At 44.4% G+C, this 124,921-nt stretch overlaps 1 protein-coding gene across 1 annotated transcript; it reads left to right on the top strand.

Annotated features, from left to right (window-relative positions):
• The first annotated feature begins 4,603 nt into the window (after positions 1–4,603).
• LOC136587709 (thyrotropin-releasing hormone receptor-like) lies at positions 4,604–68,651 on the top strand. The gene is made up of 2 exons (XM_066586439.1): positions 4,604–5,446; positions 68,076–68,651. Exons 1-2 carry the CDS (start codon positions 4,649–4,651, stop codon positions 68,484–68,486), a joined length of 1,209 nt encoding a protein of 402 aa, XP_066442536.1. The 5' UTR covers positions 4,604–4,648; the 3' UTR covers positions 68,487–68,651.
• Positions 68,652–124,921: the final 56,270 nt, after the last annotated feature.

Genomic DNA, 124,921 nt, shown 5'->3' with positions numbered 1-124,921 from the left:
GGTCCTTCAGGGCTTTAGGCGCTCTTTATAACCACTCTCCACCCTGTATAACAGCTGACTATCTTGGAGAACTTCAATCTGGGAACTAGGATGGACATTTATAAAACGCTGTACGCCAGAATCCTAGCGTACAAAAGTCACAAACTTTTCTTACTTCTTCGCCAGCCCAGCCACTTTCCCGAAAAGGAGGGAGGGGGTGTGGTCGGCTTGGATCAACAGACTTATGTATAATTTGCGCCATAAAGTATGCCAGAAATGTACACCTAGCCGGGACCAGGCTGTTTTTTGCACATCCACTTGTGTATTGTGTACACATTTGCGCAGCTCTGACTAAAGTATGACTATGACAAAAGTAATACATGGAATGAAGGGACTGGAATACCCAGAGAGGCATCAAAATTGGGGTTATTTACTCTAGAAAAAAGACGGCTAAGGGGCGACCAAATAACCATGTATAAGTACATGAGGGAACAATACAAGGATCTCTCCCAGGATCTGTTTACACCCAGGACCACGACGGTAACAAGAGGGCATCCGCTACGATTAGAGGAAAGCAGGTTTCATCACCAACATAGAAAGGGGTTCTTTACTGTAAGAGCAGTTAGACTGTGGAACTCTCTGCCTGAGGAAGTGGTGATGGCAAAATCAATAGAGGAGTTTAAAAGGGGACTTGATGTCTTTCTGGAGAGGAAGGATATTATAGCTTATAAATCTTATGCTTGTTAATTGTTAATCCGGTTTACAGGCAGGTAGGAACTGTTAGGGGTTGATCCAGGGAACAGTCTGATTGCCATTAGGGAGTCGGGAAGGAATTTTTCCCCAAAAGGGCTAATTGGCTTCTGCTCTTGGGGTTTTTTGCCTTCCTCTGGATCAACACAGGAGGATAGACAGGCTGGACTAGATGGACATTGTCTTCATTCGGCCTAACGAACTATGTTACTATGTTAGAAATCTATGAGGCCCCTTGGTGCACAATTACACACACAGTTTTTGCATGTGCATAAATGCTCACAAGTAGCTTATGTGAAGCCACCCTCAGCAAGTTATCTTGGGGGCTGTTTCAGACGGCCGTATGTGCAACTGCGCTCACCGCTCCGGAGCATAGCTGTGTAAGAACGGGTTTTTTCCCCCTTTCTTGTACTTTTTAAACTCCGCGCTATAGCTCAGGAGTTTGAAAAAAAAAACCATTGAGAAGAAAGGTCCTGCCCTGTCCTTCCCAGACGCAGTATTAATTCCGTACATTAAAGGTAAGGCAAGTTCTATCTTTTCTCGCCCGTTAATTCTGCAGGCAAGAATCCCAATAGTGAAAATGAAACTGTTGAAATCAATGGTTTCGTTTTTCCCCATTATGCAGCCCTGATTCTAATAGGATTAAACACGTTCATCTGTTTAAACCCTAAGGGCGGCTTCAGACAAGTGTTTGTGCAACTAGGCTCGCTGCTGCAGATCGTATGTGTGCATAAACTAGGTTAGGAGATGGCAAGAAATAGGCTGATACACACGTGCCAGTAAACAGTACTGCAATTGTTGCGATCGCATGCTGCACCCTTCCCGTGGCAATTAAACGCCAAATTAGGGCAAGCTGTCTTTTTTTCCCTCTGTTGTACTCAGGGTAACTGCTTCCCCCTCTTTTTTTTAAGCTGCCATAGACTTCTATGGCAGCTTTCTGTGTAAAATGGCCAAAGATAGGGAAGGTCCTATCTCTTCTTGTGCGCAAATTCTGCGTGCCAGAGCCTCAGTTATGTGAGTGTATCCATTGGAATCAATGCCTTCGCTTTGTTGTGTTACATGGACAAGATTTTTAAGTATGGAAATGCCTCCGCAAATACGTTCATCTGTTTAAGCCCTAACTCAGAGGAGGGAGATACGCTGGTGCATAATCGATATCTCAATTACATTGATGTCTGAAAGCAAGAATGAAAAGCTAATTTACAATGCAGAGCTGAGTTTGTGGTGAGACTAATAGGTTATCTCCGCTTTAACACATGGTACTGCACACTACATGACACAAACCTCATTTCACATATTCAGCTCTGCTACATCTGGTGGGGGTAGGGTGCATTCCTTTCTTCAATATTGGTTTTCTGATTGCAAAACTTTAAAGACCTTCGAGTACATAGAGATATAGCGGAGCTGACTTTGCCCTTTATTAGTTTTCTGCAGTCCATTGGGATAATGCCAGAGGTCTACAGTTGCAAGAAAAAATAAGTGAACCCTTTGAAAGCACCTGTATATTTGCATTGGTTGATGTGCTCCATAAAAGACATGGACATTACAACAGTCTGTTTGTTATTAGTTACATTGTTTGTTTATAGTTGTGACTTAGATACAATCAGACTTCATTTATTAGTAAACAATGCAGAAATCCTGGGAATTCCAAAGGGTTCACTTACTTTTTCTTGCAACTGTACGTGCCGTTTTGCATAAAAAAAACGGAAACATTTGTACCAAAAGACAAACTTCCCTCTTCTGCATCTCCTATATTCAACACATGTAATCATGAATGCAGTCATTAGTTGGTGCAGGTAGGATATTTAGGGCTTGCACATTGCTGAGCTCTGAGACGGGCTGGCAGGCGACGCAGCTACTTGGTGGATGGATGAGAGGCGGATGAGTGTGTGCATGGTGGAGTGGCTGCTGTGTATGTTGTGTGCAGCACTTTGCATGTCATTTGTCCCTCCATTCAGAGGAAGGGCTGGAGGACAGAGGAGGCTGAGGCTTTGGTCGCTGTCTGTGGTGCTGAAACTGCTCTCAGCCACTATAGACCAGGAGCATCTAGAGGCAACACATAAACTAAGCATCACTTCCAGCAGCGTTTCCAGCACACCGCTCTCTCCAAGCGAACGGGACGGAATTCCGGTGGAGATGGTAAAGACATATTATTTCCATTACTAAGAAACACTCTATGGATATAGCAGAGTTGAATTTGTCACCTAACTGTTCCTATTTGTGGCAACTCTCTAGTTAAGATAATGTGGCAGACCTATGTAAAGCCCAGAAATGGGATATCACCATAGGTTGTGCCAGATGACAAACTTAGCTCTACTATATCTTCAGATTTTTATGACTTTAGTACTGTTTGCTACTGTAATTACCTTCTACATATATTGTAATGACTTTATTAGGATGACTGCTCAGATAGATAGATAGATAGATAGATAGATAGATAGATAGATAGATAGATAGATAGATAGATAGATAGATAGATAGAAGAGATATTAGATAGATATGAGATAGATAGATAGATGGATGGATAGATAGATAGATAGATATGAGATAGATAGATATGAGATAGATAGATAGATAGATAGATAGATAGATAGATAGATAGATAGATAGATAGATAGATAGATATGAGATAGATAGATATGAGATAGATAGAAGAGATATTAAATAGATAGATAGATAGATGGATAGAAGAGATATTAAATAGATAGATAGGTAGATAGATAGACAGATAGATAGGAGATAGATAGATAGATAGATAGATAGATAGAAGAGATATTAAATAGATAGATAGGTAGATAGAAAGATAGACAGATACATAGATAGAAGAGATATTAGATAGATAGATAGACAGATATGAGATAGATAGGTGATAGATAGATAGATAGATAGATAAAAGTAAATCAAAGTTCCACCGATCTTTGCAACAAATCTACATCATGTATATTAAATCTTACAAATCAGTTAGATCCATCTACATTTGAGATCCATACAGTAAGTCTTAAAGGAATGCTCTGATTCGGACAATATGAGAAGTTGATCACTTGGGGGGTCTTACTACTGGCACCCTCACAATCTGCCCTTGTTACCCAGAGAAATTAATGATAGAACGTCTATAGAAATGACTAGGTGCTTATTGTTTGCAAGGAATGCCTCAATCAAGTTTTAGCAACTGAAATGGACCCTCTTTGAAATGGAACAAAGCATAAATCCGTGCAACACTCATACTAGGCTCAGGTTGCTTAAGGAAGACAAACCCTTTCAGACTCTATAGACAAAGGTGTAATGAAAGGGTTTGTACAAAACTTGGACTTTTATCACTTAGAAAAGTCTGAGCAATCTAGAGAACATGGGTTCCATGACCCCATATCCTCCTCACTGTGGGCTCACTGCACCTTCCACAGTAACAAGGAGATTGAATGGAGCCGTGCACAGTGCTGCTCCATTGATCTTCAATGGTACTACCAGAGATAGCCCAGTGCTTGGATTTGGCTATTTCCATCAGCTCCACTGAAATGAATGGAGCTATACTGCACATGTGCTATTGCCGCTCCATTCAGTCTCCACGTCACTGTGGGTGGGTGCAGCAGTGATTAGAAGAGGAGGAGTCGCTCCATTTTGGTACAACCCCTTTAAGATAAATTTCTGATAAGATCTACATTTTTTCAGTGGTTCTAAGCGATAAAGAAGTGATCATTGGGGTAGAACTTCTCACAGAAGAAGATGAGATTCTAATGGCAGGGAACAATATACTGCAGCTCTAGTAGCATATGAATGGGACAGTTTGCACTCTACCATGTGTGTAATACACTGATTATGTCTTTAAACAGGGTACTTGGATCTGATTGAAGTTTCCTGCTCTTATCTTACCTATTTCTTAAACTCAACCTAATCTCCAGGAAGGACCTTGTCAGGTAGGACCATGGATAATTACACACTATCCCTAGACGGGATGAATGACACTGGGATTAATCAGACTCTGAACAATATGCCCCAAAACGCCCTAGAAGTCCAAGTGGTCACTATCTTTCTTGTTCTCCTGATCTGTGGAGTTGGCATAGCTGGAAATATCATGGTAGTGTTGGTGGTCCTAAGAACCAAACATATGATGACCCCAACAAACTGTTACCTGGTCAGTTTGGCCATTGCTGACTTAATAGTCCTACTTGCTGCAGGACTGCCCAATATTTCAGACGTGGTTGCCTCTTGGGTTTACGGCTACATTGGCTGTCTTGTGATTACCTACCTACAGTATCTTGGCATCAACATCTCGGCTTGTTCCATCACTGCCTTTACCGTGGAAAGGTACATTGCTATCTGCCACTCCATAAAAGCTCAGTTTATCTGCACCGTATCCAGAGCCAAGAAGATCATCGGCTTTGTGTGGCTCTTTACCTCCATGTACTGCGTCATGTGGTTCTTTCTAGTGGACATCACGGAGGTCAAGTTCGCAGATGGAGTTCAAGTCAACTGTGGCTACAGGGTGTCCAGAAACTTGTACACTCCCATTTACTTTTTGGACTTCACTATTTTCTATGTGATACCATTGGTCCTAGCTACGGTTCTTTATGGCTTGATAGCACGGATCTTATTTATGAATCCATTACCTTCTAACCCCCAGGATCTGAGCAGAATGAGCTCCAAACACTACGGGAAGCCCTATAATTCCATTAAGGTCTCAAGCAAAGGCAACAAAAATACAGTGAGTTCCAGAAAGCAAGTGAGTACAATTTATTTCTTATGTGGATATTACCGTAAGACATTTCCAAGTCCATTCATGATTTACAGCATTCTACCTCAAAATGATACCTGTGACCATACTAGGGCTTAAATGGATTGTCTGATATATAAAGCTCATTTCCAAATACACTATGAGGGCATTGTGTGTCAATAGATGGAAACCATCATCTAGTTGGAGCAAAGAGTGTAGACCATCTCTCACTCTGGTAGACCCTACAAATTGATGTATTATATTGACAGCACATTGATTTAAATGGGAGCTGTGCAGTACTTATTTTCGCCTGCGGGGGCATTGCACGAAAATTGAACACTTGCTGTTGAGATTACATCTGATCACTGGAGATCTAAGCTTATTTGTAGAGGACCCTTTTACTAAAAAGGAACTGTCCGTAGTAGGAGTTAAATGGGTTGTCTGATATATAAAACCCATTGCCATATTCACTATAAAGGATGTTCTGTGTCAACAGATGGAAACTGTCACGTAGCTGGAACAAAGAGTGGCTACAAAAAGCATCCCTCACTCTGGAGGACCGAACATATTTAAAATTGGACAGCCCATTGATTTAAATGGGAGCTTACAATACCTCTTTTTACTTGCAGGGGCACTGTAGGAAAATTGAACACTTGCTTTTGAGATTAAACCTGATCACTGCAGATCTAAGCTTATGTGTAGAGGTCCCTTTTAGTAAAAAAAAAAAGGGACTGTCCAAAGGGGATAACCCTGTTAACTATTTAGTGGAAGAGGTGGTCTCAAGTTCTGAAATGTGGGAAGAGGTTTGAGAGGATCAACAAGGTGAGGCTTGGTTCTACTGTATCAACCAATGGGCATTGGGAAGAATGGATAAAAAAACATCTGGGTTGCAAAAGGTGCAGACCGGGGAGTAGGGCCTGCCACCCTTCATACTACGAGAACTTTTGAAGTGCCTCCGCTTACGAGCTTGCATTATAGTATTTTTACATGTCTGTTCTCAATTTATCCCAATATTTATAATACCGTACATAAATTATAATATAAGGGCAGACTAGATGGACCATTTGGTCTTATTCTGCCATCAGTCTTCTATGTTTTTATGTCCCCATCCAATCACATCTTACCGCAGGGAATCATGACCTCATGCATGCCTCACATGACAGCATCCATAATGTAGAATAAACATGTCCTCTACCACAACAATAATAAAAAAAAACATACAAGGAACCAAACAAATGTAACCAAATCCAAGTCAGGAGGCCTGATTACATATTAGTGTACAGTCACAACTATCTATATTCAACAGAAGGCAACATCTGCTAGAGGAGGTCCTGCACCAGAAACAGCTCCATATGATAATAGGAAAAAGGAAATTGTTTTTGCTTTTTAAACTCATGTACATAAGTATTCATAAAGGTGTGGAAATATCATGAAAAAGGATGAAAGGTGGGGGCTGATTGGTTGGTTGTGCATTTGGTTGACAGCTATGTTCCCCCACTTCTACTCATTCAGACAACAGCTATCTCCCATGACCTCCACTCATTGGGCTGAGAGTTTAAAGCCCCATGACCTCCCCAATTATGGCCAACAGCTATCTCCATCTACTGCTACTTCTTTAGTTGTCAGCTATCTCCCCTATCCTCCACTCATTTTGCCAACAGCTATTTTGCCTGACCTCTAACTGGCTAATAGCTATCTCCCTAAACTGCCACTTCTTTAGTCAACAACTATCTGCCCCAATGTTCACTCCTTTGATTGATAGCTATCTCCAAAAATCTCCACTAATTTGGCCAACAGCGATCTTCCTTGGCCTCCAGTGCTTTAGCCAATAGCTATCTCTCCTAAAGTCCATCTTTTTCGCCAACAACTATCTTCCTTGATCTCTACTTCTTCACCTGAGAACTATAGCTGTCTATTTCCACTTATTAAGGATTTTTTATGACATTAAAGATCATAATCTTTGTTAGCACTTCGGGTTTCTTTCCTGCAAAAAGCACCAAGCCCCTTTTTTTCTATTGCTTTAACTATTTCCACTTATTGGCTGACAACTTAACTCATTCAATTGCAATCTCCCTTCCAATGATTCAGTTGACAGCTTTCTCCCCCAATGTCCATTCATTCAGTCAGCAGCTATCTCCTCAACCTCCACTTGTTTGGTCAACAACTATGTTCTACGACCTGTACTTTTTCAGTCAACAGTTATTCCCCCTGATCTGCATTCATTTGGTCAATGGCTATCTCTTCCAACATCCACTTCTTCCACCAACAACTATCTCCCCCAACATCCACTTCTTCAGCCAACAGCTATCTCCCCCTCTCGGACATTCAACTGATTGGAGAACAACTATTTTCCCCAACCTCTATTTCTTCAGTCAACAGCTATCTCCCCCTACCTTCAACTGTTTGGCCAATAGCTATTTACCCCAACCTTCATTTCTTCAGTCAACAGCTATCGCTTTTGACTTAATTTCCTTGGTCAACAGCTATGTCTTCCAACCCCCACTTGTTTGATCGACAACCATCTCCAACAACCTCCCCTTCCTTGGCTGATAGCTATTTCCTACAATCTCCACTTCTTTCACTGATAACTATCTTCCCTAATCTTCATTCAGTCAATCAATCCCCTATAACTTCCACTTCTTCAGTGGACTGCTATCTCACTGACTTACCTATTAACATGCAAAATGCTAGTTTCCCTGATGTCTGCTCTCAATGGACAGTTGAAAGACCCAACATACTAGACTATCAGCACTACTTGATAATTTTGGTGGGATCCACCAACATTAACCTCATATGTTTGGTCCTATGGTCTTCTTGATACAAATGTAAGAAATCTGGTGCTTGGAAGAGAGATCAACTACCTTCACCTGTTCACAGTACATAGAAGTACTAAGCATGCAACTAATGACAACTCAATAGCTCCTCAGTATTGTTGAGCGAACTTTTGAAAAGTTCGTTTTGGCCAGTTCGTCAAACTTCGGCAAAAAGTTCAGTTCAGTCCTAATGAGTTTAAACCGAACCGGACCTCACCCCTAGAAACAATATAATGTATAGCACTGTCCAAGAGCCATAAAAGCAGTTCTACTTCTGGTACTCTTTAATTAATGTAAGCGCTATATAAACAAAGATGATTATTATGAAGAATTCCACACAAACATGGGGAAAACATACAGATGTTATCCTTGGTCAGAATTGAACCTAAGACTCCAGCGCTGCAAGGCAACAGTACTAACCAGTGTGTCACTATACTTTTCCTTCCTTTCTTCTCCTGGTGGCTCAGCATTTAGTACTATTGCCTGGCAGTTCTGGGGTCCTAGGTTCAAATCTGACCAAGGACAATATCTGTATGGCGTTTGTTTGGGTTTCTTCTTCATAATAATAATGACCTTTATTTGTATGATGCATATATTTATGCAGAAGAAGAAGATAAAGAAGAACATTTTTGTGGCTTCGGCTGAGACAAACTCCCCGAGCTTTGGATTTACACCAAACTGAACTTTTAGCAAAATTTGACCTGAAACAGTGTTTGAATGTTTTGATTCACTCAGTCAACACTACTCCTATGAACATTGAGCTTTCCCTCTGCCTTTGTTCATATGGTGGGACCTGCATTATTGGACTACTCACAAAAGAGCAGTAATGGCTGTCTATGGTTGTTGCCACCTGTTCCTCTCATCATTGATGGAGGTGCCAATTAAATTGTAATTTCTTGACTTTTCACCGAGGTCATATGTTTGGCTGCCACTACCCACACATACGAGGCAGGTGCGTTGTCATGATGGAAGAACTAGTCACCTGTTTGCCCACACAGCGATGAGTGTTAAACAATTTTTGACGAAAAGCGGCATGACACCCTTGCCTCACCCGATCTCGCTATGTGCGACTTTTTTTTATTTACGAGTGCTTTGAGCAATGGAAAAGGAAACAAATTTTCACAACTGCAGATGGTTCATATGAATCGGATGTCACAAAATAGGAGAAAAACTGGGCAACTTGTGCAGAAACTATCCCTGGAACTGAATGCAACCTTCCCCAACAACATTGGATACTGCCTCAGAAGGGTTCCACGGACATTTAACCCTTTACAATCCAATTTTGGATTCAGGGTTTCCTAGGGGGCTTTCTCTTTCTGCCATTATATAATAGCATCATCTGCTGGCTAGAGCCAGTACTGCGGTATGGAACATGCTGGAGAGGCCCCCGACAACAGAGCGACCAGTAATATACAGTAAGAATACCCCGCCGGACGTCTTCCGACATTGAAGCTGTACAACCTTCAGTCAGAATGTCCTCAGACGTCAGACAGTGGATTGGAAAGGGTTAACTTGCAACAGAAGCCGTCACTAGTAACACCGCCCACCATTTCTTTTAGGGAACCCCCTGGTATACACATTACCCATGGATGTAGATGTAAATGGGGATCTGGATCCAGAAGATCTTCTCATTTACTGTAGACGGCGCGGCCTGATGAACATTTTAGGGGTTGACAGCACAATCTCACTGGCAGAGATGATTATTATACGGGACTAATCTGAAGTTCTAATTTGTTTGGTAAATTATAATCATTATAAGATTGGTATAAATTAATCAGCAGCAAAGACCTAATTCCAGTCATTATAAACTATGCACTAATTAGGTGTCAAAGCAGAAGTCATATCTTATCCTAGAAGCTGTCTTCAAGATAAAGGACCATTGTTGTGTCTGGCAGCCAATCACAGTGCAGTGAGTTTTTTTTTAATAAACTACAAAGTTCTGATTGGTCGAGAGCCTGTATATTATAGGGAATATCTTTCAATGCACCACACAATCCCATTCCTCCAAATATACCAGTGGATGATCTTAGCGCCTACTAGTGGATGTCCAAGTTCGCCTCCTATTTGGGGAGTTGTATGGAGTAGTGGCTGTACATACACATACATGACTCACTCTGTACAGGTCTATAGCAGATATAGGGAGCTTTTACAGGGGACAGAATACTCTGCAGCAGCTTTGTGGAATATGCCATCCTGGAATTCTGCACCAAAATCGGCACGTTCGCAGTGTAGATTTTGGGACTGGATATTCCTTCCTGCATGTTAGGTGCCAGAAGTAGAGGAGGGGTTATTCCTCCATACAACTTTCCACTGGTCTATAGGAGTGTGGCAGTCTATATGAAAGTATTATGTCCGGCTGTGCTATGGAGGTACTGTGGCTAGTATTTTTATGGTGGTCCACCTCTTATAAGACATTGTGGCTATGCCCCTCTTATAGGGCATCATTGTCTCTTATAGAGGTGATGTAGAAGTAATTTGGCTCTCTCTAATGGAGGTACTGTGGCAAGCACCATTATATACATTACTGTGGGTGGTACCATTATGGAGGTGTTATGACTGTCTTGTATAGAGATACTGTGGGTGGCACCATTATGGAAGTACTGTGGGTAGCATCATTAAAGAGGAACTGTGAGTGGCTCTATTATGAAGATGCTGTGGGTGGTTCCATTAACGAGGTACTGTGCGTAGCACTATTATAGAGGTACTATGGGTGTCACCATTATGAAGGTATTGTGGGTGTGTCAATTATAAAGACATTGCGGAAAGCATGATTAAGGATGTAGTGTAGGTGTCACCTTTATGAAGGTACTCTAGGTGGAAACATTTTGGAGATGCTATGACTGTTGGATAGATGGCTACTGTGGTGGCATAATTATAGTAGTGCTGAGCGTGGCTCCAGCATGTTACCATTATTTTAGAAGTACTGTGGAAGGAATCACTAATGTAGTATGTTGGTGGCACCATTCTGCTGCCATTATGGAGGTACTTTGGGTAACACCATTATGGAGGTACAGTGGTTGGAGCCATTATGGAGATAATGATGCCACAATTATAAAGGTAATGTGAATTGCATCACTATAGAAGTATTGTGGTTACCACAATTATGGAGGTACCGTGGATGACACCACTATGAATATATAATGGTTTGCACCATTAAGGAGGTCCTGTGGGTACCATTATTATGAAGGTACTGTGGGTGGCACCACTAGGAATATACTGTGGCTTGTACCATTATGGAGGTACTGTGGGTGGGACCACAATAGATATACTATGGTTTGTACCATTGGGGAGGTACTGTGGGTGGCACCACTATGGATATACTACGGTTTGTACCATTAGGGAGGTACTGTGGGTGGGACCACAATAGATATACTATGGTTTGTACCATTAGGGAGGTTCTGTGGGTGGCACCACTATGGATATACTACGGTTTGTACCATTAGGGAGGTTCTGTGGGTGGCATCACTATGGATATACTACGGTTTGTACCATTAGGGAGGTACTGTGGGTGGCACCACTATGGATATACTACGGTTTGTACCATTAGGGAGGTACTGTGGGTGGCACCACTATGGATATACTACGGTTTGTACCATTAGGGAGGTTCTGTGGGTGGTACCACTATGGATATACTACGGTTTGTACCACTAGGGAGGTACTGTGGGTGGCACCACTATGGATATACTATGGTTTGTACCATTAGGGAGGTACTGTGGGTGGCACCACAATAGATATACTATGGTTTGTACCATTAGGGAGGTACTGTGGGTGGCACCACAATAGAAATACTACGGTTTGTACCATTAGGGAGGTACTGTGGGTGGCACCACTATGGATATACTATGGTTTGTACCATTAGGGAGGTACTGTGGGTGGCACCACTATGGATATACTACGGTTTGTACCATTAGGGAGGTTCTGTGGGTGGCACCACTATGGATATACTACGGTTTGTACCATTAGGGAGGTACTGTGGGTGGCACCACTATGGATATACTACGGTTTGTACCATTAGGGAGGTACTGTGGGTGGCACCACTATGGATATACTACGGTTTGTACCATTAGGGAGGTACTGTGGGTGGCACCATTATTGAGGTACATGTGGTTTTGGTATAGAATCTATATCGCATCTTGAAAAATGAACATAATTTCTACCAGCACTTCTTTCTTAACACCAAAGGTTGCTTATTGAGGAACACTGTATACACCCTCCTCAGAACCAATCATGGCTGACAACAGAGAAAAATATAACGCATTAAACTGCACTGCAAATTATTTTATGTTTAGACTTCAATACTATCACTCTCTGTTATCAGCCAGAACTCTCTGTACTTTACATTGGGAGCCTCCTATTATCTCCTCCGCATCTTCTTACGTGTGTGAATACTTTTAGGTTCTTACATATAAGCAGCTGAGGTTTTAGGTTCTGCTGGTATTTAAATGGCTGACGCCAGAGAACAGACGAGTGCTTACTGGGGATAAACTGAGAACATTACTACTATCGGAGTGGCGGCTGAATTAAGTAGAGGGTTTTATTCCGGGCAGGCTGCCAGATGTACGACTTATTGGATGCGGTGAAGAAGGAGTCACATTAGCCGCTCATTCCTGGATCTCTTTGTGCTGCCGGAGAATACGAGGAGAGATAAGACGGTCCTCATCCAGGACTGCGCAGAGCAGGAGGACCTTCTAAAGCTTACCGAAAACAATGGCCGCCGTGTGTGCAAATAATAAGACAAGAACAGGAAATTAAAAATGGCTGAAACATATGTATAAAACATCAGCTGCCATCATTTATGTGGATTCCCTTACGACAACCAAACTTTCTACTGCATCACTGCTTGAGTCCCCAGAGATCAGGGGTACAGACCTAAAGACATGTTCTACCTACCCTCTGCTTAAATACAGTACCTCTACCAAATGCTAGTTAGATAGCAGCTCTATATAATGATAGTGTTTACAGTGCAGTTACCTCCAGTGATGGCATTTTCTCTTGGAGTTGTCTGCTTTTGTTTTCTTCTCCATCTGGGTCCATACTGTCATGAAGACTTGTTCCAGCCATGACTTATCTCTTCATAAGTATTGATGGCATATCCTTCGGAATAAGATATCAGTAGTAGATTGCCTGAGACCCCTTCAATGAGAACTTAGCCTGCAATACCAAGTCTGGCCACTACACTAAGAACGGTGCTGTCTACTTCCTTATCTCTGCACACAAACTCCCCATCCTTCTGCTACCCCCGCTCCTCTTAGTGCCATTTACATAGTAATAGTTCCCCCATACTGCCCATTACAAAAAATAATGCCCCCTTTATGCCTTCCAAAATAATAGTTCCAAAGTTACTGTGTCCCAAATAGTGTCCCCAAAATTAATGTGTCACTAAAGTTAGGAACCCTAAAGTTAGTATGCCCCTAAATAGTGCCTCCAAAGTTACTTTGCTTCCTTTGTGCCAGGCAGCCAGCCCAGGTACCCCGCTACCATTGCTCTGCGGTGGCTAGTGGTGGCTGCAGGTCAGACTTTATCATTCACAAAGGCGCTGCTGTCTGGCACTGCGTGATCCGTGCATAGGCTATAGGAGTCCGGCTATGCCCTGAGCGCACAATGTCATACAGCAGAGGTTCTGTGAGTGATAAAGTTTGGCCTGCATCCACCACTGGCTGGCAGAATGCCACTGAGAACTAGGGGGACACTTCCGGGAGAGGGGAGTATTGCCCCCATCATAAGGTGTAGGATTAGCAATATGCTGATTTTTGTACATTAGGCACGTCCTTTAAATGTGATGCCATCTTTACAGCACAAAGGAAAGTGATGAAGCCTTTTTTTCTTTAGAGGACCAAATAGTGTAATGCTTTACTTCACCTGCGGAGGCACTACAGGGAAATGAGGACACATAGTAGAGAAGATCTAGGACTTTTAGGCTTCTTCCTGCTTAACCTTTTGCCACCTGACCTGTAAGAAGCCTGATGAGATGATTATTATGTGCAAGCTATCTGTTATAATATGACATCCTCCACTTTCCCACCCAAAATTAAGAAAAAGAGATTTTAAATAGAGTGAGTATTGCCTTTTGCGAGTACCTGCCCGCTCGTCTCAAAAGATTCGGGTGTTGGCGGGGGGCGGGGAGCGACGGGGGAGAGCGGGGAGGAACGGGGGGGGGATCTCTCTCTCCCCCCTACTCACTCCCACAACTCACCGCTCTCCCCCGCCAGCACCCGAATCTTTTCTTCCGAGCGGGGAGGTACTCGCTAAAGGCAATACTCGCTCGAGTATTTGCCCTTAGCGAGTATGCTCGCTCATCTCTAATTTTAAACATAAAACAGTGCATAGTATTGCTCTATGTTTAAATCCGACTATAGGTCCTTGTTATACTCACCGGACCGTCCTCTCCGTGCTGCCCGACAGGTCTCTGTAGCTCTTCACAGCACCCCGCTGTCTCGCGAGAGGTTGCTGTTTTCAGGTTGCTGAGACAGCACTCAGAGGAGAAGGCTGGTGAGTAAACTGTGTTGTATGTATGTATGCACTGTATATGTGCTGTGTGTGTAATGTATACCCTGTTTCCCTGAAAATAAGACATAGCATGATTTTCCAGAATTTTTGAGGATGCAAAATGATTTTTCAGGCTTTTTGAGGATGCTTGAAATAAAAGCCCTACTCCAAAATTAAGCCCTGCTAACAGTTAATTTAAAAAGTCAATTTAAATAGTGTCCAGGCAGCTATACATGTAAAAAAGTTAAACCTTTTTGAACAAATTATTTTCGGAGAAACACGGTATGTGTGTAGTGTGTATGTGTGAGGGTGCAGGCATATTCACCTAGCCGCACCGCTGCCCTGCTTCTCTGCGTCGCTGCCCTGCTTCTCCGCACTGCTGCTCTGAGCGCTGCTGAGCAGTATCCTGCGGCCAACATTCATGTAGGTTTTTCGTTGGATCGTTTCTAATGAAAACTTACATCCCGTGTATAAGATGCGGTGCGATTCTTGAGCAAAATATTTGTAAAAAAAGCGCATCTTATACACGGAAAAATACTGTAATCCAAGAAATGTGCATCATATCGCTGTACTTACGTTTTTCACGCGCGTGTATAGTTAAAAATAGTAAATTGCACGGCACTCACATGAAAATCGCATTTACATGCCAGTGCAATTTAATTTTGTCTGCCTTAGGAAATGATGGGTGATTCTCTTCTAGAATCGCCCATGAATAGATCGATCTCGCACTATTGGTAGGAGTGTAAAATCGCTCATTTAAATGAACTCATTGAAATCAATGGCTTATTTTTCCATGCAAGTTTCTTTCATATAACAATCGGGAAAATCGTTTGTGAAAGGGAGTATCACGTGAGGTAATTATCCCCCTCTACTCTTTCTTAGTCAGACCTCATCTGGAATACTGTGTCCACTTCTGGGCTTGTGAAATGGCATTGCGAGCGCAAAAATTGCATTACTATGCGCTTATACACAAGTATCAGCCTGATTATTGCCATCTTTAAACCTTGTTCATGTGCAAATACGCTCCGTTGTATTTGCGCATAGGTGCGTCTGTCGAAGCCCATAACATTGAGGGTATATGCAAAAATATAAATGAGCCCTTTGGGGCCTTTTGCACGGGGTGGAATTACGCCGCAGGGCGCAGCCAAATCCACAGCTGTGGAATTCCACTCCAAAATCTGACTGCACATTTTGATCATAGAATCCTAGAATGGTAGAGTTGGAAGGGACCTCCAGGGTCATCGGGTCCAACCCCCTGCTCAGTGCAGGATTTACCAAATCATCCCGGACAGATGTCTGTCCAGCCTTTGTTGGAACACTTCCATTGAAGGAGAACTCACCACCTCCAGTGGCAACCTGTTCCACTAATTGATCACCCTCACTGTCAGAAACTTTTTTCTAATATCTAATCTGTGTCTCCCCCCTTTCAGTTTCATCCCATTGCTTCTAGTCTTTCCTTGTACAGATGAGAATAGGGCTGATCCCTCTGCACTGTGATAGCCCTTCAGATATTTGTAGACGGCTATTAAGTCTCCTCTCAGACTTCTTTTTTGCAAGCTGAACATTCCCAGATCCTTTAACCGTTTCTCATAGGACATGATTTGCAGGCCGCTCACCATCTTGGTAACTCTTCTCTGAACTTGCTCCAGTTTGTCTATGTCTTTTTAAAGTGGGGTGCCCAGAAGTGGACACAGTATTCCAGATGAGGTCTGACTAAGGAAGAGTAGAGGGGGATAATGACCTCACGTGATCTAGACTCTATGCTTCTCTTAATACATCACAGAATTGTGTTTGCCTTTTTGGCTGCTGCATCACACTGTTGACTCATGTTCAGTCTATGATCTATTAGTATACCCAAGTCTTTTTCACATGTGCTGCTGCTTAGCCCAATTCCTCCCGTTCTGTATGTGCCTTTTTCATTTTTCTTGCCCAGATGTAGGACTTTGCATTTCTCCTTGTTAAGTACCATTCTGTTAGTCGCTGCCCACTGTTCAAGCTTTTCTAGATTCTTTTGAATACTCTCTCTTCCCTAGTGTTAGCTATCCCTCCTAGCTTTGTGTCATCCCCAAATTTGTTCAGTTTCTCATCAATTCCCTCCTCCAGATCATTTATAAAAACATTGACCAGCACTGGGTCCAGGACAGAGCCTTGTAGTACCCCACTTGATACATTCTTCCACTTGGATGTGCAGCCATTTATGACCACTCTTTGAGTACGATCACTCAGCCAGTTGTGAATCCACCTAATAGTTTATAATAAGTATAGTATAAGATGCTTTGTTAAATGCTTTACTAAAGTCAAGATATACTATATCCAGCACATTTTCCTGATCAACCTAGCTGGTGATTCTATCGAAGAAGGAAATTAGATTAGTCTGGCATGACTTCTTTGTTACAAACCCATGCTGGGTCTGGTTAATCACTCCATTTTTATCCAAGTACTTGCATACAGGCTGTTTAATAATTTGTTCAAACATCTTTCCTGGTATAGAAGTCAGGCTCACAGGCCTGTAGTTTCCTGGATCCACCTTCTTCCCTTTTTTTGAAGATAGGGACAACATTTGCCCTTTTCCAATCTTCTGGGACTTCTCCTGTTCTCCATGAATTTTCAAAGATTATGGCGAGTGGTTCAACAATTACCTCTGCTGCTTCCTTTACTATCCTAGGATGTAATTGATGCAGAATTGCAGGCAGGTTTAGAAGCATTTTTGAATTTACAGTGGCTTGCAGGACGTTGTGCTACTTTTTCTGTCCCATGTGAAAGGTCCCTTAGGCTGGCTGCACACGGGCGTATGTTTGCTGTGTATTGTATAGGTGTACTGCGCATGACAACATGCGTACATGGTACAATTTTGCCGCTATAGGGTCACGGTTGGCTCCACATCTGTAAAAACGCTACAGGACCCAAACAGCGTTTTATGCTTACCACTGTATAGCACGGCCTTACACTGTGGGGTTTTCAGTAAAGATACACTTCTATAAATAGTCAGAAATATTTCCAAGGTTTGTTGGACTCTAGACGGCTTCTTTCTGCTTGGAAATACTTAGAAATGTCAGCTCTGCGGGGAGAATAGAGAGATCGCTCGGCAATTTTCCATGAAAAAAAAATTGATCTGCTGACATTTCCAAAGTAACTGGAAAGTGCGTCCGTCACCACGAAGTAACATTCATGTCCTCCGATAGAATACATAAAACACACGTGTCGTGACCAACTCTTACCATACCATGCTGGGCTCTAACAAAGCCCCTTAATGTCAGTAGGGCTGAAATGAATGTGCTATGTATAGATGAGGGTCTCCTATACTGGCCACAGACATTAGATTTTATGGCATATGGAAGGGGGCTGCCTGAAGTATACAACCCTGTTAAAGTCTGCTAACATTAGCTTTGGAGATTTCATTCGGGACCTCCATTGCTGAATTCCAAGAAAATACACAATGAAATAGCATTTCATGCACTGCTATTTCATCCTGTACAAAGCCTGACAGATCCCATTATAGTCAGACCTGCTCTCCATATTCTGCTGGTGGAGTAACTGTGTGCACACATTACTCATCCTGTACTGATCCTGAGTTATATCCAGTATTATACTCCAGAGCTGCACTCACTATTCTGCTGGTGGAGTCACTGTGTATATACATTACTTATCCTGTACTGATCCTGAGTTACATCCTGCATTATACTTCAGAGCTGCACTCACTATTCTGCTGGTGGAGTCGCTGTGTACATATATTACTTATCCTGTACTGCTCCTGAGTTATATCCTGTATTATACTCCAGAGCTGCACTCACTATTCTTCTAGTGGAGTCATTGTATACATACATTGCTTATCCTGTACTGAGCCCGAGTTACATCCTGTATTATACCCCAGAGCTGCACTCACTATTCTGCTGGTGGAGTCACTGTGTACATACATTACTTATCCTGTACTGATCCTGAGTTACATCCTGTATTATACTCCAGAGCTGCACTCACTATTCTGCTGCTGGAGTCACTGTGTACATACATTACTTATCCTGTACTGATCCTGAGTTACATCTTGTATTATATTCCAGAGCTGCACTCACTATTCTGCTGGTGGAGTCACTGTGTACATACATTACTTATCCTGTACTGATCCTGAGTTACATCTTGTATTATCCTCCAGAGCTGCACTCACTATTCTGCTGGTGGAGTCACTGTGTGCATACATTACTTATCCTGTACTGATCCTGAGTTACATCTTGTATTATACTCCAGAGCTGCACTCACTATTCTGCTGGTTGGTATTGCAAATAGTTTGTAAGTTTGATTCCAACTGATTGGCAGTTAGTTTTCCCACTTCACATTACTCTTCAGTCTCGGGTCTACAAACATTTCCCAGAATGTAAATCACCGCAGTAAACTGCAATAAGAAATTTCAACTGCAAAATTGTGGCGCTTAAAGGGGTTGTCCCGCGGCAGCAAGTGGGTCTATACACTTCTGTATGGCCATAATAATGCACTTTGTAATATACATTGTGCATTAATTATGAGCCATACAGAAGTTATAAGAAGTTTTTCACTTACCTGCTCCGTTGCTGGCGTCCTCGTTCCCATGGAGGCGACTAATTTTCGCCGTCTAATGGCCAAATTAGCCGCGCTTGCGCAGTCCGGGTCTTCTTCTGTTCTCAATGGGGCTCCGTGTAGCTCCGTGTAGCTCCGCCCCGTCACGTGCCGATTCCAGCCAATCAGGAGGCTGGAATTGGCAATGGACCGCACAGAAGCCCTGCGGTCCACAGAGGGAGAAGATGCCGGCGGCCATCTTCAGCCGGTAAGTAAGAAGTCACCGGAGCGCGGGGATTCAGGTAAGCGCTGTGCGGATTTTTCTTTAGGTCCCTGCATCGGGGTTGTCTCGCGCCGAACGGGGGGGGGGGGGGGGGGTTGGAAAAAAAAAAAACGTTTCGGCGCGGGACAACCCCTTTAAGTGTATAGTCATTGCTCACTCTTCCATTAGTTTAGGGGAACTGCAGTGGGGTCTGTATTTATTTTGGGGTGTGATGAAGAGGATAGTGTTGGGTAACCTAGGCAGTTGAGATCTATTTTGAGTCGAACTTTGCTAAAAGTTTGGTTCAGTGTGATCCCGAACTGATGGTTTGTCTGAACTCACTAAAAGGTCTTCTTCTTCCTGTTCCTTTTCCTGATCATCTTATTCTTCATCTTCCTTTTCCCCTTCTTTGTCTTCCTCCTTTTCCCCTTCATCTTCCTGTTCATCTAATCTTTATCTCTCTCTCCCTTCTTCCTCCTCCTCTTCTTCTACTTCTCTTAGTGTTATACACCAGTATTAAGAGCATTGATGAAGATCTGAATCGATTCGAACCCAAAATTCTGCCAACATTTGTCAAACTGGCTGAACTGAACTTTTGAAAAGTTTGCTCATCAATAAAAGGGTCTTGTGCGCTACTAGTGATTCAAATAGCTCGAGTTGAAGTCATACTCTATATAAATAAATGGCCCATATGTTAAAAAAAACTTTCGCGCTGCGCACTTCATGCGATGCTTCTCGGGATCTCCTTGAGGCGACCTATCAAAAATGTCAACCATGTTCTTAAAATGTCCTACAATTGGGGTTTAACCATTGTGAGCTACAAGAGCGGCCATATTGTCACCCACTTTGTCCTATGACCGTCACGGTCGCTGTGTGTCATCACATTTGCAGGTAACAGATGGCAGATTCCTCCTCCTCTCCCCACATCAGGTCTTTGTTTGTATTCCATAAGGGGGGGCATCAGGCAAGACAGCATGGAGATGAATGTCCTGCCGTATGATGTATCCTCCGTGTTTACCCTCCTATAGATGTGCATATAGCTGATTGTACCGTCAGCAGGTTTCAATGTACACACACCAACGAGAGAACATACTGTGCCTTCTAATTGGTCACATGATCTCCTAAGTGCTACATAGAGTATTCAGTCTTCAGTTATTGAATAATGACTATGTGTCTTCCTGAAAGATACTGAAGATGACATCTGTTCTATGACCTATAGGTGTATTGTTGCATTAAACAGGCTATCCAGGGTTAGAAAAATATGGCTGCTTCCTTCCAAACACAGCGCCACCCTTGGCAATGGGTTGTGTCTGGTATTGCAGCTCAGCTCCAATTTACTTCATTGGAGCTGAACTGCAATTCAACATACAACCCTATTGTCAAGGGTGGCGCTGTGTTTGGAAGAAAGCGGCCATGTCTTTCTAACACTGGTCAACCCCTTTAAAGAATAGAGTTACCATTCAGGACTCTCGGAAAGCTGGTTAGCACCCACTGTAGGCACTCTTAGGGCTGTTAAGTTTTCTACATACTGATTGGAAGATCTTTGGGGGAAGTCTTTGATATGATTGATTGGTTACTCATTACTGGCTCCTCTGAGCAAATGAGAGCTCTTCAATTGGCACTATTAGTGTGGGCATTCTGCACAGTATTAATGGGCACTCTTTGGGCAAATCTATTAATAGGACACCTTAGTTGGCACTGGTATGGGAAGGGCTGTGGCTGTCAATTTTAGCCCCTTCACACCCCAGGGTGTACATTTACATCCTGGGCATGCAGGGTTTGTATGAAGCTGATCCCTCTCCATACAGGGCGGGTGCTAGCTGTCTTTGACAGCTGAAACCTGCCTGCAATAGCCATGATCAGTGTAAATGCTGATCGCAGCTGTTAACGCTTTAAATGCCACTGTCACTGTCAATCGGTATTCGGGGGTCCCCCATGAGATCACAAAATGCCATTCTATTACAATGGCAACCTGGAGCCTTCTTAAGGCCCCCAGGGCTACCATGGCTGATTGCCTATTAAGCCATGCCAAAATTGCACTTATTTTTAGTCACCTCATCGCCAAGAAGATTTTTAAAACTAAAGTGATCAAAAAGTCGTATGTACTCCCAAATGTTACCAATGGAAACGTCCCTCAAAGTGGACCCAGTATTCCAGATGAGGTTTGATTAAGGAAGAGTAGAGGGGGATAATGACTTCACGTGATCTAGACTCTATGCTTCTCTTAAAGGGGTTGTTCCGAGAAAGCAAGTGGGGGTAAGCACTTCTGTATGGCCATATTAATGCACTTTGTAATATACATCGTGCATTAAATATGAGCCATACAGAAGTTATTCACTTACCTGCTCCATTGCTGGCGTCCCCGTCTCCATGGTGCCGTCTAATTTCAGCGTCTAATCTCCCGATTAGACGCGCTTGCGCAGAAGGGTCTTCTCCCTTCTTTTGGGTCTCGGCATGAGCGGTGTTCTGGCTCCGCCCCCTTCTACGTGTCATCGCGTAGCTCCGCCCCGTCACGTGTGCCGATTCCAGCCAATCAGGAGACCGCACAGAGCCCACGGTGCACCATGGGAGAAGACCCGCGGTGCATCGTGGGTGAAGATCCCGGCGGCCATCTTAGTAAGGTAAGGAAGAAGTCGCCGCAGCGCGGGGATTCGGGTAAGTACTAAACTTTTTTTTTTTTTAACACATGCATTGGGTTTGTCTCGCGCCGACTGGGGGGCCTATTGAATTAAAAAAAAACCCGTTTCGGCGCGGGACAACCCCTTTAATGCATCACAGAATTGTGTTTGCCTTTTTGGCTGCTGCATCACATTGCTGACTCATGTTCAGTCTATAATCTATTAGTATACCCAAGTCTTTTTCCCATGTGCTGCTGCTTAGCCTAATTCCTCCCATTCTGTATGCGCTTCTTTCATTTTTCTTGCCCAGATGTAGGACTTTTAATTTCTCCTTGTTAAATACCATTCTATTGGTCGCAGCCCACTGTTCAAGTTTGTCTAGATCTTTTTGAATCCTCTCTCTCTCTTCCCTAGTGTTAGCCATCCCTCCTAGCTTAGTGTCATGCACAAATTTGTTCTGTTTCTCATCGGTTCAGTTTCCCTCAAAAAATGAGCCCTCCCAAAACAAGGTTGATGGAAAACTAAAAAACTAATGACAGTCAGAAGATGGTGGTAGAAAATAATTTGCTTTTTTCAAAAATATTATATTTTTTTAAAGAAGTAAAGCAAAAAAACTAGATGAATCTGGTATCGTCATAATCGTATTGACCCATAGAATACAGTTATCATGTCATTTTTGCCGCAGTGTGTATGCTCTAAAACAAGACGCACCCAAAGACGAAGAATTTGCAGTTTCTTTTCCATTTCACTCCATTTAAAAATTTTGGAAAGTTTTTCAGTACATTATATGCTACATTAAATAGGACCATTGAAAAGTACAACTCGTTCTGCAAAGAACAAGTCCTCATGCAGCTACTTGGATGGAAAAATAAAAGAGTTCTGATTTTTTTTGACATGGGGAGGTAAAATTAAACATGAAAAAAGGGCTTCATCATTAAGGAGTTAATGAAGGTGTTCTGGCTACAATTGTTAATAGATGAATTCCAGCTGGCACTGTGTATGTGGGCATGGCACTGTTGATGAAGGAGAGCCAACTGGCAACGTTAATGGACACACACTCGGCAGAAATATTCAACTGGCACCATTATTATGAATGGTCTAACTGGCACCATTATGGTAATTTGAATCTACTGGGCACCAAAGCATAATCAAAGACAGTTTCTCCACGCACCATGTGGCATGAGTGATACTGGTGTCTTCTGATATGGTCGAGGGCCTGTAGGCTTCCTTGAGTACCAGGGTTAAGGTGCAACTCGAACCTCTGTACCCCTTACAGCTTCACCCCTGACTGGCACTGGTATTGGGACGTTCTAGCAGGCGCTACGCCCCTGGCTGGCACAGTTAGCAGGGAAGCTCCGACTGACAACAGGCTGTAACGGCTACAATTAGAGACTACTCCAATTGCAGCTATTAACCCTTTACATTACACTGCCGCCAATTTCCTGATGGCGGGCAAGGAGCTTCCTCTGTCTTCTGAACACTCCACCCCAATGAGATGGTAGGGTGCTGTTTGGGTGTGACTGCAGCCTTGTGAAGGCCCCCAGGGCTGTTGTGTGTTTTGTTTATTAAGCCCAACTTTTGGTATGGCTTAAAGGCGTTTCCAGTGGTCAAGTATTGATGGCATATCCTTCGGAATAAGATATCAGTAGTAGATTGCCTGGGACCCCTTCAATGGGAACTTAGCCTGCAATGCCAAGTCTGGCCACTACACTAAGAACGGACCTTTAGAAAAATGTCAACCTGCATAGCCCTATAGGCTATAATATGGGCTGCTTGTGAACTAGCAGAGACAGCACATGGCCCCAAACACACTAGTATGAAGCGAGCCTTCTCACTAATACAAGGACATAACTTCCCCAAATAGAGATGAGCGAGCCTACTCGGCCACGCCCCTTTTTCACCCGAGTACCGCGATTTTCGAGTACTTCCGTACTCGGGCGAAAAAGATTCGGGGGGCGCCGTGTGTGAGTGGCGGGGCTGCAGTGGGGAGTGGGGGGAGAGGGGGAGAGAGAGGGCTCCCCCCTGTTCCCCGCTGCTACCCACCGCGCCGCCACGCCTCCCCCCGCCCCCCGTCGCCCCCCGAATCTTTTCACCCGAGTACTGAAGTACTCGAAAACCGCGGTACTCGGGTGAAAAAGGGGCGTGGCCGAGTAGGCTCGCTCATCTCTATCCCCAAATCATTGGTTAGAGGAAGCTGAAAACCCGAATAGCGGAACATCTAGGGTGTATAAAGAAGGGCATGGTTAATAGCTCAGGAGCAGCAAAACATTTTCTGGAGAAGCATGCAAGTAGTTTGGAAACTTTTTCTTTTTTTGGCATTGAAAGGGTCCTCAGTAAGAAGAAAGGCATAGGCAGTCAAGAACGAATCTTCAAAAGAGAGGCATATTGGATACTAACATTACATACAAGGTATCCTAAAGGTAGGAATTTTAAAACAGATCTTTTGTACATTTATTAATTGTGAATACATCTGTTTTATATATTTATTTATTATATGATATATAATACCTTGTATGGATAAAATTGCCAACCGACCTCTTTAACTATGGAATTATACATATTATTAGGCTGGATTCAGTCGACCGTATATCGGCTGGGTTTTCACGCCGAGCCGATATATGGCGTCTCTCTCTGCAGGGGGGAGGAGGCTGGAAGAGCCAGGAGCAGAAACTGAGCTCCCGCCTCCTCTCTGCAACCTCTCGGTCCCTCTGCACTATTTGAAATTGGGAGAGGCGGGATGGGGCTAATTATCGAAACTTAGCCCCGCCCCGTCCTGCCTCCTTTCATTGCAAATAGTGCAGAGGGGCGTAAAGGGGGTAGAGAGGAGGCAGAGAGGGGGCAGGAGCTCAGTTCCTGCTCCTGGCTCTTCCATCCTCCCCCCCCCTCCAGATGAGGACGACGTATATCGGCTCGGCGTGAAAACCGAGCCGATATACAGTCGTCTGAATCCAGCCTAATAATTAATCTATTTTTTGTTCATATGATATTTTATGCATTTAACGACAGTATATTAATTTGATCAAATATTTATTTTGATTGCTATGAATATGATTAATTTGTCTTGAATAGCTAATAAGGTTTGTTCTAGCATGTCAGCTATTGCAGGAGGATACTGAGCAGGACCGCCCAGCACTAGTAATTAACCAGGGGTTAAATCACAGTTGTTTTTAATTAAATTAAGTTTGTTTAATTAAGGATAAGGTTTTTAAGGACTTTGAAATATTTGTAAGTTAGAGGTGAGCGTGGTTCTAATAGAACCGAAAGGCGTACTCCATTATCTGTGAATTGCACATGTTTAAATAAGTAAAGCAGGAAGAATTCTCCCATAAGCCGCACTCCCGTCCGTGAAAATCATTAGTTAGAGGGGCTTTCTGGAGAAAGCAGACACACATGGGAATCCTCACCTCTCTCCCTCTGCCTCCTTCACCTCGTCTTCCAAGATTGCACAGCTGTTGATGAATTTTCTTCCTATTTGCACAATATTATGTAACTACAATTAAGAAGCTCCCGTCGCGAACGGCATCACATGACCCAATACTTGGACTGAATCTCATGAATAAATCGCGTTGTTTGGAGACAGCTGTGTGTTGACTGTTCTCACACTCTTATCAATGCTGAGCTGCAAAACAACAAGCATATTATATAACCTGAGCCGCGCTCACTTCTGTGCCTCAATTTAGTGGATGACGTAACGAGGCTCCATTCAATGGACTTTACATATGTCATGTAACATAAGGGACAGGTCAGCCTGAAGGACTGCTTCCTATATACAAAAACAAAACTACTATAATACTGCCTCCTGTGTGAAAGAATATAACTACTATAATACTGCTCCTATGTACAAGAATATAACTACTATAATACTGCCCCCTATGTACAAGAATATAACTACTATAATACTGCTCCTATGTACAAGAATATAACTACTATAATACTGCCCCCTATGTACAAGACTATAACTACTATAATACTGCCCCTATGTACAAGAATATAACTACTATAATACCGCCCCCTATGTACAAGACTATAACTACTATAATACTGCCTCCTATGTACAAGAATATAACTACTATAATACTGCTCCTATGTACAAGAATATAACTACTATAATACTGCTCCTATGTACAAGAATATAACTACTATAATACTGCCCCCTATGTACAAGAATATAACTACTATAATACTGCCTCCTATGTACAAGAATATAACTACTATAATACTGCTCCTATGTACAAGAATATAACTACTATAATACTGCCCCCTATGTACAAGAATATAACTACTATAATACTGCTCCCTATGTACAAGGATATAACTACTATAATACTGCTCCTATGTACAAGAATATAACTACTATAATACTGCTCCTATGTACAAGAATATAACTACTATAATACTGCTCCTATGTACAAGAATATAACTACTATAATACTGCTCCTATGTACAAGAATATAACTACTATAATACTGTTTCCTATGTACAAGAATATAACTACTATAATACAGCTCCTATGTACAAGAATATAACTACTATAATACTGCTCCCTATGTACAAGGATATAACTACTATAATACTGCTCCTATGTACAAGAATATAACTACTATAATACTGCTCCTATGTACAAGAATATAACTACTATAATACTGCTCCTATGTACAAGAATATAACTACTATAATACAGCTCCTATGTACAAGAATATAACTACTATAATACTGCTCCCTATGTACAAGGATATAACTACTATAATACTGCTCCTATGTACAAGAATATAACTACTGTAATACTGCTCCTATGTACAAGAATATAACTACTATAATACTGTTTCCTATGTACAAGAATATAACTACTATAATACAGCTCCTATGTACAAGGATATAACTACTATAATACTGCTCCTATGTACAAGAATATAACTACTATAATACTGCCCCCTATGTACAAGAATATAACTACTATAATACTGCTCCTATGTACAAGAATATAACTACTATAATACTGCCCCCTATGTACAAGACTATAACTACTATAATACTGCCCCTATGTACAAGAATATAACTACTATAATACCGCCCCCTATGTACAAGACTATAACTACTATAATACTGCCTCCTATGTACAAGAATATAACTACTATAATACTGCTCCTATGTACAAGAATATAACTACTATAATACTGCTCCTATGTACAAGAATATAACTACTATAATACTGCTCCTATGTACAAGAATATAACTACTATAATACTGCCTCCTATGTACAAGAACATAACTACTATAATACTGCCCCCTATCTACAAGAATATAACTACTATAATACTGCCCTCTATGTGCAAGAATATAACTACTATAATACTGCCCCCTATGTACAAGAATATAACTACTATAATACTGCCCCCTATGTACAAGAATATAACTACTATAATACTGCCCCCTATGTACAAGAATATAACTACTATAATACAGCTCCTATGTACAAGAATATAACTACTATAATACTGCCTCCTATGTACAAGAACATAACTACTATAATACTGCCCCCTATGTACAAGAATATAACTACTATAATACTGCCCTCTATGTGCAAGAATATAACTACTATAATACTGCCCCCTATGTACAAGAATATAACTACTATAATACCGCCCCCCCTGTACAAGAATATAACTACTATAATACTGCCCCCTATGTACAGGAAAATTACACTTTCACTTTTTTACATCTTGTTATTGTTGTGGCCGTGCGCAAATAAAAAAAATTCAGCTTTTTCCCCATCATTCTGCACTCAACACTTCATAATAATACAGTGACAACAGATTTAGTAATTTTAATTAATGGTTTAAGCCTTTGACGATTTTGGGTGTACTTGTTCCCCCTCCAGCTTTCAGGTTTGTAAGGAATGGGATTAGAAGCCAATCCCACTGCATGTAACGTGGGTGTCGGCTGTTTCTGGCCGCCTGCAGACATGCGGGTCAGATCCGGCGGCGAGAATTTTCGCCGCGGGACCCGACCCGAGCACCTGCAGAGAGCGGCACGTACTCAGTCGCGCCCGTCGGCCCCGGCTCTTTCATGCGCCGGCTGCCGGGCAGCCGGCGCATGCGCTGACCGGAGCCGGCGGCCGGGTGAGTGACGTATCTGTGCAAGGCTCTGCGAGCCCCACACAAAAATAGGACATGCCGCGGTTTGTTTGCCGCGTGAAACGCTCCAAACCGCGGCCATCTGCATAGGTGTGCGTATTGTAATGCACTCCTATGCAGGCTTTGAGCGGCGGAAATCCCGCGGGATTTCCGCCCGTGTACAGGCGGCCTCTGACAGCGGACACCCGCCAGCAACATCCTAGATCAGTGCTCATGCTGATTGCGGCTGTTAACCCATCAAATGCTGACAGCGGCATTTCAATGCCCCGATTGGAGTTTGGAGGTTCCGAACAGGCCTCCCCGCGATGAGATCGTGAGATGCCATTTAGTTGCCAAAGTAGCCAGGGGCCTTCTGAAGGTCCCCAGGGCTCTCACAAATGAATGCATATTAAGCCATGCCTGTGGCACAGCTTAATAGACTGCCAGTCAACATGCAGTATAATTTAATACTATGGTGTTTTTAATTTGCACAACATAACATAACAAAATGTAAAATAAGTGAAAGAGATTGAATACTTTCTGGAACCGCTGTATACCTGCTTTGGAGTGGTACTGGTTCTCATTGAAGAGACTAAACTGGTATATTAAGATTTGCTTATGGGCAATGCACCATGGGAAAAAGTATGCAAATTAGCTCTTCTCCAAAAGGAAGAAATCTATTGCAAATCAGCTAAATCAGAGACTCTACCAAGTTAAGCTTGGTTTAGACACAACGATTCTTGCTCAAACGTCGCTCAAAAGACATCTTATGAGCAAGAATCGTGTGCATTTACAGGGCAAGGTGATCGCTCAAACATCAGTTTGATTGACAGTTTTGAGCAATCACTTTGCGTTCCAAGCGGGGTGTGCAGAAGACAAGCGGGGGCGCTAGTCTTCTGCATCCAGCTGTTCTCTTCTCTGAGCACTCAGCTGTTATACAGCTGAGCGCTCCGAGCGGGGTATGCAGAACACAGCTGAACCACTGTGTTCTTCATACCCGGTTGTGTTCACTGAGCGGGATACCAGCTGAAACAATAGTATCAGAGGTATCCCGCTGTGAACTCCTGATAAGGCTGATCGTTAACGAAAACTGCACGATGTCAGTGCAGTTAGACACAATGATTCTCGCTCAAAAGACGGGTTTGAGCAATTTTTGAGCAAGAATCGTGTCTAAACCAGCCTTTAGTCTCTCCTTTCTGGAGGTGAGCTAATTTGCATGCTACATCTGTATACATATCAGTTCTCAAGGACTTATATGGTTTTAGAGTTATATATGTACACCCTAAGTCCTAAGTCACACGGGCGTTTTTTCCCGCGATTTGCGGATCGCATAACGGATGCGCATCCGCAAATCGCTTGACCGGGGCCGACGATTCACTGAAAAATCTGCACCTAGCAGCGTTTTCAGCGAAAGGGCCCGATCAAAAGAGCGCTGCCCGCTATCTTCTGCCACAGCTGTGGCAGAGGAGAACGATGTTCGCCCATTGAATTCAATGGAGCCGGCAATACAGCCGGCTCCATTGAAAGCAATGGGCTGCCGGCAAGCGCTGTATGAATTTTCGGGGAAGGGCTTTAAATATAAGCCCTTCCCTGAAAAGCATCCTGAAAATGTGTAAAAAAAAAAAAAAAAGGATACTCACCTTTTTTCTGCAGCCGGAGTTCAGCCGCGTCCGGCCGGCAGTTCTCCTGAACTGCTCTGTGTAGTATTCAGCAGGCGGGGATTTAAAATCCCCGCCTGCTGAATGAGCTGCCTCTGATTGGTCACAGCCCTCACCAATCAGAGGCAGCTCTCACTCACCCATTCACCCTGTTATAGCTGTGGCAGAGGAGAACGATCTTTAGTATATGTTCTCAATTGGGTCGGCGCTGCTGCCGCCGGCCCCATTGAGCGCATATATAGAACACAACGATGCGCAGAACGCAGATAGGCGCGTTCTGCGAATCGTTGTGTCCTATAATTTATCGCACATCCGCATAAAAAACGGACATGTGCCTGCTCCCATTGGGATGCATTGGGTCTATAGATCTGCAGATCGCAAGCGCGTCTGCAGATCGGACCAAAAAACGCCCGTGTGACCGAGCCCTAACACATGAAGGTCCTTATATAACATTGGTCTGACAGCCCTTATACTGTACGTCTGAGCTACTGTACATAGTTGCAGGAAGTTCATCTCATGACTATCACCTTATACGGACCCTCGCTCCCCCTGGACAATTAATTGGAACCCATCAAAGTAACATAGTGTTTTAATTTGCAGTGTGACTCCGACATACAAAATGTAATTTCTGTTTGACATAATTCTTCATTGGCGACATAATCACATTAATTGCTTTGAAGTCAAAATAGCTGAACAATGGTAACGCATTATGTAGAGGGAATCGTGCGGAAGTGAAGTAGAACAGGCAGGTGGGGGCGCTGCACTGCAGCTAGGATGTAGCAAGTACTCATACAGGTGGGGCGTAACTATAGGGGATGCGGTTGCACCCGGGCCCAGGAGCCTTAGGGGGCTCAAAAGACCCTCGTCTTCATATAGGGAGCCCAGTACTATGAATAAAGCATTATAGTTCAGGGCCCTGTTACAGGATTTGCATCGGGGCCCAGAAGCTTCAAGTTACACCTCTACTTGCGGCTCTCTACAACTCCCAGCATGCATAAGAACCCACCATTTATAAAATGGCTAGAAAAGAGTTTTAGTGTCATTTATATTACAAAATATATATATATTCGGGAGTGCACACAGGATTTTATCATACACATGAGCGAGCATACAGTGTGAATCCACATTAGATGGTAAGAACCAGCGATCTGAGCACCTTCCAACGAGGTCGCTAGACTAGTATATACATGCATATAGTCATGTGTATACACATTACACACAATTAGCGTAAGCAATTTTATAACGAGTTTTCTTCAGATCACCTGCATGCAGGAAGGCTAATTTTTGAACTTGTACTGGCACTGATATGAAATACCCCAAGGACTCTGCTTAATCTTAGCTAATATACTGCCATCTCTATGTACGTCATCTCCCTTATTTGCATATTACCCAGAGGAGCATGAATGGCCTTATAAGTCTCCTCACTCACCTTCTAGGTGCTCGCCCTAAGGAGAAAACATAGTGTTCCTGACCCCCATCACAGGCCTCTCACTAGCCAAACCAGAAACCTACTGCACACTGATGAAGGGGAAACACCCTGAAACAGCTGTCTGTATATGGATTCTGGCTTGGCTATCAATTCCCAGTTATTGTTACAAGGCTTGTATAAAGAGCCTAACATTGACTTGCAGGAATGCTGCCTTCCAATAGGTGGCGCTGCAGAGGTATTGTTCCATCTATCTTATTCACTCTCTTCTTACATGATGGAATGGGAGGGTCAGGGGGCACTTACTTCTGTGCCTTTAATACTCAGATTGTGATGCCTGCCAGAGATGGTGACAGACTAAATAAACTCTCCGCTCATTTATTTTTTATCTCATTGAATGCAGGGAGGTGTTTTATTTGCGGTGGACACATTCATTAACAGCGGAGGCATCTACCACCGCAGCCCACAGCTCCCCGGAGTCTGGAAAGCTAATAGCATTCCCACAAACGAGGCAATCAGGGGCCACCGGCTGTGGAGATTATCCTTATCATATATTATTAAATCTCCTTGTCACCACTTCTTGGTTTTTTTTTTCATTTTTACAGAATGACAGGATTACTAATAGAAGGGCACTAATAAAATTACTAATTCTAATAATAGTTATCTGGTACCAGCAAACTACGTATCAGGACATAATAAAGAAAACATCTGGACCTTAGAGGGTCTTAAAATTTAGTAACCACAATACCGGATGAACAACAACACATGACAAATGGGGGCACCCTGCCACGAGGCGACCTGAGTGTGCTGCGGCAGGTGGCAGTCTGAAACACCTCCAAGGGGTGGCACTACGGTTGTCACCTGTCCGGCCGTTCCGCAACCCAACGCCATCAGGCATTTAATTCACTCCGTCTGTAGATCCGGTTCAAGTGCGACCCCCCCCCCCCCCTGACTTCTCCAACCGGCAGCTGTGTTCCTGTATGTAGTGCAGATGCCAGGCAGAGAGGACAGGGGTCACAGTCTGATTAGAGCAGTGACCACCGCTGGAACGGAGCTATAGACAGACTGAGTTGAATGCCTCATGGTGTCGGGTGGCTGTCCAGCTGTAGGTCCACTAAGGGGGACACTATAAATACCTGGGCCACTAACAGAAGCACTATTACTACTGGGGCCACTATGGGGGTCACTATTACTACTGGGGCTACTAACTGGGAGGAGCTTTTACTACTGGGGCCACTAACGGGGACCCTATTATTACTGGGGCTACTAATGGGTATATTATTACTACTAGGGCCCCTAATTCAGTCACTATTACTACTGGAATCACTAAAGGGATCAATATTACTACTGGGGCCACTGACATCGCCACTATTACTCTTGGGGCTAATAACGGCGACACTATTACTACTGGGGCCACTAATGGTGTTGTTACGTGTACTGCTGAGACATGTTGTACTATTGTGATTCCAGCAGCACAGCACTCTCAGGGTTAATGATTGAGCTGGCTGGGTGTGGTACTGTCTGCTAGCCCATCCCCTGGATCTGTGCTCACATATAAACCCAGCTCCTGGTTAGTCACTGTATGGTCACTAAGGTGAGCAGTCATGAATGCTTGTCTGGTGAGGTTTGCAGTGTGATCTGGTTCATGTCCGTTTGTACGTTTAAATTCTGTCCGTTTTCCGTTAGCTTGCTGTGTGTCCTGCAATCTGTGTTGTGTCCTGTGGCAGCGTGATGTGTGAACTCTGTCCAGTTCTGCTGGACTCCTGGTTAGTGTAGGGACTAGCAGTATAACCAGGAGCCGTGAAGTGGCCTGTTAGCTTCCACATATTGTACAACATGTCAACCAATACCTGGTATTTATATTCAGCTTCCAATCTGTTACTAGTGGTTGCATGTTGTATGCAGTGTATTCTGGGTCTGTCATGTGGCATGTGAATGCATCCTGTTCTGGTGCGTGGCTCCTAGGATCAGCTAGGGCCCAGATCCGAAGACCGCTGGGCTGCCCTAATTGGGGCAATGTCCCCGCTCAGGTAGGGCCACTCTCATTCCTCCTTGTAGCACAGGGTCAGTTGCCTGAAACCGGTGTGAGTCCCGTGGGACCCTGGTGATACCCGTGTGCGTCCCCTTTGGTCATGATCGTGTGGGTACCGTGCTTTGCCTGCCCACACGATCGTAACAGGTGTCACTATTAATACTGGGACCGCTAATGGAGTCAATATTACTACGTGGGCCACTGACATGACCACTATTACTACTGGGGCCAAAAATGGGGACACTATTACTACTGGGGCTACTAATAGGGACATTATTACTACCAGGGCCACTAATTCGGTCACTATTACTACTGGAACCACTAAAGGGATCAATATTACAACTGGAGCCACTGACATGGCCACTATTACTACTGGGGCCACTGACATGGCCACTATTACTACTGGGGCTAATAAGAGGGATACTATTACTACTGGGGCCACTAATGGGTACATCATTACTACTAGGGCCACTAATTCGGTCACTATTACTACTGGAACCACTAAAGGGATCAATATTACTACTGGGGCCACTGACATGGCCACTCTTACTACTGGGGCTAATAACGGAGACACTATTAATAATGGAGTCAATATTACTTTGTGGGCCACTAACAGGGTCACTATTACTAATGGAGCCAATAAGGGGGCCACTTAGTATTGGGCCACTACTGAGGGCACTATTACTCTGTCACGTTAGACAAGTCTCAGCGGTTCAAATATGTCCTGGGTATCTTATGTATTGGAACTTTCAATGCCTGTAAAATGAATGGGATTATTATTTTTTATTTTTTTTGGAAGGGGTCGGGGGCTAGACTCACACTTTGCCTACAGACAACAAAACAGCTTGGGGGACCCCTGATACACTACACCATGCCATTATTTATTCACCAGAAGCTAGGCCAAAACACAGAAGCAGACTGGAAAAAAATGAAGTCCACCGCAAGAATGTATATCTTGTAGAACCACCTTTATCATCAATAACCTGAAGTAATTGTTTTCTCTGTGACTTCATCAGTCTCTTTATCAGTCTTCCTTCTGCAGGGATTCTTTACAGCTTTGCTTCAGTTCATTGAGGTTTATGGGCATTCATTGTGTCATGAACTTGAACATTTAACATGCTAACGGAGGCCTTTCGAGTCCGAGATGTAGCTCCTATTTCTTTTCCAATTTCTCTGAGCATTGCACGGTCTGACCTTGAGGTGAATTTGCTGAGACATCCGCTCCTGGGAAGATTGTCAACTGTCTTGAATGTCTTCCACTTGTGAATAATCTTTCTTACTGTAGAATAATAGACTCCAAAATGTTTGGCAATGTCCTGATAACCCTTCCCAGATTGAGGGCTCCTTCACACAAGGACTGCGAACTTCGGCCACACGCAAAATTGCCTGAACAAGAGGCAGCCACGACAAGTCACGGCTGCATATCCTGTTTTTTCACCCAAAAAAGACGGCCGGGTGCAGTGTGTATATGCTCTGCTAAACTCCCTCCCCTTCCCTCTCCCTCTCTGCCCCATGCCAGCTGCCGGCAAATGGAGGGGGCAGGAGCTAGTGTATTAAACTACCATTCCACCCCCTCCCTTTGCTGGTAGTCGGCAAGGGGCGAAGAGAGGGAAGGAAGGGGGAGGGAGTTTAGCAGAGCCACTACTAAACTCCCTCCCCCCTCCCTTTTCCGGCAGCTCCCATAGGATCCCGTAGGAGTCTATAGGACCAGCCGCCGTATTCCAGCAAAAGATAAGCCCAGACCTATCTGTTCCGGTGAGTGTAAAAGCAGCTGTCCGGAATGCACAACGCCATATAGTACACAGAGGTGCAGCCAAATGCATCAAATATATTATTGCGCTTCTTTATACATTTGTCACATTTCACTCCAGCATAAACTTTGCTTGGACCAGCGTATCAGACGTTGGACTACAGAAATATACTTCACTGTGTCCACACTTTGAGAGACCTCTGTTGGACTTTAGGTTGGAACTACATGTTGACTTTAACACATATCATGCGGTCAACGATTCTGGTATGCCTGTGCTGTATCACAATGTTAGTAAATGCGGCTGCAGTGTGATTTGCTGGTTGCCATAACTGTGACCTGACATTTACAATAAATCCATCAGGTCACCATTGCAGTAAAATGTGAGTCATAATGTGTCAGTTTTGGGTCAAGGCAAAAGCCAAAGTAATCTTACCCTTCAGCTGGCCATACACCTTAGACAGTTGTTGACTGAGCGCCATTCCTTCTGACTCACACATATACATACACGCTAGACTTGGCCGAGCTCTCTCAAACGTCTTAGATGCTGCGGTCAGTATTGACAACAGCATCGTAGGGTTTAAAAAGCTGAGATAAAAGGTTTCTATGTTCCCCATCTGTTCTTCAGTAGCTGGGCCACCATGGTGATCATAGCATTATTGGATCTATCCCATTTGGCCACCATAGAGGACATTCTCCAGCCCTTACTCCATTTTGAGACATTTTAGGGTAGCTCCAGGTTCATGTTGCGGGGTCACTCTTGTCAGGGCAGGTGTGCCAGTGGTTAGGCAGGTTCGGTCACTGTTAGAACAGAGAAAGGTGTCACCCCCTTCTTGTTCATTGCCCAGGTGTGTGTACTTTCTTCTTGTCCCAACTTGTCATTGTGGGCTCTCTGTTGGACATAACATTATTATTGGACTAAAACAAAAAACTTAGCAATTTCAATTCAAGGATTTGATTAAGTAAATCGTGTACATTGCAGAAAGCTAAACGCACCTCCCTAATATGAGTGATACTCCACTGACTCATCTATAGTGAGACAAGAGATACCATATAAGAGAGGACAAACCTAATTGCATCCACCGCTCCTCCCTCCCACGTTTCTCCCAAATTCACAGCACAGTTGCAGGCAGTAAGCTTCCTTCGGCTAGCATAACAGATGTGTGAAACGCGTGGTATCAGAATTGACTACAGAACCCACCTTCTGCCAATGCTTCATAAATTATCCATGTGATAAGTAGATGAATATTAAACAGCTCCGTTCTCTATAGTAGTTATCAAAGCTCAAAAAAAGTTTAACTTCAAACCTCAAAGGACATTCAGTCTTCTGTACAAGAGATCTCATAAATGACGGACGGGAAACAGATGTTACTGGATATATTCATTAGATGGGAACATTTCTGTCAGCCACGGAGTAAATCATCAATGTATACAAATAGAGATCACAGATGGGTCATGCTGTATGAGGACAGGGGGCAATGAGGTGAGTAAGGGGGAATTGGCATCATAGCTATGTTCCATTTAAATCAATGGGGGGGTGGGTTGATTGGCATAAGTCGCTTGATTGTCTTAACCTTGTAAGAGGCAGTCTATTGTACTCATTGCTGCCCCTATCTATTCTATTGGTTGGATGTTAGGTAAAGGGATGTAGCCAACATTCCTGCTTTGTGGCCCTATAGCAGTCATGTGAATGCCTCATTCATGGCTTTGAATGGTGACCCCCCCCCCCCCCCCACACACACACACACACACTCCCCTATGGATGAGAATGTGAACAGCTGTTACAAACTGTAGTAATGCTTTTGCTGGATCATCACCTCCTGCCTTCTAACCTGTTGTTGGGACACTGGCTATGCAAGTGGTCCCACAGCTGATCCATTGGAATGTATCAGCTGACCTCATTGCTTAGCCAACCCTGTTTAGAGAGGAGTTCCTCATTGGTTAACCTCTTTTTAAGTATCCCCGGCTTCTGCAGTGTGATTGTTGGTGATAACAGTAACTGCAGTGTCCAAGGAACGGTCCCACAACTGAGGAGATGGCGGTGTAGATAAGGACTTTGTCACAGATGGCTCTACCATCTTCTCCCCTGTGGGTAGCTCGGGACCCAACCAAGTTACTGCTGGGGGAGGTCACAGAGAAAAGTAACTAGAAGTTACCTGTAATCTTCTTGTCAACAGTTTGGCACAATTACAACAAGAGAAGGTGGTGTGACAGGGAGAATTCTCGGGGTATTCCAGACAATCCACAGTCCTAGTTATCTGTGTGATCCCGCTCCCGGCGACTCTCTCTCCAAATTTCTACCGGTCAACACTCAAACACTCATGCTTCTTGTGCCTTTCACCAAGCAACAGTCCTTTTCTCACACAGCACTCAGTGGTAGCACTGCCATATCATGGGTAGACTGATTCCAGGCCAAGCAGAAGGGAATCGCTTAGCTTCCTCCATTTTCTCCACACACAGACCAATCAATGTCTTTGGGGTTCACTCACTAGAACTTCCCTCACTTGCTAACTTGCAGACTGACTCCAACTATTGACTGCCTTGCAAACACATAATTAAAATATAGCCACATGACACACAAAGTGATACATTTTCCAGACATAACCCAAACATTAACCCATTCAATCCTGCAGAGGTGCAATACACATAACTCTAATGCATACTACACATAAGACACTGACAAGTATGGTATGAGACAGACATATGACATTATGGAGGGGCCCTTCTAACTCTGGGCCACTACATAACAGTGTGCTTTTATATCAGTCTTCCTTATTTTCTTCAAGTACATTGTTGTAGTCTAGTTTTTTCTTCTCTGTGTTGTTTTGTTCTTCTTCTTGTAGTCTAGTCCAGTCTTGTTGCTTGTTTTTGTCTGATCATTTCCTATGTGTATCTGTTGAATCTTCTTTCAGTTTCAGCTTGTTTGTTGGCTTCTTGTCTGGGTCTTAGGGTTTTTTTTGTCAGGGATAGCATTTTAGTTAGAGTAATGTGTATGGATAACTGAGAGCACCTAAGGGACAGTGGTTTCTGGTGTTAGGGTCAGCGTCATGGAGAGAAAATGAAAAGACATAGGGAGAGCTGGTTTACAGATAGGATTTCTCTGGTTGTTATATCTGTTTCATACTATCTGCTGCAGTATCATCATCTCCACCCACATCATCTGGTTACTATGACATTCTGCCCCTGCTATGTAATGGTACATCCTTAGTTTTATATTTGTATTTTCTATTGTTTTGATATGTTCTTCATATCTATTATTCTGGCAATGATCTGGTTGTTACACTATTTGGCTCTAATTTTAGTCCTGGGTATCTGAGTACTGGGAGACATGGTGAGTACCCAGAAAAATCCATTTATTATAGATAAAGTCATGCACTGCTATTTAGCATCCAGCAGGGGCGTAACTATAGGGGATGCAGAGGATGCAGTTACACCCGGGCCCAGGAGCCTAAGAGGGCTTTTAAGGCCTCTCTTCTCCATATAGGGAGCCCAGTACGATGAATAAAGCATTATAGTTGGGGGCCCTGTTACGGACTTTGCATTGGGGCCCAGAAGCTTCACTTTACGCCTCCGGCGTCCAGTCAGTGTTGTTGAAAAGCTCAAATTTTCATATCTGACCAGGATTTTCCTTTAAAGGGGTTCTCAGATATAGGGCTAATTCACATGTCAGTATTTTGCAAGCCAACACCAGGAGTAGAACGTACAGAGAGAAAATATCATGGAAAGATTTGCATTTATTCCTTATTTTGGCTCCGCTCTTGGTTTTGGCTTTCAAAATACTGACGTGTGAATAAACTAATCTTCGACTATCCTATTAGGTCCTTCTTATACAGTTGGATCCCTCATGTGGCCCTACATAAATTGGCCAGAGCCAAGAACAGCTACAAATAGTGTCCCATTCACTTCAGTGGGCAACATGCAATATAGGGGAATGTCATATAATTGCTCAGAGGTACAAGCTTCAATTCATGAACTGTTGAAATGGTTTCTCCTTTGGATAGACTCAGAGGAAAAAGTCAGATGGTTAAAGGGGTTGTCCCGCGCCGAAACGGTTTTTTTTTTTTTTCAACCCCCCCCCCCCCCCCGCGCCCCCCCGTTCGGCGCGAGACAACCCCGATGTAGGGGTTAAAAAAGAACACCGGACAGCGCTTACCTAAATCCCCGCGCTCCGGTGACTTCTTACTTACCTGCTGAAGATGGCCGCCGGCATCTTCACCCTCGGTAGACCGCAGGGCTTCTGTGCGGTCCATTGCCGATTCCAGCCTCCTGATTGGCTGGAATTGGCACGTGACGGGGCGGAGCTACACGGAGCCCCATTGAGAAAAGGAGAAGACCCGGACTGCGCAAGCGCATCTAATTTGGCCATTAGACGGCGAAAATTAGACGGCAACCATGGAGACGAGGCTGCCAGCAACGGAACAGGTAAGTGAAAAATTTCTGATAACTTCTGTATGGCTCATAATTAATGCACAATGTACATTACAAAGTGCATTAATATGGCCATACAGAAGTGTATAGACCCACTTGCTGCCGCGGGACAACCCCTTTAAGATCCAGGGAACGAGCCGGCCCGTCCTCTGCCCCACGTTTGCCTATCCAGGGCACTGGAAACGTCTCGTCTAACCAACCACAAACACAGAATGCTTGGCCTGACCTGATGCCAAACAAGCCCTCAGACTGCTACGTTGATGGATAAGGGCTTAAGGCGGTGATCTCCAACTCATGGCATGGCTCCCAGTTGAGGCAAAAAGCTAGGAGTTGTAGTTTCTGGGAAGCCATAGGTTCGAGACCATTGCCGTCTCAGAATATTCTCCCTTTATTTTCTGTTACTTTGTGCGGAAACTTTGCAATTATTTTGCAGCCTCGGAATAAAAATGATATCTTTACATTGATGATTCACCGTCTCGGGTGCCTGAAGGGTCGCGTATTATTTTGGCCGGCTCAGTTTAAGCACAGACTTTTTATTTGCCTGGCGGTTACTGTTTATCTTGTAATTTGTATAATTTATGTCTGAGCAGTCTTACGCCGTCGACTGTTTCTTCGGACTCCCTTCTGTTTAAACCCTTAAGTGGACGCTTTGTTGTCTTCTGTTTCGGGTCTGCCTGCTGCGCTCATTACACTTGGCAAGGAGAATAATAGACTAATGTGAGAATACTCCCAACTACACATAAGCAGAGCCATCTATTAGCCGGCTGGGTTGCTCCATTAAGATAAACACAAGGAACAGTATTCCAAGCTGGTGTCCTTCCAGAAGACTGGATCATTCGTCAGGCTCCGCTCTTAGAATTATGTTAACAAAGGTGTAATCAACGCATTTATCTTAGCGGTCTTAGGAGGAAACCTTTTTGTAGAGGTCAGAATTGTGTTTTCAGGCTAAAAACTCCAAATCACCAGATTTACTTCACACTGTCAAATGCACAAAGTCTGGCTGCATGCAGTTAACACTAGGTGGGGCTATAACTTACAAAACTAGTATAAAAAATCTCTAAGCATAAGCTCCCCCTAGTGGTGTCAGAAGCTATGAAAAATAGCAAGGGTGGCTGTTCAGTGCCAGACCCCAAGGTAGATGTATGGTGGCCTACAGTATTTATGCTGAGTGATCCCTTTAATAGAGACCCCTGCCCTTTTATGATTTGAGCTTCCCTTTATGGAAATTTTAACTGTCACCCCGGAGTGCAGCATAAAATCACATGATAACTTTTCGAGGATTAGTTTCAGGGTGAATTCACATTAAATGGGAAAATCCAGCGATCTGAGGGACTTCCAATGAGGTGCTAGACTAGCCGGGGCAGGATGTCACTGCCGACCATGTGGGCATTGTGTAATGCTGTGATCGAAATAACACATCGATGAAAGGGGTCAGAAGAGGATGTCAAGAACATGTGGTGCACAGTCAAGCACATCGCAGCAGAATACATTGCTGATGCTCCAATGAACATGCATGAATGCAGAATTTGTCATTCGGTAGCATTATAATAACAAGCGACTAGTTCCAGCCTCATTGTGTTTAAGAGAAACAGAAAGATAAGCCTTCAGTGGACAGAAGAGCGTAAAAATTGTATCACTGAGCAGCAGAAAACCATCACCTGGTCCAATGGATCCAGATTTCTGTTGCACCGTGCTGATGGGAGGTCAGAATTTGGTGCAAGCAGCCTGAATCGATGACCCCTTCCGGTCAGCCGGTCAGGACCTGTCAGTACCTACATCTAATTTGCAGCAACTACAAGAAGCTTCCTGTCCGCAGGGGCCGATATTCCTGCAGAATGATTAGAACACACTACCACGATCTGAAGGCAAAAGAAGGCCAAACATGCTACTAGATGGGGGTCTTTAATAAAGTGGCCAATTAGTGTAGTTTATAAGCTGCTGCTCAGCAGATCCTTGGAGACAATAATGAATATTGGCTTCATGGGGTGTGCAGCACATGGGGAATCGTAGTTTTACAAGAGCTGGATAGCCACATATTGGTGACCATACAAGAGGGCCTAAATGGGGAAAGAATCCTCTTAATGAAGTGGAACTTTCTCTTAATGGACTCTTCTGATGTCCGGGACGCTCTCCAGGCCCGACAGGCGGCTCATCCTATTAATGTGAATCTGCATCCCGGTATTGTTATGTAACACATGATTCCCTCTATAAATATCCTCACATTCCGCAGAACTCGTACCTGTGATTTTCCAGTTAGTATTTTAAGTGGTTGCTGTGGGAAGCGGCTGCACAATGACCGTCTACACAGAGGAGCGTAACGAGCCCTGCCAGGATATTCATATTCATGAGCGAGCTGGGACAGAGGGAGCTGCCACAAAATGTGCTGAACATTCATACTGTCTGGCAACATGCAAAGTATCTATCTATCTATCTATCTATCTATCTATCTATCTCATATCTATCTATCTATCTATCTCATATCTATCTATCTATCTATCTTATATCTATCTATCTATCTATCTATCTATCTATCTATCTATCTATCTATCTATCTATCTCATATCTATCTATCTATCTATCTCATATCTATCTTATATCTATCTATCTATCTATCTCATATCTATCTATATCAGATCTATCTATCTATCTGTCTATCTATCTCATATCTATCTTTGCATCTATCTATCTATCTCATATCCATCTATCTATCTAGCTAGCTATCTCATATCTATCTATGTATCCCATATCTATCTATCTTTGCATCTATCTATGTCATATTTATCTATCTATCTATCATCTATCCATCTATCTATCTCATATCTATCTATCTCATATCTATCTATCTATCTATCTATCTATCCCATATCTATCTATCTTTGCATTTATCTATCTATGTCATGTCTATCTATATGTCTATCTATCTATCTATCTATCTCATATCTATCTATCTCATATCTATCCATCTATCTATCTCCTATCTATCTCATATCTATCTATCTATCTATCCATCTATCTATCCCATATCTATCTTTCTATCTATCTATCTATCTATCTATCTATCTATCTATCTATCTATCTATCTATCTCATATCTCATATCTCCTATCTATCTATCGCATATCTATCTATCTATCTCATATCTCCTATCTCCTATCTATCTATCTATCTATCACATATCTCTCTCTCTCTCTCTATTTATCTATCTATCTATCTATCTATCTCATATCTATCTATCTATCTATCTATCTATCTATCTATCTCCTATCTATCTATCTATCTATCTATCTATCCCATATCTATCTATCTATCTATCTATCCCATATCTATCTATCTATCTATCTATCTATCTATCTATCTATCCCATATCTATCTATCTATCTATCCCATATCTATCTATCTATCTATCTATCCCATATCTATCTATCTATCCCATATCTATCTATCTATCTATCTATCTATCTATCTATCTATCTATCTATCTATCTATCTATCACATATCTATCTATCTCATATCTATCTATCTCATATCTATCTATCTATCTATCTATCTATCTATCTATCACATATCTATCTATCTCATATCTATCTATCTCATATCTATCTATCTATCTATCTATCTATCTATCTATCTATCTCATATCTATCTATCTCATATCTATCTATCTATCTATCTATCTATCTATCTATCTATCTATCTATCTATCTATCTATCTCATATCTATCTATCTATCTATCTATCCCATATCTATCTATCTATCTATCACATATCTATCTCTCTCATTTCTATCTTTTTTTATATTTTTCCGCCTGAGCAAAACCCAAAATAATATTGCATAGTATACAGTGTATACAAGCTGCAGTTATTAGCACATTTCATATTACCCCCATGTTATTACAGAACAAGACCCACTATGCCAACACCAATATTAGCAATGATAACACTATATAAGGGCAAAATAATATCGCCACACCATGATCATATATTACCAACTCATAGTAATGAAACAAAACCTCCATACTGTTACTGAATAAAGACCTGCCCCATACCCACTCACCCCCTAGGTGTCTGCACACACTTTTTGGGTGCTTTCCTTAAGGAGACATGACTTCATGACTCACATCACAGGCCTCTCACCAGCCAAGCCAGAAACCTACTGCACACTGATGAGAGGGGAAAAAACCCAAAACAGCTGTCTGTGTATGGTTTCCTATTCCCAATCATTGTTTTACAGACTTGTTGAAAAGTTGTACATTGATTTGAAGAAATCCTGCCATCCAATAGGTGGCGCTGCAGAGGTATTGTTCCATCCTCCTTATTTGCATGAATTACCCAGAAGAGCGTGCATGGCCTTGTAAGTCTGCTCACTCACCTCTCAGGTGTCTTCTCACACCCCTTCTGGATGCTCTCCTTGGGGAGAGACAATGCCATCCTCCGAGCCTCTCACCCCCTAGGTGTCTCCACACACTTTTTATTAAGGAGAGACGACACCTTTCTTGAATAAAGACCATTACATTACCTCTAGTAATCTTGAGTGATGACTTCTCCGACTGGAGTTGTTCATTTTCCCTTTTCTTCTACATTCAGCCCAAACTGCCATGATAACTTCTCTCGGCCACAACGTGTCCCTGTAGAATTTAACACAGAGGCATCTTTGGTTGCTCAGTGTTCTAGCTTGTTTTATGTTTTCCGAAACTCTACACAATCTCCCCATCCACTGTGACCCAGGAAGTAATAATGCCACCCTTAGTGCCCCACATAGTGATACTATCCACCTTTTTGTGTCTTCTGTAGACATCACATAGTAAGTAATGCTGTTAGTGACCTATAAACAGTAAAAGTGCCCCATTTAGTAATAATGCTTCCAGTATGCCCACACTCAGTCATAATACCCTCCTATGCCCCCACTCACCAAATAATGCCCATTTTGCTTCCACTCACTAATAATACCACCTTCTATGCCTCCAAAAAGCCATAAGACCCTCTTATTAGTCATAATGCCCCCTTATCTGCAGTAAAATGAAAAAAAATTGCGTATTGTTGCCTCTTTCGCTACAACCGCCACTGCAGTCACTCCTGCCCCCCACTGACTCCTGGGTGCCCGCTCATGCGTGAGCAGTAGAGATGAGCGAGCGTACTCGGTTCAGATGTTTTTGCACTCGAGCACCGCTTTTTCCGAGTAACTGACTACTCGGACGAAAAGATTTGGGGGGCGCCGGGGGTGAGCGGAGGGTTGCAGAGGGGAGTGGGGGAGAGAGCTCCCCCCTGTTCCCCACTGCTACCCCCGCTCCACCACGCCGCCCCAAAACCCTCCCATGGGGCGCTGATGCACCATCCTGAACCTGCCTTGCACCACCACCAGCGAGCAGCCTTATGCCTAGCACAGTACGTCACATCTATCTATCTATCTATCTCCTATCTATCTGTCTATCTATCTATATGTCTCATATCTATTTCTCTGTGAGAGAAACTATAGTATTAGTTGAACACCATCTTGTCTCTCTTGTATTGCCTCAAACTTCTTACGTGATACATATTTTGTTCAGAAGATTACAAAGCCTGAAGAATGAGCAAAAGTTACAACGGACCTTCGCACACAAATGTATAGCCACACAGCTGACTAAATATGGACTTTCTTTAAAGGCCCATTTACACGCAACGATTATCGCTCAAAATTCGTTCAAACGGACGAAAGTGAGTGATAATCGTCACATGTAAATGCTGGCAGTCATGCACTATTCGTTTAATTGTCATTAAAAGCAGTTTTTTAGCCCGCAGAAATACCATCCCTTGGTTGTTCAAAAGGCTTTCTTAACAGTCTACTCATTGTGTCTGCTTTGCATACATAATGAGTACACTGTTTACTCTGCCTTGAGGAGAACAATGGAATCTGCTGGCCAGATGTTTGCTCAGCTGGGCGTGTGTTTATTCGATAACCATCGAACAAAGGCACGCCCAGCTGAACAAACAACTCGTGGAGGAAAATGCAGATGATTAAAGCCATTACCTGCACGTGTCATTTTAATAAAAAATGTCAGCAGTTTAGTCGTGCGGTTGTTTAAGCGATAATCGTAGAAATATATAAAAAATAGAACTCATTATCTGTTTTACTTTACTGGATTTTCAATACATATATTTAACTATGTAAATCTGGACTAAGCTTAAGAGTACATCTAGATTACCAATGAATGATCTCAGACAGCACGTAACCAAGTGACCAAAAGACCGACGTCACTGCATGAGCTGAAAGGTGTAACAAGTTATGCATATGTTAAATCAGGTGACTCTTGGTTACCTGACCTCAGTGTATTAAAGGACTATAAATTCTTTAACTGTTTGGCAGCATAAACAGAATCATTTGCGATTTACCCAACTGCTGTGTGGCGCATCGATGATTCTCTGAGCTGCTCGTATTAACCCTTAACCCTTTCAAATCCAATTTTGGATTCAAGGTTGCCTAAAAGGCTTTCTCTTTTTGCTGTTATACAACGGTGCCATCTGCTGGCTAAAACCAGTGTGTGTGCTCCAGAGAGGCTCTGACAGCAGAGTGGCTGGCAATAGACGGTAAGAATACCCTGTCGGACGTCTTCTGACATTGGAGCTGTACAAGCTTCAAACAGGATGTAGGAAGACGTCAGACTGTGGATTGGAAAGGGTTAATATGGAACCGCAAGAATACACATATAGCCATAAATTTTGCTAACATATGTATCTTAACGAAACTCTATCTCTTTCATTTCACTGATTAATCACTTTGAAGCATCCCCATGAGAAGAGATAAATGCTCAGTGCATGTGCTGTGAATGCTTCATTAAAATCCTATTATTTTTACTCTGTTACATTGATTACATTGATCAATAGTCCACCCCACTATGCTGGAAGTTTGGGAATGCTGCATTACTCATATGTGACGTTCACTGACCGGCTATTTGTATGGACATAGACAGTGACTTATTAATGGGGATTGAAGCACAAAGTATTGCACTTTGGACGGTTCATCAGCCATTGAAAATCACTTAATTTAGACAGCTAATCAAATCTGTAGCAACACAGAGTGGCCTGTGCCCGTTCTATGCATATAGTATGGAACCATCCACATGCAGAGCCCTATACAGGAGGTAGAGTCGTAGGTTTTCCTCACTCAGAGCAAAGTTCTAGTTTGTTGGCCTAGTTCTGTACCCAGATACCCAGTACTTAGGACACATTCTCCATCTAGTACCCTGCTGTACTGCCTCTAGCTTGGATACAAGATGTGATACGGGCAGGCATGGAGGCTCTAGTACCCTGCTGTACCGCCTCTAGCTTGGATACAAGGTGTGCTACAGGTGGGCATGGAGGCTCTAGTACCCTGTTGTACCGCCTCTAGCTTGAATACAAGATTTGATGCAGGTGGCATGGAGGCTCTAGTACCTTGTTGGGCTGACTCTAGCTTGGATGCAAGGTGTGATACAGGCAGGCAGGGAAGTTCTATTGTTCTGTTGGGCCGCCTCTAGCTTGGATAGAAGATGTGATACGGGGGCATGGAGGCTCTAGTACCCTGTTGTACCACCTTTAACTTGGGTGTGAGATGTGATACGGGTGGGCATGGAGGCTCTAGTACTCTGCTGTACCGCCTCTACCTTGGACACAAGATGTGATACGGGTGGGCATGTAGGCTCTAGTACCCTGTTGTACGCCTGTAGCTTTGATACAAGATGTGATACTAGCAGGCATGGGGGCTCTAGTACCCTGTTGTTCCGCATCTAGATTGGATACAAGATGTGATACATGCGGGTATGGAGGCTCTAGCCCAGTCACCTTGTGTGCCCTCACGCATCCACTGGTCCCAACACCTCCTACAGTCTGGTCAGATGCTCCTCTCTACTAGTGGTCTGTAGGGGGCGTCCTGAGCCCGGTCACCTTGAGTGCCCTCACACATCCACTGGACCCAACACCTCCTAACAGTCTGGTCAGATGCTTCTCTCTACTGGTGGTCTGTAGGGGGCGTCCTGAGCCTGGTCACCTTGTGTGGCCTCACACATCCACTGGTCCCAACACCTCCTAACAGTCTGGTCAGAACGGCCCGATGGGGGACAATTCATCGATACGACCATCCAGCTTCTCACATCCCAATAATGCGCCCCCCTCAGACTCTAGTAATGGGATGAAATCTCTTCTCTGGGTCGTAGAGGCGTCTAGTGGCCAACAAGCTCTACAAGCGGAAGAGGTCACTACACACAAGGAGCCTTCGAGAGCCTTTTAAAGGCCAAGGGGGGAACCACTTTTAGGGCCTCCAGTGACAAGACCGCTCAATTAATCACCACAACTCATAATCATTTGTATATCTGCCTGAGATGAAACTGCAGGCCGAGTTTTGCAACAACTTCTTCTAGGTGAGATAGTTTAGGTTCTTGGATATCTCTGGCAGTCCCAATGAAATAAATGGAGCACATGTGCAACCTATGCTGCCTTTATTACTGGATGCTTGGGACTCCAGTTCTCAGGATTGGTGGGGTCCCAGCAGTCACACTGATCACAGATTGCCTGAGACTCACAGCGATTTAATGCAATCTGTTGGGGAACATAATAGCAAGTTTTTAATTTCTCTGCAGTGCCACCATTGGGGAAATGTTGGCCGCTATTAAAATATGGCGTTCTGAATACAAACACAATCATACTCTGATGTGAACACTGAAGATGCTGCAGTGCTTGCACAAGTGTCACAGCCCCTTCAGCAAGCTGATCGCCGGGGGTTCTGATCGGTGGACCCCCACCGATATTGATGGGATGGCCTATCCTGAGGATAGACGATCAGTTTTTATAAAAGCTGGATAACTCCTAGATATAATTTCCTAAAGCAGAGATACATTCACAGCTAAATGATACGTAAGCATTTACAAGGAATTTGTGGAGACGTGCTTCATTGGGGGATACGAACTCTATAGTGTGCATATGATATGCATGAAGACGCTCCGAATCCTAATTACAAATGCATGGGAATCTATAAGCAGAGACTGCAATATAATCCAATTCATATATCACTGTAGGAACATCCTGATGGTTGAAAGGCAATGGCATGCCCCCTGTTTGTGCGGGAATTTTATTGATTGCCACCATGAGGTGAATCAATGAATCACTCACACAAACTAGTCCAATGAAGCCTATGGATAAGGAAATACTCTGGGAGATAGAAATGACTGATATTGTTACGTAGCATGAAGTACTCTGCAAAATTTTGCTACTACCCCATTTCCCAGAAAATAAGACCTGCCCTGAAAATAAGCCGTACCATGATTTTTATGGAGGCTTGAAATATAAGCCATACCCTGAAAACAACCCCCAGCTGCATTAAATAATAATACAAAGGAATACATTATCTAGCAGGCTCAGAAGTGCCACAACTCAGCCAAACCATAAATCCCGCCTCCACAACGCGATGGCTGTGATTGGTTTTTCGAGTGCTCCTCAGCCAATCAGTGCAGCGCTCGATGAACCAACCACAGCCATTGCATTGGTTCATCGAGCGCTGCATTGATTGGCTGAGTAGTGCTCGAGAACCAATCATAGCCATCGCTTCCTGGAGGCGGGATTTATGAAGCCTGCAACCAGGAAATGATGTTCTGTGGGCAGGCAAGGACTGCAGGAAGAGCAGCGGGAGGGACCTAGACCGAGTATAATAAGAGATCCTCCGAAAATAAGACCTAGTGTCCCTTTTGGTGAAAAATTAATATGACAGGATCTTATTTTCAGGGAAACACAGTATCTACAAAGAGTTCTGTCTACATATAGTTCATGTACAAATGGTCTTACCTACTCTTCACCCATCTACAAGAGTTCTTACCTATCTAAAACCTTAACCAACATCAGTAATTATTTATAACTGTCTTGTACAAGAGGTTCTGCAGGGGCTTACCTGGAGTATTAGCTTTAAGTGCCTTGTGGACAGTTTCTGTGGACATTTGCTTAGGTTTGACTTTCCCAATGGCTTAGCCCATGGTCAGAGTTAGACTGGAGGACTGTACCTTAGGCCCACTAGTGAAAAGGATCCCAAGAGCCTACCATCGATCTATTATTACACTAGATTTGTAGTGTGAAAAAGTCATCATTTTGGTGAAAGTGCCAAATTGTGTCTTTTTGGGGATTAAAGTCAGGCCCTGTTACTATGTGAAAAAGCATTAGGGAACATGGCCAAGTGCGGCCCATCAGAGTTTCAGTACTATCATTTACGCTACTAATTAGCATAAATTATACAGTAGTTGAAACCTACTCCGGCTAATAGCTGGCATAGGTTTCAGTGTGGCACGCAGAAGTGCCACCAGATGTTTGCGCTTCTTAAGACATTTGTCACAGTTACAAGGGCACAGAGTTTATTTAGGCAAGTGTGTGAAACATTGCTCTAAGTAAATAGGTCCCAATAGCTTGTAAATTTTGGGTTAATTGGCGGAATCCTAGTTACGGTTTTAGATAGGTAAGAACTCTTGTAGATGGGTAACAAGTAGGTAAGACCATTTGTCCATGAACTATATGTAGTCAGAATCTTTTATACATAGTGCATATATATGTAGAAACTTTTTAAGGTGGGTCTTCGATAGATATGACTACTTATAGATGGACGGTGGATGATGGAAACCTTTTGTAGATGGTGATGAATAGGTGAAAACTCTGGGAGACGATGGGAGCGTACAATATCTTGTAGATGGTGCATAGTAAAATAGGGCCTCTTGAACAAGGTTTCGCTAATTGCCCTTTACTAGAGATGAGCGAGTATACTCGCTAAGGCACATTACTTGAGCGAGTAGTGCCTTAGCCGAGTATCTCCCCGCTCGTCTCTAAAGATTTGGGGGCCGGCGGGGGGCGGGGAGTGGCAGGGGAGATCGGGGAGGAACAGAGGGGAGATCTCTCCCTCTCTCCCCCCGGCTCCCCCCACGCTCCCCGCTGCAACTCACCTGTCACCCGCGCCGGCCCCCGAATCTTTAGAGACGAGCGGGGAGATACTCGGCTAAGGCACTACTCACTCGAGTTATGTGCCTTAGCGAGTATACTCGCTCATCTCTACCCTTTACGAAAGAACCCATGCTAGTTGGTCTGACACACTGGATAGGTACGGTATTGTGTGCGGGCCCTGGATTGAGCTGGTTGAAGTTCCGGGACTTCGACATAATCTTCTTTATATTTAGATCTATCTCGATGTATATGTAGGCAACAATGACATCTTTTCACAGGACCTTTAGGAATATATAGCTAATAAGAAGCAAGAGGACCTATATGTTGCTTTGTTGAACTGTTTAAGTTTACATTTTCTTAAGTAAATGTCATCTCTTCTATCGTTCTTGATAAAATGGTGGACATTACAAAATAGGACTAAGTGTATAAGTATAGCAGTATTATCTTGTAGACACGCATGGTTAAATGAGACATCTTGATGATGACAGAAGTATATGGTATCTCATAAATGGTAGGTACTGGGAATGTAGAATGGTCTTTCGGACGTAGATAGGTTGTACCTCCTGTTGATGGTAGAGGTACAAGATCTAGTAGATGGTGAATAGTAAAATAGAACCTCCTGTAGATGGGCTTAGATACTGTATAGTTACAAATGTGGATAGGTAAGAATGTTTGTAAGTGGTTGAAGTATAGGTAAGACTTTTGATACATGAACTATAGATGGATGGTAGGTGGTGAAATAACCTCTTAGAGATGAAGGAAGTATAAAATATCTCATAGATGAATGGTCATAAAATAGAACCTCTTCTAGAAGGACATGGAAAGATGAGAGATCTTGGAGTTGATGGAGGTGTATGGTATCTCGTAGATAGCGGGTAGTGGAAATGTAGAATGGTCTTCTAACCACGGATAGGTGGGACCTCTTGTTGTAAAGGTACAATATTTTGTTGTTGGTGAGTAGAACCATTTGTAGATGAGCTTAGATAGATGAGAGACCTTGAAGTTGATGAAAGAATATGGTATCTGAGATGGTAGATTGTGGAAATGTAGAACTTCTTGCAGGTGTTGATGGATAGTAAAGACGTTGTAAAGATGATGGAAGTATATATAATGATTGGTGGGGCCTCCTGTTGATGGTAGAGGTATAAGTACAATATCTTGTGGATGTTGGTTGGACAGTTGAGAGTTTTTGCATAGCATTGTTGGGTAGGATCACTTCCAGATGGATGGTTGATAGGAAGAATCTTTTGTAGATGGTGGAGGTAAATTCTCTTGCAGATGACTGGTGGAAAAATGTCCGGGGTAAGTTAACTTTACTCCTCCATAAGAGGGAGGCAATCATTCTATAATATTTGGAATCAGTGAGGCCACTGAGATCTAGCCACAAGGATCTATCTTCTGAGGAAGCTACTACACCAGCTGAAGCTCCCTTCTGGTTGACACACAGTATAAAAGAGCTAACAAATATGTGGCGACCTAATTATGACAGAGCAATGAATTTTAAAGAGCATGTCTTCTAAAGAAAGCCTTTAATTTACTACCAGGCGAAGCACGGTCTGGAACCAATTAAGAGGGAAATATGATTAAGATTTGACTATTCACATTCTCCATCGAGGAGACAGTAGCCGCGTTTGAAAGTAATTTGGTGTAAAATGTGTACGTAAGAACAGCTTTCACATTTACACAACATTATACAATTAGTCAAACTGATTACATTTGCAATCTTATCAGGAAAGAAAAAAAAAGCTTCATGAAATGCAAAGTGATGATCTCCTTGATGATCCAACAAAGTCCACAATTATGGATACAGAGACGAGCTTGTAATTTTACTTGTGATTAGATGAGAGCATGGAGATGGGTTTTGGTAATAGTTTTTTTTTGCCCATTAGAGAACACAGGGACTCCACCAGCAGAATAGAGAGTGCAGCTCTGGAGTATAATACAGGATGTAACTCAGGATCAGTACAGGATAAGTAATGTATGTACACAGTGACTGCACCAGCAGAATAGTGAGTGCAGCTCTGAAGTATATATAATACAGGATGTAACTCAGCATCAGTGCAAGATAAGTAATGTATGTACACAGTGACTGCACCAGCAGAACAGTGAGTGCAGCTCTGGAGTATAATACAGGATGTAACTCAGGATCAGTACAGGATAAGTAATGTATGTACACAGTGACTCCACCAGCAGAATAGTGAGTGCAGCTCTGGAGTATAATACAGGATGTAACTCAGGATCAGTACAGGATAAGTAATGTATGTACACAGTGACTTCACCAGCAGAATAGTGAGTGCAGCTCTGAAGTATATATAATACAGGATGTAACTCAGCATCAGTGCAAGATAAGTAATGTATGTACACAGTTACTCCACCAGCAGAACAGTGAGTGCAGCTCTGGGGTATAATACAGGATGTAACTCAGGATCAGTACTGGATAAGTAATGTATGTACACAGTGACTCCACCAGCAGAATAGTGAGTGCAGCCCTGGGGTATAATACAGGATGTAACTCAGGATCAGTACTGGATAAGTAATGTATGTACACAGTTACTCCACCAGCAGAATAGTGAGTGCAGCTCTGGAGTATAGTACAGGATGTAACTCAGGATCAGTACAGGATAAGTAATGTATGTACACAGTGACTCCACCAGCAGAAAAGTGAGTGCAGCTCTGGGGTATAATACAGGATGTAACTCAGGATCAGTACAGGATAAGTAATGTATGTACACAGTGACTCCACCAGCAGAATAGAGAGTGCAGCTCTGGAGTATAATACAGGATGTAACTCAGGATCAGTACAGGATAAGTAATGTATGTACACAGTGACTCCACCAGCAGAACAGTGAGTGCAGCTCTGGGGTATAATACAGGATGTAACTCAGGATCAGTACAGGATAAGTAATGTATGTACACAGTGACTCCACCAGCAGAATAGTGAGCGCAGCTCTGGAGTATAATACAGGATATAACTCAGGATCAGTACAGGATAAGTGATGTAATGTATTAACAAAGTGTATCAACTTCCTTTGCAGATTAATTCTTAATACTTTGCCCAGTTGAGTACCACAACTTTGATAGGAACACCCTGTATTATACATTGACTATGAAATGCATTGCATAGTCCTTTCCATTTGTTGTAGATATTTCTTTGTGTTCTTCCGCCATGGCAGGCGGACTATCGAAGTGGTTAATATTCTGGTCTCGTAGTCCACGTCATATTCTGAGCAGGTTTCTTCCTTTTATTTCTGCTGGTGACATCCTCGTACAATCGCTTCCCTTGAAAATAGTCTTTTTGATATCTTAGAAGTCGATACTCTACAAAGAAATGTTCTCCCCGTATCCCATCCTGCTGGTATGTGCCTAAACAAGTACATCAATATCTGATCTGAGGAGGCAATGCGTTCCTCTGTCATGCTGTAGACAAGCTCAGGACACTACATAACCCACTTATCATATATCTTCTCTGCTCACATAAATAATGAAGAATCGCAGACTTGTCTACAATATTGAAGGTCATTCTATTTTTGCTGTTACTAGAGAAGATGAACAGTAGGCCCAGACTACCTTAAAGAGTACCCGCACTTTAGATGACTTTCCAGAATAAGCTGCCGTGTGTGTAGATGAGGAATAGCACCATTCAATGCCATTATATGATTTGTATTCTGCATATATCACCAGTTTTCCCCTCTGCAGGTGCCATCTCTAATTTTTAATTAGCTGTAGCAACATGTCTATGTGAGTCACTGATTCTTTCTCCCCCCTACCCTCTGCTTCACATAGACTTCTATGGGTGGCACGAGTCATCACCTTCCTCTGCTTCTTGTGTTCCATTTTCTTATTTCTGCTACTAGAGACAGATTTCAAATGACCTCAAATTAGAAGGGAGGGAGACCCTTAGTGATTAGTAGTCAAAAACTACATCTCAATACCGGTGTCCTATATTGATATAACAATAGTGTACTTGAATTAGAAGGTGTGGATGCGCTACATGATGCTATGAACCACAGGCCCCTTGGGCCCCAGAACATGGATTTCAATTTTGTGTTGTAGCCCCTGTAAGAGATAGAGAGTAAAACCGAATTGCAAAGTTGAAGAATAGTATGTGAGAAGCAGAAATCCGCTATCAACTTCTTTCTAAGTCCTGTGGGACCGCTGCTATGACTGAGGGAACTCAAAATGGCCTCCTTCTGTTACGATTCATGCATGGAGCCATTCGTTAGTGCAGTCCAGGGCTGACTCCATCATTGTGGAACCGTGTTATTGAACAACAAGGAGCTGATTTATTACAGATGCATTGCAAATTACTAGTAAAGCACGACCCAATCAGAAGAGCATGCAAGTTTAAGCGTGAACGTGTGAGATGGAATTTGGCGAGCTCATGTTAATTCAGGGGACTCTCAACGCAGACCAGTACTTGAATCTCCTACAGATGATGATGGATGACTTCCTGGATGATCTACGCCTATAGCAGAATGAAGCCACTTCTAGCATGATTTCCACTGATTGCTAGAATGGCGCTAGCCTGTTTCCATCAGCCCTTTAGATTTGAAGTGGAAGTGTGCATGCTCTACCACTGCTCCATGGTCATGTAGAGGGAGCAGAGTACCTACCATGGGCACGGTCACACAACCAACCATAGTTGAAGGCACTTTATTTAAAATGGTAGCTCTGTACGGTACCACATATCCGGTTCTGCTAGACCATCATTATTGAATTAACTCATCTGTGAACTCTCCTGGACTAATCCCTTCATTACCATTAACTCAGCTGTTATGGCTGCCAGATAGTAATGCCTCCTTTCATTCCCCCTCCCCACCAGTTGTCACAGCTATGGCATCCTACTGCTCGGTGTCTTCTGTGTGGCAGATAGTGCACCAATGCTTCAGCTGCTGCCTCTGCCCAAAGGGCCAGTGCATGAACCCAGTTTTTCCATCTCCAGCTTTTTCTGGTTCTTCCCAAGTTATTTAAGGCACCTTCCCCAACTAGAAGTAAAAGGTTCTTAGTGTTCCACGTGAAGGTGTTTCAGTATTCTGCATGTTTCTCAGTTTTGACCCTTGCCTGTATACCTAACTTTCCCCAACTCTGACCTGAGGCTGTTTTCTGACTACGATTTGCCTGATTGCTGCCTACCCTGACTTCCAGCCAGCTTTACCATATTGCTTGAACTTCATCTGGCCTGACCTCGGCCTGTTATACTGGCTACTTCCTTGTCTGTCCCTTTGGTACCACACTCCGGTCCCTTTTGACCCAGCTGGGTCAGATATCACTGCACTGAGACTACTTCTGAGGAAACAATCTAGGGGTTCTCTTCTCTGCAGAGAAGGCCGGACGCTTTCATAGGGGGTTGAAGGGTGAAAAACACAGACCTTTATATCAGCCCTCAGGAATAGCCCAAAGCCAAATAAGTCAGTGACACTATAAGGGGGTTAAGATTGTTGCTGTTTTATTGTTCAATTGATATTTTGCTATGTTGGTGGCTTGTGAACGACAGTAACTTCAAAGATTAGAGGGAGTGAGGGGCTGGTCTTTGAGAAGGAAGAAGAGATAAGAAGTAGGTAGTCCGTGCAGCTATGCTGCAGTGTGAGGAGCTGGAGATGCTCCTCTCTGTCTGTGCAGCTATGCTGCAGTGTGAGGAGCTGGGGCTACTCCCCTGAGTCTATAAAGCCATGTTTTGGAGTGAGGACCAATGGATACTCCATGGTGTGAGAGAAACCGCGGTGCGCAGGATTAGCCTTACGGGCATGAGCTCCTCAATGGGACAGATGTTTCTTTGAATAAAGGCTGAGCTGCATACAACCATCGGAGAGACTTTGGTCTCCTCAATACCCTCCTCCCTTTTGCCCGACAACGTTGATGTGATACAGAGCTGCCAGAGACCAAATTACTGGTGATCGGGTAAGGACTTTTGAGAAACCCATTACACAGGAGGAATAGATTGTAGATTGAAATCCCACTTACCCAGTCAGGACTTTGTAGAACCCCGTTATATGGATACTGGACTTTTAATGCAGTACTGCTAACACGGGTCCCCTGTAATAACTGACCGGTACATGACTTAAACTGTCTACTATTTTTTTTAATGTTTCATTAAAGTTTGTTACTGAAAGCATGCATGTCAGCTCCCGGACCCTATATAAGCTATCCCTGGAGCCTCGGTGCTACCAACACCATTCTAGATCACTGGAGAAACTTCAAGCCAGATACCAAGGCCTCCTCACAACACAGTGGGTTCTCGCACACTGGGCTACACTGGTTCTACTTGACCTCCATTACCAGACTTTTGACATGCCAGTATCTGCTTGACTCCCAGTGCCAACTTCCAGTTGGCTTGACCATACTTTACCCACCCCCTTTATACTCCTGATACATTTTGAGATAGTTTTACATTTGTTGTTGCCCAACTATTACTCCCATCTGGTCTGATTCCACTTCTGCTAGACGTTATCCAGAGAATCAATCAATGGACTTCCTAGAGGCATCCAAGTCCTCGACTCTAACTGAAGTCATGGGGGAAAATTGGTGTAATTGTGCCGTTAGTCGTTTATTTCTCTGGGTATCAGACCATTATATCATCAACAATACTTTATGTGAACAAATTATATAAGCTCTTCTGAATGGTGAATAAAAGGCAATTCAATGAGAGACACGGCTTACCCTTCGGAGTTATTAGAAGATAATTGAATGCCGTCTCTTGAAAGCCCTACCACACAAAAGACCGTACTTCATGTTTATGTGTCTGGACTGACCAGGTCCAATATTTGCAATAATATCCCAGTTACTGTCTTATCTGTTTTCCACATACACAGAACGCCTCGGCGGCGGCTATTATACGACAGTAATTAAGCTCTTCCTCGGTACACAGTGAACAATGTGTAATATAAGCACACAGTCAGATCCTCATAAAAGTACGAGGAAGATGAAGAGTGCTCTCAGCAGTCCATCAGTCATAGCAGATGTTTAGCTCCAGTTTTCATTGCTAGTAGATTCTGTGTACAGAACAGACTTTTACGTGACTTGGCTCCGACAAAGAAGACGCCAAGATTTTCTTGGCTGTGAGATGTCTCCAGGGTTTTCCTAGTCAAAGGCAGTACTTATATATAGTGGTTGTCACGCCATGCATACACTTAATAAGAAATTAACCCCACTTTGTAATTGAATGCAGTCAGATTGCCTTTGGTGACTGAGCAAAACATCAGACAGTTCTTACGGATGTTCACTCTATGTCTTAAAGGAGTCGTCCAACTTAGAAAACCCATTTTCAGACACACTGTTAGAGAATTCTATCCAGGATCCTCATCTTTTGGGAGTGGAGAGCGATTGCAAAGAGCGTCTCTCACTCTGGAGGACTTATCCTGTCCTCTATAACACAGACCGTTCACGGATATGAATGGACAATGTGTAATGCTTCACTTGCCCTGTGGCGGCACTGCAGGGAAATTCAACACTTACTGCCAGGTTGCCCAACAGATAACAGCTGATCTGTGACAGGTCTGTTGGATCCAACACCTTCAGGGATATTGACTGGGGGACTTTATTAGTACTGGGTTCACAGGGTAAACCTTCTCCCTGCCCTCTACCTGCTTCAGTCGGGGTTGGACACCACCTATATCGGTCGCCACTGGAAAAGCCTCTGCTTTGGGCCAGGCCACAACATCTTGTTGTTGTGCAACGAACTGCTCCTGCTCACAAGGTTTGAACGCAGTGTGGGTGTAAAACAGTGGTCCCCAACCTTTTTGGCACCAGGGAGCGGCTTCAAGCAAGACCATTTTTACAAGGCCCGGCAGGGTTGGGCGGGACATGGGCGGGGCTTTGGTTATATGGGGCGGGGTTATGAAGGGGGTTGTAGTTTAGTGCATTCTTATTTAATTATGACATTTAGAATGTCCAGGCAGTACACACATAGGGCAGTATATAGTCTATTCCCCCCCCCCCAGCACACACATAGGGCAGCATATAATTTATCCCCCCCCAGTAATAGACAGCCCCCACCCCAGCAATAGGCAGCCCCCCAGTAGTAAGCAGCCCACCCAGTAATAAGCCGCCCCCCCAGTAGTAAGCAGCCCCCCCAACCCATATACTTAACTCCTCCCTGCTGTCAGTGTCGCTCCCTCCCTGCTTGCCCTGACGTCAGTGTGCAGCCCGGAATGCTTTCTCCCCTAGTCCTCTCCTGCGGAACTAATGACGCCGCTGATAATCGCTTCAGTGGTCAGCGGCGTCGGCACGCCGCGGGCCACATAACACAAGGCAGCGGGCTGGACTCAGCCCGCGGGCCTTGTGTTTAGGGCAAAAGTTCCCGGCGGTGCCGCGGACCGGCGCTAAACACCCAACGCCCCGGAGAGTCCTTCACAATTCATGCTGAAGAAGAACAACAATTTTATTCAATCTAGCAACATTCAGCGGCACACCGGCGAGTCTCTTACAGAGATTGGCAGGTGCCTTGACTAGAGGGCTCTGGTTTCCTCCATACTGGGGGTACCAGATTACCAGCTGTGTGCAACTCCCTCAAGGCCCTGCGGTATCTTGCAGCGTCACAGACCCAACTCACAGAGCTCTGCACATAGGTCTGTTCTCATGAAAGGGTCTGCAAGATGTGATGTAGGGTGACAGGGGCAGCGTCTGATGGGTGGGAGTCTGGACCTGGAGCCAGGGGCCCACCTGATATTTCCAGTACTCCCTTCTCCTGCCATGGGTTCATAGTCCTGCGAGATTTATGTGTCTCACAGCGCACAAATCTTGCACGATTTTCTCGGCCGTGTGAAAGCAGCCTTAAGGACTGCGCATTTGGCCACACAAAAAATATACAGTATGTTCCAATTTCCCGCGCACCACGGAGCTACATGTGACCTGCAGCATGTCCTATATCTGTTAGGTGTGCCGCTTTGCGCTGCTAGCATTCTCTTGTGTGCACTTCTATAGGAACCTATTGGTTTCCTACTAGAAGCACGTTCTGTGCACTGCTAGCAGCACAAAAAAAGACCGCTCGTCTGACTGCGCCTAACAGATGGACCGGAGGTAACATTACAAAACAATGAAGGGTGAGCGCCGACTGCACTGGGTATTTGGGGGCCTAATGTTTCAGTTCTGACTTCAATAAACGTCAGATCTTGGATATTAGGCCAATGCCAACCATACATTGTACCTGCTGTGGAAACTGCACACGTAGAAGGGGCACGTCGGGCAGAGCGGAGCTGCGGAAACTCAATAACTCTCCTCTCTCACTCATATAAAGGGGTCCTAAATGGGGTACCACCTATAGGATGCCTATATACTGCAATAGGGCACATGTCGCATTCAGTCATTATAGGAGATGGCCATCTTGAGTGGAAAATAAGCCCCAACCGCCTTATTGAGCTGTTTGTGTTGTTATCTTCTAATCTGGAAGATAAATAACCTGAATATACAGCCCCATGGGGTGCTTGGCCGAATCGCATCTTCTTGAGGTTTGGCATTTGGCCATTAGTTCACTACCGTGTTTCCCCCGAAAACAAGACAGTGTCATATTAATTTTTGTTCAAAAAGGTTTAACTTTTTTGCATGTATAGCTGCCTGGACACTATTTAAATTGACTTTTTAAATTAACTGTTAGCAGGGCTTAATTTTGGAGTAGGGCTTATATTTCAAGCATCCTCAAAAAGCCTGAAAAATCATTTTGCATCCTCAAAAAATTCTGGAAAATCATGCTATGTCTTATTTTCAGGGTATGCCTTATTTTCAGGGAAACAGGGTAGTTAGTATTTGCGGTACATGACTACTGCTTCCAGATAAAGGGAGTTGATCTCTACATCACTAATGATCTCCACTATACATATTGATCTCCTTGGCTTAGAAGCTCGTTATATTAAGCCGCCTCATTCATTGTAGCTTCAAAGGTCATATAGGCGCGGGTAAAATGTCAATTCTCTGGTCGGTTGGTGTGGGAGTCAAATTCGCATTTTTGCATTTCTTCAGTACTGATTTGATTTGCATAATAGCAAATTGATGGACACCTGAGATTCAGTGGAAGGAATGAAGATAAAAGGTCTAGTAATTAATTATGTGTTACCAGTAATTATAATCCTATTTTCTTAATTAAATAAAAAGTCAGTGATGATGATTATCTCATTGTGTTGTAGGTTTGCTGAAGGTTAAGCTTCATTCACAGGGGCGCAGCGTGGCCGAAAATCACATAAACAAGAGGCATCCGTCACCAAGTCACAGCTGCAACTCCCGTTTTAACGCCCATACAGACGGCCGGGGCTGCGGCGCATATACATCGCAGCCCCGAGATACCGTCGGCAAAGGTATTGCTCTGCTAAACTCCCACCCCCTTTCCGTTCCCTCTCCGCTTCTTGCTGGCTTATGACAAAGGGAGGGGGCGGGAGATTAGCAGAGCTAGTCCCTCCTTTTCTCTACTCCAGCCTATGGGAGCTGCTGGCAAAGGGGAGGGGGCGGGACTTTAGCACACTAGCTAACACCCTGCCCCCTCCCATTGCAGACAGACGGCAAGGGGCAGAGAGGGGGAGAGAAGGGGGAGGGAGTTTAACAGTCACACTGCTAAACTCCCTCCCACCTCCCTTCTCTGGCGGCTCTCATAGGCTCTCATAGGCTCCCATTCCCGTATTTCAGCTGAAAATAGTTCCAGAACTATTTTTCTGGCCAGCACAGAAACGACCAGCCAGAATGCGAACCACATGCTCTATCTTTGTCGGACAGCCGTTTTTACGAATCGGGAATATGCCCGTCTGAACTGATGCATTGGAAACCAATGCATCAGATGGGTAGCATATATCGGCTAATATACGCTCGTGTGAAACAGCCTTTGGGGTCCTTTTACACGGGCCAATAAATAATTCTGATTCCCGCATCCAGTGACCAGGTACTTGAAAGGCAGGCCGACCATAGCTGTAAACACACATTAGAGGGCAGTTGAAGTTCAGTACAATGGGAGGGACTCATGAAGACAGCAGGATCTGGCGTTTGTGCAAAGCATGACCTCTTGCCTGTAGGCCTGTGAATGTCACCTGCTCTTTGTTTTCCGTAGGATATTTTCTTCGGCTTTCCTTGCCAATGCGAAGCTATCCTGCATGTCTTGCTCACAATTCAGCTCACCACACGCTCAGCCACTTCCGGGTACTATAACTATGGAGTCCCACCAGAACCAGCCACTCCCTGAGCCCTCCACAATGACCCTAAAATTAAATGTATATGGCAAATACAAAAAAAAACCCAATACATTCCTCTATTACAGCTGCACAGATCTCTCTATGATCGGGCAGAGAGATTCAGGAGCACTCTGCCTGATCATTAAGAGAGGAGCTCAGGTAGTATCCATGGGAGTGCACCCTAATGAGGGTATCTCCTGCAAAGGCAAGGTGGTAGGGAAATTTTAACTATTTAACAACACCCGTGTATACGCCCCTGCTTCTGTACTATATCAAACTTTGCTCGTTTCAATTCTTCTTCTGCTGACCCAGTCAAACTTATTGTAGTGTGTGGTCTTGCTCCAAGGCTGCTGTATATATCCATCTTTTAATGCCATATTATTTTTAAGTTTTAACGTTTGGTGCCAAATAGTTTCTTAAAATCTCTGGTTTTCTGATACAGATCTCCAAATCCTTTGAATAGACATAAAGTTAAATAACCTGACTACCTGCGGTCACCACTAGAGGGAGCTGAGGAGCTTACTGTATACTGTGTTAACATTAGCTACAATGTATAAGCAGTATGCAGTAAGCTCCTGAGCTCCCTCTTGTGGTGGCTACAGGCAAAGTAACTATTTCTATGTAAGGGATTCAGAGCTCTGTAACAGAAAAATGAATCCTCCACCGGTAGAAAAATATGCTAAGAAGTATTTAGGTGCATAATTTTACTCCTAAAAATGACAAGTTCATTAAAAGGCAGAACTTAAAGTCTGATCAGTGGGGATCGCACCACTGAGACCCCGACCGATACTAAGAATACAACCCTAACTTCAGGTCACTGTGGGTTTACTGCACCCACCTGCAGTGAGGTTAGATTGAGTGGAGCGACAGTTACACATGTGCAGCACCACTCCATGCATTTCAATGGGGCTGACGGAAATAGCCAACAGCAAGCGCACAGCTGTCTCTGACATTCCAATCAATGGAATATCACTGCATATGCATAACCGCTGCTCCATTCAATCTCCCCTCACTGTGGGATCACTTCACCCCCATTCTCAAGATAAGACCCCCACTGATCAGACTTTTGTCACCAATCCTATTAGTAGGTGTTAAAATTGAATTCTGCTGCAACCCCTTTAAGCAAGTCATTTATCATACAGGGCTTCTAATACATTACATAGAGTTAAGTAATAATGTTCCCACTACCAGGAGCTACCACCAGAGGGAGCTTATGATTTTACACAGTATACAATAAGCTCCCCCTAGTGGTGGCGGCAGGTAGCTAGGCATTTATTATTCAGTTCTACCATGTTTCCCTGAAAATAAGACCTTGTCTTGTATTAATTTTCCCCAAAAGAGGCACTAGGTCTTATTTGGGGGGGATGTCTTACTATATTTACCTAGCAGGCTCGGTCCACGTTCCTGAGCCACGGCATTGATTGGCCAATTCATAAATCCTGCCTCCACAATGCGATCGTTGTGATTGGTTCATACAACGCTACATCGATTGGCTGAGCAGCGCTCGAGAACCAATCACAGCCATCGCAATGGTTCTTTGAATGTTGTATTGATTGCCTGAGCAGTGCTTAAGAACCAATCAGAGCCATCGCTTCATGGAGGCGGGATATATGAATCCCGTAAGCAGGAAGTCATCTTCTTTGGATGGCTGAGGACTGCAGGAAGCATGCTGGAGCTCCGGAGGGCAATGGCAGGGCATGGACCGAGCCCGCTTGGTAATGTATTGCTTTTTTGTTTTTTTATGTAATGCAGCTAAGGCTTATATTTGAGGTAGGGCTTATGTTTCAAGCCTCCCCAAAAATCCCGAAAAATCAGGGTAGGTCTTATTTTCGTGGAAACAGCGTATTTCCATGTAGAGGACTTACAGCTCTTTTACATACTCTGCAACTATTGTTCCAGCTCATCTGTTTCTAGAGATGTAGATGTTGCTGGTGGTGAAGCTCATCGGCCACGACAGATTCCCTCTAATCTTCACATTTCCCACCCACTATGATCCACAGGGATTCTGACATTTAGCAATGTGCTAAAAAGCTATTATTGTTCATCCTCTGTGACTTTCGTTGTACTTTTTGAAGCTGAAATAAGTCCATCCGCTCACCAGGGGCTTTTGAAAGCCCACTCTTCAGCAGTCGTGGAGTCCACGGATTGTCAAGACAGAGGCAGATGTCTGTGTATTCATGCAATTTCCATTGGCACGTAGGAACGAACAAAACACTCATACCTATGAATACATAGCGTTGTTTATCCAAACTGGGTCACAGAACATAGGAGGAGGAACGCTATGTGCAGACAACGTATCTCCACCAGCGCAGGAGTCAATTATTGTGCCATCGTCTTCTGTAATTTCACTTCAAACTATGAATTCAAAGAAGTGGTAGTTGAAAGAGGAATGTAAGAGGCGCTGTGTGCGGAGTACATGCTGATAAAGGGAAATGAAACAATTTCAAGACGATGAATTCATATGGGAAACACAAGTATTTACGTCTTAGGCGGAGGCGGCAGCAGTTAGTGGCGCCCCAGGTGGTACCATAAAACAAAATGATACAACAATGGGCATCCACATAGAAGGAAACATGAATCCTCCTCCGGAGATAAATAAGGAACTGAGACAGATTTAGAAACGGTGTAAGTCTTACTAAGATGAGTAGTGATCCGTTAAAGGGGCTTTTTGAGTTATGCCATTGTAAGGGTCTTGGGATAGGCCTGGCATGGAAGTCATCAACCCGAGGGCTTACCATGGATATGTAGAACAGGGGTTCAGTTGGTGGAGGGGTATAGTCATGGGTCATGACTGCATCATGAGACTTTAGCAACTCGCCAACAAACTTTAATCTGGATTTGGCACAGTAGACAGTATAGCATTATGTATTGTTCACTATAAAGGCTGCCAACCCCTATTACACTGTGATTGAAAGTCATTACTACCTACAGAATAGATGATAACTTTCAGAATGGTTGGGGTCCAAATTCTGGGACCCCCATTAATCCTACGAACGGCGTTCCAATGTATCCTAGGTGAAATCAGTGGTGGTTGCACATGTACACCCCCGCTCCATGCATTTCAAAGAGACCGTTAGGGATAGCTGAGGGCTGTTCACATGGGTATAGGGGCGCATCACTTCTGCAGCCCACGTCACTCTGTCCCGAAAACCATGTCAATCCTGATAGGTAATACAGAGCACCTGCCCCAAAAGGGGTAACCCTGTACTGCAATCTAAGCACACCAAAGTAAGTTGCTCCAATGTGAGTCCAACTATTCTGCCTTTCATTACACACTATAAGGGGGTTGATCATTTGTTTTCCTACATGCCACCCCCATTTTTGTGTCTTTTAATCAATCTTTGCATTGTTTATCCATGAACTTCTAATTTATTGTGGAAATGTGTTAGTATAGGGAATAAATAGGGGTGCAGTTGGGTTAGGTTGCAGTACGTGGACACCCTTTTCAGAGTGAGGGCTCTCTGTCTTAGCTATCTGGCCTGACAGGCTGATATCCCCTACCAATTGATTTGATGCTAGGAAATTCTGTAGGCACAGGACCGGTGTATATATATATATTGTTTGGATTCAGTCCTCATGTATATGCTGTAGAATTACAAGGAGAGCTTGCTTTACTAGCAATCTACAATATATTTTATCATGTGTACTGGTACCTTAAATCTGCTTTTTTAAGTTGTTCTCAAGGAGAAGAGAATTATACTGAACTTACTAAACCGCAGTAAATTTGTAGATGGTTATTTTTAGAGATGAGCGAGCGTACTCGGATAAGCACTACTCGCTCGAGTAATTGGCTTTATCCGAGTATCGCTGTGCTCCGGTCTAAAGATTCGGGTGCCGGCACGGAGCGGGGAGCTGCAGGGGAGAGCGGGGAGAAACGGAGGTAAGATCTTTCTCTCCTTCTCTCCCGCCCGCTCTCCCCTGCTCCCCGCTGCAACTCACCTGTCAGCCGCAGCGGCACCCGAATCTTCAGACCCGAGCACAGCGATACTCGGATAAAGCCAATTACTCGAGCGAGTAGTGCTTATCCGAGTACGCTCGCTCATCTCTAGTTATTTTCCATTTCACAGTTGACTTTTATCTCCATGTTTTCCTTCAGAAAAAGCAACAAGTTTTTTTACTCATGTTTCTGCACTCAATAACCCATAATGACAAAGTAACAGCAGAATGTTAGAAAACTTTGTACATTTAAAAAAAATGAAAAACGAACACTTTGCACTGACATAAGTAATCACACCCTGTACTCAGTACTCAGTTGAAGCACCTTTGGTAGTGATTACTGTCTCCAGTCTTCTTGGGTCTGATGCCACAAGGTTTGCACACCTGGATTTGGGATTATCTGCCATTCTTCTCTACAGATCCTCTCAATCACTGTCAGGTTGGATGGGGGCCGGCTGTGGACAGACCTTTTCAGGTCTCTCCAGAAATATTCGATTAGGTTCATGTCTGGGCTCTGGCTTGGCTACTCAAGGGCATTCACAGAGTGGTCCCTAGGGCACTCCTCAGTTATTTTGGTTGTGTGCTTAGGGTCTTTGTCTTGTTGGAAGGTGAACCTTCTGCCCACTTTGGATCAGGTTTTCAATGCTCCATTCAGCTTTCCATCAACCCTGACCGGTCTACCTGTCCCAGCCACGGAAAAATACCTACACAGCTCAATGTTGCCTTCACCAGGCTTCACTGTAGTGATGATACTGGGCAGGTGATGAGCGGTGCCTGGTTTCCTCCAGACAGAATATTTAGAATTGAGGCCAAAAAGTTCAATCTTGGTTCCATCAGACTGGAGAATCTTGTTTCTCACGGTCTGAGAGTCCTTTAGGCACTTTTCGGCAAACTCTAGAAGGGTTTTCACATGTCTTTCCCTGAGGAGAAGATTATTTCTGGCCACTCTGCCATAAAGCCCAGATTGGTGGAGGCTGCAGTGATGGTTGACCTTCTGGAAGTCTCTCCCATCTGCACACAGCTCTGCTAGAGTGACCATTGGATTCTTGGTCACCTCTTTTAGCAAGACACTTGTTACACTTGCTCCTGCAGCCGTGAAGGGTCACCGCCGTGTTGCTGCTTTTCCCTCTGCTCGCTTCCTGCATTCTGCCCATAGGGTTCGTGCACGCTCCCACCCAACGTCTTAAAGAGCCACTGCATGCTACCTTTACTCATCCCCCTCTAATCCAGTTTCTGCACTTGATATATTAGGCATCCGCCACCTAGGGTGGATGTCTAAGCAATTTGATCACATTCCTGCCAGTGGTGAAAAAGCCCTCATTTGTTCCTGGTTCTGACTCTCTGCCTGTATTTGCCTATCCTGACCTCTGTACTCCTTAACTTTGGTTCTGTATCCTGGATATTTCAAGTCTGCCACCTGCCCTTCATTTGTGTATCTCTGCTACCAGTCCTGACTTCAACCTGTATCTGTATTATACACCTGTTCAGACCTACAGGTACCGCGCAATGGCTGTGTGTGTAATGGCTTGGAGACCCCGCAGCAAAGCGGGCATCCCACTTGCAGGGGTTGAGTGTAAAAACCAGGGTTCTCTAAGTGCTGCCACCACAGTTAGCCCATAGCCAAACCAGTGTGTGGCACAGCGGCTCCACATCATCCTGCCTGGCAACCCTTCTCCTCTGATTACTTAGTTTGGTGAGTCAGCCTGTTCCAGGAAACTTAATTTAATGGAATTGGGCAGAGGAGGAATCTAGGAAATTTGCGTGATTGTTTTTATGCTGTTTTACCATTTTTGTTTGTGAGTATAATACAAGGGACTTGTCCATACTTCTCTTGCTGCCAAAGCTTTATTACACTATATCCCATCTTCTACCTCTGTATTAAAGATGACAGAAAGTTTTGGAAATGGCCAGATATAACCATGAGGAAGCTATTTTTGCTTGTGTCCAGGATTCTTGAAGCAGTGATCACATCTCAACTGACATTAGTTTCTGGTGGAGCGCATTCTGCAAACACATGAACACCAGCTCGCCTTAGATTTGGCTCCAAGTGTTTGGAATGCATCAATTGAGCGATCCCGGCTGCTTACTGCCAATCAAATTTGAATTGCCTGTTGGCCCCCAACTTGACTCATTCCAAGTGCTGAGAGTCAAATCTAAGGAGAGCCGGTGCAGGGGAATGGGGGTAGTTATGAACAAAATAAAGGCTGTGATAGAATCAAAGCTATGCAGCCGGCCCTGTTGACATGAGGACATAGTGGGTTCTCTTTAAGTCATGGCAGGTACAAATGGCTGCTTCCACAGTCACCTGTCCATTAGGTTGCATCTAATATTGAAGCTCTGTCCATTGAAGTACATTGGGCTGAGCTGCAATACCACTTACAACCTACGGACAGGTGGAGAGATCTATCACTGTTTTTGGAAAGAATTACAGTAGTCAAATTTTTCAAAACCCTGTTAATAACAGTCGTACAGTATTCCTCTTATTTTGCCAGTTCTTTTCATCTGACCACATTCATGTTTTTTTCTCCCAGGTCACCAAGATGTTGGCAGTGGTTGTGATATTGTTTGCCCTCCTCTGGATGCCCTATCGTACCTTGGTGGTGGTGAATTCTTTCATGGATCCACCCTACCTCAACGTTTGGTTCCTTCTCTTCTGCAGGCTCTGCATCTACCTCAATAGTGCCATTAATCCCATCATCTACAACCTAATGTCACAAAAGTTTCGGGCGGCCTTCAAGAACCTCTGCAAATGTGAACCAAAAAGGACAGAAAAGGCTGCCAAGTACAACGTGCCTGTCTACTACAGCGTCATGAAAGACAGTTCCCATGACAGTCCTGACCATGACCTAACAGTCCAGGAGGACCTCAATGGATTCCCATCTAAAAAGGTCAACTTTCCTGAGAAGTGTATAGATACCACCACAACCTACAGCGTTGCATGATTTCTCTTGTTTCATTGTACATTTGAGTATTTTTACTGTCATGTATTGAAAAACGCATTGTACAAGCTGAGGGGACTTACACATACTAGAGGTCGCCATATGTGGACAACCAGTTGGGCCTGAAAAGTGATTGCCAAGAAGCCATTGATGACTAATGATATCATATTATTCCAGGGTTTTAACTATACTAGGGGCAAAGGTAGCAGTCCAACCTGGGCTATGGTACATAAAAAATCCAAAGGCCCCTCTGCCTCATACAAAAACCACAGTATTAAAAATGGCACATGGTTGGTAGGGGCCGTTGTTACAGAAACTGCAAGTTATGTCTCTACAATTAGGGTTGGGTTTAGGATTATGGTTAGGATAAGAATTAAGGTTATGATTAGGGTTATGATTAGGGTTAGCGCTAGGGCTAGGCTTAGAGTTATGGTTAGGATTAGACTTAAAGGGAATTTATCACCTGTTTTCATCCCATAAACCATCTCCAGTGCACTTTCAGTCACAAAACTACCTTCCGAAACGTATATCTATAATTGCCTTGTGCACCCACATACCTTAGGAACTATAACTTTTAAAACTCGCATGGGGTATTCTGTGGAAGGCTGAACAAATTGGTGGACGTGTCCAGACCATGCCATCAGTCCAAAGACAGCTTCTTTGTAACTCAGCCCCTCTGCCTACGATTGACCTGGATGATGAACCCTACGTAATGTATAGGCCAGTAAAAACACTGATGTTCCTGAAGTCAGAGGAGTAACAGCGCATGCACAGAAGAGCCTGGCCTGTTGTGGGCAGACTCATCGGGCTCCTTTGCCCATGTACCACTCTCGCTCTGACTTCCAGGATGTCAGCCTTTTCACTGGCCAACAGAGGACGTAAGGAACATCATTCACTTCAACCAAGGGCGGAGAGGTTGGGTTACAACAAAGTATTTGGAATATGGCTCAGTCTGGGCATGCCCTCCAGATTATTCAGCACTAATTATCATATGGCATGGAAGTTTTAAAAAGTATGTTTCCTAAGGTATACGGCTGTAATGGGCAATTATAGATATACATTCTCAAAGGGGATTTTTTTTTTGTGTTCTGGGTATGGTTTAATGGAGTGAAAAGTGTGATGAAAAGTTGAGGAGTTACCATAAGGTCACTTCCATGCGGGGCGATTTTCTCGCACGATTTTGTCACAAAAAATGTGGTTTACGTGCAATGCAATGTAACTTTTACAGTAGGAAATCCTACCGTAAAAGCCCTAAACTAAGCCCTAGCTGCATAAAAAATTTAAAAAAAGGAATACATCACCTCTCAGGCGCTGTCATCTCCCCGCGCGACTCCCTGAAGCTCCCCGGCACTTGCTTGAAGTTTTCCTGCAGAGCTTCCTGGTCGGGACTTTGAAAATCCCTGTCTCCAGGAAGCTCTGCCTCTGATTGGTTACTTAGCACGATGCTCAGCCAATCAGAGCCAGCACTTGAGTAACCAATCACAGTCATTCAATGAATCAATGAATGGCTACGATTGGTTCATCAAGTGCCGGCTCGGATTGGCTGAGCCACGACGCTTATGAACCAATCACAGCCAACCCTTCCTGGAACAGATGGTGTGCGTTGATCCTCCAAGAAGACTGAAGATGAGTGCCGGTGAGCTTCAGGGGAGAAGACGCGCTGGAGTTGACCGCGTCTCTTAGGTGATGTATATGTTTTTTTGGTTTTTTTTTACTGCAGCTACGACTTATTCTCAGGATAGGGCTTATATTTCAAGACCCCCCCATCACCCCCTGAAAATCCTTGCACGTGGTGTAACAATGTACCACGTGCGACTTTGTAGTGACACAAAATTGTGTTATTACAGCGAGAAAACGCAGTGATATCACATGGACCACCCATGCGATATCATTGTGATTTTCTAGCATCCATATCATGTCGCCCGTGTGGATGTAGCCAAAAGGTTATGTTAATGCTTAGGTTTAGTGTTAGGATTTTGGTTAGGTTTAGGGTTATGGTACGGTTAGGTTAGCTTTAGGCTTATGGTTAGGCTTAAAGTTAGGGTTTTCTTACTCATAACCAAATTTGCCCAACTGACTGTGTGCCTTCTGATGAATGGGATTCACAATATGGCGGCTTCCACTGTGTGTAGCTGATGCATCCATTGTATATAAAAAATGAAATGTAAATATTACAGTATAGCAGCAAATCTGGAATTGGCGCCAAACGTCCTCCGAGAAATATACGGTATTTCTTGCATTTTTGTTTACAGGATGAATATTGCTTTATTACTATATCATTATCATGGCTAACTTATTCAAGTGTTATACTGTTCTTGGTATACAGAAGCAGAGTTGTAGTTTTTTCTTTCATAAATGGTTCCTTGCTTACCTGTACATCTTCATAACTCTCTATAGGGCTGTCTACTTTGGACAACTATATATCTAAACAGGCCCCCTGCTGATAAGCTGATGCGTTGCCAAGACTGGTCCATAGCAACCAACCAGGCTTTCCATAGCAACCATTCATAACCGGGATTCAATTATTTGCTATAGTCAACTACTCCACTTTTTTCTGTGCTCTACTTTTGATAACTCTCCTTTAAAGTCTTCTTTCTATTGCCCCCCCCCCCCCCATTGTATAGAGTACTATTATGCATATAAACAAGCTGCACCTAGTCAGTGGAGTGCATTATAGGTATTCGGGCCAGTCCTCGCTCTGACCCATCCTTATGATTGCACTGTAAATAATTTGTAAATAAAGTTTTGAACTTGTAAAAACTGGTATATAAATATGCCGTAACTATGATATTCTGATTGTAAGTGACGTATATCATATGTGACACCATCATCTGCTATGATCCATCTGAAATGTATGGCGCACAAGTCCCAGCCCTCTGGAAATTTACCTTTTGTCCAGACTTGTCACATGATCATGGCGCCATTTATATATCTGTATCTTTATTGATCTATTACATGGCAGAATTAATGACATAACTTTACAGTATATGGATGAGAATATATGACAGGTGGGTGAGATATGGTAATACTGGTGACATGAGATGTCTATTTATGGATCCAACCATTTGTGATAAGACTGGCTTGACAATCTCATTTTTATAGAAATAGTCAGGTTTTGTGTAGGGTTGCCGCGAAGAATGCCAATGAAGTTGAGAGCAAATTGGAATTTCTACTTTGTTAGGTGAAAAGGTGTTTTTTCAGTTGTTGCTAAGGGGTTATTGTATAGTTTGTTGCTAAGCAACAGCGAGCACTTTCTTGTTTGTTGTTGAAGAGTTTCGGTGAGGAGTCTTTGCGGTGTAGTGACTACTCTGGGTGATGACTACTCTAGATGATGTCTTCTCTACATGGTGTTTACTCTGGGTGGCGACTACTGTGGACAATGTATTTTCTAGATGGTGTCTACACTAATGCTGAGCGATTATTGAAATAGTCACGTCACGAGTGACCGACTTGATTTTAAAACATAATTGTGATTCGAGACTCCCAATTCTGACTTCAATTAAAATCAATAGGAGTGAAAATTGGGCTCTAGAATTTAACCTCCAAAATATCCATTAACCCTTTGCCATCCAATTTTACATTCAGAGTTTCCTAGGGGGTCTTTCTCCTTCTACCATTATACAATGGCCCCATCTGCTGGCTAGAGCCAGTACTGTGGTATGTGACATGCTGGAGAGGCCACCGACATCAGAACGGCCAGTAATCTACAGTAAGAATACCCTGCCGGACGTCTTTCGACATCGGAGCTGTAAAGCCTTCAATCAGAATGTCTTTAGATGTCAGACAGTGGATTGGAAAGAGTTAGATAACCGTGAATTTGGTGGCAGCGGCCCAGTGGGTAGCGCTGCTGCTGTACAGTGGTGGGATCCTGGGTTCAAATTCTCATCAAGGTCAGATTCAAACCTAGAAATACAGTGCGCAAGGCAGAAGTGCCATGCCAACACACCTGTCCTTTCTGCTCAAAGCAGAGAGACAATATTTTGACAATTGTTGCTAAAAATCAGACCGGGATGATCCAACCTGATTTACCAAAAATTGGCCTAATTTTATCGCCTGGCGGATCACGATGAGTAACACTAGTCTATTTCAGATGGTGTATACTTTGAATGATGTTAACTCTGAATGATTGCTAATCTGGGCAGTGTCTACTCTGGGTGGTATCTGGTATGAGTTGTGACATCTCAGTGATATCTACACTTGGCAGTCTCTTTTTTGAATGGTGGTGTCTACTCTGGCTGGAATCTATTGTGGACAATGCATATTCTCGGTGGTGTTTACTCTAGATGGTGTCTATTTGGATTGGTGTCTACTCTGGGTGGCATTTACTTTGGATGGTGTCTTCTCTTGTTGGCATCTACTCTGGATGGTATCTATTCTGGGTGGCATTTACTCTGATTGGTGTTTATTCTAGGTGACATCTACTCTTGATGGTGTCTACTCTGGTTGGCTTTTACTCTAGATGGCTTCTATTGTGGGTTGCAACTGCTCTGGATGATATCTATTCTGGGTGGCTTCTACACTGGATGGTGTCTATTCTAGGTGGCATATCCTCTGGATGGTGTCTATTTCCAATGGCATTTACTCTGGATGGTGTCTATTCTGGGTGGCATCTACTCTGGGTGACTTCTACTTTGGATAGTGTCTATTCTGGGTGGTATCTACTGTAGCTGATGTATACTCTGGATGGTGTCTACTCTGGGTGGTGTCTATTTTGAATATGGTTACAATTTTAAGTCAATGTTTGGTTGCAAAATACCTTTTCTCTATAAAAAAAAAAGTTATACTGTATTGACAATTTATATGTGTGTGACCCAAGGGAGTGCATGAAACTGTACAAATACTATAATCAAATCAATTATTTATATCAAATTATACTGGAAATTTGTAAATAAAGAGATGAGATTATAAATTTTTAGTAGGTGTGATAATTCAATGTAGACATCTCAACTACCTTTATCCGATGCACTAACTGCAAACCCTGCTATTGAGAATACATACAACCATTCTAGTAATGACTATTCCAAGTGTAGAATAAATGGGGGGCAACATTCAAAGACACAATATAGGGGCGCTTACAATCTAAGATCTCTATTTATAATGCCCTGAACAGCAGGAGAACAGTAGGTAGTGAAGATAGCTACCTCAGGCATCGTTGCCCCCTATATTACAGTTGCAATCTAAGTTGTTCAGCCCCGATTGCAAATTAGATTTGTTTAGTGGATTTACAAACTTTCAGCTATTCGCAAAAAACCTCAAACACGAACAATTTAAATAGCTCAGCACAACTAATATAACAAGCGGTTTCTCCAAATTCACCACAAAAAGGCCAATTCTAATGATTACTGCAGTCTCATAATTAGTCAACCCTTTAAATAGAATTCCTCATAAAAGCACATATTTGCAAATCAGGTGTTGTCTCAAGCACACCTGGTGTAACTAATCAAGGGCTGCATTAGTTGCACCGAGTGTGTTGGAGATAAAACACATCCAATACCTGGACTGGCGAGGGCTTCATTGACTGTGACATTTTATTGCATGTTAGAAATATGGTTAAGCAAAGACAGTGGTCCAAAAAATTAACAGAAGAGATCATTGCCTGAAGAAACAAGGAAAAGGATACAAAAAGATAATAAAGGCACAGCAGGTTCCTAGAGATACGACTGGAAGTAGTTCACAAGTTCAAAGTTAAAAAAAAACACTGGCTGCACTACCTGGATTTGGAAAGAGGAAGCTATCACCGACTGTCATCAGAGGAGGCAAGTGGTTAAAAACCTTCCAGTGACGGCAGAAAACCTGCAGCAAGATTTGGTGGCAGCAGCACTGAGGTTTCTGTTTGCATACCTCGAAGCCCACCAAGGCTTGGTTTCAGAAGACGTCCTGGAAGATTCTGGAGTTGGCATCACAGTTGCGGGGCGCCGGGGGTGAGCGGGGGTTGCGGTGGGGAGTGGGGGGGGGAGAGAGAGAGAGCTCCACCCTGTTCCCCCCTGCTACCCCCGGCGCCCCTGAATCTTTTCGCCCGAGTAGGCAGTTACTAGAAAAAAGTGATGCTTGATCGAGTAATTGTCCTAAACGAGCACGTTCGCTCATCTCTATTGGCCAGCTTTGAATTAAGACCTTGCACCACTACAAGCATTTGAATGCATTGGGACAGGACTTTTTAAGGTTACTCCTCAGGGCCTCTTGGGAAATGTAGGCCCAGCTGGTTGCCCAGTTTGCCACACCTTAACCTGCGCATGCCATGCTTCCCCTAGATAACAGACCCCGTTATCCTATGCTGTAACAGGCACTCTATCACCTCCTCACTGCTGAGCCGTACTGTTGCTCCGGTGCTTTGAAGCAGAAGAAGAAGGCAGCGCTACATTTGTGAAAGATAATTACAGCAAGACAAAATTTAATCAGACTCCGGCAGCTGACAAATTGACAGAAATTACTTACAATTTAAGTGACAGCCCGCACATTTTCTTTACACTTCACATCCTTCTTTTGATATTAAGATGAAATGTAAATGAATATTATTAACTGTTCTCCAGACTTCCTTGTACTACAGCTACGTCTCATCTACAGACTGGCAGGTGAAGAGTTCTGGGGGTCGGACCCATTCTACATTCTGCTCTGGGGCCCGATGAGTTCTGTGCAGGCTCCTGGTTTGCAAACTTTCAAACAGGAAAGCATTGAGGATGTCTACAGCTCAATGAGACCATCACATCATTGATGTGTCAATGGGGAGTGTTGAACATCTGCAGTACAAGTTGGATGACTCTGATTAGGGACGTACATGGGGCCCCACAGTAAAACTTGGAATTGGGCCCTCTAAGTATATGCCAGCACAATATAAGTACCACTATTACATATAATACTGCCATACACCATGCAAGCTGCACTATACAAAGGTAAATATAACCATTCTACAAGGCCCAAATAATACCACCACACCATGATGAGTACAGTCACTAAAAAATAACACCATACTGTTACAGGGAGGAGGGAACACTCTACATAGACCAATATTCCCACTATATAGTGACTATATAGTGGTAGATACTACTTCTATACAGCCACTGTATAGAATTGTTGACTCTTACTCTCTTTTCCATCTTGCCCTGACCGCCATGACGACATTTCTCAGACACAACTTGTCTTTGCAGAATGTGACACACAGACATCTGAGGCTGGGGATTGTCTGCCGTGTGCTGGGTCATGTGATCGCTCAACCAGGTAATCAGTGGGGCTCTCGAATGAAATGGCACCAACTACAGTGGCTGTAGGACTGACACAGAAAGGTAAGTAGTTTCAGTGCAGTGGCAGCTGACATGGACAGATCACAGGCACTGTATTACAGTACCAAAGAGACAGGGAGAGATGTAATTGTTGACACAGGCCGAAGTCCAAACAGGTGGAGTATATGTGAAACAGGGAGACAGGCAGAAGATCAGGGCCAGTGTCAGTGATGCAAATTGTTGTCGAGGTCAGGAAGGAGAAATCAGAATGCCAGGGTAAACAGACATGGGTCAAACAGGGAATCAAGCAGGTAACAATAACACCTCTGTAGAACGTATTAGAGCCTAATGCTCACACACGCTCCAGTGAAAGAGTCTGGCTTACATAACAAGGGAAGTGTCTAGATTGGTTGGGGTTGGGAAAGCTGGGCGCATGCTGATCCTTTAAGAGGCGGACCGAGCACTCACTCTATGGACAGAACTGACTGACCGGAGGACAGAGGATGCTGATGGCCTTGACTGGAGATGTGGAAAGGTAAGGCCCAGCACCACTGGCATGGCCAGCACCCATAACATATTCATCCAAAGTACGAGCATAACTTTAGGGGTACAGATGTAGCAGGTATTCCTGGCACTGGTGCTTGAGGGGGCTTAAAGGCTCCTCTGCCACATAGGAAAACAAAAGTATTATAACTGGCTCATGGTTTGGGGGGGCATGTTACAGCTTTCAGTCAAACCTAAGAAGGCATAGTTTTCTAGAATATATCTGTAATACGGCATCCAATATGCCGTATAGCATGGCCCCATGGCACTCTATGGGATCCATAAAACTGCCATGTGCATAAACCCTAATTATGTAAAGAAAAATCTGTCCCAACTCTCAAAGTCTTACTTTTAAGAATTCTTACATTGGAGCATCTTCCAAGATCTGCCACTCAGGTCAATAGAAATGCCAAGTACTCTCTTGGCCATTTGCACAAGAAGTTTTGTGTTGGACAGCATAATGCCCAACAGTCTCGCTCTCTACTGATATCTACTCTCCAATTAATGGCTGTACCTTTATGACTGTTCTACTGCATGTTTGAAAACTGGGATTTTAAGGCATAATTGGCAGAGTCTACAGAGACGGTTCGGAAATAGAGGAGTCTCTTGGAAGGAAGGTGAGTGCCATGTAGCGGAGCAGTTAGGTACTAGCTGTTCAGATGTACTGAGTTGCTCCAGGGAAGGCCACTAGCCAGAGTTTGTCTCTGCAGGCTACCAGACTAGACTGTCTATGATTACAGTGGAGACTGACAGAGCGCTAGAGAGGATTGTAAAAGGAGACTACCAATTCTCCGCATTCCTAGGCACTTGTTGATTCCAATGCCAGTTATTTCAACTGTTGTGCTACCAGTTGGAATTGGATTTCTCATTATCACCCTTGTAGATGACCCCAGTTTCAGGTGGGCAAGTCAACATTGCGTACATTTACAGGGAGAGTCGAGAGAAAGCAGCACTAACACAAGCCCCTCACCCTATATGTAATGCAGGTGAGAGTTCCACTAGTCCTGGGCCCTATATATGCTCCAGTCTTAGGGAAGTCGCCTTCCTTATAAATACATATGACCCTAATTAATTTCAATAGAACCCAAGTGGTGTAAGAGTAGGGTCCAGTAATAACCGCTGACCCACTTTTCTGGAAATGAATGTGGTATCGACAGTTGTGCCGCCCATAGATTTTCATCTGCGGCGGTGATTACAAGCCGAATTGCCAATTCTGCTGCATCAGGATTGTGCAAAAAATAAATATGTAACTTAACGAATCCATGAATAATTATCCTGATTAATAGACAGACGGCCCAAGATTTATAATTGAGTCCTTCATCAAAGTCTTCACTGAGCTATTTAATATGGTAATACAATCTATTCTGTGCTAACCACTTGGTCATGAGCAGGATTTCAAAGCCTTTCTGAGGGAACTCCCTGCCTGCTTACATCTAATGTGGGTCTAATGTGGGTATTAATATGCCAGGGGAGTTCCAGCTTTAATGAGTGACTCATGATGACTTTGTGGTCCTAAGTGGGAACTGCTTATTATATCCATCAGCCTCCATCTCCACTGATTTTAGAATAATTTGTCTTTATGCAGCTTCTGAAGCCCAGCTGTGTAGAAACAAAGACAAGAGGAATCTTTATCGTCTCCAACCTACGGACAGCAAGATGAAATTCCGAACATGCTGACTTCTTTCTATTTCTATCTTGCTCTTAGTTGATGGTTACAGATGCATAAAAGTGAGGTTAAAGTTTCACAAGTTTCTCATCATTGCTTACATACACTATTCTACCAAACGTAATTAGATACCTGGGCAAGAATCAAAAGTTGTATGTATTTCCATATGTTAATACTTAGTGGGGCTCCTATGGCCCTAATGACATAGGATACTCTCTGTGGCATACTTTCTACTAACATCTGGTATACTTCAGCTGGTATTCACTCCAATCATCCTGCAAATGTCTGATGAGTTCTCTAACAAAAGATCGACGCTGTTCGTTTTTCCTGACCCGACGTTCCAGTTCATCCCAAAGATGTTCAGTAGGGTTCAGTTCGAGATTCTGTGCAACCAGTCCAATCATGGAACATCCAAATCCTCAAACCAATGGATTTGTGACAAGGGGCGTTGTCTTATTGGAAGTATGGCCGACCATTCCCAGAGTATTGTCACATTGTTGGCAGCACATTATTGTCTAGATTGTCAGGGTACTCCTCGGTGTTTGTGGCTTTTACCACTACAACCAACGACCAAGACCATGCCACGTAACACATTCCCAGACCATAAGGATACCTCCGCAGTACTTACCTATTGGTACAACACACTCAGGCAGAAGGCGTTCCCAGGTGTCCTCCACACCCAGGTTCATCCATCTGATTTGAAGATGGAGTAGTGTGATTCGTCACTCTATCTTCAATTGGATAGTTCTTCCATTGCTCAACTGTCCAATGATGATGTTTGTTTCACCATTGTAGAGGGGCGGATGCATTGTACTTTGTGACCAATGGTTTGTGTGCAGCGGCATAACCCGTATATCCAATAGTGTGCAGGTCCCATCACAAGCCACAGCTGACACCTCCAAGGGTCCGCATCGTATATTGCATGGTCTAGGACACGTGACATGGTAATAAGACACGGTCCATTCTACCGATAGCGGTGTACTTTTGGTAGGCTAGTGTAGATACACTGCAGAAGTGGCAACTTGAAAGGACAACTCAAAACTCTGTCCAGATAAACGGCACTAGAAAAAAACCCTCACGTACATATTCTAGAGTGATTTTTCATGTTGACAGGGTTTTCTACAGTAGCCGCAGTTACTTACAGCTTCCATTACTCTGCTTCACTCTTCTTAATAAATAACCTTCTCATTCACCTGAAAGCTTCAGTGGCAGAAACCATTAGTTACAGAAAGTACAGGAACGCTTGTGGAATCTGTTTAATCCAGGCAAGGAGAATTACATAATTAGTACACTTTAAGATAAATGTAACGTGGCTGCAACTTCACACCTGTACTGTGAGCGCAAGACCGGAACCTATACTAGTTCTGAGCCAAATCTGAGCTACGGTAATCCAGTTCTCTTCAGAAGAACCTTGGGAGAGTACGGTGGTGTTACGATCGTGTGGGCAAACAAGCACGGGGCCCACACGATCGTGACCAAAGAACGGATACACACGGGTTTCAGACAACTGGCCCTGTGCTACAGGAAGGATGACATGGCCCTACGTGAGAGGGGACATCGCCCTGATAAAGGGTGGCCCAGCGGTCTTCGGAACTGGGCCCTAGCTTCTCCTATGAACCACGCCACCAGAACAGGACACATACACATGCCACATGACAGGGACAACTGGACAGAACAAGATGGTACACAGAGCCAGAAAATACAGCATAGAAAAACCAGAATGCAAACACTAATAGCAGATGGTAAAGCTGAATATAAATGCCAGGTATTAGTTGACATTTTGATCAAAGTATGGAAGCTAGCGGGCCACTTCACGGCTCCTGGCTATACCGCTAGTCCCTACACTAACCAGGAGTTCAGCGGTATCGGACACAGTTCACACCGCAAGCTGCAACAGCACAGACAACAGGACACACTGCAAACTGTACCGGGCCAGAACTCCACCCAGAGCTCACATGCACACAGATGAAAATCACAGAAAGTCTAAAAGTGTCCTCATACAGGGGGGATAGACAGACAGCCATGAGCTGACATAGGGAACTGTGTCAGGGATCCACAAACTGACATACAGAGCGAGACATAAGACGTTTGGAGGCCGCACCTGTCAGGGGAAGGGAAAAGGGGTGCTGCATATGATACAGACAAGGACTACAGGTGTCCAAACTGTCTTTTCGGAAGCAGAGAGATACAACAGACCTCCATGCAAACACAGATCTGAGTGGGCACAAAACTGATACATCCAAACAATACAAGACCAGCATCAACTGCTGACAGAAGCTGGGTTTATATGTGCTGCAGGCTAAAGGGAATTGGCTGCTGGAGAATACCACACCCAGCCAGCTCAATTAACCCTCAACTGTGGAGTTGTGCTACAAGGAACCTTAGTACTACAGATCCCAGCAGCACACCCTGACAGGTGGTGTCTGAGTATTGTGGTCATTTTACACTTACTTGATATGGTATTTTGGGCTTATGGACAGTTTAGAGGAAGCCCTATGGGTAGTGTTGAGTGAATCCAAATAGTCAAACCCTGTTTTGAGTCAAACGTTGCTAAAAGTTTTGTTTGGCATGAACCCAAACTTCAGGCAGTTTATCTCAGCTGAGACCACCACCACCAAGGTTCCAGTTTGGTTCAGACTAATTCAGACTAAACCAAATGGTTTTCCGAAATTCGAAGAATTGTTTAAAAGTTTGCTTATCATTGCTTATAGGTATTCTGATGGTTTTGGTTGTCACTAGAGATGAGCGAGCACCAAAATGCTCGGGTGCTCGTTACTCGGGACGAACTTTTCGCGATGCTCGAGGGTTCGTTTCGAGTAACGAACCCCATTGAAGTCAATGGGCGACCCGAGCATTTTTGTATTTCGCCGATGCTCGCTAAGGTTTCCTTGTGTGAAAATCTGGGCAATTCAAGAAAGTGATGGGAACGACACAGCAACGGATAGGGCAGGCGAGGGGCTACATGTTGGGCTGCATCTCAAGTTCACAGGTCCCACTATTAAGCCACAATAGCGGCAAGAGTGGGCCCCCCCCCCTCCCAAAAACGTTTACTTCTGAAAAGCCCTCATTAGCATGGCATACCTTTGCTAAGCACCACACTACCTCCAACAAAGCACAATCACTGCCTGCATGACACTCCACTGCCACTTCTCCTGGGTTACATGCTGCCCAACCGCCCCCCCTCCCCCCCACAGCGCACACCAAAGTGTCCCTGCGCAGCCTTCAGCTGCCCTCATGCCACGCCACACTCATGTCTATTTAGAAGTGCGTCTGCCATGAGGAGGAACCGCAGGCACACACTGCAGAGGGTTGGCACGGCTAGGCAGCGACCCTCTTTAAAAGGGGCGGGGCGATAGCCCACAATGCTGTACAGAAGCAATGAGAAATAGAATCCTGTGCCACCGCCATCAGGAGCTGCACACGTGGGCATAGCAATGGGGAACCTATGTGCCACACACTATTCATTCTGTCAAGGTGTCTCTGCATGCCCCAGTCAGACCGGGCTTGCAGAGCAGCATGGGTACCGTCAGCAGTGGGCCAAGCTGTCTCTTCCCCCTCCTCCTCATCCTCCTCATGCTCCTCCTCCTCCTCCTCCTGAACGTGCTGAGATATAGACAGGAGGGTGCGCTGACTATCCAGCGACATACTGTCTTCCCCCGCCCCCGTTTCCGAGCGCAAAGCGGCTGCCTTTATGGTTTGCAGGGAAGTTCTCAAGATGCATAGCAGAGGAATGGTGACGCTAATGATTGCAGCATCGCCGCTCACCACCTGGGTAGACTGCTCAAAGTTTCGAAGGACATGGCAGATGTCTGCCAACCAGGCCCACTCTTCTGAAAAGAATTGAGAAGGCTGACTCCCACTGCGCCGCCCATGTTGGAGTTGGTATTCCACTATAGCTCTACGCTGCTCATAGAGCCTAGCCAACATGTGGAGCGTAGAGTTCCACCGTGTGGGCACGTCGCACAGCAGTCGGTGCACTGGCAGATTAAACCGATGTTGCAGGGTGCGCAGGGTGGCAGCGTCCGTGTGGGACTTGCGGAAATGTGCGCAGAGCCGGCGCACCTTTACGAGCAGGTCTGACAAGCGTGGGTAGCTTTTCAGAAAGCGCTGAACCACCAAATTAAAGACGTGGGCCAGGCATGGCACGTGCGTGAGGCTGCCGAGCTGCAGAGCCGCCACCAGGTTACGGCCGTTGTCACACACGACCATGCCCGGTTGGAGGCTCAGCGGCGCAAGCCAACGGTCGGTCTGCTCTGTCAGACCCTGCAGCAGTTCGTGGGCCGTGTGCCTCCTATCTCCTAAGCTGAGTAGTTTCAGCACGGCCTGCTGACGCTTGCCCACCGCTGTGCTGCCGTGCCGCACGACACCGACTGCTGGCGACATGCTGCTGCTTACACATCTTGCTTGCGAGACAGAGGTTGCGTAGGAGGAGGAGGAGGAGGAGGGTGGTTTAGTGGAGGAAGCATACACCGCCGCAGATACCACCACCGAGCTGGGGCCCGCAATTCTGGGGGTGGGTAGGACGTGAGCGGTCCCAGGCTCTGACTCTGTCCCAGCCTCCACTAAATTCACCCAATGTGCCGTCAGGGAGGTATAGGAGAGACATTGGTGGATGGGGCCGAGCACAGCAGAGGTGAGGGTGTGGGTGCAGGCCAGTAGACGGTAGTGCCTGTGTCCTGAGAGGGGGATTGGATCTCAGTGGCAGGTTGGGGCACAGGGGGAGAGGCAGCGGTGCAAACCGGAGACGGTGAACGGCCTTCGTCCCACCTTGTGGGGTGCTTGGCCATCATATGTCTGCGCATGCTGGTGGTGGTGAGGCTGGTGGTGGTGGCTCCCCGGCTGATCTTGGCGCGACAAAGGTTGCACACCACTGTTCGTCGGTCGTCTGCACTCTCAGTGAAAAACTGCCAGACCTTTGAGCACCTCGGCCTCTGCAGGGTGGCATGGCGCGAGGGGGCGCTTTGGGAAACAGTTGGTGGATTATTTGGTCTGGCCCTGCCTCTACCCCTGGCCACCGCACTGCCTCTTGCAACCTGCCCTGCTGCTGCACTTGCCTCCCCCTCTGAAGACCTGTCCTCAGTAGGCGTAGCAAACCAGGTGGGGTCAGTCACCTCATCGTCCTGCTGCTCTTCCTCCGAATCCTCTGTGCGCTCCTCCCTCGGACTTACTCCAATTACTACTACCTGAGTGATAGACAACTGTGTCTCATCGTCATCGTCCTCCTTACCCACTGAAAGCTCTTGAGACAGTTGCCGGAAGTCCCCAGCCTCATCCCCTGGACCCCGGGAACTTTCCAAAGGTTGGGCATCGGTCACGACAAACTCCTCCGGTGGGAGAGGAACCATTGCTGGCCATTCTGGGCAGGGGCCCGGGTACAGTTCCTGGGAGTCTGCCTGCTCCTCAGAATGTGTCATTGTAATGGAGTGAGGAGGCTGGGAGGAAGGAGGAGCAGCAGCCAGAGGATTAAGAGTTACAGCAGTGGACGGCGCAGAATTCTGGGTGGTCGATAGATTGCTGGATGCACTTTCTGCCATCCACGACAGGACCTGCTCACACTGCTCATTTTCTAATAAAGGTCTACCGCGTGGACCCATTAATTGTGAGATGAATGTGGGGACGCCAGAAACGTGCCTCTCTCCTAATCCCGCAGCAGTCGGCTGCGATACACCTGGATCAGGAGCTCAGCCTGTGCCCACACCCTGACTTGGGCCTCCGCATCCTCGCCCGCGTCCACGTCCTCTAGGCCTACCCCTACCCCTCAGCATGCTGTATTACCAGTAGTGCAGAAACAGAACGCTGTAATTAAATGTGCCGCTTATTGGCCTGTGGTTGGAGGCTGACTTCCCTTACGGAACGCACAGCAGAGCCAGGAAACAATTTTGTGCACGCCTGTAGTGAGACGTAGGTGCGTATGACTGAGCTAGTGGAATTCACAGCGCAGAAGCAGTCAAGTGGCCAAAGGCCAGTAGTAGGCCTTAAGTATTTTGCTTTTTTTTTTTTTAAATGCTGAGCTGATACAGCAGACAGATACTGTAGGCAGCGTATAATATTATGTATACTGTTTCCCTCTGGCGGGATGACAGCGCTGATGTAACAGAGACAGCAGATCCAGGAAACAATTTTGCGCAAGCCTGCTGTAACGCTTAGCTGCATATTAATTAGGACTACTACCCCCAGCAGATAGATACTGTAGGCAGCGTATAATATTATGTATACTGTTTCCCTCTGGCGGGATGACGGTGATCATGTAACAGAGACAGCAGATCCAGGAAACAATTTTGCGCAAGCCTGCTGTAACGCTTAGCTGCGTATTAATTAGGACTACTACCCCCAGCAGATAGATACTGTAGGCAGCGTATAATATTATGTATACTGTTTCCCTCTGGCGGGATGACGGCGATCAATTTTTTTTAAAAAGCCCACTGCCTATATAGCCTGAATATCTCTTTCCCTGCCTCACCAGTACTGGCCCTATACTCTGTACAATGACTGCAGACTGCGGACGCAATGCTCTGCACGGCCGATATACAAAAAAAAAAAATTGTGCAACACTGCTAAAAGCAGCCTCAACAGTACTGCACACGGTCAGATGTGGCCCTAAGAAGGACCGTTGGGGTTCTTGAAGCCTAAAATCACTCCTAACGCTCTCCCTATAGCAGCTCCGGCACCAGCAGCACTTTCCCTGATCTCTGTCAGAATGCATCTGTGGCGAGCCGCGGGAGGGGCCGATTTATATACTCGGGTGACACCTGATCTCGCCAGCCACTCACTGCAGGGGGGTGGTATAGGGCTTGAACGTCGCAGGGGGAAGTTGTAATGCCTTCCCTGTCTTTCAATTGGCCAGAAAAGCGCGCTAACGTCTCACAGAGGAAAGTGAAAGTAACTCGAACATCGCGTGGTACTCGTTAAGAGTAACGAGCATCCCGAACACCCTAATATTCGCACGAATATCAAGCTCGGACGAGTACGCTCGCTCATCTCTACTGAACATATTTTCCTTTGTTTTTAACATGTGTGCAAGTTCTGTGTTCATCCATCCTGGTCTCTTTAAATGTTTCCCATTCTTTCTTCTTTTAGGGATTGTTAACGATTGTGCTTTGAGAATCTCATTTTGCAATATTTCCCCACCTTCTTGGACATTTCCGTCCTTAAGAACATCCGGCCATTGGATCCTTCCTACCCTCTTTCTGAGTCCATTAAAATCTGCCTTTCTGAAATCCAACCTTGAGGTCTGAGTTTTCTCAGGTCTTCCTCCCCTTTTTTATCCAAAATCCAAGGATATCATGATCACTGCCTCCTAAGATCCCAGCCACCCTTACTTCCTCAACCATTCCCTCCCTGTTGGTAAGAATTAGGTCCAAGATATCAGATTCCCTTGTTTTCTCTTCGACCTTTTGAAAGATAAAGTTGTCAGCAAGAGCGGATAAGAATTTGTTGGAGCCATTACTTTTACCTGCAAAATTCTATGAGCAACCATTTTTATTAGAAAGTTAAAGGGGTTGTCCCGAGGCAGCAAGTGGGTCTATACACTTCTGTATGGCCATAATAATGCACTTTGTAATGTACATTGTGCATTAATTATGAGCCATACAGAAGTTATAAAAAGTTTTTTACTTACCTGCTCCGTTGCTAGCGTCCTCGTTCCCATGGAGCCGACTAATTTTTGGCCTCCGATGGCCAAATTAGCCGCGCTTGCGCAGTCCGGGTCTTCAGCAGTCTTCTATGGAGCCGAGAGCGGCTCCGTGTAGCTCCGCCCCGTCACGTGCCGATTCCAGCCAATCAGGAGGCTGGAATCGGCAGTGGACCGCACAGAAGAGCTGCGGTCCACGGAGGCAGAGGATCCCGGCGGCCATCTTCAGAAGGTGAGTATGAAGACGCCGGACCGCCGGGATTCAGGTAAGCGCTGTGCGGGTGGTTTTTTTAACCCCTGCATCGGGGTTGTCTCGCGCCGAACGGGGGGGGGGTTTAAAAAAAAAAAAACCCGTTTCGGCGCGGGACATCTCCTTTAACCCAAAGACAAGCTGCACCCCTGCTAGAAAACCCAGTAATCACTTTGTGACCCTCCAGCAGGTGTTCAATTTCCCTCTGGCACCCCCACAGGGTAAATATAGTATTACACACATCTCATTGAAATCAATTGGCTGTAATGTTAATGCACATAACTTAGAATTCTCTAATAGGGTATTTGATAATGAATTTTCTCAACCAGACGGCCCCTCATATACTATAAACTGCAATGACATTAGACTGTTAACTTTTGATATAGCAATAAATGACCTTCTTTCACCTCTGCAAAATCTACTTACAGCTGTGTGCTGCTATTACTCCTTGGATGACTTCAGGATGATTTAAGGGTAGCAAACGGTTAATTGGTTGAGACCTTGTTATGGAAGATTTTTGTAGCTAAGGCTTAGAGGGCTCCTTAGCGCTGACCCCTTACATGCTGAACATCCTTGTTTATTCTCCCACCGGCATCACCGAGGGCATTTCTGGAGAAGTTCTGCCGGATGTAATTTTTGTGTATTATCTGCCATGTCGGATCAATCTGGAGACTCCCGAGCCATCTATTATATCTGCAGGATGTTATATTGTTACGCTTGCAGACAATAAGAAGTTTTGAGATAAGTGTTATTACAGATAAGATACAAGTAGACTTCTCTCCACAGAGGCACGGCAGATTTCACGGAGCGAAAAAGGCTGACAAATTAAATCGGTATTCCAGCTGATGTCTAATACATCATATTTCATTAACTGCCCCATGGGGGATGCATTTTCATTAAAGCACAGGTGTGGTGGTAAGGGTAGGCGACACAGAAATCGGGGTGAGATGCGGACACCGGGCTTACAAAAATATATACGGTTTATTTTTAACTAATAAACTTGGAGATGAAGTCGCCGTAGAAGCTGCTGTGAATAGATAAGTAATATGCAGTTATTCAGGAACGTTAGGCAATAGAGATGAGTGAACCTACTTGGCCACGCCCCTTTTTCGCCCGAGCGCCGCGATTTTCGAGTACTTCCGTACTCGGGCGAAAAGATTCGGGGGTGCCGTGGATGAGTGGGGGGTTGCAGCGGGGAGTGGGGGGGGGAGAGGGAGAGAGAGAGGACTCCCCCCTGCTACCCCCCGCTCCACCACGCCTCCCCCGCCCCCCGAATCTTTTCACCCGAGTATGGAAGTACTCGAAAATCGCGGTCTCAATCGAGTAATTACTCGAAACGAGTATATTCGCTCATCTCTATTAGACAACCTAACTGACTCTAAGAGGATGCTGAACTCTATCATGAGTGGGGGATGGGAACAATCTGTTATACATAATAAAGATCAGCAACACACTTTAACTGTAGAACATGTGGTAGTGCCACCCAAAGTTTCAACCCAGCAATGGCGGTCACTCACACGTAGTCTGAAAGTAACGCAAGTGTTGTGCAATAATATTTGTTCCTCTAGTGTTGGCTCCACTCGAGTATTTTAATTAGCAGGCCTGCTTTTAATTCACTATCCTTGTGCACACATCAGGCCTTATCCTGAGGGCCGACCTCACTTACATATCTCCAGAATGTTCGGTATTGTACTGTAGGTGAAGCCTCTTTGTAAGTCTGTTGGGAAACCCTGATTCACAGAACTGCAGGATGGTATGAATTCTTTATAGCAGTCTCGCTATCTGTAGTCCCTGCAGCTTTGTTCTCTCAGTGATGTTGGTTCTGGAGTGTTATGGAGCTGCCCTTCTCAGACACCAGCTGCCTCCATTCTTGTGCATCTGTCCCTCCCTAACAGCAATAATTCTTCAGGACACGTGTCACGTGGCTCCCCAACTTGACTCCTCACTCCTTTGGCAGCTCTCTCTCCCAATAATGCAGTTTCCCTTAAGGCTCAGTACCACTGGAATTGCTCTCCAGTTTGCACCTCTCTATGATCTCAAGTCCCCCAGATCTCCCACTTGACCTCTGCAGGCAATGGAATGTCACATACAACACTCCATTAAGAAATACACAAATTGCAGTAATGTATGACGGCCAGTAGAGGTTGCCCTTATACCATCCAGATTACATAACTATAAGAACCATAACAGAGTTCATCACAGCACAAACCCTTTATGGCCCATGTACACGTAATGATTATCGCTCAAAATCCGTTCATGGTTACTTATTGCTGACTTTCAGTCAGGGAAAAAAATATTGCTGGATCGTTGGCTTCTCGTTACGTGTAAACACTTCCCGCTTCACATAGAAAGTGAAGTGCTGAGCGAGAAGCCCACAATGTCTTGCAGTCTAAACGCTCTGCACAAGTGGGATGTCCGCGCTCGTGGAGTTGTTTAAACTACTGTTGATCCATGTAAAAGGGCCTTACACAGATATGATCAGTGATTGTTGCTTATCTTTATTGTTTGAGGACTCTGAGGAAGTCTTCAATTCAACTTCTGTTTCAGCAGTGGCTCAGGCTATAGCTCTGATCCTCTCCTATGCTTTACACTGCAGCTCATTGTGTTTATCAGGGCCCACTGAGCTGGGAGAGAGCCACTTGCTGACCAGAGACGGGTCACATGATCACACAAATGCAGAAGTGAGTATGTGACAACGGTGCCAACTACCAGCAGCACAGAAGGTGATTGGGAGCAGTTTTTTGTTTTTTTTACATACAAGGAGACATTGGGGGCAGTATTTCTAAAAGGGGGGAAATTGGAACAATATTTCTGAAAGGGGAAAAGGGGGACATTATTTCTAAACGGTGAAAACAGGGAAATTATTTCTGAGAGGGAACATTGGGGGCATTATCTCTAAAATTATTATTTCTGAAAGGGGGTATTATTTTTAAAAATGGGTAGTAAATGGGGACAAAAGGGGCAGTATTACTGAATAGAGGCAAAAGGCGGTATGATTACTGATTGTTGACATAAAGAAGGCATTATTGCTAAGTGGGGGCATTTTTACTGTGTAAGAGTAACTATAAGCAAAAATCGAGGCAGTACTACTTTGCGGGGTACCACGGGTGGCATTATAACTATCTTGGGAACTACATAAATGGGGATTGTGTGAAAGTGCAGATAACGCAGGGAAAGTGTTGGAAAATTGAGGAGGCAAATATGTCTGTGTTTCAGATTCCACAGAGATAAGTTGTGACTGGGAGAAATCATCATGGTGGTCTGGGCTGGATGCAGAAGAAAAGGAAAACAGAACGACTCCAGTCAGAGAGGATGTCACCTGTGATCGTTAGCTATAACGGTACTGTAATGACTTACACAATCTGCAAAAGCACCTGTGTAGAGATGGTATATAGTATTATATGGTCACTGTTGTAGGTTTACTGCCACATCACGCACTGAGACTTTGTAGCTCAAGGGCTTAAATAAACTTGAAGCCAGCACTGTTGTTTGGTTTTACATGTTGAGGAGAAAGAGTTCTGTGCTAAAAACACAATGTCCTGCTTGTCCTGGTCTAGCTGGACTTTGGCTGGTTGTTCAGACATAGTTGCAAAAAAAAATAAGTGAACTCATTGGAATTTCCTGGATTTCAACATTAATTACTAGAGATGAGCGAGCATACTCGTCCGAGCTTGATGCTCGTTCGATTATTAGGGTGCTCGAGATGCTCGTTACTCGAGACGAGCACCACGCGGTACTCGTCTCGATTAAACGAGCACTGACCATTGAATTCAATGGAGCCGGCAATACAGCTGGCTCCATTGAAAGCAATGGGCTGCCGGCGATCGCGGGATGATTGTCGGGAAGGGCTTAAATATATAAACCCTTCCCTGCAATTCATCCAGAAATGTGTAAAAATAAAAAATATATATATACTCACCTGGTCCCGGCAGACGGAGCTCACCGCGGCCGGCTGCAGTTCTCCTGAACTGCTCTGAAGAGCTGTGAGTAGTATTCAGCAGCCGGGGATTTAAAATCCCCGCCTGCTGAATGAGCTGCCTCTGATTGGTCACAGCCTGACCAATCAGAGGCAGCTCTCACTGACCCATTCATGAATTCATGAATGAGTGAGTGAGTGCTGCCTCTGATTGGCTCAGGGGCAGCTCTCAGCTGAATGACAGCTGAGAGCTGCCCCTGATTGGCCCTGCGCTGAGCCAATCAGAGGCAGCACTCACTCACCCATTCATGAATTCATGAATGGGTGTGAGTGAGAGCTGCCTCTGATCTCACTCTTGCCACTATTGTGGCTTAATAGTCGGACCTGGGAACTTGAGATGCAGCCCAACATGTAGCCCCTCACCTGCCCTATCTGTTTCTGTGTCGATCCCATCACTTTCTTGAATTGCCCAGATTTTCACAAATGAAAACCTTAGCGAGCATCGGCGATATACAAAAATGCTCGGGTCGCCCATTGACTTCATTGGGGTTTGTTACTCGAAACGAACTCTCGAGCATCACTGAAAGTTCGACTCGAGTAACGAGCACCCGAGCATTTTGGTGCTCGCTCATCTCTATTAATTACTAATAAAATGTGGTCTGATTACACTGGTCAACGTGATGTGTTTCCCAAGAATATTTAACCCTTTCCAATCCACTGTCTGATGTCTGAAGACATTCTGATTGAAGGCTGTACAGCTCCGATGTCAGAAGATGTCCGGCAGAGTATTCTTACTGTATATTACTGGCTGCTCTGTTATCGGGGGGCCTCTCCAGCATGTCCCATACCACAGTACTGGCTCTAGCCAGCAGATGGCGCCATTGTATATAATGGCAGAAAGAGAAAAAACCCCTAGGAAACCCTGAATACAAAATTGTATTGCAAAGGGTTAATGGTGATTCTAGTGGTATTTCACCTCCTGAATTCAAATATTTTGTTAGAGTTTTTCCATCAGGCAGGGTTCTTTTGTGACACTTCTTTTGTCACCCTGGTAACAAAAGGTAAATAGTAACCATTCACGGTCAATACCTGTAGCGCATGCTGCTGATATGAGAGGAATCCGGAAATATGAAACTATTGTTAGAAAAAATCCAGTATGAAAAATCTGACTTAAATATCTGTGGAGATTTGAAGGTCTTCGCTTTATTGCTTGGAACGCAACTTGCGTCACTAAATTCTGCTGTTCCTTTTGTGAATGGGACAGCAGGGATAGGAAGTCTCACTGTATACGAGAACAATGGCCGAAGCATTTATCTCTTGTTCCTGGACACAATGTGATAAATGTACTTTTAGTGAATCCTGGAGGAGTGTATTTGCCTCCACTGCATATAAAACTGGGACTGATTAAACAATTTGTAGAAGCAATTGATAGAAATTCTGCAGCATTTGAAATCTAAATTTCCCAAAGTTAGGGTGGACGCACACTTGCGATATTTTCTCTCTTGCACTGCGAGAGCACGAGAAAACTCTCGCCTTGCAGCGCAAGAAAGAGGCCGGTATAGAGCTAAGATATAGCTATTCATGAATGAATAACTAAGGGCTATGTCTGATTGGCTGAGCGCTCAGCCAATAGCTAAGCAGTAGCTGCTATTGGCTGAGCCCTCAGCCAATCTGCACAGCCCTTTCAGGAGGCAGGGATTTTTAAATCCCCAACTGCTGAAAGAGCTTCATAGCAGTGCAGGGGAGCCAGCCGGAGGACACGGCTGAGCGCAGGAGAGGTGAGTAATAAATTTTTAAATTTTTTTTCACACTTATTGATGATTATTGGGGAAGGGTTTATATTTCAAGCCCTTCCCCGATAATCATTCTGCGGGGCTTGGCTGAAACCATTGCTTTCAATGGGATTGGCAGCAGTGCCGATCCCATTGAAAGCAATGTAATAGAATGCCGCGGACTTCTGCCACAGCTGTGCAGCTGTGGCAGAGGATTACTTCATCCCTGCGGTCCCTGCGGGGATGAAGGAAACTCCTGCCACAGTTGTGGCAGAAGTCCCCGGCATTCTCCATCTCTTTTCAATAGGGCTAGCGCTGGCCCCATTGAAAAGACTGACGATATGTCGGCGTGATGCCGATATTCCGGTGTCATGCCGATTTTTTTCTCGCACTGCGATGCGAGACTTTAACTTTAGTCTCGCATCGCAGTGGAGAAAAAATCGCCAGTGGGTGTCCACCCTCAGTGATACAAAACTGAAAGAAGGAATTTTTATAGGGCTGCAAATAAGATCAGTGATGGATGATGAAAAATTTCAGGAACTGTTAAATCCATTGCAAAAAGCAGCCCGGTTGTCATTCAAAAATGTCTCCTCTTTTCTAGGAAAACTATTGTGATCTTGTGAAATCATACAAGCTGCGGGAGGCAATATGTCCTTAAAACTTCACTTCTTGGACTCCCACCTGGACTTCTTACCAGAAAATCTTGGGCTGTCAGTGACTAGTATGGAGAGCATTTCCATCAGCAGAGGTACAGAGGCAAGTGGAATCCCAGTATGCCGACTGACTATTCCTGGACCATGAGGAGAGAGACGCCCCAGAAGTGAAATATTCCCGTCAATCATCATGAAAAACTTTCTAGGTAAACTGTGTTTCACATAATGTTGACTTATATAAGTACTAATTTTATAAAAGTTGAAGTGTGTGTCAAAAAAATACCCTGATGGGAACATTTTAAGAACATATTTGAATTCAGGAAGTGAAATACCACTAGAATCACCATTAAATAGTCTTGTGAAAGAAAAAAAAGTTTTGTAGGCTCGTGTTATCAAAGGGTCCTTTTACGAGGGGCTGCTGATAAGTCTTTGGCTTTTTGTTCTTTTTTTGTTTCTATGGTAACGGATGTTACATCACATAAAAGCCTTATCTGTCTTATATATGTTTTCAAAATACTGTGTTTGTAGTTTATGGTAACAGTGATCTCGGCACGCGGGGAAACAAAATGGCGGAGTCTAAGGCGATATTCATAGCAAATGAGAGCAGAGGAGTGATAACATTCTTGTTTCTGCAAGGAAAGTCCGTGAAGGATATTCATGGTGATATGTCGCAGACATTGGGGGATCAATGCCCTTCATATTCTACAGTTAAGAACTGGCGGGCCACTTCAGCACCAATGATGAGGAACGTCCTGGACGACCGAGAGAGGTTGCTGTTCTGGAGATCGTCGATGCTGCGCACAACCTCATACTGGAGAATTTCAGCTAAAGGAATAGCCGGCATCATGGGGATTTCTGGTGAATGTGTTTGGGTCATTATCCATGAACATTTGAACATGAAGAAGCGATCTGCAAAGTGGGTCCCTAAATGTTTGACAACAGATCAGAAAAGCATGCGAGTGAAAACTTCCCGGTCCATTTGTCAGCATTTCCGGACTGATAAGAACTTCCTGGATTGACTGGTCACTATGGATGAGACCAGGATTTATTTGTATGATCCTGAAACCAAGGAGCAGTCAAAAGATTGGAGGCACAGCGGTTCTCCTCGCCCAAAGAAGTTCAGGGTGCAAAAATCAGCCACTAAGGTGATGGCATCTGTGTTCTGGGATAAGGAGGGCATGCTGCTAGTGGACTACCTTCAAAATGGTTCCACCATCAATGCAAGGTATTACATTGAACTTTTGGACCAACTGAAGGCAGCTCTGAAGGTCAAAAGGCACGGCAAGCTGTCCAAAGGAATCTTGTTCCTGCAGGACAACGCCCCGCTCACACTGCACAAGCAACCACGGCAAAAGTGGTGGAGCTAGGCTTCCACTTGGTTGACCACCCACCTAATTCACCAGATCTAGCTCCCTGTTACTATCATCTGTTTCCAAACCTGAAGAAACACCTCAAGGGTACCAAATTTCAGACCATTTCTGATGCCATGGCTGCTACGAATGACTGGTTTGAGGCACAACCGAAATCCTTCTTTTTGCAAGGCTTACAGAACTTGGAATCCTGATGTAAGAAATGTGTTGACATCAGTATCTAATTTCTTTCTGGGTAAAGCCAAAGACTTATCAGCAGCCCCTCGTAGATGTTAATAATCAATGTTAAATTTGTATGTCTCCTAAATGGTTTTTAAAAAAACTAAAGTTTTTCCAATGTGCTTCCAGAATAAAGTAAACAGATGGAAATATATATCTTATCTAAAATGTGTACAGTGTGTCTGCACATATTTGAGATATTGCAGTTGAAAATGTGAAAAAATGAATTTTTTTTTTCAAGATGTTCCCAATTTTGGTGCTTTTAATAAATATACACAAATTATATTGGTCTATTTCTACCACCTAACTGAAGTACAATAAGTTGCAAAAAAATAATATCAGAATTACTTGGATATGCAAAACTTTTACAGAGTTATTCTATGTTAAAGTCACACATGTCAGATTTCCGAAATTTTGCCTGGTCATTAAGGCGCAAACAGGTTTGGTCACTAAGGGGTTAAGTCACAATTATAAGCAAACACAATCTAAGTAAACTAATAACACACAAACAGTTGTACCCTTCATGTCTTTTATTGAGCACATTAAGAAACATCCTGAATGCAGGGAGCGAAAGTTAGTGCACACTTGATTTTATTAACCAGTAGTTCCCTCTTTAGCAGCCATCACCTCCACCAAACATTTCTAGTAGCTACAAATAAGATTTGTACATTCAGGAGGAACTTTAAACAATTCTTCCCGGTAAATGTGTTTCAGTTCATCAATATTTCTGGGATGCCTTGTGTGAATAGCCCTCTTCAGATAACACCACAACATCTCCAAAGGATTAAGGTTAGACCTCTGACTTGGCCATTCCAGAAGACAAATCTTTTCCAATCATTCTTTAGTTGATTACTTGTGTGCCTTGGGTCTTTGTCTTGTTGCAACACCCAGCGTCTCATCAGCTTGAGGTTATGGATGGCGGTCATTATATTCTCCTGTAAGATGTTTTCATACACCTTAGAAGTCATGGTTCCCTCAATGATCATATGGCATCCAAGCCCCGAGGCAGCGAAGCAGCTTCAAACTATGTGATGCTCCCTTCACAATACTTCACAGTTGTGGTGAGGTTTTTGTGTTGGGGTGCAGTGTGATTCTTCTTCCAAAGATAGTGTTGTGGATTTGTGCTAGAAAGGTCCACTTTCTCAGAGGCAATATGGACCTCCCTGGTAGTGTTTGGAGAATTTGAGATGGGTTGCAATTTCTTTGCACAGCAGCGGCTTCCTTTGTGGTATCCTTCCATGAACACCATTCTGGCTCAGTGTTTTTCTAATAGAGGTCACATGAGCAGAGGTTTCTGTAGGCTGTAGAGCTTTCTATAGGTTTTTTGCTATTTCAATTGGGTTCTTTATCCCCTTTTTAGAGTTGCCCGTTGTGTTCTTGGAGTGACATAGCAGGGACACCCACTCTTAGAGAGCGGAGAACAGTCCTAAATATTCTCCATTTATAGATGATCTGATAACCGGCAATTGTTGTAGACCCAGGTCAATGCTTTATCAATGCTTGTCTGGCCTTTTCTATTTTCATGCCTATCTATAACATGTCTTCTAAGGTGTTCTGAAAGTTGCTTACATGGAGAAACAAATATGCCAGTAACCAGGCTTTGTATGCCTTTATTTAATGATTAAAGCCCTGTACAACCCACACTGCAAATCACATCTTAATTCAAACCCCTTTTAGCTCTGGAAGAAGTCATGAACACTGAATTTCACTTACATTTCCCCCCTGCACTGTGGATGATTACTCAATGTGCTCAGGCTTCATTCACAAAGCCAAATGTGAGTTGCAGCCAAAATCTTTGGGTGCAACTCGCATTGGACAACACACAGACATCCTGTCTGTGTGTTATTTGATGTGCGGCACGCTGCACATTTGCATGTTTTAATCTTGTCCAAGAATCGGATCAGAATAAGACTTGCAGCAATTTTTCAAGCTCGGACTTACGGTCCAAGTGAAAAATCGCAAATGTGAATGAACCCTCTGTCCGGACTTGTTATGTTGTTAATTGAATAACGCCAACTTATTCCACAGTGCTTTTAGGTAATTTATTTATTATCCCCCCACCAAGCTGGATACTTATTATACCGACCTCGGAAGGATGGGATGCTGAATCAACCTTGAGTCGGCTACTAGAACCATGCCGGGATTGAACTCACAACCTTCAGCTCATGGGTGAGAGCTTAGGACTGCATTTCTGATGCCTAGACTTGGACAGAACTCGCACGGAAAACTCACTCGTGTCAACACAGCCCTTTTACATGGTCATCTCAGCGATAATCGTTCCTGTGTAGTGATGAGCAAGCATACTCGCTCGAGAGAAAAGATTCGGCTGCCGGCGGCGGGCGGGGAGAGTGGGGAGGAACGGAGGGGAGATCTCTCTCTCCCTCTTTCCTCCTCCCCCCCCCCCCCCCCCGCTCCCCCTGCTCACTGCCGCAACTCACCTGTCACCCGCGCCGGCAGCCGAACCTTTTCTCTCGAGCGGGCAGGTACTTGCTAAGGGCAATGCTTGCTCGAGTAATTGCCCTTAGCAAGTATGCTCGCTCATCACTATTCCTGTGCTTTTATGCAGGAACGATCATCGCTGAGTGAATGAAGGCAAAGGGGGCCAGAGATTGTTTTGGTCTGCCCCCCTCCATTCACAATAAACAGGCAGTCGTTTATAAGTGAATGACTGCCTGTTTACATGACTGGTCCGTCGTTCAGTTTTCTGCATGCGGAAACAGAACAAGAAGTGAATGAATTCTCATTCATTGTTCAGTCGGGGCGTGCACTGACACTGAGCGATAATCGTTTAGATTCCCACTGGATGCAGGATTCTGGGTAATTTATTGACCCGTGTAAAAGGGCCCTAAAGCCGGTTTCACACGGGCAATAAAATTACACGGTTTTCACGCGATGCGAGAGTGCGTGAAAACGCGGAATTATGAAGCCCATGCTTTTCACATTAGTGATGTTTTCACTCCTGCGATGTTGCGTGAAAAACAATCGCAGCATGCTCTATCTTACTGCGTTATGCACTTTTCTCTCGCCCATGTTTCCCTATGCAGCCTCCGTTTTATTGCATCAGAATGCACGAACATGCGATTTTCGTGCAATGCAGTTTTAACATTAGAAAGGCCTATTGTCTTTCTCGCGAAAAAATCGCAAGCGGCAGCAACGTTTTAGCAAGAAAAAGCAGCGCTGGCGCTTAGACATCTCATGAGCAAAATTGACGTAATTTTCTCGCGGCGATATCGCGATCGCCCCTGTGTGAAGCTACCCTGAGAGACATGAACGGTACAGCTGTGTGTGATTAGTTACATTGTGTTTGTAAGTAATCGTGACTTAGATACAATCAGACCACATTCGTTAGTAATCAAAGTCCAGGGAACTCCACAGCGTTGACTTACGCTTTTCTGTCAGCCGTATTTTTCTGTATCCCTTGAGCTGTGAAATAGCATTCCAGTCACATAAACGATAAAAGGAATTATCAGCAGATAACAAGTAGAAGATTGCTATAAATTCAGGGTACAATACATTCCCAGCTGGCAGGCGGCGCCGAGCGTTCGCCGTGATCCCTCTGGAGTGAATCTTCTTACAAGTCAAGCCTGCAAATCGCGACATTCTTCACAAAGGAACAATGAACAGCTCCTCGCAATCTTCTTCGCTGCATAAGAGCCGCGCTGAAAACCGATATTAAGTATCAGCGCTCATCTTATAATCAGGAGCAGATACATCAGCCGCAGCGCGGACGCCAATCCCCGGCGACTCTTATTAAAGAGGATCTGTCATCTCTCCTGACATGTCTGTTTTACTCAATACTCGTATCCTTCATGAAATAATGATCCGGACCGTCTCTCCTAAGGCCGCTCTCACACCCACCATAGTTAAAACGCCACGTTTCAATAGCTACGTTTCAACACGTTTTACGAATGGTGTTTTCAAGCGTATTCAAAAGCGATTGACCGCATTCTTAACGCATTCCATCATGACAATGCACGGTGAGGTGCGTTAAAAAGGGCTAAAATGCACTGAAATCAATGGAGGCATTTTACAGCGTTTTGCTCGCTGTTTGAAACGCCGCCATAAACGCCGTAAAAAGCGTTGTGCGTGAGAGCGGTCTTGGAACTCTGCCTTGTGCTGTTCCTCTGTTATTCCTCCTGGTTGTGTTTGAATTAGGCCGCTTTCACACGGCCAAGAATCTCGTGTGAGATTTGTGCATTGCTAGAATATTAAAACTTAATCCAATGCGTAGAACCACTGCAGAGGCGGGGGGAGGGGGGGAGCCCAGTCTAAGGGTGCTTTTACACGGAACGATCTATCAGACAATGGATGCCCAACAGTCTGTCCCAGCGATGATTGTTGCTGTGCACAGGAATGAGTATCACTGACTGAGTGTGTAGTGACCCGAAGGGTCCTACAGGGTAGGCAGAGGGTTAATAGGGTCTTTGCTGTGAGCCCTTAGGCCGGGTTCACACAGGACGGAATTTCTGTGCAGCAAATCCGCCCGCGGCTCCTAATCCCGGGATTAGCCAGTCATGTGGACGGGATTTTGCAAAAATCTCGTCCACATGGGGCGGCCAATCCGCCACAGCAAAGCTGCGCTGAGTCGGCGCTGCAGCACGGAATTGACGGCCGCAGCATGTCAAATTTTTTTTTTTCCGTTGCGGCCTCTCTCCTCTCTATGGGCAAACTGATGCAGGTTTTAAAGCAGTGCTTATCCCGTGGAAATCTTGTGGTTTTTCGGTGCAGCCAAACCACGAGATTTCCGTGCAGTGCAACCCAGCCTTAGAGGGACATAGGAGGAACCCTTCAGGGGAAAAGACACTGCCTTATCCTGCATAACAGGTTGAAAGTGTTCTGCCTAGCAGCAGCATGCCTGTTGATTGGCTGCTGGCAGCCAATCATCTGATTGATTCGGGGAAGGATCTAAGGGAGTGGAGAGAACTGGCCATGTGACAAAGGGGGGAGGAGTGGAGAAAAGCCTGCAAAAGCGCTAGGGTATGGTAGAGGAAGTGAGTCAGCAGAGAGGAAGAGAAGAGAGGACTGCAGCTGGAGAGCAAAAGCCGTGCAGGAGTCGGAGAGGGGCGGAAGCGGAGGTCTTTTCAATCTGGCCAGAGGGAACCTAATTCAGAGCGGACCCCGCGGGAGCTGGACGGAAGTCGGCCATCACAACTGTGAGTTGAACTTGTCCCTACACAGTCAGGAGTCAGTGTGTCCACAGGAGAGCCTGCACATTTCCCCTCATTCCTCATTCAATCGCTTAACTCAGCCTGGCCATTCACCTCACTCTTTAGAAGAGGGTCAAGTAACTCCATGTATAGCATTGCATCTGCTGGAGAATTTATTGTTTGCTGCAAGAGAAGTGTTAGTCTTGAATTCTGCCTCTCAAGTTCGAGTAAACTGTGAGCCTTCGGTTTACTGAAACTTCCATGGACTCGTCTCTTCATTTCCTCACCATAACGCATTCATCAAAAGGCACTGGCGTCACCACGAACTTACACTAATTACTAATTGCTCCCGCCAAGAATCCTATTGCAATACTACCTGCCACACGAGCCACCATTTCAGGCAGAGTAGTCCCCACCGTGAGAAGGTCAGAGTTAGCGCACCCACTCGAGCTACACCTGCCAACGCAAATGGAGGCGGAGCACCCAGGGATCGTTAACAGTAAACAGGCAGTCGTTCATAAGTGAACAGCTGTCTGTTTATATAGAACACATATACATGCAGAAACTGAATGACAAACGAGAAATGAATGACTTCTCATTCGTTGTTCAGTCGCTGCATGCATTCACACTGAGCTAATCGTTCAGATTCTTGCTGGATCGCAGGAATATTCATTCTGTGTAAAAGCACCTTTGTGGGAAAGATTAGAAGGTGACATGGAAAACTACATCACCCATAAACAGCGCCACCCAGAGGAGGATGAATAGTGAAACACCATCCAGCTATACACTAACTACAACCTTCATTAGTCAGTACCCCTTCTCCCAAAATGTAAAATCACAAAGGGTGCATGATGAGTGGTAGTGTAACCCAAAGGGTTTAAGCTGCCTCTGCAGTCACAGCTGCACCCCTCAAGTGGTGCAGTGTCTCCAAAAATAGTCAAAGCCTGAAGAAGAGTGTACTGTCCAACATTAGGTGTGCAGCCAAAGGAACTGCTGCGTCACGTAGAAAGAAGAGTGCAGTGTCAACCGGCAGGTCTGCTGCACCATGTAGAAGGAAGAGTGCAGTGTCAACCGGCAGGTCTGCTGCACCGTGTAGAAGGAAGAGTGCAGTGTCAACTGGCAGGTCTGCTGCACCGTGTAGAAGGAAGAGTGCAGTGTCAACCGGCAGGTCTGCTGTACCGTGTAGGAGGAAGAGTGCAGTGTCAACCGGCAGGTCTGCTGCACTGTGTAGAAGGAAGAGTGCAAGCTGCAGGCCTGGAGGAAGTGCTTGGCCACCCGGGAGATCAAGCCCAGATGTACAGCAGTGAGAGACTGTATTTGGCTGTGCAGCAGCCGCTCAGCAGACCGATTCCTGACATCCTCCTTGGACCCCTTTGCGACGACAAGTTATTTCCATCCACAGGATCCACTTTCACTGGATGTTTTCTTCAATCACACTATTCTCAGTATACTCTCTACATCGCTGTATGAGAACCCCACACGGTTGGCAGTGACATCCCGGCCCTGCTAGTCTAGCCTCGATAACCGGCCTCGTTGGATGTCGCTCAGATCGCTGGATTTTTCAATCTAATGTGGATTCACACTAAAACTGATCCACGGAAAACTTGTCACGTGATTTTTTTTTGCAGTCCGGGGTCACGGGGAGAATTTTCATACAGGGAAGCGCCAATCATGAAAGAGCCGGAAGCTCTAAGGGGCCATTCGTGTATGTCTTGAAATGGAATCTATCGTCAGAAAATTACCTGTAGTCTGATTTAATTTAATGTTGAACGGTTTTTCTAGTACTTTAATATGGAAGCCGACACTCCAGCTGTTTATCCAACATCCATATCCTCAAACCAACGCAACGATGTTAGATTTATGACAAGGCACGTTGTCTTGTGGGAAGTATGGCCGACCATTCCCAGAGTATTGCCACATTGTCAGCAACACATTAGTGTCTAGAATGACAAGGGACACCTCTGTGGTCATGGTTCTTATCACTACAACCAACAGACTGAGACCATGCCAAGTAAGACATCCCCAGACCATAACGGAACCTCCGCCGTACTTAACTGTTGGCACAGCACGTTAAACCAAAAGCCGTTCCCCAGGATTCTCCACACCCAGGTACATCCATCTGATGTCAAGATGGAGTAGTGTGATTCGCCATTCCATAGAATGTACTTCCATTGCTCAACTGTCCAATGATGATGACGCTCCTTCCACCATTGTAGATGGGCCGATGCATTGCGTTTTGGTTGATGGACGGCTTGTGTGCAGCGACATAACCCGTATACCCAATGGCGTGAAATTCCCATCATCCACTATTGTTGACCCCTCTAAGGTTGTGTATCTTATGGTTTAGGACACGTGACATGCTAATAAGATGCGATTCATTCTACTAATGGGGTCCACACACTTTTAGTCGGATAGTGTATATATAAATTGCTACATTGTATTCAGTCAGCCTGTTTCTATATTTATATTTGAAGAAATTGTACTTGAAATTACTAAAACGTGCGGCCTCTGCAGCGGCATCCTTCATTATCCGAGGCATGTCTTCGAGACAATGCATACGATGCCCTGCTGGGTAGGAATGATTGCTGTGTGTAAGAACTTTAGCCTGGCTTTATCCAAGTAATGAGACGTCTTGTGTCTTGGTACCCGGCCTGCAGAGTCTCAATTAACCACTTACTCTCTCAAAAGACGGAGGTAAGCCAATAATAATCTGATTTCCAATTTCAGAGGCCTGTGGAGTAAAGCTCTTACCCAGAAGCCAGTCACCTGGGGAGTAATGATGTACTTTTTCCCTGCAGAGTCGTAATTAGCCTTTCCTTGGAACATGTGGGGAATGATAACCTCGTTCCTTGGCAGATTGTCACTTCGCAGGAAAAAGCATTCTCCGGCAGCAAGGAAATGTCACCATGAGGAATGGTTACTCCAGTGGGATCTGACAGAAAAGTAGGGTCACACCACTAACGTTCCTATCACAAGCATCTAGATGAAGTTAGGGAATAACAAAAGCAAAAAACAATGGGTCACAAACTACGTTGCATAGGTCTATGCTGCATAGTGAACATGCCCACTTTCAATATCGCTTACTGGGAATTTAAATGGATTGTCCAGGATGTGTGTAAGGGAGGTGAGCGGTGCCCCACTTCTCTTAGATGCAGCGGCTTACAGCTGCTCAGGCATGCAGCCGATTTTTGTGGAATTAGGCCCCGCCTCCTCCAGTCTGATACCTTTCTGGAAAAGGGAGTGGGGAGAGAGTGTACTGGGCTACTGTAGCACTTACCAGGGCTTGTTTAAGGCCCCAACCCCCTCACCAGACCTGTAGCAGGAAAGGGGTTAATCATACAGGAAATCGCTGCTTAAGAGAAGAAGCTGTTTCATTACACAGGACTAAGGACTATATCTGAACTACTTGAGAGGACAAAGGGGTACAGCGAGCGTATGGAACAGTGTGGCACAAAAAAAAAATCAGGATGCTGAATTTCAGGAGCATCAGACCATGAGTAGGATGGTCTAAAACAAAAACCAATCAGCGTACACAAGGTGAGAAACTTGATTAGTAAGCAGGCCTGCTAGGAGGGATAAGGCTCTGCATGCATAGAGATTGCGAGTTACGGAGAGGAGCCTAGACTGACTAATTAATGGGTTCTGGAATTGTGATACAATGTGAACGTTAAATTGTGTAATTACTACTATGCTATGCAATGCTATTTATAAGGATGCAATGAGTCACCGGGGACAGTAAGCATATTGTGCAAGTGTGATGAAGCCTGGGAGAGACCTGCAAGAATTGTGATGGTTGACGTCTAAGACGTCAGGTGTCTCAGAAGCGAAGACACGGCCCCTATGGGGTAAAAGGAAATTGGTATGGGCAAAAATTTGTAGTAACGGCCAATGGCCAGTAGATGTTCTCCAGGTGACTTGTTGCGGCCCAGCCGAAGACAATTGTTCTATTGTTGAACGTTATAACTTCCTATCAAGCAACGTTCAAATATCACGTACTCTCCAATGGAGGGAAAAACCTATTTCAAATTCTTTTAAGTAAAGTTCTGTTTTGCAAAAAAAGGTGTGCTGCCTCTGCCTCCATTCTGTCATCACCACACCAAAGTACCATCCACCTGTAACAAGGGAAAAGGGTCCATTGCTTTACAAGAACAGCACCACTCATGTCCATGACCTGTGATTGGTATTGCAGTTCAAACGAAAACACATTCAATTTTTCGTAGATGTGGATCCACTTTGCCACATACTGCTTTCACTTCCGAGTGGGATTTGGTCTTCACTGTGGTGTCCCCAAGCTGTTACTCGTAAAGATAATTCCCGTTGTGTGGCTGCTGACGCTGCACTGGGCTGAGGCATGGTACCCGATGGTGTGAACAGATACATATCCAGAGGACTCGCTAGGGTGAGGGCTGACAGCACAGATGTAATACTGAGATCTAGACAGATGGTTAGGACAGGAGTCAGGTAATAATGAGGTCCGGAATACAAATCCAATGATCGAAGCAACTTCTAATGAGGCCTGGTCATTGGTGCTAGGCTAGCTAACCTTTTGGGATTTTCTTGAGTAATGGTGTGGAGAGAACGGTATGAGCAAGAAAAAATAATGAGGAAAAGGGGATACTGTGAATGTAAGCAACTCACTACTGAAAGGGATCAGAGGAGGATGTCAAGAATCATAATGATGAACAAATCTAGTGGTCTCCAGAAGGAAAGCCTCCTCTACCAGGTCTGCCCATTGACTGGATGCAGAGGAGACCACAGGGCTGTCTAGATTATAAAGCAAAAGCATCGCCAATATTGGGAACCCTCAGACATTGGTTCTGTCACAGGCATTGCCGGGAACGGTGCATTATGGGTTGGTGGCGGGACAAAAGAACAGCATCTTTTCTTGCTGCCACAAAAAACTTTAATAAAACGTAACTCCAAGTGCAGAATAGAAAGCAAAATTTTTTACTCTTTTTTTTCTTCCGGAGGCTGGAGCTATAAAGGGTTGGGGAATAGAAGCAGCACAATATCCAGTTATTCCACCAGTGGACAGTCAAACCAGTAACTCAGGCTAGGACATTCATTCTTTTGGCTCAGCACACTTTGGCAATGCTCCCTGCGGACACACACGCCCGTAGGGCACGTTAGTAGTCATCTAGACCAAACCTCTTTTCTGTATCCATGCCAGTGCATTGCTGCCACTCCGGCACTCCCGTGTCCTCTCCCCCACAGGCACCTGGAGGCACATCACTAAAACAGAACATTACAAGCTAGTGCAAACAGGTAAGTCCCTGGGACTCCATTACACAGTCAAGCAGAATACAATGATGGTGCTCCTACTAAAGTTTCCATGGTATACAACTCTTGGGCTCCTGCTAATGTGTCCGAACCCACAACTCGCCATTCCTTAGTGCAGATGGGCTATAACAGTAGATGACCAGTTCCAGAACCATTCCTAAGAGAAAGAAAAGGTGAGACTCCAGTGGGCAAAAGAGCATAAAAACTGGACCACTGAGCAGTGAAAATATCTCCTGGTCAGATGAATCAAGATTTCTGTGCTGATGGCAGGTCAGAATTTGGCACAAGCAGCATGCATCGATGAACCCTTTCAGTCAGTTGGCCAGGACGTGTCAGTATCTCTGTCTAAACTGCTTCAACTACAAGAAGCTTCCTAGCCCACATGGGCCGATATTCCTGCAGAATAATTTCATCACCTAGTGGAATCTACAGGGGGTGGACAAAAATATTGAAACAGCATATGAAATGCCTTAAATTACCTGGAATTATAAATCCTATTTCAATAAGACATGTAGAGAGTAGAGACTGATTTTAAGTGGAGGTGATATGACACAGATGCTGCCGGGCTAAAGTGAACATCTGCCCAGGCAACAAGGTTCATTTGTCAGGGATTTGAGCCCCTCAGGTGCTGTTACCAGCTGACTCCCAAAACCAGCCAGAGCAGGGCAAGAGGCGAAGTAAACACAAATTTGGCAGGAAAACTCTCAGCCAAGCAGAGGTTAAAAGGGCAGCTCAGTGCTTAGGATTAAAATCCCATGCATTCCATACAGTGTTTCCATATTTTAGGCCACCCCATGTACATCAGGATGAATTGCTGCGGTTCCAAAGGTGGTCCAACGTAATTCCATGTAATTACAAGACAATCAACACTAAACCAATTGTGACAAAGAAGTAACTTATCACCTGGCTCATCTGAAACATAAGTTCAGTTATCAATAAAGTCTTTCACATGACTTTCATAGGCTGAGAAGTTTTGTTGTGTCTAACAATTTGGGGACTCTCTCCAGGAGATGTTTAGAGTATTACCAGATGACCAAATCAAATGTGAATCTGCCCTGGTGATAAGTTACCTTTAAGAACAAAATCAATATCTACATAAGGAACGGGGGGGGGGGGGGGGTCTTTTTGTTATCTCCATTCCGGGTCCCCATTTCTATTCTGATTTTTACTTTGAAAAAAGAACAGAAAGTTCGGCATTTCTCCTGCGGGAGATCATTTTAATGTTATTGCGGAAGAGAAATTTTTAAGATGCCGGCTTAGAGCCCTTAGGGATGAATAAAAAATGTGATTTGTAACCTTTTCACTCTCTTGATAAGAAGTAAACATCCCTTTCATGATAATTATATGCAAGGCGAGAAGAAATTGTAAAAATAAAGGCACTTCTCCAGGCTTCAGAAAGGCAAATACAAAAGCAAAAGAAATATGGATCAAGCTGTGCGGTCGTGATGGGATGGACCCATGAGATTAAAGAGGTATTCCGGTCTTTCACTATTGATCACCTACCCACAGGATAGGTTATCAATAGTTGACCAGCGGGGTTCTGCCGCTCAGGATCCCCAATTATTAGCTGATCCTCTGGCCCGCTGTCAGTGGTCAGGGCCAGAAGTGTAATAGATGGCTTCACTCCCACTGAAATCAATGAAAGTGATGCCTCCTATTACATTTCCGGACAGCAATGAGGAGCTGGAAGTTTAATAGAAGGTATCGCTTCCATTGATTTCAGTGGGAGTTAAGTTGTCTATTACACTTTCGGCTCTGACCACCAATGACGACGTTCGGGACCGCTGCACTAACAGCTGGCTAGACGATCAGCTGATTAGCGGGGATCCTGAATGGTGGACCCCCACCAATTAACTATTGATGACCTATCCAGAGGATTGGTCATCAATAGTAAGAGCCCAGAATACCCATTTAACGAAGATATAGGTTAATCCATCTACTGCCAATGACAGGGTCTTATGGAACTGAAAATCTGGCCCACCTACTGGTTTGGTGCAAACAGCAATGGGGAAAAGGAGGGTCTACTGCCCAATTATACCTGCTTTCTTCCCATTCCTTAGATTAGTTCTCCCTATATTATGTGCTTCCCATGAAGAATGGGATAAATGTGATCTCAAAACCCAAATATATATTGATGTCAGAGGGAGTCAATGGATCAGCTATTTCCATAGCTTTCACAAAATTTGCTGGACCACCTCTCCTATGTGTAGTTGCAATATGGGTTCAGGTGAGGTCCAGGTCCCAGAGCAGAAAAAAACTATCAATAAAAAATCCTGCACTCCAGGGATACTTAAAGATTATATAAGGCACAATGTCAGAGAATGGATGTAGAACAACACTTACTCTGAAGGAGGAGCGGGGGTACGCGTGGCAGAAGCCCCCTCCTGGAAGTGTCAGCTCCACAAGATGGATTACAGATCCTTGCAGTCAGGATGCAGTTAAAAGTAATCTTTTATTCATGGAGATAAACTGCAATAACATAACATACGAATATTGCTGTTCATCATCATGAATAAAGGACTACTTTTAACTGCATCCTGACTGCAAGGATCTGTAATACATCTTGCGGAGCTGACACTTCCAGGAGGGGGCTTCTGCTACGCGTACCCCCGCTCCTCCTTCAGAGTAAGTGTTGTTCTACATCCATTCTCTGACATTGTGCCTGATATAATCTTTAAGTATCCCTGGAGCACAGGACTTTTTATTGATAGTTTGTTCTGCTGTTTCATCTGGGGGAGTTCTTCTTGTTAGAAACCCCCCAGTGTCTCTACAGCTCTCCCCATGGATGATAGGATGGGATTTGCCTGGCATATGATTATTTAAGAAAACTGCTACCATCAACTGTTACCTCTGCATTGAGTCACAGAGGGGAGCACCGGTTGGGCATCCATCTTACCAGAACCTTGAGGCGCTTTCTATTTTTTTGTATTGTTTAGAGGTGGGATGGAGACACCCACTGAATTTCTTACTCACGGGTCTCCACCAACCTTAAAAGGGATGTGCCAAATTTAACACCCCAATCCACATGATAAGGGATGTGTCTGATCGGTAGAGGCCTGTCCTCTAGGACTCACTAGAAAGAGGGTCCTGTGTATCCCTGAATGATTGCAGCAGAGGTTGAGCACGTGTCACGTCTTACCGATGCTGGATTGGAGCTGCAGGTGTAGTGGCCGAGCCGGTCACTGGAGAGTAGTTAGAATAGCTGGGAGTCGTTATGGGGAAGTCACGGTATGTGGTACAAATGGATGAGATGGAAATGTGGTCAATGGAAGCCAAAGGTCGGCAGCAGTAGGTATCGGTATGCTCGTAGAGGAGCTGGCAGAAGAGAAGCTTGCTCAAGGTGGTGGAACACAATAATCACGCACTAGAGGGGCAGGGCTAGGCTTATTTAAGAAATCCTAATTAGTAGCAGGGCAGAGCCAGAACAGGGAGATGGGAAGTGGATTTAGCAGAAGCAAAGAAACATATAACAAGGCTGGGTTTCAGTAAGGAACTGTCCAAACCCTGGATAGCCTAGCGGAGAGAGCTGCGGACTGGAGCACAAGAGGTTGAGCCCTGACAGTAGCCCTCATCTTTGTGGATGGCCTCTGGACATCCCAGGTGCTGATTTCCTTAGGTATCTCCTTTGAGCCTCAGAGCATGCACATTTTTCTCTGGCTTCCAAGAGTTCTCCTCTGGCCCATACCCTTGCCACTTTACAAAGTACTGTATTTTACCTCTCTGAAGTCTGGAGTCTACAATCTTTTCTACCATGAACTCAGCCAGGAATAAAGACGGGATGTGTACCGTAGTTGAAATAGTTGAGCTTAGCTTATATAGGAAATCCTAATTAGTAGCAGAGCGGAACCAAAACAGCGAGACAGGAAGTGGATTTAGCAGGAGCAAGGAAATATAGAACAAGGTTGGGTTTCAGCAAGGAACTGTCCAAATCCTGCCACTAGCCTAGCGGAACACAAGAGGTTGTGGGTTCGAGCCCTGATAGCAAGTGCACTGCCGCTGCATTCATTTCAGTGGGACTACCGGAGATCGGTGAGCACTTGTACTCAGCTCTGGCAGTTCCATTGAAATGAATAGGGCTGCAACTCTCATGCTTGACCACTGCTCATTTCATTCATAGATAGATGGACCAGTAGGGGGTCTCAGAGGTAGGACCACACCAATCAGGCACTGTGGCTAGGTGTTAAACTTGGCATAACTCCTTTAATGTTACCCTACAGCCTTATCTCTAAGGCCTCCTTCACACGGGCAACAAAGTCACGCAATTTTGTAGCATTGCTACAAATCGCATGTATGAGAAGCCCATGATTTCCTATGGGTTCCTTCACACATGCGATGTTTTGTAGCATGCTACAAAACGACACAAAAACCTCACGGGTCCAGCGATATGCCCGCGACTTGTGAGATTTTGTAGCCATGTATCCCTATGGAGCCTTCCTCTCTGCTGCATCGCACGAAAATGTGGCTCCTGTCAAAGCTATAATCTAAGCCCTGGCTGCAGGAGAAAAAACAAAAAAACACACACATACATCCCCTCTCCCGTGCTGTCAGCCCGGCCGCATCTTCTCCCCGGGTGCCCGGCACTGAGCATCCTCTTCTCTTCTGGCCGTCAGCCAATCACAGCCAGCACTCGATGGATGGCTGTGATTGGCTAAGCGTCAGCCAATCACAGCCAGCGCTTCCAGGAGGCGGGGATTTTTGAATCCCCGGCCAGAAGAGAAGAAGATGATCAGTGCCGGGGAGAAGATGTGGCCGGGCTGACAGCGCAGGAGAGGTGATGTATGTGTATTTTTTTCCTACTTAAGCTATGGCTTATTTTCGGGAAAGGGCTTATATTTCAAGCCTCCCCTGAAAATCCTTGCATATGGTGCTACAAAGTCGCGCAACTTTGTAGCACCCCATGCGACTTTATAGCGCTACAGAATCGCGGTATTGCTGCGAGAAGACGCAGCAATATCGCACGGACCAGCGATGCGATATCGCTGTGATTTTCTAGCGCCAATGCCGTGTCGCGTGTGTGAAGGAGGCCTAAATCAAATACCACAGGTGTGATTAGATGTCACACCTCTAAATCAAATACCACAGGTGTGATTATGGATAATCATTCTGACAATAAGCTAAGCTGATAACAGGGTGTCTCACTGCAGGCGCACCCAGCAATCAGATGTAATTTGTATGGAAACCCAACAGCAAGTGTTCAATTTTTCTGCAGCACCAGGAAAATGGGGCATTACACAGTTCTCATTGAAACCAATGAGAATGGAAGTGCAAGGTCCTCTAGTAGTTTGAAAGGTAAGAAATGTCGTAACAGAAGTGTCATGGCCTCCAGGAGACATTTACTAAGCGACTTAGTTAAAGGGCTTTTCCAGGCAAATCCTATTGATGACTTATACTTAGGATAGGTCATCAATAGTTAATGCTGGGGACCCACCACTCGTGATCCCCCGCAATTAGCTGATCCTCCAGCCTACTGTCAGTGCAGCAAGGCCTGACATTGGTCAAGTCTAGCTGTGTATTAGAAGGCTTCACTCCCATTGAAATCAGTGGGAGAGCTTCCTCCTATTGCACTGCAATAGGAAGCTTCAGGTACCATTCATTTCATTGAGAATGAATCCCTCTATGATGCTTCCATCCTCCGACTGTGATGATGATGTCTGAGCCAACTGCATTGGCAGTTGGCCAGACAGTCAGCTAATCGCCAGGGATTCCAAGCAGTGAATCCCCAGCAATTAATTATTGATGACCTATCTTGAGAAACAGATGATCAATAGGATTTGCCCCAAAAAAACGCTTTAAGGCTGCATTCCCACGAACGTATATCGGCTCGGTTTTCACGCCGAGCCGATATTCGTCATCCTCATGTGCAGCGCAGGGGGGGGGGGATGGAAGAGCCAGGAGCAGGAACTGAGCTCCCGCCCTCTCTGCCTCCTCTCCGCCCCTCTGCACTATTTGCAATGGGGAGAGGCGGAACGGGGGTGGGGCTAATTCGTGGAACTTAGCCCCACCTCCTTTCATTGCAAATAGTGCAGAGGGGCGTAGAGGAGGCAGAGAGGGGGCGGGAGCTCAGTTCCTGCTCCTGGCTCTTCCATCCTCCCCCCCCCCCTGCACATGAGGACGACGTATATCAGCTTGGTGTGAAAACCGAGCCGATATACGTTCGTGTGAATGCAGCCTAAGACAGCTTCTGGTTTGATGGATTGGCCTTGCCTGTTTCTTTCTTTACATGAGTCGTCAAAGATTTACCTAGACTTCTAGACTTCTCTCTTGGACACCAGTTTAACTGTTGAGAATGCTTAATCAAAAGATAAGACCTAGAGATGCTGCTTACCATCCCCATATCTCCATCAGATCTGAGATACAACAACTGTGCAATCAGTATAGCTCCCTTAAGTCCTTTATACCATATGACCTTAAATAAACCCATCCTACAGGGGCTCTTCCATTCTTGACTTCTTGGTCATCTATTTAAACCAATCTTTCCCACTGGTATTTGGCACAGACGTTTGCAGTTCGTCTGACTCGGCTTCTTTCCCGTTTTCTTTTTTCATATATTTTTACATTATTCATAGAATGTAATTAACAGGAACATAAGCAACTTGTTAGATTTTCAATTTACTGTCTGGAACATCTGAATAGAAATAACGTTTTACATCATAAAAGATTTGTGAAAAGGTTTATTTTAGTTATTTGATTTTGCTTTAATGCTACTTTTCTCTAAGCAACAAAACTTTGTTCCTTTTCTTGACTATGGGGAGATACGGACATGACTCTGCTGGCCACTTATTATGTAACTACATAGGCCTTACCCTTTCTTTTTCCATGTCTGTTAATCTTATGTATTAGTCTGCTATAACAGATAGGATCTTTAACGCAGCAGATGTGGACCTACTGTCTCACTGACCGATTTGGCTTTGGGCTACTCCCAAGGGCTGCACTACGGAGGATGTGAGTGTCCCGTTTCAGTCAGCACATAGTTAGTTATTTGCCAGCATACCTTGTTTCTGTAGGCTCTGTCCAGACAGGGTTAACAGCTCCTGTGCTGCCTAGTTTAGGTTAATTACCCTGCTAGTGTCTGAGAGGGGTGCTGGTGATTGACATGTCTGTCTGCCAATCAGTTGCTCCCGCCTCCCTATAAGAGCCAGCTCTTGCTGCCTGAGAGTTGCCGATTATTCTCCAGTCATCCCTGAGCAGTCCTGCTGCTCAGACCTGCTGAGTGTCTGGCCTTGGTACCTTTTTCCATTCCCTGTGTGTTTGACTTCTGTCCTGCTCCTGTGGAGGTTACCTTGGCTCAATCCAGCTCTCCCTGGGTCCTGTGGTTTTCCTATCGTGTTGGTTATTCCATCTGCCTAGCCTGTCAGTACTAGTAAGTTGTCCTCTGCATTGGTACGGCGGTTCCTTCCTGTCCTGCCACTAAGCAGTGTAGGTTCAGTGTTGGTGGCCTGGACCTGTCCCCCTTTGGGACTACCTCCAGGAAGCGACATTGGCGTGGGTGAGAGTCAGGCAGTCCCGCGCCGTGCGTACCTGTGCACACTACTAGTACCGTAACAGTGAGGGTTGTAATGAGAAAGTTCAAATCTGGAAGTATAGGTTGTATTAAGGAAGCACTGTGTATAATCCCTGACTTGATGGTGAGGGTTGAAGGAGGGGGGGGGGGACAGTTTGATAACTTTATCTTTGAGAAGTCTTCTTCAGACTAAACAGGTTATTTGAAGGCCATTAACACCAATCCAGCAAAGTAGAACTTTCTGAACAACCAATGCCATACAAATCACATAAAACATGCAGATTTCTTATTGTAGTGTCTTAAGGTGTTGAGTTTGCATCTACAGGAAGCCGTAGAGTGGGATTATAAAATTAACTTCGACATTGGATTGTCTTTGGTACAAGAAAGGTGCCCATGAATTCAATAAAAATAGAATATTTCCTTAGCAACTAATATGAGTTTTCCCCATAGGCTCCTTATTGTGTCAGACCTGTAGATGCAGATTAACAACATTGTGCTCAGGCGTGAATTATAATGGGATTTAAAATTACAGTTTCTTTTGGATCTCATTATTATTTTGTGGATGTAATATTGTAATAAATTATTTTAGACTTTTTGTTTGTATTCTGAATACAAGAAACATATTAATCAACGACGCGTAAGAGATGCTCAAAACTTTCTTCCATAGAATACTAAACGTGCACCAAGTACCAGTCTGTACCCAATTTCTCCCTCCTTTAAAATGAATGTGCTACAGAAATCACCAAGATGGTGGAGCCTTTTGTACCTTAACCAATTTGGAGCTGACTAATAAGTGGGGTGAGGTCTAAGGGACTCTTCTGTTTTTTTCACCCTTACCTTCCCCATGAAGGTATGGACTTTCCCAGTTAGATCCACAGGTTATAGCCCTCCTCCCGAGAATAATCACCGTTTTGGCAAGGGAAGTTTTCAGACAGGGGACTGCTGATAAGGGCATGGCATGGGTCAAGATAGCCAAAGGACATGCCATGGCCATTGTTCAGGACAGCAGTACCCTCCTCTTGTGCTGGTCATTGGCATCCCCATCAGTTGTGCAGATGACACTGCATCATCCCTTTTGTCAGTGCCCAGATTTGTAGGGTGCACCCATGTGCTCAGCCTGTCTCTTACTCATTACAATCCTTACTTCCTCATTACAACCCACGTTTCCTCAAGAAACTTTTGCAAAAAGTTCAGGTCAGTCTGAATTAGTTCCAAACAAACCAGAAGTTCACCAAAACACCTAAAACTGGAGTATAACACTGCCTAAGGGCCGTAAAAGCCTTGTATAACACTGAGAGTTGTATTTGGGCCTTTTATGACTGTTATATATGAGTATTCAGAGCTAGTGCTGAAAGAACTGAACCAGTAGAACTCTGGTTCTGGTAGAACTTTGCAAGAAGCTCAGTTTGGGTGTCAGGATTCGAACCAGCGACCTCCTGTACTCCAAGCAGTAGCCCAACCTATTGAGCTGTCCAGCCTGCTGGATTGCTCCCCTGCATCCTGACTCCTTGTTCATTATACCTTGTCTCCTGTTCCTTGTTCCCTGTCTTCCTGTCTAGTTCTACCCCGTGTCTTATTTTTTTCCCCAATTAGCCCCCTATATAAACCCGTCCCTGTTCCCTGCTTTCTTGTGTTTATTGTACTCAGTGCCTCAGCCTGTAAACCTGCTCCTACCTTTACCTGCTCCCTACAAAAGATGATTTTTTTTCTGTGTACCAGACCTTGGCAATACCTCCTAACTACTCTTCAACCTGAACCTACTGTACTGCACCGCCATCTTGTGAACTAGACCTCTGCGATTCCAGTCCTGCGCCAGACACATGACATTGGGTTTGTGCTGAACTGAACTTTTATTAAAGTCCAACCCAAAACAGGGTTCTACTGGTTTGGTTCGATCAACACTAATTATACCCTTCACTTTCTCATCCCAACTATTACATCCTTCTTCCATCCCTCATTTTTTTTTTATACAACCCTCACTTTTTTTTACAAACCGTACTTCTTCATTACAGTCCTCACTTTCTCATCCCAGCCCTATTTCCTCATTGCAACCTTTAAGGCACCTTCACATGGGGCGATGATCTCCCAAGTTGTCACTAGAAACCACTAATTCAAGGGTCCCGTTTACATGCGGCTACCAACAGGGCAGTGAGCAAGAAATCGTCACTTGTCGGAGTTACTTGGTTTTTAGTGACCAATCGGCCGGTGTAAACAGGCAGTCGTTCATCTCAACCCCGTTACTTTATTTTCGATTTCCCCTTACCTTATAATGTAGCTTCCTGTAATAAGATAACTTACGCAAATTCTTATTATTTTTCGGATTCTGTCAGACTATCTTCAGTAAAATCATTTGCGGGGTCAAAAGTCCCTGAATTCCCTTTGAACACTGATGAGATTAATCGTTTGGGAAAATGATTGATTTTATAGGGAGAAATGTCTGCGAAAGCCTCTAATCCATTTAAAAGGATTGCCAATTAGGATGAGAAACGGCTTAAGATGATTAATAACACTCAGTATTCGGACAGCTGCCAAGTGCTGGAAGAAATGCTTTGGGCCGCGCCAGCTGCTTTGTCTATCTGAATTTGCCCATCAGTAGCTGTGGCATTCGGCACAGTTTTGCAGTGGAATTTGCCAAATGAAGGAATTCTACATCACATATCTGCATTATGAGGTTTAGACTGAAGAGTGAAATTGAGGATAATTATGATTATTGCGATCCAAAAACCTAAAGCGCCAAAAATGTCACCTGCTATTGGCTTACACTGGACAAAATGACTCTACATGTTTGACTTCACTTTTCGAAAAAAATCCAGATGGACTTCAGCTATTGAATTTTTAGGACTGTCTGGTTGGGTGGATATGTTAATTGGCTTGGCTATTGTAATAGATTATGACAATGGATATACACTAAACGGTCGCTATATTACAGACCCCCCATCCAGTAGCGTGTTGGACCCCCTTTGGCCTTTAGAAGCACAGCAATTCATCTTGGCGTCCATCCACAAATATTAGAGAACCAAGGGTGTGCCAAGAAAACCTTCCTCACCATTACTTTACCTTCAGCAGCCTTACAAGAAGAGGTCATCCATTCATGCTGCTTGCGCCAAATTCTCTCCATCAGCACGGTGCAACAGAAATCTTGATCCATCTGACCAGGGGATGTTTTTCCGCTGCTCAGTGGTACCATTTTTGTGCTCTTTTGCCCCCTGGAGTCTTGTCTTTCTGTTTCTCTTAGACACAATGGCGATGGAACCAATCATCTGCAGTTATAGCCCATTCGTGCTATGGAACAGCAAGTTGTGCATTCGGACACATTAGTTGGAGGACCAGTCTTGTACTCAGCTGTAATTTCCTTGACGGCTCTCAACCTGTTGATCAAAACGATTCCTGATATCCTCCTCTGACCCGTTTCAGCTATGAGTTGTTTCCATCCACAAGATCCCCTTTTTCTGGATGTTTTTCCTCGATCACACCATTCTCCATATATTCTCCACACCGTTACACCAGAAAACCTCACGCGGTTGGCAGTGAGACCCCGGCTAGTCTATTACTGAAGACCAGACCTTGTTAGAAGTCGCTCGGATCGCTGGATTTTCCCATCTAATGTGGATTCACACTGAAAATTATCCACAGAAAACTGATTTTATGCTGCACTCCGGGATCACAGGTCTAATTTCCCTATAGGGAAGCTCCAATTGTAAAAAGGACGGGGGCTTTAATACAGGGGCAATTCAGTGTATGTAAGTCATAGTAACAGAGATATAGCTATAGGGGATATATAAGGTTAGCAATCTCACTTAAGTCTTTGTGCCAAGGAGGTCGAAAGGCATGAAGTAGGACAGCAGTATTCTAGGCGGCACATGGTAGGTGGGTGCACTGCTACAGATGCTACCCTAAGATTCACGAGCTTTACATTACACCTCTGCATTGGAAAGAATATCTTCTATACAATAGACTTCCTTCATATGTTACACAGACTTCTTCTAGGTCTTACCTTCTCCAGCTACAGCAAGCATGGCAAGACACCAACCAGCTTCAGACTATTGTCAGTCTCACCATTCAGCGCAACAGGAACCAAGCGCTATTAGGCTCCATCTGGATTCATGTGTGGATGTTTTTCTATGGCAGGTGTAAAAGCACCCTAAAGCATTATACAGGGTGCTGTGGCAGAGGATAGCGAGCAGCGCTGGGCTGTTTCGCCGAAAACGCTGCTAGCTGCAGATTTTTAGGCAAATCGTCGGCCCCGGTCACGCGCTTTGCGGATGCGCAACCGTCATGCAATCCACAAATCACACGAAAAAACGCCCGTGTGACCGAGGCCTAAGGAAGCATAAGTTGTGGTAGTACAGCCTATGTGAAAGAATACTCAAAGGAGGCTCAAAGTGGATCAGTACCTAAATCTCCGTAGACGACAGTGGATGACTTCCTGGATGTTCTGCTCCTAACGTAGCAGAAAGAGGCTACTTCCAGTGCTTACTTTACTTCAATCATAGCAATGGCATCACGGGACTTTAAAAAATGCGGAAAGTGGATTTCTGCTTCTTGCATGCTACTCTTCAACTATGCATTTGGGTTTTACTCTCTAGATCCTACAGGGGCCACAACACAAAATTGAAGTCTGGAGTCTCCAGATGCCGATGCGCCATACCATCGTGCAGCACATCCACGCCTTCCTATTCAAGTACACTATTGTTTTTTGAATATAGGACACCAGTACTGAGATAGAGCGCCGGATCCGGCTTTTTTGACTACACCCTGTATAGTGTAGAAGTAAAACGGTACATGCGTCGCCTTGAAAACTAATATTGGTAGCAGAGCTTCATCTGTCCTCATAAATCCTATTTTCCTTTTTCTATCCCTTTCTGAACTTTTCCTGGGTCATAAATGTTCCTCCAGCCTTTTGAATGAAATGTGGAGATGGACGATGTAGAATTCACTAATGTGTACTAAACGTTGACCTGCTTGACACTGAACATAAGCCGTCTTTTCACGAGAATTTCCATGCTTGTCTCATATTCGTCTTTTAAGCTGATTAATTTTGAACGCCGACGTCACTCCCAGAGCGGAAACACAAAAACGTGACAGAGGAAATCATATTTTCTTTCCTCCTGTGTCCTTACAGGAGGTTTTTACTCCATGTTTGGGGGGGGGGGGGGTAATATGTTTTCTTATTGTTAAGAAAATTGTAGATCAATGTATCAGTTAATTATTCTATATTGCATTGTAGAGCATGATACTGGTATGAGTAGTTAAAGGGTTAAATATAACCCTTCTTTAGGCCTCCATGTCTTCTCAGGAAAGATGATAGTCTACTAGACCCCCCATGTATGCATATCTATAGACAGGAAGCTACACACTACAGGGGGTAGGTCTGTAAAGTATTACATGCATTCCTTTCTCCTGAATTCATAGTGGTCTCATTGTATGTAATAGATACACCCTAGAAGGTGTAACTTATGTTAATCATTTTTTATCTTAACCTATCATATATTCTATCTATCTTGAAGGTATATACGTTTTGCTATGATGTCATTTAGGCTATATATGCTTTGTCCACCTCAGAATAAAGAAGAAAATCACTTGATACCATATAAAGTTGGTTTGATTTGAATTTCTCCTGGGCCCAGACTTCTGCACGGGATCTGGGATCGTTTCTCTTTGATAACACATAAATTCTCCTTACATTTTTGGTCCTTCGAGCCGGAATCACTCACTGCAGAGGGAGAGGACAGCCTGGCTGTGAAAAGGTGGGTCTGAAGTACTCTCCGATCATTAAAAGACCTCCGTCTTGCTTAGACGTAATTAGAGGCCAGTCGGGCATCCTGTCTGAAACAGTGACGTTTTTCCGAACTAGCCGGAGAATTTGGAAGCCTCCCAGATAACGTGTAGTAAGTATAACAATGGTTGAATTTCTCTTCTCTCTTCTTCTTCTTCTTCTGTATACTTTAGTGTTAGTAGAATTTACAATGTGTATTGTAAATGAGAGGCAATCATAGACGAAGGGACAATAGCAGTAGTCTATGTGAAATGTGTAAGGTAAATGAGAAGTATAGACGAATGGGTTGCCAAAGGGGCAATAGCAGTAGTCTATGTGAGACCATAGCCATTGTGAGAAGGCTACAGGAAAGAATTAACTCCGTGCGACACGTAAAAAAGTGGTTAGATGACGTCATGGGACACAGGGGTGTCCAGGAACTTTACTTCTTATCTTTCTATTACTTTCTCTTTGATATTGTGTTATAGAGTAACTAAGAATATGAAGAGGGCGGCCGCCTACTAACATAATGTACTATTTGTATTGCTGTCTTATATTGCATGAAGCGAATGTGTGAGGAGGAGATGGTAGATCCCTTCTATAGTATAATCAGAAGGGAATAGGAGGTTATATAATGAGATACATGGTTACCCTGAGGATGAGATCGTTGCAGGATGTTTTGCAATATGCAAAACATGCAGAAGAATGTGATATGATGGTTCAAGAAAGTCAGAGAGGTTATTGGATAGCAAGAGGATGTGAAAGTAGAGACAGAGGAAGAAGCAGATGTGGGATGCAGCTCAGGGATTTAAATGTGTGTTGGAATTATGGAAAGTCTAGTGATTTTGCCTGAGACTGCCCTGAGAAACAATGTTCTCAGCCACCTTGGGGAAAAATGACTAGGAGGGGTGCATGTACAACACTTGGAGGGGTCGATGTACAACACTTGGAGGATCTCATGGCAATCTCCACTGCCTGAGATAGATCTCCAGGTGAATGGGCGGATGATTACTTTCCTGGTGGGCTCAGGAGCGACCAGGGCATTAATACATCCCAATATGTGGCCAATATAAAATGTAGTAATAGTCATATCCTGGTAAGAGGGGTTAATGGCCGGACCCACAGGGAATCCCTCTCTGAACCAGTTATAACAGACCTAGAGACAAATAAGCCTGTGAATGTCAGATTATATAGTCTTGAATATGTCCAGTAAATGTGTTGTGATGAGATATTATGATAAAATTAGGTATACCTTCACCAGAGTACCTCAGGGCTGCTGGGAACCTCCAACAATGTTCTCCCAGGCTATGTCAGCACACTTAGCCCAGTCCCAGCCTCTTAGAGGTAGTCAGCTACTACTATATGTTGGTAGCCAGCAGCAGACAGTGGAGAGAATTGTGGGGGGACACAGTCGCACTCTTGAGGTTTATTTATGAGCAAGGCCATAAAGTAAACAGGTAGAAACTCCAATATTGTCAGCAAACGGTTAAATATTTGGGGTATAACCTGTCAGATGAAGGTAGGCAAGCAATTCTGGAGGTCCCAAAACTATGAGCAAATGATGTCCTCTTTGGGAATGACAATGTTACGTGTGCTGCTGGGATTTGTTGTTCTATTGTGTTTCCAGCAGCACAGCACTCACAGGGTTAATGATTGAGCTGGCTGGGTGTGGTACTGTCTGCTAGCCAATCCCCTGGTCAGTCTATATGGCCCCTCAGGCGAGCAGTCATGAATGCTTGTCTGGTGAGGTTTGCAGTGTGATCAGGTTCATGTCCATTTGTACGTTTATATTCTGTCAGTTTTGTGTTAGCTTGCTGTGTGTCCTGCTATCTGTGTCCTGTCCTGTTGCAGCGTGCGGTGTGAACGGTGTCCGGTTCTGCTGGACTCCTGGTTAGTGTAGGGACTAGCAGTATAACCAGGAGCCGTGAAGTGGCCTGCTAGCTTTCAACATCTTGTACAACATGTCAACTAATACCTGGTATTTATATTCAGCTTCCAATCTGTTACTAGTCGTTGTATGTTGTATGCGGTGTATTCTGGGTCTGTCATGTGGCATGTGAATGCATCCTGTTCTGGTGTGTGGCTCCTAGGATCAGCTAGGGCCCAGATCCGAAGACCGCTGGGCTGCCCTTATTAGGGCAATGTCCCCGCTTAGGTAGGGCCACTGTCATCCTCCCTTGTAGCACAGGGTCAGTTGCCTGAAACCGGTGTGAGTCCCGTGTGACCCTGGTGATACCCGTGTGCGTCCCCTTTGGTCATGATCATGTGGGTTCCGTGCTTTGCCTGCCCACACGATCGTAACAGACAAACTTCTGCAGATCCTGGATCCCAAATTCTGCATCTCTGACAGGACTGGGGGCATCAACTTGACTGACGCTCCCTTAACTAATAACAAAAACTTACCCGGAGACTTCTTGTGTGTAAATGTGGGGTAGGCCACAGCTTTTATTAAATATTTAACCTCTACTATTTTTAATTTAATTATTTTAACTCCATAACCCTTCCCATGCTACAACCCGCTTAATTTAAACTAATTTTAGCTTTAACTATTCCACAGGACGTTTGTAAGCCCGCTTTCCTTGGGCTTGTAAACCCTCCTCTTCTCCAGCATGGAAAGTTCAAGGCCAACCACAGCTGTGACAACTTCCGAACGCATAAAGTCCTATAAAGTCTTTCCTCACCCATCTCACGGGCGGGTGGGTGGGCGTCTTGCTTGGCTCCGTCCTCTTTCCTCCACGCTTCTTCTCTTTACTGTTCTTCTTCCTGTCTTCTCCTTCCTCTTCCTTGCTTAGCTCCTCCCCCCATCTAGCTCGCTGATCCCCTAAGCCCCGCCCCCAGTCCCATGCAGCATCGTTATGCACTGTGCTGCATAAGACGCTTCTTACCAGACTCTGGTGGGCACATCAGTCTGGGGGGCTGCTGAACTACAGCAAGCCCTTTGTGCTAACTGTTGACTCAGGAGAAGGATATATCACCTCTGTGTTAACTCAAGAACACGGTGGGAAGCAGACTAGATCCAGTGGCCGAGCGCTCCCACCCTGTGTACAAGTGGTAGTCAGACCTTCTGCCACTATAGTGCTGTCCCCCCACACACTGAGTACCGTACGCAGTTAGTTATACTCATATCTTAGTCCTCCTAGACATCCCCCTGCAGGGCACTACTGCTCACAGCCACACCTGACAACCTAGGGATGTGCTACGCTCCATCCATCCACCTTACTGCCTATTTCTTCAGACGTTCCTCCATACAACTGTCTAGGAGAGATGGCACATAAGGTGTTATCCAGACCAGATCTGCAGGATGTATCTCTTGTAGATGCTGAATACACTCTTGTAGATGGGTTGTACATCTCCGTTAAAAAAAAAATAAAAAAAGCTATCTTACCTAAATTGTTCTTCAGATGTGCAGCAGTTTTGAGCCATGGCCTGTGTCATGTCTCAACAGGGGGGATGGTAGCACTCATATGGACAGTATTCACAGCCTAGGGGTTTACAAACTACTTAAAAAAATTTTTTTGTCTTGTATTATTTGTGCTAAACAATGCAGAAGGGAGTATAAGACCAGGAGGGGGCGCCGTCCTACACATGGGGGATGCTGGGAGAGCTCTGAGTGTAACTTCTATAGAAGGAGTGACGAGCGCCATACTGGTAGATCTGCTCCCTGACCTACTGACTGCAATCCCTGCTAGCCATCATGAACCGCTCCTGCAGTCACACAGTTTCTGCCGTCACACGGCTAAATGTCTGACCATTGTCTATGTGTATAGCATCTCTCACTCTCCACCCCGCCATACTGTGCACATCTCCACCCCGCCATACTGTGCACATCTCCACCCCGCCATACTGTGCACATCTCCAGCCCTTTACCTCCTGTACCCCCCATTACCTGTAGTATGTAAGCTCGTTGGAGCAGGACCCTCACCCCTATTGTTTCCATCAGCTGATTACTATGTAACCGCGGTTCTGTAATGTTTGTACTTCTGTCTTTCTGTATCCCCCCTGTCCATGTAAGCGCTGCGGGATATGTTGGCGCTATACACAAAGATTATTATAGATGTGTGTCAGATGAGGGACTTGTTGGCATTGCACACAAAGGGGTAAGGTGTGGCTAGATGCTTGCCTGGCTTGATCGTACTCCTAGTCAGGCCAGGTCCCTGGCGGCCATCTTAGTACTAGTCATGGCCTGCGGCCATTTTAGTACCTGCTGTAATACCTTCGGCCGCCGCCCAGACGCCATCTTGGCTCCTTACATCCCATAGCTGTACCTTCTACCTGGCATCCCAATGCTTGCACTTGTAGTACACAACACCAGTGATTAGTGCCTTCTCTGAATTGCATAGGAATAGTCAGCAGCCTCCATCACTGTCCTCTGTGTGTTGATGATATGTTGTCTACCTGAGGTATGTGCTATAAGATGGGGTCAGTATGATACTGTGGGATATTTAGTCGTAGCAGAGGAATATGTAAGGTCTCCTTCAGATAAGTGTCAGAGGGGACAGGTTGCTATGGGTGACGGTAGTGAGGGGACAGGTTGCTATGGGTGACAGTGTTGCTGACAAGGACCAGGGATAGTAGGCAGCAGGACAGAAGGGATGATTACATGATGCAGACAGTCCTGGGATCACACAGTGAAGGAATGAAGGTTTACAGTAGTATTAGATGAAGATGACAATGGCCTGAGTGCTGCTCTGTGTGCTGGGGTCAGCTCACAAATGGTTAAATCGTCTGTTACATGGGAATGCTTCTTTCACCCTCACCCCCACCTTTTAGCTTTAGAGTTCAGTGAGAAAAAGGGAGGGGGGGAGTGTGACTGACTCTAGCCATGCTCTGCTTGCTTGATATGAATAGACCTGTAATGAAGATGATCAGGAATGAAGTTTAGTATAAACCTGTGTGAACAGGGAACGTCCATTCTTGCTGTTATTTGTGTACATGTCAGTTCTGTGATTGGTTTGCAGTGATTTTGATTGTTAAATGGTGTTTTCAATGTGATAATGTCATGTAAGATATAATAATAATAATGAAGTTGTTGATAATGTGAGAGCTGAGTGTCCCTATTACGGGAAGGATAGCACAAGGATGCTGCAGTTATCTGTAGGAGTCCAGACACAGCTAAAGCTCTGTTTATCTTACTCCATCACCTCTCCCTGATAAGAGAAATTCCTGAGGGGGGTTGTTAAGGTTGGAGGATCAAGCGACTGCAGATGATTGGAGTAGTAGTAGTTGTGTGAATCTTAATGTTATGCAGTAAATATTGTGTATAGAGAATTATATGTTATTAATAATAATAATAATTATATGAGATGGGAAGACTTGACCCCACGATAGATAAAGGTTAATGACAAGTCCTCACGCTGTGATGAACGTAAAATGTGTGATTAAGCTTCTTAACTGTACCTACCCCCCACAGATAAGTGATCCATGTTATACATTGAGTTTGCTGCTTCCACCTGTGGGCGGGGACCAAATACCTGCTGTTGCCTCTGATCCTGGGGTTATACTTGCTTCGCGCTACCTGGTAATGGGACCAAGGCAGACTACGGGAGACTGCCTGAGGGATGCTGTGCGGAGAGGAGAACCGTAAGGGCACGCTGTCTCTGGGATATGGCCTGAGCTGCAGAGAGCACGCACAGACGTGTGGTGGTTGTGTGGTGACTGGGCCTAGAACAGGTGCCAGGTACAGCCCCTAACGGGATTGTGCTTGGTACAACTGATAATGCCTATATACCTCATGACCTCCGAGGGCAACAGCAAGGGCCGTGTCTGGAGAACTAGGAACACCTCTCCCAAAGGTTCCTCTGACCCATCGGGGTCCCAAGGGGGGTACCGGACGAGTATGGGACGAGAAATCGGATGGCTGCAGGGGGTTTGAGTCTCTTCTTGCATGGTGGGTAACAGTGAATAAAGATGTAGACCGGATTAATTACACATACTATAACCAACAGAGATTTGTTAATTATACAAGAGATGCAATCAGGGGCCTAGAGGAACAACTAGGACCTACCTTACACTTATTGCATGGCAAAATAGAATGGCTCTTGTTATGTTACTAGCAGAGTTTGTAAAATGATTGGAGGATATTGTTGTACTATCATTCCTAATAACACAGCACCTGATGGTAGTGTTACTCGAGCACTGGAAGGGTTAAATGCATAATAAAATGAACTAGCTGATAACTCTGGAATAGACGATCCATTCAGGGACTGGTTGGAAAACTTGTTCGGACACTGGTCACAAGTCATATACTCCACATTAGTCTCTATGTCAGTATTTGCCTCCATTCTAGTACTCTGCGGTTGTTGTTGTATTCCATGTATTCGAGGACTGTTACAAAACCTTATTAACACTTCCATCACCAAAACTATGTTCCAAAATATACAAGATGACAAAGAACAAGATCACTTACTGGGTCAGGTGACCACCTCTGTATGACAAGTGATGGGTAAAAGTTGTATGAAGGAAGCGCCATTTTACTTTGATGATTTTGAAGTGTGACATTTTGATTCCAGTGTGTCCTGATTGTACCGGAGGATTGCTGTAATAACTGATGGACACTTTGATAAGTAAGATTTTATATCATGATGGACAATCATTTATATATGAAGAAAGAAGCATCAATTGGATAATAAATCAAGGCCAAGCTTCTCTTGGAGGCGGGCCTAATTGTGGGTACAATTGATGGAATGACTTTTATATATATATATCAATGCAATGCTTTTATATGAAATAATTATATACTTAGTCTTGAAGTGTGAACCCAGGCATCCTGGTAATAAAGCTTCGGGCCGTAGCCAGGGGGTCTGTGGTAGAGTCATTATATATGTGTATTTACTATTATACTGTGTTGATGTATTGATCTAAAGTGGGGAATGTTAAGAAAATTGTAGATCAATGTATCAGTTAATTATTCTATATTGCATTGTAGAGCATGATACTGGTATGAGTAGTTAAAGGGTTAAATATAACCCTTCTTTAGGCCTCCATGTCTTCTCAGGAAAGATGATAGTCTACTAGACCCCCCATGTATGCATATCTATAGACAGGAAGCTACACACTACAGGGGGTAGGTCTGTAAAGTATTACATGCATTCCTTTCTCCTGAATTCATAGTGGTCTCATTGTATGTAATAGATACACCCTAGAAGGTGTAACTTATGTTAATCATTTTTTATCTTAACCTATCATATATTCTATCCATCTTGAAGGTATATACGTTTTGCTATGATGTCATTTAGGCTATATATGCTTTGTCCACCTCAGAATAAAGAAGAAAATCACTTGATACCATATAAAGTTGGTTTGATTTGAATTTCTCCTGGGCCCAGACTTCTGCACGGGATCTGGGATCGTTTCTCTTTGATAACACATAAATTCTCCTTACACTTATGTACAAAGAATTGATGTTTTTGAAATTCCGATGTCATAGTGCCCCACTAGAGGATGCAATAAGGTTCCTAGTGTCGTGGTACGGCGGGTGCGGCAGTGTTAGCAGCTTCCTCTTCCCTGCCGTTTTACTGCA

This window comes from Eleutherodactylus coqui, chromosome 13 (assembly GCF_035609145.1).
Source record: "Eleutherodactylus coqui strain aEleCoq1 chromosome 13, aEleCoq1.hap1, whole genome shotgun sequence".
In the NCBI taxonomy this organism is placed as follows: domain Eukaryota; kingdom Metazoa; phylum Chordata; class Amphibia; order Anura; family Eleutherodactylidae; genus Eleutherodactylus; species Eleutherodactylus coqui.
This window is presented reverse-complemented; position numbering and strand designations above follow the sequence as displayed.

What these genes read in the sequence shown, in the direction of transcription:
- LOC136587709 (XM_066586439.1), top strand. Translation starts at nt 4,649, where the DNA reads ATGGATAATTACACACTATCCCTAGACGGGATGAATGACACTGGGATT. An exon ending in CAGTGAGTTCCAGAAAGCAA is followed by an intron (nt 5,447 to 68,075) that starts GTGAGTACAATT and finishes TTTTTCTCCCAG; the next exon opens with GTCACCAAGATGTTGGCAGT.